The sequence below is a fragment of the Hyperolius riggenbachi genome, chromosome 2, assembly GCF_040937935.1.
Source record: "Hyperolius riggenbachi isolate aHypRig1 chromosome 2, aHypRig1.pri, whole genome shotgun sequence".
NCBI classification, from domain to species: domain Eukaryota; kingdom Metazoa; phylum Chordata; class Amphibia; order Anura; family Hyperoliidae; genus Hyperolius; species Hyperolius riggenbachi.
In genome coordinates this window covers 272,422,148-272,566,326 of record NC_090647.1, presented here as the reverse complement: position 1 = coordinate 272,566,326, position 144,179 = coordinate 272,422,148, and the positions used below count along the sequence as shown (strand labels likewise).

The window sequence follows — 144,179 nt, the reverse complement described above, 5'->3', positions numbered from 1 at the left end:
AGTGTAACAACGGCGGGGGTGAGGAGGACATGGAAAGCCTGTTAACTATCAAGAGGTTTCCCTCTACCTAGATACGGTAAGTATCTGACTTTTTTGTGGGTTGCTTCAGGTTCTCCTTAACCCAGTGTTCTGTGTGTCTAAACTAAACCTAAAAGCCACTGACTAAGACTAATTGAGATGAATCTGCCAAAAATGTCAGGAGGAGGGAGCGCCACAGCAAGAGGCAGTCATACATGTAAATGTGTACAGTTTTGCTTCTCAGAAAGAACAAGAAAATTGGCTTAAGGAAATGCAAGAAATAAATCTGATCCTTCATACCAAGCAAAAATGCCTGCAACTAATTTTGATTTGTTTGAGACCCTTTCTTGCATGCTCAGGGAGCTTTCCAAATCTCAGGCCTATGAAGCCTTAGGTGCCTGACACGAAATCTCCAGATGAGATGTCAAGGACTATACTCAGTGTCGGTCTTGGATTTTTTTTAAGGTCGTCTGGTCATAAAAGAAAGAATAGTGACTAGTGAAACGGAGCCACAGCCAAGCAGACAACCGGAGCAGTGCTGAAGGGGAACGATGAAGACAGGATGGAGGCTTACCAATGGTTAGTGTGACCGGAAACCGCAGTTCGGTGCCATGCAGAAGACTGGAAGCATACAGAAGAAGCCATTGCCCCCATCCAGAAGTAGCAGCCGGGAGAGGAGGGGGTGTGCCTGCTTCTCCTGGCTAGCGTTGCTGCAATACAGCTGTGGAAAGTGCTGGAGGGGTGGAGCCAAGGACACAATCACAGCCCTCATTTGCTGCCTGTAAACTGCTGGGAGGGGCCACGGAGACTGACACTGTGCTCTCATGCTGGTCAGCCATTCACAGCGCAAGAGAACAGTGTCAGTCTCCCTGGCTTCACTAATTTGAGCGTCGGACCCCAATCTACCCAGCAGTCCTTCGCAATCTACTTGTAGACTGCGATTAACGCAATGGGCACCCCTGCTGCAGAACATAGGAAAAAGCTGGTGCAGAGGCACCTCATACCTGCTGCACATATGAAAATATGTTGAAAAACCAAACAGGCTCACTTGATGCTGTATAAGTTAGAGCTTTGCATAGTAATTGCCAACTGCAATGATTGATATCAATCAATAATAACGTCAAGAAGATGTTAAGTGTTTTTTTTTCAGCCTTGCAAAATATAGATCACACAGTGAAAATGTGAATGACATATAATGTGCAGTGAAATCAGGCTTCCATGACTCATGAAGTCTGCCATAAACTTTGTTTGGAAACAGAAATACTGAGTCATACGTACTGTATATTTGAAGACTTTCATCAGCCTAAAGGCCATCTGTCAGAAACAGACAACATTCCTATATAGAGAGAAAATCATTTACAGAATGATATACTCAATAAGAGGGGTATACAAAATGACAATGTTCATTGACCACCATAAAGCAAGTCATACATTCCAAGCACCATCTCCATCATAATTGACCCTTTCACTAGCCATACAACTACATTTAGCTAAGAATTGATTATATCACATGAAAATGTTAAAAGGCCCATAATTATTCATATCACTGGCAAATTTTGACTTAAAGTTACTTTTATTCAACCTGCAAGTAATTTTTTGATGGGAAATTACATAGGTGTCTCATAAAAGATAATAGGATGATGTACAAGAGGCATTATTGTGGAAAAACAAAACATTTTTCAGCTTTTATTTCCATTTGTGCAAAAAGTGTCCAGTCCAAAATCATTCATACCCTTCTCAATAATCAATAGAAATCAATACAAATGCCTTTATTGGCTATTACAGCAATCAAACCCTTCCTATAATTGCAGACCAGCTTTTTGCATGTTTCCACGGATATTTTTGCCCATCCATCTTTAGCAATGAGCTCCAAATCTTTCAGGTTGGAGGGTCTTCTTGCCGTCACCCTGATCTTTAGCTAATATCTTTTGGGAGACACCTATGTCATTTCCATTCAAAAAAATTACTTGCTGGTTGAATAAAAGTAACTTTAAGTCAAAATTGGCCAGAGGTATGAATAATTATGGGAAGAGTGTGTGTGTGTGTGTGTGCGTGCGTGCTGGAGAGATAGAATTTAGCACAGAGACTTGGGTGCCCATTCATTACAAAGGGAATGCTAGATCTCACCAAACCTGTATCTAAACAGTAATGTATTATTTAGTCCTGGAGGCTGTTTATATAATTCATACCCTGGTGCAACTGTTTTTTTTTAACATTATCATCCTTTATTGGTTAATAATGGGTCCGATCCAATTTTTTCCTTTTCTCCTAGGTAATATTTTCACATCAATAAAATGCTTTTTAAGCCACCCACAAGCAAGAAAATATTCAGAATCATTTTGACAGTACCTTGTCACCTAATTTTTGGCACTTTTCAATTGCAAAGTGCTGCAAATGTATTTTAAACAGAAAATAAAAAATTATGTCCATGGCGAAAACCTAGGAGAAAATGTTAATTGGACCAGGCCCAATGTGTTTAACCACTTGTCGACCGCGCACTCATAACGCGCGTCGGCAAAGTGGCAGCTGCAGGACCAGCGACGCAGTTCTGCGTCGCCGGCTGCATGCTAGTTAATCAGGAAGCAGCCGCTCGCGCGAGCGGCTGCTTCCTGTCAATTCACAGCGGGGGGCTCCGTGAATAGCCTGCGGGCCGCCGATCGCAGCTCGCAGGCTAAATGTAAACACAAGCGGAAATAATCCGCTTTGTTTACATTCGTACAACGCTGCTAACAGTAGCAGCGTTGTACCAGATCAGCGATCCCCGGCCAATCAGCGGCCGGGGATCGCTGTCACATGACAGGCAGGAGCCTGTTAGAGGCTGCACAGGACAGATCCGTTCCTGTGCAGCCTCTGATCTCCGGGGAAGGGAGGTAGGAGAGGGCGGGGGGAATGTCGCCGCGGAGGGGGGCTTTGAGGTGCCCCCCCCCTGCAAACCTCAGGCAGGCAGGAGCGATCAGACTTCCCCTGCACATCATCCCCATAGGGGGGGGAAAGGTGGGGGGCGATCTGGTCGCTCTGCCTGCTACCTGAAATGTGCTGGGGGCTGCAGAGCCCACCCAGCACAGATCACAGAATACAGCGCTGGTCCTTAAGGGGGGGGGGGGGGGGGTAAAGCGTGGGTCCTCAAGTGGTTAAAAAGAAATTCCACTTCAGAAATGAACATTCCCTTTAGTTCATCTCAAAAATTCTTATGATTAGAGGCACATATAAGTTTTAATTACTATTATAAATAACTCAAATGTTCAACTGCTCCTTGACATAACTGGGAGCATTAGAACATCTTCTAGTCACTCCGTTTGTAAGGCCTTGTTTACATTGCGTTCCGTCTATGGTGAGCTTTTTTCCCCCACATTTTTTATAGCGTTTTCTGGCGATTTTCTGTGCATTCGCTCGTTTTTGTGGGCTTTTTTGTAATTGCTTTTGCAGAGCGCTTCCGTCTTTTGATCCAGAAAAAATCCAGAAAAAATAAATGCAATGTATTTTTAAAAAAAAACGCTCACGCAATCGCTTGCCAAAGCGATTTTGTGAGCGTTTTGCGCTTTTCCTATACCTTCCATTGAGGCAAATTGCCTCAAAGATGGCCCAAGCACCGCTTTTCTAAGCGGTTCGCAAATGAACCGCTCAGATATGAACTCTCTCATAGAGAATCATTGCACAATCGCTTTCAGGGCGATTTTGAAAGTTGCCCGCGCTTAAAATTTTACAAAAACTCCTGTAATGTGAACAAGGCCTAAAGGAGTGGAAAATAAGCTCTTGGCAGCCAATGACTCCTGCAAGAAGTAGAATACATGTGCTTTCCATACTAGAACCAGTGACACACTGAGTACAGATTCCAGACTAAAACTTTAACAAAACTTGGTGTCAGTTTTAAATTTAGAAATGATATATGTTTATAGTAAATTTTAAGTGAGAGTAGAATTTCACTTAAAATAATGATGGGTGTATGCAATAATTTGAGTTAAGCAGAATTATGTGTGTATAAAGTTTAACACATGAGGAGTAGAGTGTAATTCATTGCATGTAATGTATTGCATTCTGCTGCACTCATCATGTGGTAAGACTTAACGCACGTTATTGTGCTGGCCATACGGATCCGCCCATCTGGATCCGGTGAAAACAGTCCATTTTACAGCCAGTGTGTTGTAAAACGTCCGTTTTCATTGGTTTCTATTGCGCAGCAAAACCTTCCGTTTCCGATCCACTGACCGAAACGGTCCGGGAAATTAGGTCCTGCAGCATTTTTTTGTCCATTCAGCGGAACCGTACGGCCGGTTCCGTTGGCAAAAGCTAATGTGAAGCAGGCCCTACTGAAATTATAAGGTTTTACTTTATGTGTTTTTCCTCTGTTGTTTCTCACAAAGATTGTGCAGTATGTATATCTCCCTCAGTGTGCCTCACTAGATATTCACAAAGCAGCCTTCTTGCAATGTCTTACCAGAATCTCCTGACAGCACTTCTACCACATCAACCTTGATGACCCTCACAAGCGATGTAATGACAGACAAACATGGTAGCGCACTGCGCAGCACAATTTTCTGAAATAACGGAATGCGAGAAAGGAAGCATTGGCAGCCTTATTACATGTAAAATAAATTCACAGGAAGATGACAGTTTTCTGTAGATAAAGGCAGAAATAATAGGAACTAGTATGTCTTTGTTCCTGTTTGGTGAGTCATTCCAATTTGTAAAAAAAAAAAAAAATGTACACAGAAAGCGTTGTGAGAATAAAATGATCATACACAAATAGCCAAGTCTGTCATTTACGTGTCCTATTCAGCCTTCCTCCTGCTCACATGAAGGACAGGCTATCTCACAGTGAAACATGAAGTATGGTGGCTGTGATCTTCTTCCAGATGGAGCTCAAGCTGTTGGAATCAGGAAGATTACTTAAAGTAGGTCACTGCTAAAAGAGCCACAGTGGGTTTGAAGAGTCTGCTGTGGAAATGAAATGTTCTGGGTCATACTACTAAAAAAGGCTCGCTATTTCACAGCTTGTGTAGTGACTCATCCTGCTCACCTGATAACAGGATTCTCAGCAGCTCCCTGGCAAGATGTGACATTTGTCCTCTAACTGCTCTTTCCAAGGCTTTATAATGCAAACAGTCAGCTTTTGTCTCTTCTCCTATTTTTGCCTTAACCAATGCTTTCTATGTATTGCTCTTTATCTCTCCTATATACCTTGCCATTGGATGAATAGCTGTCTGTAGGGCATAAAGGAATGATTACTATGTCTACCCACAATCCATCCATAGGACTAAATCCCTGTTCTGAATTTGTAAGCAGAGACACTATTTTAAGAAAGAAGCTTTTGATACCATGAATACACTGTATGTAGAAGAAATATACTTGTATTATCAGACATGTCCACAGGCCTAAATCTGTAGGCAATGTGCATGGAGGACATAAACCTGAATCATCCTCATCCTGAACCCCCTTCTGTTCTACGTGAGACCTCCTCCACTTTGCCTAGCACCTCTTAATGGAGCAGCAGGAAATTATGATATGACATTTCTTTTTCCAAATACATATGGTTTGACTCACTAATGCTGCCCTGGGCTAGACACAGAGTACCCAGTTAAATTATAGATTTTAATTAAAGGGAATATGAAATCAGTCTAAAAAATGCAGTTTTACTTACCTGGGGCTTCTATCAGCCCCCTGCAGTCAGCCTGGGCCCGGTGGTACTCTAGGATGCTACGGTCCCCGGTCGCGAATCAGTCTCGCTTTCAGCGATGACAGGCCACTGCGCCTGTACGGCCTGGGCCGCGCGTGTCCTTGTTGTCGCTCCTGGAGTCTCCTGCGCAGACGCAGTAGAGATTTTCTTGTACTGTGCCTCTGCAGGAAGCTCGTGGCGATGGGAACGTGAACGAGGATGCGTGTGGCCAGGGCTGCCCAGATGCAGTGGCCAGCGTCAGGCTCAGTCTCCGAAATTGAAAATGAGCCGTGACGGGGGACCGGAAAATCCTAGAGTACCGGTGCAGGCACAGGTACTCTAGGTAAGTAACATTTCATTTTTTAGACTGACTTAAGTATCCCTTTAAGGGACTAAAAGGAACTCTCTACTCATTGGCATAGCTAGGGAGCTGGGCTGTAAATAAGAATGCATGCGTTGTGCAGAAGAAAGCAAGAAGCTGTACTATTTAAAATTGTGGGGTAAAACTAGAACAAATGCTTTCCCGAGCAGGGACATTGACTTCAAAAGCCAGTGCAGCTTTGCACCTTTTGCCAACTTTGGCAAAACGTACACGGTTCTAGCAAGCAGGTTCCCTGCCTACGGCTCTAGGGGCCCCATGCAATTCCATGCAATAAGAACCTCACTGCATGCGATCACTCAGGAGTTACTGCCAGATTCAGTTGCCAGCTTAAACTGGCTTCCCAATGTCTGAGGGAGAAGAACTTTGCAATTGCATGGCTAGTAGCTGGTGTCCATGTCGAAAAAAGATTGCTGTGGATCTGTCTTTCAACACCATAACACTGCTAACTCGCTCCTATATACAATGTGCCAGGCACCCTGATAGGCTGATACACTCCTGACATTCATGGCTACAGTGCCAGGCACCCTGATACACACCTGACATTCATGGCTATGGTGCCAGGCACCCTGATACACTCCTGACATTCATGGCTAGAGTGCCAGGAAACCCAAAGTCTGGGTCTTAGTAACCCCTTGTCAACCATACAGGTTGGTACAGCCAGGAAGGCTGAGCTTACATGCATGGAGCTACACTAAAGAAGCTTACACCAGTCTACATAGTGCATGATAAGGGGGGCTCTGTAGGAGAGGGGCAGAAAAGTCTCTTCCTCTCCTACAAAATCCTGTCCATATCATGGACAAGGCGTTCATCCCCACTTCTAATCTTCTATGCATTAGAGACAGAGGTAACTACCTCCATGGATGTGGGGATAGGTATTGGATGGAGTTAAAGTGGTATCTGCGAGCCCCCTTTATACAAAATGATTCAAGCAAGTTTTTTTTCTGCACTGCCGAATTGAGTTTTGATTTTGCCAGTGATTAATGCTGGTGAGTTCTGCAATTGTATAAGGCGCTAGAAGTAGCGATGTGGAGGGGTAAACCACTCTGTGAAACAGCAAATGCAAATAGTGCAACAAATTAAGAATAATATCCTTCAATGTAAAATTGTAAACAAGCTGAGGACTTCATTTACCTGTGGTATGTCATTAAAGTGCCAAATGAAAAATGTATACATACCTGGGGCTTCCCCCAGCCCCCTCCGGCCTGATCACTCTTTCGTCAGTCTCAGTTTTTCCCTGGTTCGTCTGCAACTGGCCCCAGTAAGTCGTCCAATCGGGGACAGGCGCAGGCGCAGTCCGGTTGTACACGCCCTCCCGTCACTCTCCTGTGGCCTGGAGCACTCTGTGCCTGCGCAATATTACTGCACAGTCGTGGAACACTCCAGGCCATGGGAGCGTGACAGGGAAGTGTACGGCCAAACCGTGCATGCGCAATATGTTCCGGACAGGAGGACTTTCTGGGGCAATTTGTGGAGGGTCCAGGCGGCGACTGAGGACAACAAGGGAGCGATTGGTCCGAAGGGAGGCAGCCCCAAGCATGTATACATTTTTTATTTGACCCCATTTCAGGTTTACTTTACATAATTCAGGGAACACACTAGTAAACATGGCTCTTTCTCCAGATTTTATCTGTGTTGGGGCTAGTGTTGGGCGAACAGTGTTCGCCACTGTTCGGGTTCTGCAGAACATCACCCTGTTCGGGTGATGTTCGAGTTCGGCCGAACACCTGACGGTGCTCGGCCAAACCGTTCGGCCACATGGCCGAACTAAGAGCGCATGGCCGAACGTTCCCCGAACGTTCGGCTAGCGCTGTGATTGGCCGAACGGGTCACGTGGTTCGGGCCCGAACGCGCTCTGATTGGCCGAACGGTCACGTGGTTCGGGTAAATAAATACCCGAACCACGTCATATCTCCGCCATTTGTCTGTGGGTTTAGCTTTGGGTAGGCAGGCAGGGTAGTTCGCTCTCCAGCCACGCTAGCCAGGGTCCCCCCCAGTCATTGTGTGTCGCTGCTGGGAACAGTAGTACACCGCTCGCTCAGCCACACTATATATAGCATTGTTTACTGCCACTGTGTACCTCGCTCAGCCACGCTATATATATAGCATTGTGTTTTCTGACACTCTGTGTACACGGCTTAGCCTGACTAATATAGCATTGTGTGTACTGCCACTGTGCACCTCGCTCAGCCACGCTATATATAGCATTGTGTGTACTGCCACTGTGCACCTCGCTCAGCCACGCTATATATAGCATTGTGTGTACTGCCACTGTGCACCTCGCTCAGCCACGCTATATATATAGCATTGTGTTTTCTGACACTCTGTGTACACGGCTTAGCCTGACTAATATAGCATTGTGTGTACTGCCACTGTGCACCTCGCTCAGCCACGCTATATATAGCATTGTGTGTACTGCCACTGTGCACCTCGCTCAGCCACGCTATATATAGCATTGTGTGTACTGCCACTGTGCACCTCGCTCAGCCACGCTATATATAGCATTGTGTTTTCTGACACTCTGTGTACACGGCTTAGCCTGACTAATATAGCATTGTGTGTACTGCCACTGTGCACCTCGCTCAGCCACGCTATATATAGCATTGTGTTTTCTGACACTCTGTGTACACGGCTTAGCCTGGCTCTATAGCATTGTGTGTACTGCCACTGTGCACCTCGCTCAGCCACGCTATATATAGCATTGTGCTTTCTGACACTCTGTGTACACGGCTTAGCCTGACTAATATAGCATTGTGTGTACTGCCACTGTGCACCTCGCTCAGCCACGCTATATATAGCATTGTGTTTTCTGACACTCTGTGTACACGGCTTAGCCAGACTATATAGCATTGTGTGTACTGCCACTCTGTGTACACCGCTCAGCCAGACTATATAGCATTGTGTTTACTTCCACTCTGTGTCTGCTGGGCCTGGGAACAGTAGTACACCGCTCACCCGCCACTGTATAGCATTGTGCTCTGTGTCGCTGCTGGGAATAGTGGTACTGTATAGCATTTCTGTACTGCCACTGTACTGCTGCCAGTCAGCGTGTACTGTAAGGATAAGTGAAATGAGGAAGAAATCCGGTGAAAGAGGAAGGGGCAAGGGAAGAGGTGTTTCCCCTGACGGTTCACGTACAGGCCACAGGGGAGCACCCAAGAAAACCCACTCAATACCGCCCATGTTGTCCAGGACAACAACCCTCACAAATCCAAAAGAACAGGACCAGATAATTACTTGGATGACCTCTCAAGCGTCCAGCAGTGGGTTAAGCAGCACCAGCACATCACGCACGAGGTCCGAGTCCTCAGCCAGTTACAAGGAGCCAGTGGGCACAAAGCTGACACAACCGGCAGCGACACCACGCACACAACTGCCAGATAACCAGTCCTATGAATTACCTCAGGACACAATGGGGTATTCGCAGGAGCTATTCCCAGCCCAACAAACTTCCACCTATGAAAGGTCAATGGAGGAACAGCCAGAAATGTTGTGCCCGGATTCACAACCATTAACTGTGGGAAATGCACCGCGCACTGAAATACAAGGCGAGTCCGAGGAGGACTCGGAAACCCAAATCCCAGAGCAAGTTGGGCAGGAGGGGTTGCAATTGCAGGAGGTCGGCCGACAAGATCTGGAAGACGCTGTTGGAGTGAGCTGCGCAGAGGTTGTTCTGGGGAGCTCTACTCCACGGCGGCGGCCCCCCACAATGACATATGACGAGTTTGAGGAGATGGAAGAGGAGGGTATGGACAATGTGGACAGAGACCCAGATTTTATTTGTGAACGAGAACATCGCCGTCGTAGCAGCAGCACAGATGAGTCTGTTGAAGAACCCACTGCTGCATGAGTTTGCCTTGTGCCACAAGGTAGGCGGCGCGTAATTTCAGGCACCACAAGCGTGGAAGTTAGAGTGAGAGGCAAAAGAGGAGGAAACAGAAATCGCCAGCAAGGAGGCAGGTGCTCCAAAGTCTGGGCTTTCTTTGAAGACTGCACTGAGGATGTTACCATGGTGATTTGCAAGGTGTGCAAGACCCGCCTGAGCAGGGGGAAAAGTATTAACAACCTCTCCACCACCAGCATGAGCCGCCACATGCTATCCAAACATCCCACTCTGTGGGCAAACGCGGCAGGACAGGGTACCAGCAACACTGCCTCCCTTGGGTTCACCAGACTCACCACCAGACCCGCCTCAGCAGCAGCAGTAGCCCAGCCATTGCGTGGTTCACAACATTCACAAACATCAGACGACGCTGACACTGTCACTTTCCGGAGTAGTGCTCTTGAGGTCTCCCAGTGTTCATCAAACACAACAACCAACAGCCCTTCCGTGTGCAGCGCTACGGTTCAGTTGTCTGTGTCGGAGATGTTTGAGCGCAAGAGGAAATTACCAGCAAATGACCCCCGGGCCGTGGCAGTAACAGCCAGCATAGCCAAGCTTCTGGCCTGCGAAATGCTGCCATATCGAGTGGTGGAGACAAACAGCTTCAAGGGCATGATGTCAGTGGCCATCCCACGTTACGTGGTTCCCAGCCGCTACCACTTTGCGCGCTCTGCAGTGCCTGAGTTGCATGAGCACGTGGTCAGCAAAATAACCCGAAGCTTGAAGAATGCCGTTGCCTGCAAGGTTCACCTCACCACTGACACTTGGACGAGTGCGTTCGGCCAGGGTCGATACATCTCCCTTACCGCGCACTGGGTGAACCTTGTGGAGCCTGGCAGCGATTCCTCACCTGCTACGGCGCGGGTGTTGCCCACGCCGCAAACAGCTGCACCGCCGTCCCTCCCACTGGATAACAACAGCAGCACCTACCTCTCTGACTCCTTCTCCTCCAACGCATCTCAAAGCTGTACCTCATCCAGGAAACGCTAACCCAGCAGCAGTAGGATCGTGGAAGCAGTGCAGCACAGCTGTTGGCATGCGTCAGCAAGCGTTGCTGAAGCTGATCTGCCTTGGGGATAAGCAGCACACAGGGGAGGAAATTTGGAAGGGAATAAAGGAACAGACGGATTTGTGGCTGGCACCGCTGGACTTGAAACCGGGCATGGTTGTGTGTGATAATGGGAGTAATCTCATTCGCGCTTTAAGGTTGGCTAAGCTGACACACATCCCTTGCCTGGCGCACGTGATGAACCTAGTAGTTCAGCGGTTTCTGAGGACATACCCAGGCGTGGCCGATCTTCTGTTGAAGGTGCGTCGAGTGGCCAAACATTGTAGAAATTCCAGTACTGCTTCGGGGGCACTCGCCAAGATGCAGGAGCGCTTCAATCTCCCCCACCATCGCTTGCTGTGTGATGTCCCTACGCGCTGGAATTCTACGCTGCACATGCTAGCCCGCTTTTGTGAGCAGAAGAGTGCAGTGGTCCAGTACATGACGGCGCAGTACCGAGGCGCATCCGGACAGCTGCCAAGCTTCTGTGGATCCGATTGGGCCAACATGTTGGACCTCTGCCAAGTCCTCCAAAATTTTGAGCAATCCACGTTGCTTGTGAGCAGTGACAACTCTTCAGTCAGCATTACCATACCACTGCTGTGTTTACTGAAGAGGTCAATGTTGAAAATCAAGGAAACAGCTGTCATGATGCAACTGGGGGAATCTGAAGGAGAAAACGATCAGCGTGATGGCACCAACATCAGGCCATCCGCCTCAGGGAACGCTGGCCCCAGCAGCTATGACGAAGAAGAGGAGGAGGAACAGCTGGAGTTGGAGCAGGAATTTCATGCCACCACTGACGAGGGCCAGAGCAGTGCACGTTGGACTTCCACAATTCAACGCGAATGGTCAGCAGAAGCAGACCAGGAGGAAGGTGACGACTATGATGCATCACAACAACTATCACAACGCTCACAAGAGGATGATGAGGATTCTGGTAGGACTCTGGCACACATGGCTCAATTCATGCTAGACTGCATTGAACGTGACCCACGCATTGTGCGCATTCTGGACAACACCAATTACTGGGTTTATACCCTTCTGGATCCACGGTACAAACACAATGTTCCAAAACTGCTTGAAGAAAGAGTCAGACGGGTCAAAATGGAAGAATACCAGCAGGCCCTTGTGGAGACTTTAGAGAGGAGATTGACATCCTCCCCCTCCTCTAGCCAGTTGTACGCAGACAGACTGACTTCCGCAAACCCAGGACGACCAGGAGGGCAGCAAACAACGCAAGCCGCAGCTAGTGCCCAAAAGGGAATGGTATCGGCAGTGTCCTTGGAGTGGGAAAATTTTCTGACACCCATGCAGCAGCAGCCCACTGAACAGCAAGCGTGCAGATCCACCTCCAACACCGATCGCCTGGAGAAGATGGTCAAGGACTACATGTCAGATGACGTAGCTGTGTCGAACAATCCATCTGCACCCTTCAACTATTGGGTATCGAAGCTAGACACCTGGCACGAACTGGCAATGTACGCAATAGAGGTGCTGGCTTGCCCGGCAGCCAGCGTTATGTCGGAACGTTGTTTCAGTGCTGCCGGAGGCATCATCACAGATCGGCGTATCCGCCTCTCCACAGAAAATGCAGACCGTCTGACTCAAATTAAAATGAATCAATCCTGGATTGGAAATGACTACGCAACACTCCAGGACCTCAACCAAGTAACATGACCAATGAACATCTGGGATGGTGTAGCATTTCCGGTCCCTGTTTATTGAACCTCTCATCTGTATTACATTTATGACTGCATGGCGGCAAAAAGCATTGCTGCTATATCCGCACGCTTTTTGTCCTCATGCAAGGCCTAGGTTGTTGTGTCTCAAAAACCGTGGCCTTCTCCTCCTGCGCCTGCTCCTGTTCCATCACGTCTGCTGCTGCTGGGTTAGCGTTGCCGCGTGGTCCCTGTTTATTGAACCACTTATCTTTATTACATTTATGACTGCATGGCGGTACAAAGCATGCTATCCGCACGCTTCTTGCCCTCATGCAAGGCCTGGGTTGTTGTGTTTCACAAAGCGTGGCCTTCTCCTCCTGCGCCTGCTCCTGTTCCATCACGTCTGCTGCTGCTGGGTTAGCGTTGCCGCGTGGTCCCTGTTTATTGAACCACTTATCTTTATTACATTTATGACTGCATGGCGGTACAAAGCATGCTATCCGCACGCTTCTTGCCCTCATGCAAGGCCTGGGTTGTTGTGTCTCACAAGGCGTGGCCTTCTCCTCCTGCGCCTCCTCCTGTTCCATCACGTGTGCTGCTGATGGGTTAGCGTTACCGGTCCCTTTTCCTGGAACCTCTTATATGTATTACATTTATGACTGCATGCCGACAAAAAACATGTTACCTGTGCAAAGAAAACAGACATTTCCCGCATTTAAAAGACAGTTTTCCCTTTGAAACTTTAAAATCGATTTTCTCAAAAACTATAAGCTCTTTTTGCTAATTTTTTTTCCTCTTGTACCCACTCCCAAGGTGCACATACCCTGTAAATTTGGGGTATGTAGCATGTAAGGAGGCTTTACAAACCACAAAAGTTCGGGTCCCCATTGACTTCCATTATGTTCGGAGTTCGGGTCGAACACCCAAACATCGCGGCCATGTTCGGCCTGTTCGGCCCGAACCCGAACATCTAGATGTTCGCCCAACACTAGTTGGGGCTAGTGCAGACCAAAATCACAATAGCAATTTCTAGCGCTTATCGATTGCGATTTTGTAGAGGGGTTTTTGAATAAACAAGTGTTTTTGCACATTCATTCAAGCTGAATTGCTCCCCAAAAAATGCTGCATGCACGCTGCTGGGGGAACACCATCATTGGGTTACTGTGGCCAAATGCTTTTCAAAGCGCTGGCGGTTTGAAGAGTGCTCAGAAGCGCTTTTGGTGTGCACCAGCCCTTAGTTTTGTAAATTCCTGTTTCTTATAAATATAAGGTTTACATAATGTACACATCATCATATACTTTTTTAAGTTTCAAAAATATTTTATTAAAAAATCAGAGTTAAACATACAAAGGCATAAAATGTACGGCCTTGCGGCCATCAGAAACAGTAATATAGGTTGACATAAACATTGGGTAACATGGTTGTCAATTAAATGCTTTGCCATGAAGAAAAAGTACAGGAAATAAAAAAAGAATAATCAATTAAATAATCGTACTCAATGCCAAGCAGCTGCAGCTAAAGCTAACAAAATTTTGGGATGCATTAAAAGGGAAATAAAAACTCGAGATGCTAGCATAATATTGCCCCTGTTTAACTCTCTAGTAAGGCCACATCTGGAATATGGAATTCAGTTCTGGGCACCACATTACAAAAAAGATATTGCAGTTTTAGAGCAGGTGCAGAGACGAGCAACAAAATTGATACGTGGGATGGAAGGTCTCACTTATCAAGAAAGGTTAGATAAACTGGGTTTATTTAGTCTAGAGAAAAGACGCCTTAGAGGGGATCTAATTAACATGTATAAATACATCAGAGGGCAATATAATAGCTTGGCGGATGAGCTTTTTGTCCCTAGGCCTTCTCAAAGGACTAGAGGACATGATCTGCGCATGGAGGAAAAACGTTTTAGCCATTTATTTAGGAAAGGGTTCTTTACAGTTACAGTGATTAAGATGTGGAATGCATTGCCACAGGAAGTCGTTATGGCAAACTCTATACCTGCATTTAAATGGGGCTTAGATGCTTTCCTTGCGTTGAAAGACATCCATGGCTACAATTACTAGGTAATGCCTAATGATGTTGATCCAGGGATTTTATCTGATTGCCATCTGGAGTCGGGAAGGAATTTTTCCCTTTAGGGGCTAATTGGACCATGCCTTGTAAGGGTTTTTTCGCCTTCCTCTGGATCAACAGGGATATGTGAGGGAGCAGGCTGGTGTTGTACTTTATACTGGTTGAACTCGATGGACGTATGTCTTTTTTCAACCAAAATAACTATGTTACTATGTAACTATGTAACCAACATTTTTAACTTATATACTGTAAACACTTGGATATCGGTCATAGTCAAGAAAACGCAACACTGCAGACATAGCACAGAGGGAATGGTGTCTTAGGAGTTTCAGGTTAATTTTTTTTTGTTCTTTGTGTTAAAACTTAAATAAGGCACTCCGAATCCCATTAGAGGACACATTTTGTATCCAGGGCTGCCAAACCTTCTTTATAAGTGATGGGTTTAGTCTGCCAATTTTGCTTTAGTTTTTTCATTTAGCATAGTGATCATAAGACCACCACACAGTGGCGGACAAAGCCAACTATGGGCCCCTGTGTAGAGTAAATGAAGTGAGCCCAGGGCCGGATTTAGGCCTAGGCCTCCTAGGCCATGGCCTAGGGTACCACAGGAGCAAGGGCACCAAAGCAGCAGACTAAACTGTTGCAGCATTTGCAAGCTTGCAAATGCTGCAATGCAGGGAGATCAGGCTAGCGCCTGACCGCAGTACTGTGCTGCTAGCTGCCTGTGCAGCAGCCACCTTGCTCTCTGTGCACGATTGCATTGTGGCTGGTGGCTATGGACTTGGGCAGCATTGGAGACGGAGGGTAAGAGGAAGCTTCTGCACTGGAGATGAGTGGAGAAATGAGTGACACGGATGGCTGCTGCGGTGTGAAGGTGAGCTGTACTGAAAGGAGGGGGAGGGGAGGGAGGGATTAAGGGAGTCTTCTGGCTACCTATACTGGAGGGGTCATCAGTTTACCTATACCAAAGGGGGGCGGCTGGCGACATTGGCCTTGGGCGGGAAAGAGTAGAAATCCGGTCCTGAGTGGGCCCCAAGTGAGTGGGCGTGGTCATAACAGTTCATGGTTGAATCCAAACAATCCCGATAAAAGTACATGAAGCTAGGTCACATTCAGTAGGTACTGCATTAATTTAGCACACATTTTAAACTTGTATCTGACTGGGGTAAAATTTATTATCACTGTTTCTCTTGAGTTTCAGATAGAAATACATAGAGAAAAGCCTAGAGGATAATCAGGCCTTAACTGGTACAATTACATGGGCCCTAGAGGACTTGGGGCCCCTGTGCAGCTGCATGACCTGCACGGGCCTATGTCCTCCTCTGCCACCACATATGACAGGGAATTCTATAGCCAGCGAGAAACTACAGTAGAGTCTTGGTTATCTGGCACTGATGGGGATCGGCTGATGCCTGATAAATGTGCTTTCTGGTTGCTTGGGACTCCATGATAAAAATAGGCACAGCTAAGACAGTATGATACTCCCCTCTTTATACATACCATGAATTCTGTATTAAATGCCACAATACAGTAATTGAAGGTATATTAACCTTGGGGGAGCTGTGGAACCCACTGTTTAAGCACAGCAGAACCCACAAACAGCCTGTTGGCTTTCACCACTATGAGTACTGCTGGTGATTTGTGCTGGTTGGTTGAGACTGCTGGATAATTGAGTTCTGGATAACTGAGACTCTGTAAATAGGTTTTGGTGGCGTTCAGTATAAACTGGATGAGTTAATGCTTTGCATGAGGTAAATTATCTGATTGGTGGCCAAGAAGACACATAGTAGGGTCCAATCTGAGGTGAAGCACCAACATTTTATTCACTAGTTTGATAATTCGACATCCTTTCCATTAACCCTTGCACAACAACCATTATGCACTGCAGCAACAACTACCAATGCACAAGCACTTTTAATAGCCAAGTGGCTCACAGCCACAACTGCACAGGAAGCACGTGCACTTGGTTCATCATCACCCTTTGCACAAGGAAATAGGTAAAAAATATGGACACTTGCACAGGTAAAACTTACATTTAAGCACAGGTACTTTTCCTTTTTTTATATACATATTTTTAATGTTTTATATTTTTATAAAATTTTTATATTAAATTTCAAACATGCACTGGCACCATGCTACTTCACCCTACCTATACCTAATATGCACTTTACATGGTTTACAATATTATAGAGAATTAATATATCAATACAGTTACTACGCACAATGCCTAATACACCTCCTAACCAGTACAGCAATCCCTTTTAATCCAAATGGACTCCATCACAATGTATACCCTACATCTAGTCACTAACAATTATCTATTGTTGCAGACATGTATAATACAGTAATAAAATAAAATGATATTCCATCACATACCACAAGCCCTATGATTGACTGATATACAAAGCTACAGTATGTGTTGTAGCTACAATACACGCAACATACTTTTTGCATACACAAGGTTTGTATTATTATTATTATTATTATCATTATTCTGTATAATACTCACTACCATTGTACCAGAGGCGTAGCTAGGATTTTCAGCGCCCGGGGACAAAGACAGTTTTTGCGCCCTGCCCTGGACAGTCCTGCGGCGCGCAAAAAAATGGGTGTTACTACGCATCAGACTATGACTATAGCAGAGATTAGATTGTGAGCTCCTCTGAGGACAGTCAGTGACATGACTATGTACTCTGCAATGTGCTGCAGAAGATGTCAGTGCTATATAAATACATAATAATAATATGGTAGGACATTACACTGTGACTATGGTAGGATTAGTTTGTGAGCTCCTCTGAGGACAGTCAGTGACATGACTATGTACTCTGTAAAGTGCTGCAGGAGATGTCAGTGCTATATAAATACATAATAATAATAATATGGTAGGATATTAGACTAGGACTATGGTAGGACTAGCTTGTGAGCTCCTCTGAGGACAGTCAGTGACATGACTATGTACTCTGTACAGTGCTGCAGAAGATGTCAGTGCTATATAAATACATAATATGGGAAGACATTAGGCTAGGAGTATGGTAGGATTAGAGTGTGAGCTCCTCTGAGCTCAGGCCTAGTGGGCAGTAAGCCTCAGGTCTGGTGGGGCCTGGCTGAAGGCACCTGGCTCAGGCATGGTGGTGGTGTGTGCTGGGCTCAGGCCTAGTGGGGTCTCTGGCTAGAGGCCTCAGGCACAGGCCTGCTCGGTCATGTGGTAGGCAGTGGGCTGGAAGCCTTGGTCAGCAGTGAATGGGGAGGTGTCTGGGAGTAAGGGATCACAGTAGCCAGTAGGCAGGCAGAAAACTTACAGCAGCCAGCCAGGTTACAGCTTACAGCTACTGCATGTGCGCCTGAAACTGGATAGTATTGAATTTGGCAGGCTGCACCATTGTCAAAGGATGGGGGCGGAGCTTCACAGCTTAGGGTGCATCTGATCCTTGCCTGTTTATTGTGCCCTGTAATGGAAAGACAGGTGAGGAGGGGGTTCGGGGGATGCATGCAGAGCACAGCCGCAACAATGGCATTGTGGCAATACATATTGCATTTTATTAAGATAATGCTATTAATCCTGTTCAAAGTGACCCTTTATGGCCACTAATGACACAATTTGCTGAACAACTGTTTATGAATGATTTACAAATGAATGATTGGAAATTATTGTTTGGGACCACTTATGGACAAAAATCTCCTAACCAATCCAATCAGATTAATAAAATCGATCCGATTTCCAGTCTCAATCCCGTCAATCTGATCAGATTGGTTAGGAGAGTTTTGTCCATTAGTGGTCCCAAACGATCATTTTCGATCTTTCATAAGAAGAATCGTTCTTAAACAATCATTCTGGAAATTATATCATTAGTGGCCACCGTACAGATAATTAGACAACATTTCCCACAACACATAAGAAAGCAGCGTTTCCCCCATGATGTGGTGAAATGGGAGATTCACATCATGGATGTGCAAACGATAAATCTGCACATCCTGTGTAATGCATACCTTTTAGTAATCATGAGCCCCCAAAACACAAGAAAAGCATCAACAATAACCCCAAAGTAGAAAATGCAGCCAACTATGACCATCAAGTAATAAATGTAGCAACCGTTACCCCCGACATAAGAAATGCAAGAACCATTACCTCCTACAAATGAAATGAAAGAACCATTACCTCCGACACATGAATTACAAGAAGCATTACCTCCTACATATGAAATGCAAGAACCATTACCTCCGACACATGAAATGCAAATATCAATACCTCCTACACATGAAATGCAAGAACCATTACCTCTGACACATGATATGCAACAACTGTTACTTCCAACAAATGAAATGCAGCAAATCGATTCCCCAACACAACAATGAGGCAAACTTTACTTCTGACAAATGAAATGCAGAAAATAGGAAATAAGGTAAACATTACCTCCCACACATTAAATTTCAGTAAACGTAACCTCTCACTCATGAAAGGTTACCTCAGACATAAATGGGTTCTGGACTGGTGGGATGGAGCTCCTGAGTGGGGTGGGAGGGTTACACTAACTGGGTGGGGAATAGGGCAACACAAGGTGGGGAGGAGGGTAACACTGTCTGGGTGGATAAGAAGGTGACACTGACTGAGTGGGGAGGAGGGTCGACACTGACTGAGTGGGGAGGAGGGTCGACACTGACTGAGTGGGGAGGAGGGTCGACACTGACTGAGTGGGGAGGAGGGTCGACACTGACTGAGTGGGGAGGAGGGTCGACACAAGGTAGGGAGGAGGGCGACACTGACTGGGTGGGGAGGAGGGCGACACAAGGTGGGGAGGAGGGTGACACTGACTGGGTGGGGAGGAGGGCGACACAAGGTGGGGAGGAGGGCGACACAAGGTGGGGAGGAGGGTGACACTGACTGGGTGGGGAGGAGGGCGACAAGGTGGGGAGGAGGGGGTGACACTGACTGGGTGGGGAGGAGGGTAACACAAGGTGGGGAGGAGGGTAACACTGACTGGGTGGGGAGGAGGGGGTGACACTGACTGGGTGGGGAGGAGGGTGACACAAGGTGGGGAGGAGGGTAACACTGACTGGGTGGGGAGGAGGGGGTGATACTGACTGGGTGGGGAGGAGGGTGACACTGACTGGGTGGGCAGTTGACACTAAGTGGAGAGGAAACACTGACAGAGCACTCTCACCATATATTGCTATTCTCCTGCTTGTCTTCTCGTGGTAGTTGGACAGGACAGGTTCCAAGCGTCTCGGGCAGGCTGCAGAGTAAATAACTACTTGCTGGAGCGGCAAATCACAGCAAGTGTGTGGAATGGATGAGGGCAACAAACTGCACGTGGGTAGGTTGAAAGGTGGGAAGCACCCTGGAGCGAAGCTGAGGCGGCCACACGATTGGATGGACTAGAGCAGTACTCTGGGGGCGGAGCTGAAGTGTCCAGGAGGCAGCGTGATTGGAGGGTGGGCAAGCCGCATCTGCAGAGACATGGTGGGTTTGGGCTGCTGGCTTCGCTCTACACTCTGCTTCCCTGCAAGCCTAGGACACTCCTCCTCGCCAGCGATTGGCTCCAGGTGGCTCTGCGCTCCATTAGGGCTGCACGGCGGCGGCGTGCGACGTCAGTGGGAACGTCACACAGTAAGGCTGAGCCTTTCCCTGACTCCCGAGCAGGGGAGAAGATTTTTAAAAAAAAGACATCGCGCTGGGCGGCGGGCGCCCTTAGGGATCCAGCGCCCGGGGGCAAATGTCCTACCCCGACCCCCCCAAGCTACGCCCCTGCATTGTACATTATCATGTCGTTGAGGTATAGATTAATGAATCTGTTTAATATATTTTTTGTGTCTTAGTGTTTTTAAGTAATAATTTATATATATTACATTGTTTTGATAGCATTTTAAATATTATATTTCAGTTTTGAATCGCCAGTATAGATATATACATGTTTAAGTTTATAGGCACTCTTATTGACCTGAGGAAGCTGACAGAGACCTGTGAAACATGTTGTCTGTTTTAAACGTGCTGACATGTTGTCCAAATTTGAAAAAAATCTGACCTGATCTGATCCTGGTTTTATCTTGTCACACGGGCTACCGTGGATCCCCCACAGTGACCACTCCTATGTCTACGCCACATATATGCTACCTTAGGGCAGGACCACCAGATGTGACATCCCCGAAAACAAGTGTTTGGTTTATCCTGGAATATTTGGTGTAGTCATTCCAGTACTAGATACGACCTATGGAGAAGGCGCAATGACATCTCCATGTTCGTAACCTGTAGACTACCCTTAGAGAGCATGTCGAAACACTGCCATTGTTCATAATCAAGTTCAGTGCAACAATCTCTTATCCAGTCAGTCTGAAATAGAAATTTAGAGTCACCTTCTGCTGCGTTGAGGGTAGAGTAGAGAAATGAGAGGGTGTCCTAACAGGGAGGTCCGTCAAGCACAGAGTCTCAAAGGAGGTAGTCTTAATTTCTTGACCTGTCTTAACAAGAGAGGAAATGTAGTGAAATAGCTGGTGAGTCCTAAAATACTCAACAGATGGAATGTGGAAGTCATCAATGAAGTGTTGTTTAGAGGTAAACTTGTCATGTACCAATATATCACGCAAGGTGGTGATATTATTTTGAGACCACCAGTAGAAGGACACTACACTCCAGCCAGCCTGGAAGTAAGGATTTTCTAAAAACTCAAGGAGCCTAGAGAGGCAGGATTGGAGGCCATACTTAAATAAGACTCTTTTCCAGATAGTTATACAGGGTGGGCCATTTATATGGATACCCTTAATATGGCCATGTATATGGATACATCATTTTATGTGAATGGTGAAGTTAAACAAAACCACCGCTATTGGTCTGACACTAACCCACATTGGATAGATCCCTCCAAGACTGTTTGAACAAAAAAATTGATGGTGTGGTGTGGTATATGGGGTGTATCCATAGATAAGGTGTATCCAAATAAATGGCCCACCCAGTAGAATGGTAGGCACAGAGGGGAAATAAGGAGATTCTTCAAATCCACCCAGAGTGAAACATGATCCCCAGAATAAAGAATTGGTAGGAAGGAGATTTGGGAGGCTAATGGTGCCCATACACGATACAATAAAAATGTTAGATTTTCCTGTTTATTCGATCTAAATGATCGAATCAAATGAAAGTTGAAAATATTTTTTTTTTATCAAGAAATTTGAATGATTATCCCGTTTTTTCAAGAAAAATCTGATCGGACATTCTGGAATTTTTTTTATATTTGATCTAAAAGAATAATCGAACTAAATTATCTAATTGAAATAAAATGAAAAATTGTACCATGTATGGGCACTTTTAGTAGTATTTATAGAGGTTAGGAACTAACATGCTTTTTTTATGCAATAGCATGACTGAGCGTTCAATTCTCGGTTTCTATGTGGCCCATATGAAGGTAAAGATTTGATTTTGCAGAGGTTATAGGATGGTTTCGGGTTTGAGGAAAGTGCGAAAATACTACATTATTTTTGGTAACAGGGTATATGACATCCATGTTTTTAATAGGTCTGAAAGAGATCGGAGTAGCAGGTCATAGTTCCAAGTAAAGATCTTATGTGGGTCACAGGAAATCTTAACCATAAGGTATTTCAGATAGTATGGTTCAAATCTAAAGTTGAATAATCTGCTGATAAAATCTCTCATACCCAGGGGGTAGTTGCAGAACATTGCCTTGGATTTATCATAATTTAGTTTTAGGCCTGAGAGCATCTCAAAGAGTCTCAGCTCCTTCAACAAGTTTGGGACCAAAATTGCGGGTTAAGACAGTGTCACAAGGACATCATCTGCAAATAGGCTGAGTTTAAATTCAGTCACCAATGGTATAGCCCTTAATATGAGAATTGCTTCTCACAGCTGTTGCCAAGGGCTCCATTACTAAAGATAGTCAGATATAGAGGGTAACCCAGCCTGGTGCCTTTTTGTATGGAGATTGCCATGGGAGAAGAGCCAGGGAGCTTGAGATACGCTCGGGCAGTTGAGTATAGTTGTTGTATAGTGTGAGAAAAGGCACCTTTCAAACCTGCATGTTGTAGAACTTACTTCATAAAATCCCATGAGTTAGTTTCAAACCCCTTCTCAATGTCTACGGCCAGTGACATTACCCGTGACCCTGATTTTACTGCATACTGGATAATATTTGTTTTCTGGATGTTATTAGTGGCTTGACGATATGGGACGAATCCCACCAGGTCCTTATGAATTAACGCTGGCAGGATTTTGTTGATATACTAATGAGAAGTTTGTAGTCTAAATTTAATAAGGCAACAGGTCTATGGTTTTTAGTGTTGAGTAGATCACGCCCCGGTTTCAGGCATACTTATGTGCGTCCAAGAATTCCAGGTGAGAGAGATAGGTTTAGAATGGCGGAAGTTAAAGCAATTGGTCAGGAATGGCACCAGAATGTGGCAAAGTTTTTTAAAAATATATTGAAATCAAGCAATCAGGGCCAGGAGCCTTATATAGTTTAAGTTTCTTGATGTTATGTTCCACTTCCTTCTCTTCAAATCTTAGGTTGATGGCTTTAATTGCTTTTTCATTGAGACAAGGGTGGTTTAGAGTAAATCTTTTATGTTAACCTGGGAATTTTGGGTGGGTTTACTTTAGAATTTTGAATAATATTTGTGAAAGGCCTTGTAAATGGAATCAGGGTTACTGGAAAACTGCCCACCAGGGGTACGGATTTTGTTTATAGTGTTCATTTTCTGCTGATTACAAAGTATGGCCACCAGCCATGAATCCAGCTTGTTTGCGTAGTGATAGTAACTAGCTTTGGTTAATTTTAGAGATCTTTCTGTAGATGTGGCCAATAAAGCATCTAGTTGTACTTTATTGTCCCTGATCTGTTTCAGGAGATGCATGTGTTGGTGCATGTGTTGTAATCGGAGCAGTTTAAAATGTAGATTACCACAATCTTCTATGAATTGTTTTTTGACTTGGGAGGCAGTTTTTATAAGACAACCTCGTATGACTAGGTTATGGGCCATCCATAGCATTACTGGGAAAATGTTATCTTTGTTGTTGTTGCTAAAGTACTCAGAGAGGTGATAAGTTATAATCGACTTGGTAGTTTTGTTAATAATAATGGATTTGTTTAATCACCACCAGGGGCGGGACATGGGCTAGACTTGTAAATCAAGACTCAACAATAGTTTGTCATGACCAGATAAAGTATTTGGGATGTGTCTGAGGTATTGGAGGAGGGGGTCATTGATGTTGTCACTAGAAAATGATCAATCTTGGCATAATCCCCATAAGGACTAGAAAAATTAGTATAGCCCTGTTTGTCCCCATATAGTTCTCGCCAGACATCTGTTAAGAAATTATCTTCAAGCATAGTTTGTAGGTTTGAGCATTGAGTCTTAGTGAGCTTGTCTGGAGATGGTTCTGATTTGTCTAAGTGATCGTCTAGGGTCATGTTGAAGTCCCCACACCCAAAAAAAAAAAAAAAAAAGAGTGTTAGGTCCTACATTCATACCATCTTGTATTCAATGAAGGTTTGGTAAGTTCTTCCTGGGGGGACATGACAATTACCAAGAAAAAGGCGTGTCATAAAAGGAACCTTTGGAGTATGACGTAACGACCTTCAGGGTCTGATTTGGTTCAGATCATGACCCCTTTTGTGCTTCTTGGATGCATTAGCTGTGTACACTGTGTATACATTGTTTATGGAAAAATTGCGGGCGTGAGGTGCTAGTAACATATGCTTTTTTTTTTAATTAAAATGTTATTGTAATCTCAAAAGTACTAACACAGCAGGTATTTCACCTTTTGACCTCTAGTGAGAATTATAAGGGAACCTAATAAATGACTAGCTTCAATCTAAATCCATGTCTGTGGTGTTATTATCTTCTAGATCTTGAGAATAATATATTATTAACTCTTAAGAGAATGAGAGAAAGAAACAGAAAAAGGAAGAAGAGAAGAGGGCATCAGGGGCATACTGGTTTCATTTACATTTAACACAGCATAACAATTTTCTTATTAATGAGGCTTATAATTAGTCATGGCCAAACTTCTTCACAAACATGCCCATCAGGGCAAACTCCATCCCTATTAAGCTGAATACTCACCTGAAGACCCAGAAAGATGGATCCCAGCAACGTCCCTTGATGACAAGCGTTCCCCCAGGGCCGTGCAGAGGGTAGTTAAGTGGGTGGTGCTCAAATTTAAAAAAGGGGCCTGGCAATGCTTTCCCCTGCATGGTCTCCTCCTCGTTTCTGGCTAGGGGGTATTGATTGTCATGCTGCTGAATGCAGATAATGGGTGCCATGTAGGTTCTGGGTGTAAGTACTGAGTGTCATGTGGGTTCTGGCTATGGTTGGGTATCGAGTGCCATGCCGGTGTTGATTGCAAGTACTTAGTGCCATGTGAGTTCTGGGTGTAAGTGCTGAGTGTCATGTGGGTTCTGGCTATGGTTGGGTATTGAGTGTCATGCAGGTGTTGATTACTTAGTGCCATGTAAGATCTGGGTGCATGTACTCGATGTCATGTGGGTGCTGGGTACAGGTACTGGATGTGACATGGGTGCAAATACTTGGAGCCATACCTGTACTGGGTGCTGGCTATGTGTGGGCTTTGGGCATCACATGGGTTTTGAATGCAGGTACTTTGGGTGCGGGTACGAGTTAAGTGGGTGCTTGGTGCAGATAGTGGGGGCCATGTGGAAGCTGTGTGCAAGTGTGAGTAGTGGGTGCAATTTTAGGCCTGAGTGCAGATACTTGGTGTCATGTGAGTGTGAGTACTGGGTGCCAACTATGAGGGGAAGGGGTGGCTGATGGGAAAAGTAGAGGTCAGTGTGGGTGCTGCAGAAAGGGCAGGGCCGTGCAGAGGATCTTCAAGGATGTGGTGCTAAAATTTGAAATCGATAATCGTGCTAAATTGTGTATCTAATAACCCCCCTCCAGAAAGCATAAGGTAGTCTTAACACCCCACCACCAACACACACACACACACACACACACACACACACACACACACACACTGCACTGGGTGCTAGCTATGGGAGGGCATTGTGTGTCATGTGGGTTCTAAGTGCAGGTACTTTGGGTGCTAGTATTAATTATGTGAGTGCAGATAGTGGGTGCCATGTGAAGGCTGTGTGCAGGTGTGAGTAGTGGGTGCTATGTCGGGGCTGGGTGCAAGTACTGTGCCATGTAGGTGTGAGTACTGGGTGCCAGCTATAGGGTGAAGGGGTGCAGGTATTGGGTGTCATGTGGCTGTTTGATGCAAGTACTAAGTGCCATATTGAGGCCGGATGTGAGTATTGGGTGCAGGGTGCTTGGTGCAAGTACTGGGTGCTTGCTATAGTGGGGGTTACTGGTTGAGTGTAATGTGGGTGCTGAATATTGGTGGGATTGCTGTGGGTGCAGGGGGTGGGAGATCACTGTGGGTACTGCTATGAATGGCATAGTTGCTGCTAGGAGAGGTAGAGGTCAGTGTGGTTGATGGGGGAAGGGTAGGTCACTGTGGGTGCTGGGGGGAGAAGTAACTGGGTGCTGTGGGAGGTAGAGGTCAGTATAGGTGCTGGAGGAAAGGGAGGTCGCTGTGGGTCCTCTGGGGTAGATCACTGTGGGTCTCGGGAGGTAGAGGTCATTGTGGGTGCAGGGGGTGGGAGGTCACTATGGGTGCTGCTATGAATGGCATAGTTGCTGCTAAGGGAGGTAGAAGTCAGTGTGGGTGCTGTGGAAGGAAGAGATCAGTATGGGTGCTGGAGGAAGGGGAGGTCACTGTGGGTGCTGGGAGAAGTCAGTGTGGTTACTGGAGGAGGGAGTGGATGTTGGATGTTGGAAGAGGCCATTGTGAGTGTTGGCAAAGGGAGAGGTCACTGTAGGTGCTGCTTTTGGGATGGGAGGTCCCTGTGGGTGCTGCAGGGGACAGGAGGGTAGCCACTGGGGGAGGGAAAAATCACTGTGGGTGCTGGGGGAGGGAGAGGTCAATGTGGATGCTGGGGTAGGCAGGATCACTGCTAGAGCTGGGGAGGGAGAGGTCACTGTGGGTGCTAGGTGGAAGGAGAGGTCACTGTGGGTGCTGGGGGAGGGAGAGGTCACTGTGGGTGCTGGGTAAGAGAGAGGTTACTGTGGGTGCTGGGTGAGGTCATTGTGAGTGCTAGGTGAAGGGAGAGGTCACTGTGGGTACTGGGTAGGGAGAGGTCAGTATGTGTCCTAGGTGGAGGGAGAGGTCACTGTGGGTGCTAGGTGGAGAGAGAAGTCACTGTGGGTGCTAAGTGGAGGGAGAGGTCACTGTGAGTGCTAGGGGAGGGAGTGGTCACTGGGTCCTAGGTGGAGGGAGAGGTCACTATGGGTGGTGGGGGAGGTAGAGGTCAGTATGGGCCCTAGGTGGAGGGAGAGGTCAGTATGACACACGAGGATTCCTGTCTGGGCCTCTTCACTTGAAAGTGTCCCAGGCGGAGGCAGAGCTTCCCGTGGGTGGGCGGGGCTTATCACGGTTGGGGTGGGGCTTATTTTGCGCTGCGAGAGGGGCCTTTTTTTGAAGATTTTAAAAAGGGGGGTGCCTGGGCACCCAGAGCACCCCCCTGTGCACGTGCCTGCGTTCCCCAATCCATCTTCCTGCGGGCAGGTGTTTGCCAGGGATATCTGTCCACAGGAAGATGGATTGTGGAACGCTCGTCATTGAGGGATATTGCTGGCACATAACAGGCGCAAACGGGAAGTCAAGTGTGGACGGGGATCTTAAAGATCCGATCCGCAATGACGGTCATTATTGCCATGTTAAGTGTCATTCACATAATCGCACACCTGTACCAATATGGCGAGATTGCTAAAAAAAAACCAAAAAAACAAAAAACGCTGGCCATCAAAATAATTGGTGGAAAAAAATCCCATAGTGGGCATGGGACTTTAGTCTTTCTAGACCACCAAAGCTTAGATTAAAGGTTAAGCTGGGCTTTATAGGACAGACGTTCTACGCTGGTTAGGTTACCCGATGTTCCTGCAATTATAAAGAATTAGACAAATCAATACTTTCCATTAATGAAAAGTAGGGGCATAATGTGAGCCTGGTGGGTCTCTCAGCAAAACTCCACTCCACAGGCCGGGCCCTGCTGCTCCCCCCCCCCCCCCCCCCCCAAGATTGCAGTGCATGCTATGGAAGCCCAATCCCATGCAAGGTGCAGAACAGAGCAGCAGCTTTTTTCATGGCTAATGTGGCTGACAGGATATTGATTAGCAGAGTAGTGTGACTGCACCTGTGCGCATTTACCTGCAGATCTAAAAGCCTGGTTTAATTATGATTGGCCAATCGCTGCCCAATTTTACCACCTCCATGTAGTGTGAGAGCCCACAGATTTTGAATACTATCAACAGATTGTGTAGGTAAACTCTTATGCTTCATAGAGGTGCTAAAATTCCTCATTGATTGGCCAATCTAAATTCCATGTGTGTACCAGGCTTTTCCAATTTAATTACATTCAAGTTTGTAGGGCCCTTTAAAAGATATTATTCCTTAAACTAGCAGTACATTTTTCACTGAACATAAACAAAAGTGATACATACGTAACAATCAAAAGACACTGTGGTATTTGAAGTGTGAAAGGTAAAAGCCTTGCAAGTGCAAAACATTTCAGCTTGAAAGGAAAGAAAAAGGGCAAATATACAGGTAGACTGTGCCTCAGCCACCAAGCATCTCAGAATAGTACTGCCCATATTCTAGTCATATTTTCTTCCTCTTTCATTCGGGGTGGGGGGAAGAGAATAACCGCATTAAGATAACAGAGAAGATGTACACGAGGGTCCAAACCAGTGCAAGTAGCTCTTTAAATACATCCTTTTTCAGCAGGAGCAAACTTATACATCAGGAAACCTACACCGATGAAAGTTCCCAGCATATATGTGTAAACGAAGAGCACAAAGCAGAGTATGTGTTTTGTCCTTCGGAAAACTGCAGTCAGCATCCTGTTGAGCCACGGCGAGTATCTACTCCGCCTCCTCCTCCTCCTGTATGCAGGTAGGATTTCTTCCTCTTGTGATGACAAATCTTGCAATTCAAAGGTCGTCTCTACTGAGTGATGCTGTAGGTCACTTCTTGTGTCCATTTCTCAGCCTTGGCTTTGTTCTGCTGTGAATAACACAAAAAGCAAATATTTAGCGTATAATGCAGATCCAGCTCCTGTACACAAAAGAAGCACTATGCTGAAATATTTATTTAAAATGATCATGTTTCTCTTTACATTACAATAAACTAAACTCATATTTGAAGATATTTAAGAGGTTAAAGCAAACCTGTAATTTAAAAAAAAAATGTAAAAAAACAAAACAAAAACAAATAAAGTAGCCGGAATTCTTTACTTGTTCGAGAGGCTTCCCAGATTCTCCTTGGCCCAACTGTTGCTGCACTGGACCCTCTTCTTGTCCTACCATCTGTGTACAAGCATGGTTGCACTGCGACTATATATGAGTATGGGCTGTGCATGCCAAGTAGAACAAGGCTGCTATTACATAGTGGAAAAAGCCCTGCATGAGCGTGGACATGCTTGGCCCGTACTTGCGCAGTACAGCTGTGCTTGTACATGGATGGGAATGTGGCCATGAGAAAGATATTTGACAATTAGTTTAAAAGGACTGCTAGGGGTATGAGGATCGAGGAAGCCTCTGGACTATCCAGAGGTTTCCCTCTACTGAAGTAAGTATATCTAATTTTAAAATTTGTGGTGATTTAGGTATGCTTTAACCTTTTTAGCGGTAACCCCATGATAAATCCGCAGCTCAGAGTGCACGGGCAGACAGCTGTTTGTCCATTCCTTAAAGGAAAACTTAAGTCAAAAATAAAAAATGACATTTACTCACCCGGGGCATCCCTCAGCCCCCCGAAGCTGGATGGTGCCCTCGCAGCCCCGCTCCGATCGTCCTGTCCCCGCCGGCGGCTACTTCCGGGTTCGGCAAGCCGCCGACAGGCTGGGAAAGCGGCTGATTTTCCGCGTTCTCAGCCGTTATATCACCCTCTATGCTGCTATAGCGTTTATTTTTTACTTAAGTTTTCCTTTAAGTCTGAGGGCTGCAGGTCTCTGGAAAAGAGACCTGTCTTTGCTTTGCAAGTTTCAGACCTGCTCTGCTGCTGAGGAATTTGCATACACTTGTCATGCAAACTGCCTAGCTGCCTCCTTTGAAGGCTTGCAGTATAAATACCATGTGCTCCCAGAATCCTTTGCTGGTCATGAAGGTTTGTTCCTGCAAACACTCCTAGAGTGTCAGCCTTGCTGTCGTTTGCTAAGATTATCTTAGAGTAATTCCTGGGGATTGCACTAGGCATCCCTTCTAGTGCAGTCAGGTTGTATTATCTGTTTTGCCTAGTTCTGTCTCTCTGTCTCGATTGCCTTGTCGCCAGCGGCGGTCGACAGGGAATCGTTCTGTCTGTCTGGGAGTGTAGGCCAGAGTTGCGGTTGCTACTGGCTGCTCCATCTGTCTGGATTGCATTAGCCCTAATGGTAGTGGCAGTGCTTCCTTCTGTATTCTGCCTCAGGGGTGCTAACCAGAGCAGCGGTTGCTACTGGTAGCCCCATCTGTTTGTCTGTCTGGATTGCATTCGCTCTAGCGCTAGCAGCGGTGGTTCCTTCTGAATTCTGTCTGGGAGTGTAGGCCAGAGCTGTGGTTGCTGCTGGCTGCTCCTTCTCTCTGTCTTGTCTTGTACGAACGCTTGCTGTAGGCTCGGTGAGGTACCGTTTAGCAAGCGTTCGCGTTCTCTATTTCGTGTTTGTGTGTCACTGGCTAGTTAGGGTGGCATGCTTATCACTGGGCGCCTAACACGCGGTGATAGGCTCGGTGAGGTACCGTTTAGCAATGCGTTCTCTATTTCGTGTTTGTGTGTCACTGGTTAGTTAGGGTGGCACGCTTATCACTGGGCGCCTAACGCGCGGTGATCGTGCTTAAACGCGTTCGCTGTTGCGAATGAGTGCGGTGTTCGCGTTTAGTTAGCGTTTGTTATTTTCCTTATTGTTCTTGCTTGCTGTGTCTTTGCTACTCTCGTGCTCTGTCCTGCTCAGTCTTGTGTCACTTCTTGCAATCGCCTCTCTTGCGATTGCGTTCCCACTTTGTTTCCGCTGTTGTGTGTTCACCGTCGCTGGGTGGCGACTAGATTGGTGGACACACATTTATTCTGTCTCTGTGCTCTTTCTTTATTAGGGCTATCCAGCCCTACATTGCTTCAACTGCAAATCTGGCATCTGTGGCAGTACAGAGGCTGAGTCCATCTGTACTCCACAGCTCCATCTGCCGGTGGGAATCTCCCTCTACAGGTGCATAGCACCATAGCTGGGTCCTATATAATTACATGCTTGTGGAGGTTTTCTGCAGTGTCAGCGCACGCTCTGTGCGCTGACCACGGAAATATATCACGCAAACGTTACAGTAACCCTGAGCTGGATCCATGGAAGGTGTGTAATGTCCAGGGCTGCCGCAGATCTACAGTGCTGCCCATATGTATTCATACCCCTGGCAAATTTTGACTTAAAGTTACTTTTATTCAACCAGCAGTAATTCTTTTGACGGGAATGACATGTATCTCCCAAAACAGACGGTGTACAAGAGGCATTATTGTGGAAAAAAACATTTCTCAGCTTTTATTTCCATTTGAGCAAAAAGAGTCCAGTCCCAATAATCAATAGAAAAGTCTTTATTGGCTATTACAGCAATCAAACGCTTCCTATTTTTGCATGTCTCCACAGGTATTTTTGCCCATTCATCTTTAGCAATGACCTCCAAATCTTTCAGGTTGGAGGGTCTTTTTTGCCATCCCCCTGATCTTTAGCTCTCTCCACAGATTCTCAATTGGATGCAAGTCAGGACTCTGGCTACTCTACTCCAAAACGTTAATGTTGTTATCTGCTAACCATTTCTTCACCACTTTTGCTTTGTGTTTTGGGTCATTGTCATGCTGAAATGTCCACTGGTGCCCAATGACAAGTTTCTCTGCAGACTGCCTGATGTTCTCATTGAGAATCCTCATGTATTTCTCTTTTATCATGGTGCCGTTTACTGTGAGTAGGTTCCCTGGTCCATTGGCTGAAAAACACCCCCAAAGCATTAGGCTCCCACCACCATTTTTGACAGTGGGGATGGTGTTCTTTGGGTTGAAGGCTTCTCCTTTTTTATGCTAAATGAAAAAAACATCATTGTGATCAAACAATTCAATTTTTGTGTCATCTGACCATAACACAGAAGACCAGAAGTCTTCTTATTTGTCCAGATGAGCATCTGCAAAGGCCAAGTGAGCTTTTGTGTGCCTTATCTGGAGAAGTAGCGTCCTCCTTGGCCTGCATCCGTGGAACCCAGCTGTGTACAGTGTCCGTTGGATTGTCTGCCTTAAGACATTGCCACCAGCAGAGCCCAGATTCACCAGGATGACCTTGGTGGTGATCCTAGGTTTCTTTTTCACCTCTCTCACTAGCCTCCTGGCCAGCACAGGTGTCACTTTTGGTTTCCGACCACATCCTGAGATTTCCACAGTGCAGAAAATCTTGAATTTTTTAATAATACTTTGCACTGTAGCCACTGGAACTTGAAAACATCTAGAAATGGCCTTATAGCCCTTTCCTGACTTGTGAGCAGCCACAATGCACAGCCGTTTCATTGTCTTAGCCATGACCAGAGCCGGTGTAATGTCTGATCGCGCTGCCTGGAAGCTCCCCTCCACACTGAGTAGCACACATGCGCAGTGTGAAGTTCATTATGCTGCTGATGGTAACACATCCTACACTCCTCAAATTTTCAGGGAAGGGATCCCCCGAACTACCTATATGCCAAATTGCAGCCCCCGAGCCCCGCTGGTTCAGGAGATAGATTAGAGAAACCTATCTCGGGAACCAGTGGGGCTCGAGGGCTGCAATTTAATATAGAGGTATTTGGGGGGATCCCCTCCCTACCCTGAAAAGTTGAGGAGTGTAGGATGTGTGGAAGTGGAGATATCTATTATGTTACCATCAGCAGCATTATGAAATAGGAAATGTAGCCGCACAGCCTCCTACTGCGCATGCGGGGCAGCGCAAATCCACAGGCAGCGTAATCAGACTGACTGTCCACAAACCAACTGCAGAGAGCTGCTGTTGAGTTGAAGTCGACTGGCGCAACTGAGCCATATCACCGGGGCTGATTGTGGCCGAACGGTGGCACCCGGGAGCATGGCGAGGGACGTGTCGGTGCTCATGGGCTGGATGAAGCCCCGGGTGAGTATAAAGTCTTTTTATTCCGCCATCACAGGTTTACTTTAAAGAGAACCCGAGGTGGGTTTGAAGATTATTATCTGCATACAGAGGCTGGATCTGCCTATACAGCCCAGCCTCTGTTGCTATCCCAAACCCCCCTAAGGTCCCCCTGCACTCTGCAATCCCTCATAAATCACAGCTGCGCTGCTGACAAACAACTTGTCAGAGCTGGCTGTGTTTATCTCTATAGTGTCAGTCTGCTGCTCTCCCCGCCTCCTGCAGAACTCCAGTCCCCGCCTGCATCCCTTTCCTCCCTGCTGATTAGAGGGAAGGGACGGGGGCAGGGACCGGAGCTATGCAGGAGGCGGGGGAGCAGCTGAGACTGACACTACAGATGTAAACACAGCCTCACAGCACGGCTGCGATTTATGAGGGGTTGCAGAGTGCAGGGGGACCTTAGTGGGGTTTGGGATAGCAACCGAGGCTGGGCTGTATAGGCAGATCCAGCCTCTGTATGCAGATAACATTCTTTAAACACACCTCGGGTTCTCTTTAAGAATCATTTTATTTCAAATGCATTTTAACGAGAATATTAGAGAAAAAAATTGAATTTCTTAGTTTTTGGCCATTATAGTTTTAAAATAAAACATGCTACTTGTGGATAAAACCCACACATTTGTTTGCCCATTTTGTCCTGGTTATTACAACTTTTAAAATATGTCCCTGGTACAATGTATGGTGACAATATTTTATTTGGAAATAAAGGTGTATTTTTTTTCAGTTTTGCATCCGTCACTAATCACAAGCCCTTATTTACAAAAATAACAGTAATATATCCTCATGACATACATTTAAAAAAGCTGAGCCCCTAAGGTAACTATTTATGTATTTTTTTTAAATGTCTCTGTTTTTATATACTGTGTTGTATTTTGGTCACTATTGGAGAGTGGGGGAGGTAAGGGGTTAATTAATGCAGCAGCAGCGGCAATTGCGGCCCCTGAGGCTAAGATGAAGTCTCAATGATCACAGATATACTATCGCAAAAATGATAAGTGGTTAAACAGCCAAGAAACAGTGGGAGACACCTTGAGATAAGATTTTACTGCAGGAAAGTTCAACGCGTCATTACTTTTGCTTTGTATATTACAGTGGGCTAAAGCTCTGACATAACATTCAATAAAAAATGTGTTTGTTGCATTTTATTACCCATGCAATTACCATATTTGCTTTTGTGCACAAGTAATATTGTCTGTTTACAAATGACGAATTCCCAAAGAATAGTTTATCTGCTCTTAAAGCTTCCATTGCATTTTCTAGCATGGCTGCTGTGTTTATATATTAAAATCTATCTAGTGATCATTTCTCGTCTCTCTCTGCTTCACAGCTGTAAGCAGTTCAGTTTCAGCATCCTGCTGGTTGTATACTAATTGTATCTAACAAATGAATGTAAACAAAATATAATGTTATCACTTCTTCCAATGGGGCCAGAAAGCAAGGAGCTTTCCACTGAAGAACAAAGTGCTGTGTTTAACTGTTTGAATTCTGTTCTGCTACAGTTTTTTGTGGTAGTAGATTTTATGTTATAAATAATCTTTTAGAGCAAAGAAGAAATTCTAAGTTTCATACCACTTTAAGCTGTAAAGCAAAGTCTGGATTCTAAACTGAAACTGCAATACTTTGATGCAGTGTTATAAATAAAGCGATATAGCTGAAAATACAAATATGGGTGTCTTCTTTGCTACTAATGTTCTATTTATTACTACACAAACAACTCATTATCTCATAAGTTTATTTTCGCTTCAGATTTGCTTTAAGCAAGGAGGAACATCTAAGAAGCCATTCTGCCAAGCACAATCTCTTTTGTAAAAATGTCAAATACTACATCCATATCCTTATAAGTCAATTGCATAATTTCACAAAAACTCTTTACCACCGCTGAAGAAAAAGTAGTACAAAAACATCTGAAACAATGAATTACCTGTTCTCTATCAAGAAATCTACTTAGCCAATAAAGTATCACAATAATGTTCATCAGCATCCTACCCTTTTCCATGTGCTCTGGAGCCCCATTGGCTCTTACATTGGGACTGCAACTTAAAACTTCTGGAAAACAGGTGATTGGATCCCTCACAGATTGCAACATCTGCCCCACCTGCAAGTGCTGTGCTTAAAAGCCAGGAACTGTGGTACCGCCACAAGTTGCATCCATAAGGAGTAGCAGTAGGGTATTGTACCGTGTTAGCCATCAGTAAAAGCAAGAAGTTTTAAATCAGGATGATACCATTTATTGGCTAACTACAAATGAATAAGAATAAACAAGCTTTCGGCCTTGCAGCCTTCGTCAGGTTTATATCCTGTTAGTTTGCAAGCTGGTGGTACAGACAGCTTATATACATGCAACATCAAAAGGAAAAACAGATATTTTTTTCAAGCATAAATACATCATTAAGATGCCTTAATACAAACAGACCATCTAAATGGGGTAAGATAAGGATCCTTGTTTACTTTATTGCTCACAGACCTGGTATTAGGATTGACCCAGAGGTATCGTAAATTCTTAGTTCACAAGTTCAGCTAGGGTGCCTGAGACAGTTCATATATCATCAATCTCATACCAATATAGAAAGTTGTTGTCCTTATTCAGACCCTTCTGCACAGCTTTGAAACAATTTATAAATTTTGTTTCTGCTATTAATCGGTCATTTGACGTTTTGAAGCCGCCCTTCAGGGCAGTGACACGAAGATCATCCATGCTGTGTCCGTTGGACCGAAAGTGTGTAGCAACTGGGAGTCCAGATTTGGTATCATTAATAGTGTGCCTGTGTCCATTCATACGTTTGCGCAGAGTTTGTCCAGTTTCTCCCACGTACATAACATTGGGGCATTTAGCACACATGATCAGATATACCAGATTGGTGGACCCACAAGAAAATTTACCTTGTATTCTGTACTCCTGTTGTGAACCTGGTATCGTTACCCTGTCAGTGGAGTAAATGTGTCTGCAGGTCCCACATATTTTTTGTCGGCAGGGTGATGTTCCGTTTTGTTGAGGCCTATTCAAAGAGCTCCTGACAATCATCTGTTTTAGATTGTGTGGTTGCCGATATGACAAGAGTGGAGGTTTAGGGAATATCGTTCTCAGTCTGTGATCCTTGTGTAAAATGGGATGAAGTTCCTTAGCAATCCTCCTTAAGATTTCCAGGTGTGGGTTGTAGGTGACAACCAAAGGGACACGTTCCTCTTTCTGGTTTTGCTTATATTTCAGGAGTTCAGTCCTGGGGATGTTGCTGGCTTTCCTGATTTGGGCCTCAGCCATGGGAGGACTGTAACCTTGTTTAATGAAAGTGTTCTTAAGGTGATCCAGGTGCTTGTCTCTGTCCATCCTGTCAGAACAAATCCGGTTGTACCTTATAGCTTGGCTGTAAATTATAGAGTTCTTAATGTGCTTGGGATGAAAACTGTCATATCTTAGGTATGTGGGACGGTCTGTAGGTTTGCGATACACAGAGGTTTGTATGTTGTTACCCCTGATGTATATGGTGGTGTCCAGAAAGTTAATCTCTGTGTGAGAGTAGGTAAGTTTCAATTTGATTGTAGGATGGAAGGCATTGAAGTTCCTGTGGAACTGGAGAAGATCATCCTCACTTGCGGACCAGATGATTAAAATATCATCAATGAAGCGGAAGTAGGCCAAGGGTTTTATGCCACATGCATTGAGGTATTCCTCTTCGATTTTGGCCATGAATAGATTTGCATACTGTGGAGCGAATCGCGAACCCATTGCCACGCCCATCTGCTGTAAATAGAGGTCCTGTCCAAAAGTGAAATAATTATGAGTGAGAATGAATTTGATCAGTCCAGTAATAGGCTTTACAGGTATGCCCTGACCCTGAAGATATTTACGGCAGGCCGCAATACCATCATCATGGGGAATGTTCGTGTACAGGGACTCCACGTCCATCGTGGCCAGTATGGTTCCCTCAGGTACTGGGCCGATGGCTGACAGTTTGTTCAGGAGGTGGGTGGTATCCTGTAAGTAGCTGGGTCTTTTACAGACAAGAGGTTTCAAAATGTTTTCCAGCCACCCTGAGATGTTCTCTGTAAGAGTTCCGCTCCCTGAGATTATGGGCCTGCCAGGGTTTCCCTCTTTGTGGATCTTGGGAAGCATGTAAAAGCAGGCTGTTCTAGGCTCTTCAGGGATAAGGGTCCTTACATGTAGTCTGATGTTTGCAGGCAATCTGTTAACCATCCTATTAAGTGCCATCCTGTAGCCTTTTGTGGGGTCCCCCTGTAATTTGGCATAGTGAGCGGTGTTGGATAATTGTCTTTGTGCCTCCTGGATGTAGTCACTGGTGTTCATTATGACTATGGCACCACCTTTATCCGCTGGTTTAATAATAATGTCCTTATTCTCCTTAAGGGATCTGATGGCCTGTCGCTCCTGTGGTGTTACGTTCTGGGCCAGTGTCTTTCTTTTACTCAGGATCCTGTCAGAGATTCTGCGTCTGAATTTGTTTATGTATTTATCCAGGGCCGGGTTTTTTCCTTCTTTGGGGGTCCATCTTTTTTTCTTTTTTTTCTTTTTAGATCTGGTGCGTTTTGGTCCATTATCCATTGTATCACAGGCTTCCTTATCATGGTAGTGTTCCTTGAGTCGCAGCTTTCTGAAAAATTCCTCCATATCTCCACAGAGTGCAATCCTGTCTATGGGTCTCGCAGGGCAGAATGACAGGCCTTTGGAGAGTACTGACATTTCAGCTTCAGTAGCCTGATAAGAGGAAAGATTCATTACACCTGTGGGTTGCTCTTTTTCTGCTGCTTGTGCATCCAGGCGTCCACTCTTAATTCTAAGTCTCAATGGTCTCAATCCAATGGAGGGCAAACCAACATGCATTTGTGAAATTTCTTGTCATACTTTTGCTATGCCCACTCTAAGCAGTCACATTACCATTCTGTGATGTATCATTCCATCAAACTCACACCACATTTCTTCCCAACATGGCTCCTGCTAGAGCCTACTCCTTGCTCCCTCTCACTCCTACCACTACTGACACTTCCTGCACCACCTTGCTGAGCATGGCCTCTGGCAAGACCTGCCTGCCACTTCTCCATAACTTCTCAGTACGTCAACATCTGCACCTTGTATAGGATTTGCAACATGGTCCTGGCTGAAACCTTGCCCCTTGTGCACTTCTGCTGTGACAAAGACCTGAAACTAGCCTTAACCCACTTTTTCTGCCTATCACAGCAGTCCTCCTTCCGGAGTTCATGCTGGATACCAAATTTATTCTGCAGGGCAAGCTCTGGACAACCCATCTGCTTGCGCTTTCTTTCTGCTGAGGATGGTTCTTCTTGTGCAGTTGTCTTACCCGAAGGCTTTCCTCCTGCAGCATGATCCTCCCAGCTTGCTGTAATCAGCCACAGGGCATTATGTTTAGAGCACAAGACCATGCCTCCCTGCCCCCTGCTAATGATTGTACTAACAGACTTGGGCCCTGAACTCCTCCAGCTCTAAAATTATGAACACGTCAGAAAAATGTTGTTTAAAATGTCCGATGACGCCGTAATGGACAACAATCGTTATAAAAAATGTACCCAAACAACGTTAAACAACAACGATGAGTGTCCGATACGGGATATTCAGCACAATCCAAATGGCATATCAATTATGTCGACTATTGGGCAGATATTATGCAGTCAACTACGTGTGTACTAGGTTGCTAAAATGACAATGTTTCAGAGTATGTGCGCATGTAGTATTTGAATGACAGTGCTTAAGCTCCCACTGCTGCCCACATCACTGAGTGATTCTGCAGCCAGGCTGGCTTCATACCTCTTCTGCCACCAATCAAGGGACACAGAAGGGCTGAGGTGAGTTGGAGACTTCCTTCATGACAGCGGTGTCCTGCTTTCTTCAGGAAAATTCTAGGGCTGCTTTCTCCCCTACCTCTCCCCATGAGCCACAGCCTGGGACCCAATCCAGGCCATTGACTATTCTAGCAAGGATTCCATAACCCCTTTCTATCTGTATAGAACTGTCCTGACCACCTTCCTCCACCAAAACAGACCTACCACCCTGCACAGTTTAAAAACAAACCATAAGTTGCACCCTACAAACACTGTGACCCGATCACTGGAAGCATGCCCAAGCCTGGTGCCTGTTTCCCTTATTCCGCTTAGCTCAGGGGCTTACTTCCTCAAGAGAGTTTGTGACATAGCACAGGCAGCATGGTGGATAAGTGGCTAGAACTCTCTCATTGCTCCACTAATTTAAGGGAGTAAGGTCAGCCAGGATACTGTCAGCATAGTGTTTGTCTCCCTTCCTCAAAGTGATCTTGTTTTCTAAGAACACACTTGTAGGTTAACTGCCCAATGCAATGCAGCTCTTTTTTGGCACATCACACCTGGAAAGGAGTGAAGGAAGTGGACCGCAGGTTGCATCTTTAAAAACGAGTTAAAATGACAGCTTCCAGCATCCTAATGCCTCATTTGCACACTGACTAATCGGTTTTGATAATATCTCCTACATAACCATCCTATAGAAGGCATTAAATGGCACATCCTATATTATACTCCTGCACTGTTCTTCCAATGCTTGTTTCTGATTGTTGTGTTGTGACTCTTTTATACACTTATATTGAAAATAAATATATCCATGATGTATACATCATGTTGATCCCTGATTGTATTTACTATTGAAGTAAATACAGTAACAAGCTGTGGCATAGCTAGAGATCATGGGGCCCCATAGCAAAACTTCCATGGGGCCCTCACATGTAGGTACTCTTAAGCAATGTGACCTGCCCCTACCCTATAGATATCAGTTAACTGGGCAATTTACCTTTTCATGCAATCAACACTGCACATAGATCATCATGGGCACTGAGACACAGTTTGAAGGTGGAGGAACACAAGAATGTTAAAATTAATGATAAATTAAGTATCACCTGGGCCCCCTATGCTCCAGGGCCCCATAGCAGATGCTATGGCTATTGCTACACCCCTGGTAACAAGTTAATATTGAGTTAATATGTGGTAATCCCCTTCTGGCCGACATCCAAACAGGAAGTGACACTCGCTTGCACTCACTACCTGTTTCCAAAATCCGGAAGTGCGCGAAAGTGTATTGTAAAAATAGGCTTCTGCGCATGCGCCCCGCAAAATTTTTTAAAACTCGTTTGTCGCCACAGACTTACATGACTTCTGGTCTGCCGCAGATCACCCCAGATCGCCGCAAGGCAACAAAGCTATGCACTCGCGTTAGATAGGACACTTCCGGCGCAGCGTACCGCACCATGGGTAGTATGAAATACCCCATAGACTTTCATTAGTCTGCAGTGGGGTGCGGTAAAAATACTGCACCGTCTCAGTGTGAAAGGGCCATAAGGCAGTTTTTGGAACAAAACATAAAATTGGAACAAAACATAAAAAAGACCGGGGATACATTTTAGTAGAAATGTTAAACTATACCCGAGCGGAAGCTTGAAAAGCAATTTATTTCAAGCAGAGATAAAATGTAAAGCGATGACTCATCCCAATAGAAAGTGGATCTGGAGAAATAGCTGTACTTTGCTCTGCCATTCTACTTCATTACAGCTGCATGCAGCAAGATCTGCACACAACTATTCCATTGGGCTGATCAGCGAGTGCACAAAATACAGCTGAAGTTGAAAGGACTTTATCTGTTCTGTACGTAAAAGCTGACAGAAAAGAATGCACATTTTGTGTTTTGGATAACATTCAGTGATTGAGGTTTATTAGGCATTTCTGTAGGAAAAGGTATTAATAAATAAGTGATAGGTGACAGGATGAGTCCAGGGATGAGTTTTGGATGAAATCCGAATGGGTTTCATTCGGATTTCATCCAGATAATTAGTGCAACTGAGCGGGTGAATGAGGGAGAGTTAAACTTACTCAGCAGCCGTCTTCTTCCATCCGTCCCACGACGCCTCCCACGCTGCGTTCCAAGCCGCATCATGTGACTACTACGCTTCCTCCTTCAACCCAGTAGGAGGAAGCAAGTGGTAGTCACGAGAACGCGGCTTGGAACGCGGCGTGAGATGCGACAAGGGACAGCACTAATTATCTGGATGAAATCCGAGTAAAACTCATTCAGATTTCATCCAGAGCTCATGCCTGATGACTCTATAGGCATAAGTATGTAAGTGTCGCCGGTGAGTTGGGCACCAGGAGAGCCGAATGACAGCTCTCCCTGCTGCCGCTAAACTCCCCAGTGGTGTTAAATACTATTCCCCCTCACAGGTTTTTACTATTCCCCCTCTCAGGTAGATGTAATTTGGGGTCCGGTAACCGCTGGAGCCCTGAATTACCCTTACGTGGGGCACACACCATTAGATTGCTGCTATGGGGCACCTGGTTTCGGCGCCCGGCAGGGAGCCATGTAAGTCTACTCTAACATGTATTACGGTAATCACAGTATGAGACTGATTCACATGTGCACATCACAGATGTTAAATGGACTAGCTTACACATGAAACATGCCCATTTTGTTAAATGAGCAAATTTATCTCATGGTTCAGTTACTGTATCTGTTTTGATCAGGCGAGGAGCACTTCTGGCATAAAAATTGGTGACAACACTTCACCTGCTCTCTTCACATGAAAACAATTATTTAATAAGCAATTTCAACTGGCTGCGGTCTATTTTAATGTAAAACTGAGTGCAAACCATGAGGGGATGAAGGTGGAGCCATTTGCAGTCTGATGTTGTGAATTTCTCCATAGGCAGAGTAGAACCACAAGGGAATATATCACAGTTATATAACCCGGTATAACACGCCTCACACCAACTTGATTTTTGTGAGTCTCCTCTTGCCAGTGGCGTAGAAATAAGGGATGCAGAGGCTGCGATTGCACTGGGGCCCCTGTACCAGAGTGGCCTATAAGGGGCCTTCCTCATCCATCTTTTTAGATTTTCATTGGTGCTATGCTATCTTTATATGTGCATTGATAGTGGTTTCGTTAACAAATGGTGATTACACCTCTTACACTGACAATGCCCTTGGTAGGTTTTAGGGCTCCATATCAATAAAGAGCTTGGGGCCCCATCTAAAACTCATACTGGGGACCCTGGCTCATTATCTACACCACTGCCTTTTGCCAGTTTATTCCCAAGTTTGCTTATCTTTTGCTGGATCTTATAGCTGCCCTTCATAGGAAAGGGAGGCCTGGCAAGCCAACATGGGCAACTCAACTGCTGATTTATGGCTAAAGGATAAGTCTATCAACAAGTATCATAAGTAAGCCTGCAAACGTGGCCTATGTGTGTAGAACATCCTCTGCTATGAGGGTTAATTTAAACAGTTTGTTGACAGAGGTCACTACCCCTACACTTTGGAACCCCCTCCACAACCAATCAGGACTAGGGTTGCTCATTGCCAGTATCTACATCTCTGTAGCCACTCTCAAAATTTAAATTAGATGTTAACTTACACATGTGCCGATGCACTCCATTTGCATCCCGCATCGTGTTCCACATCACTCCCATGCTCCCTTCTTCAACCCGGAAGAATGGGATTGACAAGGAATGCAATGGGGGAAACGAATGGAGCGCATCGGCACATGGGTAAGTTAACTCCCCCTCAGCCCTGGGTAGCCCGATCTAATTTAAATTTCGACTGAGCCAGGTACGGGGGCTGATCTCAGCTGAACGGCAGACCGCAGGAGGACTGCGAGGGACTCAGACAAGATTATGGGGCTGGAGGAAGCCCCAGGTAAGTATCAAATTGTACGTCTCTGGTTTCCTTTGAGCTTATACACAGCAATAGAAATTCACAAAGTTTGTGTCATCTACACATGAATCACTGTCACTGTCCAATGCATAAACCAAAGTCTTTATATATAGCAACAACTGGTTCGCTCAATGTTACAGGCCAAGCTCTGTATCCTCAAGATTCTTCCAACAAATTTCCATAAGTGCTGAACAGTTCTTAAATGAAACCTTCACCAGCCCTTTTTGTCAAATGACTTACCGAGTCAGTTGGACCACTATCACAATGGTCTCAGGGCCGGATTTGTACTTCCAAGTGCCCTAGGCTGGCTGTCAACAACCCCCCCCCCCCTCCTCCCAAACCTGTCCAACCCTCTGAACGGCAATTACTGGTTTGAATGAGCTCCCCTTCATTTTGCTGCTTTGCCCCTCATTCGGCAAAGAAGCAGTGCATGCTCTGTCCACTCCCTGTAATTTTGCACTCCTGCCTAAATGCACAACACCCGAATTACGCTCATGTATAAGCAGCACTTATGTACTCATGCCCAAAATCAGGGGCGTAGCAATAGGGGGTGCAGCGGTAGCGACCGCATCGGGGCCCTTGGGCCAGAGGGGCCCCGAATGGCCCTCCCTCAACTACAGTATTAGCTCTATATTGGTCCTGTGCTCATAATAATCATTTATATATATACTTTGAATAGTGGTAATCATTAACAAACTATTCCCCATCCCCTTCTTGCACCTCTGACATTGTAGTTGCCATTGGCAGCTTTTAGTGCGCCGTTTCAATTGCTATGTATAGAGTGCATGGGGGGCCCCATTTTAAAACTTGCATCGGGGACCACAGCTCCTTAGCTACGCCACTGCCCAAAATATTCCCGGCCTCGGCTGCTGTGCACATCTGGGCAGGAGTGTGAAATTGCAAGGAGCATGAGTAGACAGAGCATGCGTTGCTTTGTTGTCCTCTGTGCGACTTGCTGCAGTCAGAGCCACAAACAGGTGACAGGGCAACGCTATTGAAAGAAGTTCATCCAAAACAGAGAGCATGTAAGTAGAAGATCTAAAACTCCACACACCTACAAAGATGTGCTATAAACAGTGACAATATAGTACTAAGGGCAAGGAAGGACAGATCTAAAAATAAGTCAGTAGGAAGTTTTGAAGTTTTTAAACAGAATGATAACATTTATTAGCTAACTGTAAATAAAAACAATGAGCCTTTGGCTTCTTCACACTTTGTATATGTTTGTAGACATTATACTAACAAGATGTTAGAGCACACAACTATATATACATTCAGCATCAGAAGGAGATACATAGTTTGCTTTGCAAATATTAATAAATGTAATATAATTGCCATCCTGTTTCACTGATAGCTAGCTAGCAAAGTACAATGCTTTTCTAAAATGAGTCATGAAAGAGTTTAACTGTAGCACAGAGAATGCTGTGGTCATTCCCTAGGAAAAAAACAAACAAACCATAAATTAAACAGGACTCAGGTCTTAACCACTTGCCGACCGCACACTCATACCGTGCGGCGGCAAAGTGGTAGCTGGAGGACCAGCGACGCAACTGTGCGTCGCCAGGTGCCTCCCTAATTATTCAGGAAAGGCCGCTCGCGCGAGCGGCCGTTTCCTGTTAGATCACGGAGCGGGTCTCCGTGAATAGCCTGCGAGCCGCTGATTGCGGCTCGCAGACTAAATGTAAACGTAGGAGACATTTGTCTCCTTTGTTTACATTGTACGGCACTGCTGCGCAGCAGCGCCGTAAGGCAGATCAGCGATCCCCGGCCAATCAGCGGCCGGGGATCGCCGCCATGTGACAGGGGACAGCCTGTCACTGGCTGCACAGGACGGATAGCGTCCTGTGCAGCCCCGATCACCGGGGATGAGCAGGTAGGAGAGGGAGGGGGGAATTTCGCCGCGGAGGGGGGCTTTGAGGTGCCCCCCCCCGCAACATGCCTGCCCACCGGAGCGATCAGACCCCCCCTGCACATCATCCCCATAGGGGGGAAAAAGGGGGGCGATCTGATCGCTCTGCATGAAACATGATCTGTGCTGGGGGCTGCAGAGCCCACCCAGCACAGATCACAAAAAATAACGCTGGTCCTTAAGGGGGGGTAAAGGGTGGGTCCTCAAGTGGTTAAAGAGCTGACCAGACCAGTAATAAATCTGACAGCACAGAGGGAGAAGATTCCTGTTTGTGATTCTGAATGTGTGCATGAAAAAAACATTTACGGAACTCAACAGTTCTGCTACTAAATACAGACTGGCAAATCTCACAGCAGCTTGTTTGTCCCCACCATCACACAGAGGACATAATCATCAGGTGATAACACATACTGACTGTCTTCAAACACACTCTGCACAAGTGAGAGAGATGCAGGGATCTCTGGAATTCACAAACACTGGTCCACATGACAGCCCATGTGGGAGATGTGCCTACACGGGGCGTCCCTGTAAACGACGCAATTCACGATTGCGTCCAACCGAAGCCTCCCACCTGAATGCTAATCTATGTAATTCCTGCTAGGTATGGTACAGCAGGCAAAGGGTGTATGACAGTGCACCTGATTGGCTGACTAGCGTCTGCTGGCCAGGTAGAGGCAGGATATTGCTCTGACTGGAAGTTAGCAATTGTATCTCTGGAATTCAGGCAGACCAGAGCAAAGCAGGAGAGATGATTTACTTTGACATGTGACCTCTTATCTCTCAAAGTCCGGTGCCCTGCTGAATCTTAGCGCCCTAGGCCATGACCTTTGTGGCCTTCCCAGAAATCCAGCCCTGAATGGTCTACAGCGCATGTGGGGCATTCAGAAGGGCTCACACTCGCCCCTCGACCAATTTAAATATTCTCACCAGGTAACTTCACATCTCAGTATATGTCACATGACCTCCGAACAATAATAAAGTTCATAGTGCATTATGTCTCATAAAAACAAAATTTTATTCTAAAATTACATGTTCAGCCCCTGATGAGTCCCGTGTGGCGGTGATGAAGATTCTAAGACGGCATCGCAGTAGCAGCTTATCACGCTGGTGTGGGAGAGCGGAGAGGGCTGGGCTGTTGCCAGGATGGTCTGACCGGCAGACCAGCTCGCTGGCAAAAACTCAATGCCCGATTGCCATGCTACAAATATGGACGTGCATTTTACAATAAAAATTTGCTTTTATGAGACATATTGCACTTTTTACCTTATTATTGTTCTGAGGTCATGTGACATATACTGAGACGTGAAGTCACCTAGCCAAGTGACGAGGGGAGCCCTTTTGAATGCGCCACATGCGCTGTAGGCCATTGTGATAGTGGTCCAACTGACTTGGTGAGTCATTTAACAAAAGGGTGTTGGTGAAAGTTAAATAGAAAGAATTGTTGAGCGCTTATGGAAATTTGTTGGAAGCATCACCAGCATTAATTGGTCCTTAGTGGTAACACTTGCCTGGTTCATATCAGATTATACCGAGCATTGCTGAAGACATATTGAATAGCAGGTGTGCAAGTTAAATCACATGAATACACAAACACATAAAAACTATTAACATTCAACCATCAGCAATTGGACTTCCCTATACTTTCAGTAACTCTTCTGGTGGTACAATGTAATCCAGCTAAGGGTTAAAATCCTGATAATATGTAAAATAAATAAGATTGATGATCTCTAGATGCCTAGTTTACTTCAGCCCTTTGTATTCAGTGTTAATTTATGACAACAGCATCCTCTAGTGGAGGATATGATCTCATGCAGTTAGTCTTGCACTGTCATGTTGAGTGAAAATTAAGGCTGCTATGGAATTTGACATTGAGTTTACATACATGTTTAAGGAAATGTCCTCTCGTTGCTGGTCTGTCACTCATTATCATGTAATCTGTTTATCTTCCATTTCTATGAAACAAAGCTGCCTGTGAGATTTAGATGAAAAATGGTGGGATTATTCTCCTCAACAGACAGTGAAAGCAAAGTGCGGCTTGAAGGATTTACGAGTCCAAATAACAAAAAAAAAAGGTTAAGTACCTGAATTGTATTTGAGCGTAAGGAGGACGCCATCCACGCCCTCCTTGCCGTTCCGCCGGGTCCCCGCAGTTCAATAGTGCCCCCGGGCCGCTTCCAACCCCACAGCCTGGGTCGGGCTCTCCTGCCTCCACTCATGCTCATAGGCAGTGAATGCCTATGACCCTGTTTCCACTAAACGCAATTTTTCTGATGCAGATGTCCCATAGGCATTCATTGGAGTCAGTTTTCTGCATCCAGAATCCGCATGTAGTGGAAACAGGCCCTTAATCTATATCTGGCTACACAGCATTCCTTACTCTATCTACATTTGGCTACAGAGTGTCACTTATTCTATCTACATCTGGCTACAGAGTGTCGCTTACTCTGTATATATCTGGGTACACAGTGCCCCTTACTATATCTATATCTGGCTACACAGTGTGCCTTATTCTATCTACATATGGCTACAGAGTGTCCCTTATTCTATCTACATCTGGCTACAGAGTGTCGCTTACTCTATATATATATCTGGCTACACAGTGCCCCTTACTCTATCTATATCTGGTTACACAGTGCCCCTTACTCTATCTACATCTGGCTACAGTGTCCCTTATTCTATCTACATCTGGCTACAGAATGTCGCTTACTCTATATATATCTGCCTACACAGTGTCCCTTACTATATCTATATCTGGCTACAGAGTGTCCCTTATTCTATCTACATCTGGCTACAGAGTGTCGCTTACTCTAAATATATATCTGGCTACACAGTGCCCCTTACTCTATCTATATCTGGCTACACAGTGCCCCTTATTCTATCTACATCTGGCTACAGAGTGTCCCTTATTCTATCTACATCTGGCTACAGAGTGTCCCTTATTCTATCTACATCTGGCTACAGAATGTCGCTTACTCTATATATATCTGGCTACACAGTGCCCCTTACTATATCTATATCTGGCTACAGAGTGTCCCTTATTTTATCTACATCTGGCTACAGAGTGTCGCTTACTCTCTCTATATATATATCTGGCTACACAGTGCCCCTTACTCTATCTATATCTGGCTACACAGTGTCCCTTACTCTATCTATATCTGGCTACACAGTGCCCCTTACTCTATCTATATCTGGCTACACAGTGCCCCTTACTCTATCTATATCTGGCTACACAATGCCCCATACTCTATCTATATCTGGTTACACAGTGCCCCTTATTCTATCTACATCTGGCTACAGAGTGTCCCTTATTCTATCTACATCTGGCTACAGAGTGTCGCTTACTCTATATATATCTGGCTACACAGTGCCCCTTACTATATCTATATTTGGCTACAGAGTGTCCCTTATTCTATCTACATCTGGCTACAGAGTGTCGCTTACTCTATATATATATCTGGCTACACAGTGCCCCTTACTCTATCTACATCTGGCTACACAGTGCCCCTTATTTTATCTACATCTGGCTACAGAGTGTCCCTTTCTATCTACATCTGGCTACAGAGTGTCCCTTATTCTATCTACATCTGGCTACAGAATGTCGCTTACTCTATATATATCTGGCTACACAGTGCCCCTTACTATATCTATATCTGGCTACAGAGTGTCCCTTATTCTATCTACATCTGGCTACAGAGTGTCGCTTACTCTCTCTATATATATATATATATCTGGCTACACAGTGCCCCTTACTCTATCTATATCTGGCTACACAGTGCCCCTTACTCTATCTATATCTGGCTACACAGTGCCCCTTACTCTATCTATATCTGGCTACACAGTGCCCCTTACTCTATCTATATCTGGCTACACAATGCCCCTTACTCTATCTATATCTGGTTACACAGTGCCCTTTATTCTATCTACATCTGGCTACAGAGTGTCCCTTATTCTATCTACATCTGGCTACAGAGTGTCGCTTACTCTATATATTTCTGGCTACACAGTACCCCTTACTATATCTATATCTGGCTACAGAGTGTCCCTTATTCTATCTACATCTGGCTACAGAGTGTCGCTTACTCTCTCTCTCTATATATATATATATATATCTGGCTACACAGTGCCCCTTAGGGCCCGTTCACACTGCACGCGTTTCCAGCCACGTTTTGGAAACGCGTGCAGGTGGCCGACACGCACGACATCAGACATTGCATAGAGTGCAATGTCTGATGTTCACACTGCATGCGTTCCGGACCTGTGCGGTCCGGGAACGCATGCTGCACGCAGATTTTGTCAAAACGCGTGGCTGTCCCATTCACTTTCAGTGATGGGATCAGCCACGCAACGCACACAAACGCGGATGGCCATGCGTTCGTTCGCGTTGCGGTCCGCACGCGTTCCGCATGCATGGCCATCCGCATTTGTGATTTGAACGGGCCCTAACTCTATCTATATCTGGTTACACAGTGCCCCTTATTCTATCTACATCTGGCTACAGAGTGTCCCTTATTGTATCTACATCTGGCTACAGAATGTCGCAGAATTACTCTATATATATCTGGCTACACAGTGCCCCTTACTCTATCTATATCTGCCTACACAGTGCCCCTTACTCTATCTATATCTGGCTACACAGTTCCCCTTACTCTATCTATATCTGGCTACAGAGTGTCCCTTATTCTATCTACATCTGGCTGCAGAGTGTTGCTTACTCTATATATATCTGGCTACACATTGCCCCTTACTCTATCTATATCTGGCTACACAGTGCCCCTTACTCTATATATATCTGGCTACACAGTGCCCCTTACTCTATCTATATCTGCCTACACAGTGCCCCTTACTCTATCTATATCTGGCTACACAGTGCCCCTTACTTTATATCTGGCTACACAGTGTCCCTTATTCTATCTACATCTGGCTACAGTGTCCCTTATTCTATCTACATCTCGCTACACAGTGCCCCTTAAGGCTCATACACACGGGGTACGGCCGTCGCCGCAACCACGTGGCACGCGCGTGTTGCGGCGACGGTTCGTCCGTGTGTATGACGCGCGCGCCCCGAACCGTCGCCCGTCGGAGCTGTCGCCAGGCGATTGACCTGTTCAATCGCCGGCTACAGCCGTCACCGCAACATCGCTGGAACTGTCGCTAGCCCCGCATGTGTATGCGGGCTAGCGACAGCTACCCCCACACAGTACACGGAGCATCCGGCGGGGGGGAGGAACCTCGGCGACAGCTTCCGCATTGCTAATCACTCTGCTGCCGTGTGTATGCAGAGGGACTTGGCGACGAGCTATCGCCGAACTGTCTCCGAACTGTCGCGCACACGCTCCCGTGTGCAGCGACAGCTACAATTGTCCCCCCGTGAGTACTTAGCTTAACTCTATCTATATCTGGCTACACAGTGCCCCTTACTATATCTATATCTGGCTACAGAGTGTCCCTTATTCTATCTAAATCTGGCTACAGAGTGTTGCTTACTCTCTCGATATATATATGGCTACACAGTGCCCCTTACTCTATCTATATCTGGCTACACAGTGCCCCTTACGTTATATCTGTCTACACAGTGTCCCTTATTCTATCTATATCTGGCTACAGAGTGTCCCTTATTCTATCTACATCTGGCTACAGAGTGTTGCTTACTCTATATATATCTGGCTACACAGTGCCCCTTAATCTATCTATATCTGGCTACACAGTGCCCCTTACTCTATCTATATCTGGCTACAGAGTGTCTCTTGCTCTAGCTATATCTGGCTACACAGCGTCCCTTACTATATATATCTGGCTGCACAGTGTCCCTTACTCTATCTACATCTGGCTACAGAGTGTCGCTTACTCTCTCTATATTTATATCTGGCTACACAGTGCCCCTTACTCTATCTACATCTGGCTACAGAGTGTCCCTTATTCTATCTACATCTGGCTACAGAGTGTCGCTTACTCTCTATATATCTGGCTACACAGTGCCCCTTACTCTATCTACATCTGGCTACAGAGTGTCCCTTATTCTATCTATATCTGGCTACAGAGTGTCCCTTATTCTATCTACATCTGGCTACAGAGTGTCGCATACTCTATATATATCTGGCTACACAGTGCCCCTTACTCTATCTATATCTGGCTACAGAGTGTCGCTTACTCTATCTATATCTGGCTACAGAGTGTCCCTTACTCTATCTACATCTGGCTACACAGTGCCCCTTACTCTATCTATATCTGGCTACACAATGCCCCTTACTCTATCTATATCTGGTTACATAGTGCCCCTTATTCTATCTACATCTGGCTACAGAGTGTCCCTTATTCTATCTACATCTGGCTACAGAGTGTCGCTTACTCTCTATATATCTGGCTACACAGTGCCCCTTACTCTATCTACATCTGGCTACAGAGTGTCCCTTATTCTATCTATATCTGGCTACACAGTGCCCCTTACTCTATCTATATCTGGCTACAGAGTGTCGCTTACTCTATCTATATCTGGCTACAGAGTGTCCCTTACTCTATCTACATCTGGCTACACAGTGCCCCTTACTCTATCTATATCTGGCTACACAATGCCCCTTACTCTATCTATATCTGGCTACAGAGTGTCCCTTATTCTATCTACATCTGGCTACAGAGTGTCGCTTACTCTATATATATCTGGCTACACAGTGCCCCTTACTTTATCTATATCTGGCTACAGAGTGTTCCTTGCTGTATCTATATCTGGCTACACAGCGTTCCTTACTATATATATCTGGCTACACAGTGTCCCTTACTCTATCTATATCTGGCTACACAGTGCCCCTTACTCTATCTACATCTGGCTACAGAGCGTTCCTTGCTCTATCTATATCTGGCTACTAGTGGACGCAAGGTGGCAGCCCCAGGACTGTGTAACGCCAACTGGTGTCAAGTCCTGGGGTGGGGTTTTGCAGGGGATCATGCGCGTGCATCCGTGCTTGAATTACTCGATGGTCGCTAGGAGACTGTTAGACGGCGAAAACGCCGTTTATTTGCATTGTACAGCACTGCAATCTATGGCAGCACTGTACTGGGGACAACCGTGTCACTCGGCAGTCCCCTATAGACGCTCAGAGAGTGATCTGCTCTCATAGTCTTATGCCTATATGACAACCGATCACTGTTGTTGGCTGGTGGAGGGAGAGAGAGAGGGGACAAAATTATTTACAAAATAGAGAAATTTATTTTAAAAACAACAAACAAATACAAAAATAAATAAACATTGTAGCAGCGATCTGAGCCCACCAACAGAAAGCTCTGTTGGTGGGCAGAAAAGGGGGATCACTTGAGTGCTGAGTTTTTCGGCCCTGCATCGAGCCCTTATAGCTGCAGTGGCCTGAATTGCAAAATATAGCTTGGTCACTAGGGGTGTGTAAGCCTATGGTCCTTAAGTGGTTAAAGCAAACCTGAACTGAAGATTAGTGTCGTCTACTCATCATCAATCTCTCCTCTCCTGCGTCCTGTTTTCCCACTGTGATCAATGTAATTCCCCATCTTCCATTTTTAAAATGGCCATTACCCCATATCAGCTTCTGGGTCAGCACACTGCTAAATTGAGCTAAATTTGAGCCATAGGGAAACATGGACATTACCTTGCTCATCAGTTGCCCTTTCAATTATAACTGACAGCAACTGACAGGTACGTGCAGAGGGGGGTGCTCTGGGTGCCCAGGCACTCTCCTTTTTAAAATCTTCAAAAAAGGCCCCTCTAACCGTGCAAAATAAGCCCCGCCCCGACTGTGTTAAGACACGCCCACCAGTGGGAAGCCCCGCCTCAGCCACTTTGAAGTGAAGGGGCCCAGACAGGAATCCTAGTGTGGCTATTCTATCAGCTGTGTGGGAGCAAGTAAGACGGTGTCTCCCTAACAACCGAACTACTATGACCCTCCCCCAGCACCCACAGTGACCTCTCCGTCCACCCAGCACCCACAGTGACCTCTCCCCCCCCCAAGCTCCTGCAGTGATCCTGCCCACCCCAGCACCCACACTAACCTCTTCCACCCCCAGCAGCCATAGCCATTTCCCCCAGCACCGACACTGAACTATGCCTCCTCCCCAGCACCCGCTGTGATCTTTCCCTCCCCCAGCAGTTGCCTTTCTGTCCCCTGCAGCACCCACAGGGACCTCCCATCCAAAAAGCAGCACCTACAGTGACCTTTACCACCCACAGTGACTTCTCCCAACACCCAGCATCCACAATAACTTCTCCCTTCTCCAGTAACCACACTGACCTCTCCCAGCACCCACAGCAACCCCACCCGTCCTCCAGAACCCACAATGACCTCTACCTCTCCCAGGACCCACAGGTACCTCCCCCCAAGCACCCACAGTGACCTCCCTTTCCTTCAGCACCCACACTGACCTCTAACTCCCCCAGCAGCAACTATGCCATTTATAGCAACACCCTCCGTGACCTCCACCCCCCCCCCCCCCTTCACCACAGCAATCTCACCAATATTCAGCACCCACATTACACTCAACCAGTAACCCCTACTATAACAAACACCCAGTACTTGCACCAAGCACCCACATGATATTCAGTCTAGCTACACACATACACTGCACCCGATACTCACATATGGCACTTAGTACTTGCATCAAACAGCCACATAACACCCTGTACCCGCACCACTTCACCCTATAGCTGGCACCCAATACTCACACCCACATGGCACAGTACTTGCACCCAGCCCCGACATGGCACTCACTATTCAAACCTACACACAACCACCACATGGCACTTTCAATCTGCACCCACATAACCAGTACTATTACCTGAAGTACCTGCACTCAGAACCCACATGACACACAATGCCCACCCATAGCTAGCACCCAGTGTAGGCATGGTACCAAGTATTTGCATTTATGTGATACCCAGTACCTGTACCCAACACCCACGTTTCATCTGCAGTAGTTCCAGGTGCATCAAGCTTCCACTTGGTGCCCAGTACCCACATCAAACACTCACATGGCATCCAGTACTTGCACCCAGAACTCAAAAGGGGCTGAATACCTGCAATCAACACCCCACATGATGCTTGATACCAGGGGTCTAGTCCTGGGAAAAGAAGTGAGTGGACTCACTTGGAGAACCCCTGCGTGCCAAAAATGGGCATGGTCAAGCACACTGTGGGCGTGGTCATGGTTGGGGCCAAATATACATGACCTTAGCAGTGATGTAAAAGGTCTGGCGAGGAAGTTTGAGCTCTGCCGTAGTGTATCCCCCAAAAATAGATGTAATCTGACAGCATTTCACCAAAAAGACACATAATCTGGTATAAATTCCTCCAAAATACAGATAATATGGAAGTGGGTACCCCAAAATAGACAATGTGGCAGCAGCAGTTCCACCAACATACACATAATTTGGAAGCAGTTCCCCAAAATACGCGAAACCTAGCAGCGGATCACCCAAAATACACGTAACACCCAAAGGACATATAATCTGGCAGTAGTGGTCCCCCAAACATACACAATCTGGCAGCAGTTCCCCAAAATACACGTAATCTGACAGCAGCCGTTCCCCTAACATACACATAATCTGGCAGCTGTTCCCCAAAATACATAACAGCGGTTCCACAAAAATGCAGATAATAGGTATATGTGCCCAGTATATGTAGCCAGGGGTATATGTGCCCAGTATATATAGCCAGGGGTATATGTGCCCAGTATATATAGCCAGTGGGATATGTGCACAGTATATATAGCCAGTGGGATATGTGCCCAGTATATATAGGCAGAGGTATATGTGCCCAGTATATGTAGTCAGGGGTATATGTGCCCAGTATATATAGCCAGGGGTATATGTGCCCAGTATATATAGGCAGGGGTATATGTGCCCAGTATATGTAGTCAGGGGTATATGTGCCCAGTATATGTAGCCAGGGGTATATGTCCCCAGTATATGTAGGCAGGGGTATATGTGCCCAGTATATGTAGTCAGGGGTATATGTGCCCAGTATATGTAGGCAGGGGTATATGTGCCCAGTATATGTAGCCAGGGGTATATGTGCCCAGTATATGTAGTCAGGGGTATATGTGCCCAGTATATGTAGTCAGGGGTATATGTACCCAGTATATGTAGCCATGGGTATATGTGCCCAGTATATGTAGCCATGGGTATATGTGCCCAGTATATGTAGGCAGGGGTATATGTGCCCAGTATATGTAGTCAGGGGTATATGTGCCCAGTATATGTAGGCAGGGGTATATGTGCCCAGTATATGTAGCCAGGGGTATATGTGCCCAGTATATGTAGCCAGGGGTATATGTGCCCAGTATATGTAGTCAGGGGTATATGTGCCCAGTATATGTAGCCATGGGTATATGTGCCCAGTATATGTAGGCAGGGGTATATGTGCCCAGTATATGTAGTCAGGGGTATATGTGCCCAGTATATGTAGCCAGGGGTATATGTGCCCAGTATATGTAGTCAGGGTATATGTGCCCAGTATATGTAGTCAGGGGTATATGTGCCCAGTATATGTAGTCAGGGGTATATGTGCCCAGTATATGTTGGCAGGGGTATATGTGCCCAGTATATGTAGCCAGGGGTATATATGCCCAGTATATGTAGCCAGGGGTATATATGCCCAGTATATGTAGCCAGGGGTATATATGCCCAGTATATGTAGCCAGGGGTATATGTGCCCAGTATATGTAGGCAGGGGATTATGTGCCCAGGTAGCCAGGTGTGCCCCCAGCAGGAGGGGAGCAGTGCAGAGAAGGAGAGCTCTGGGGACAGCGGGGATGGGCGGACATCTCCCCCCCCCCCATCCCTCACCTTCGTGCTCCCCTTCCTGCCTCTCCCCTCCGGTGTTTTGAAATGTCGGGCCCGGCGGCGAAAGTGGGCGGAGACTTACCGCGTTCCAGCCGCAAGGGACGCTCCGCTCTGTGTGCGGCTAGTCTGGTCTTCTAGCCGCACACAGAGCGGAGCGTCCCTTGCGGCCGGAAGAAGGCGGAAAGTCTCTGCCCACTTTAGCCGCCGGGCCTGACATTTCAAAACACCGGTGGGGAGAGGCAGGAAGGGGAGCACGAAGGTGAGGGATGTGGGGGGAGATGTCCGCCCATCCCCGCTGTCCCCATAGCTCTCCTTCTCTGCGCTGCTCCCCTCCACACAAGCCAGGACGCTGAGGAAAAAGTGGGTGGACGCCGTTCACCCGCGTCCACGCAGGACTCGACCCCTGCTTGATACCCAGCCATACAGCCAGAATCCACATGACACCCTGAGCCAGCACCCTGAACCAACATGGCACCCAGCATCTGCATTTAGCACCCACATGACAACAAATAGCCCACTAGCCAGAACCCATCATCCATATGGCACCATGTACTCACTCCCAGTACCCACTTAGCACTCAGTATTTGCACCTAGGACTTATATGACACCCTATACCCCCAATAATCAACATGCACATGGCACAGAACTCACACTGCACCAAGTTCCCAAGCCGTTACATGCTATGGGTATGCATAGTACCCATCCATGGCTAGCACTCAAATAAATGACAACAAGTACCTGCACCCAGGCCTAACATTGCATTACATCCAGCACTCACACCTGCATACAGCCTCCACATGGCACCCACTATCTGCACCAAGCACTCACTTAACCAGTACCCACACCCAAAGTACCTGCAGTTAAAACCCATGTGACACCCAATGTCCATCCATAGCCAGCACCTAGTACAGGCATGGCACAAAGGATTCGCACCCATATCATACCCCGTACCCGCACCCAGCACTCACATGACCTTCAGTACACACACCCAGATCTCACATGGCTAAGTACCTGCAATCAACACCCGCATGGCACTCGATACCGACCCATGGCCAGAACCCACATGACGCCCTGTACCAACACCCAGAACCCACAGGGCAGCCAGCATCTGCATTCAACCAATACCCCCCTAGCCAAAAACAAGGAGGGGGGAACATGCGGCCACCAATGACAGGTCTGACTGACTCCACACCATTGAATGCAGCCAGAGCTTCTGTGACTGAATGTATGTGTCAAGCAGAGGGACTCGGGTATGGTTTGGGACAGTTTGAGAGTCGGGGATTGGGGGGGTGGGGAAGGTCACATGTCAATGCAGGGCAGGGGGGAAGGTCCCCCACACCACTTGTAGGTACTACTGTGCATTTGGGGTGGGGGGGGGGGGGCGCGAGGCCAATTTTTAAATTTGTGCACCCCCCACTTAAGGACCCTCTGCACGGCACTGGCAGATGATACATTTCAGTTATGACAAAATCTTGTCAGAAACAGAAGGAATCATTGTTAGACGCAAATGGTGAGCTTCTGAGAGGAACTGACGGCGAGGTAAGTATATAATATCCATTTGCAGGTACAACAAGTGTTCATTTTGAATAATTTTACTTGATTCAAGTTCCCTTTAAATAGTGTCTCTTACTCTGTCTGCATCTGGTTACACAGTGAAGTGACAGGAGCACGAGCTCAGAGCACACTATGCAGCGGTAGTGCAGCTAGTGTGCGCAGGTAACTGATGCTCGCTCCTTCTAACTAACGGCCGCTCCACTTAACCACTTCCCGACCGCCGTATATACAATTGGCGGCCGGGAAGTGGACGCCGCAAGGACCGCCGTATTGACAATTGGCGGCGGTCCTTGTATGGGCATGGGCGGAGCGATCGCGTCATCCGTGACGCGATCCTCCGCCTCCGCCTGGCGCCGCTCACCCGCCGCAACATCCCGCCGGCCATACGGAAGCGCCGGCGGGATGTTAACCCGACGATCGCCGCATACAAAGTGTATAATACACTTTGTAATGTTTACAAAGTGTATTATACAGGCTGCCTCCTGCCCTGGTGGTCCCAATGTCCGAGGGACCACCAGGGCAGGCTGCAGCCACCCTAGTCTGCACCAAGCACACTGATTTCCCCCCCCCCCCCCCCTGCCCCAGATCGCCCACAGCACCCATCAGACCCCCCCTGCCCACCCCCCAGACCCCTGTTTGCACCCAATCACCCCCCTAATCACCCATCAATCACTCCCTGTCACTATCTGTCAACGCTATTTTTTTTTTATCCCCCCCCTGCCCCCCGCTCCCTCCTGATCACCCCCCCACCCCTCAGATTCTCCCCAGACCCCCCCCCCCATGTACTGTATGCATCTATCCCCCCTGATCACCTGTCAATCACCCGTCAATCACCCGTCAATCACCCCCTGTCACTGCCACCCATCAATCAGCCCCTAACCTGCCCCTTGCGGGCAATCTGATCACCCCCGCACACCAATAGATCGCCCGCAGATCCGACATCAGATCACCTCCCAAATCCATTGTTTACATCTATTCTCTCCTCTAAACACCCACTAATTACCCATCAATCACCCATCAATCACCCCCTATCACCACCTGTCACTTTTACCTATCAGATCAGACCCTAATCTGCCCCTTGCGGGCACCCAATCACCCGCCCACATGCTCAGATTGCCCTCTGACCCCCCCCCTAACCTGCCCCTTGCTGGCAATCTGATCACCCACCCACACCATTAGATCACCCGCAAAACCGCCGTCAGATTACCTCCCAAATGTATTGTTTACGTCTGTTATCTTCTCTAAACACCCACTAATTACCCATCACCCACCCATCAATCACCCCCTATCACCAACCGTTACTGTTACCTATCAGATCAGACCCTAATCTGCCCCTTGCGGGCACCCAATCACCCGCCCACACGCTCAGATTGCCCTCAGACCCCCCCCCCCTTATAAATTCGCCAGTGCATTAATTACATCTGGCCTTCCCTGTAATAACCCACTGATCACCTGTCAATCACCTGCCAATCACCTATCACCCATCAATCACCCCCTGTCACTGCCACCCAACAATCAGCCCCTAACCTGCCCCTTGCGGGCAAACTGATCACCCACCCACACCAATAGATCGCCCGCAGATCCGACATCAGATCACCACCCAAGCGCAGTGTTTCCATCTATTCTCTCCTCTAAACACCCACTAATTACCCATCAATCACCCATCAATCACCCCCTATCACCACCTGTCACTGTTACCCATCAGATCAGACCCTAATCTGCCCCTTGCGGGCACCCAATCGCCCGCCTACACGCTCAGATTGCCCTCAGACCCCCCCTTATCAATTTGCCAGTGCAATATTTACATCTGTTCTCCCCTGTAATAACCCACTGATTACCTGTCAATCACCTATCAATCACCCATCAATCACCCCCTGTCACTGCCGCCCATCAATAACCCGCTGTCACTGCCACCCATCAATCAGCCCCTAATCTGCCCCTTGCGGGCAATCTGATCACCCACCCACACCAATAGATCGCCCGCAGATCCGACGTCCGATCACCTCCCAAGTGCAGTGTTTACATCTGTTCTCTACCCTAAACACCCACTAATTACCCATCAATCACCCCCTGTCACTGCTACCTATCAGATTAGACCCCTATCTGCCCCTAGGGCACTTAATCACCCGCCCACACCCTCAGAATGCCCTCAGACCCCAGCCCTAATCACCTCGCCAGTGCATTGCTTGCATCTATTCCCCCCTCTAATCACACCTTGAGACACCCATCAATCACCTCCTGTCACCCCCTAGCACACCTACTCATCAGATCAGGCCCCAATTTGCCCCGTGTGGGCTCCTGATCACTCGGCCAAACCCTCAGATCCCCCTCAGACCCCCTTCCGATCACCTCCCCAGTGCATTGATTGCATCTATTTTCCCCTCTAACCACCCCCTAAGACACCCATCAATCACCTCCTGTCACCCCCTAGCACACCTACCCATCAGATCAGGCCCCAATTTGCCCCGTGTGGGCTCCTGATCACTCGGCCAAACCCTCAGATCCCCCTCAGACCCCCTTCCGATCACCTCCCCAGTGCATTGATTGCATCTATTTTCCCCTCTAACCACCCCCTGAGACACCCATCAATCACCTCCTGTCACCCCCTAGCACACCTACCCATCAGATCAGGCCCCAATTTGCCCCGTGTGGGCTCCTGATCACTCGGCCAAACCCTCAGATCCCCCTCAGACCCCCTTCCGATCACCTCCCCAGTGCATTGATTGCATCCAAATCCAAATCCAAAAAAGCTTTATTGGCAGGACCAAATACATTTAGCATTGCCAAAGCAAAACAAAACAAAACATTAACATTGGGGTATGGGAATCGTGGGAATAAGGGAAGGATAAAGGGGGTTGGGGAATATAGTCCATAGGTGTGTGGAGGATGTAAGGGACAGCATGGGGGACTGGGATATACAGTCCATAGGGGGGTATTGGGGGGGAATACAGTCCATGTGTTATCATGTTCCTCTCAGTTGGTGGCAGGCAGTGACATATCGGGCAGCTATTTGCACGGTTGTTTCCTCCTCCCCCAGTAGGATGTAGAGTTTCCTCTCCTCATCTGTGGAGGTAAAATCCTGGATGTGGGCGGAGAGTCTCTGGAAGTGGGCGGTCCTCACAGGTGCATATTTGCTGCAGTGTAGCAGGAAGTGGGCCTCATCCTCCAAGACCTCCTGGTCGCATTGTCTGCACAGTCTCTCCTCCCGGGGCTTCCATGTCTGTCTGTGCCGCCCTGTCTCTATCTCCAGGCTGTGGGCACTCAGACGGTACAAACTCAAGACCTGTCTGTCTTTGTGGTGATGTAGCCTCCCCAGATATGGAGCCATTGTGTACTCCCTCTGTAGTGATTGATAGACAGCGAGTTTCTTGGAATTCTTTATGTCACTTCTCCATTCCTCTATGTATCGTTCCTTGCAGCTTTCTATAGTCTGTTTTATTTGGGCTTTTGTCAGCCTGTGTTGGTGGCCTTGGCTGGGCTGGCTGCTGATGCTTTGCTTGAGAGCATGTGGTATGGCCTCGCCCCCCTGGCTCAGTGAGGCTTTATGGTGGTAAGTGCTGGGTTTGCTGCTCTGTATATGCGCCCAGTATGAGAGTGCCCTCTGCTGGATAGTAAGCCATAGTGGGAACCTGCCTAGCTCTGCCCGGCAAGCTGAGTTTGAAGTGCTTCGATGGACATGGAGGAGATACTTGCAGAACTCTAGATGGAAGATTTCTGTTGGGCTGGAGTCCCATTTTGATTGGTCAGGGTAGGTGACCGGGCCCCATACCTCACTGCTATAGAGCAGGATTGGGGAGATGATGCTGTCGAATATCTTTGCCCACACTCTCACTGGTGGTTTTAGGTGGTAAAGCTGTCTTCTGATGGCATAAAATGTTCTGCAGGCTTTGTCTTTCAGGGCCTGTACTGCTGGTTTAAAGCTTCCTGATTGGTTGATCTCCAGCCCCAGGTAGGTGTAGCTGTTAGTGGACACCAGTGGGGAGCCCTCTAACCACCCCCTGAGACACCCATCAATCACCTCCTGTCACCCCCTAGCACACCTACCCATCAGATCAGGCCCCAATTTGCCCCGTGTGGGCTCCTGATCACTCGGCCAAACCCTCAGATCCCCCTCAGACCCCCTTCCGATCACCTCCCCAGTGCATTGATTGCATCTATTTTCCCCTCTAACCACCCCTTGAGACACCAATCAATCACCTCCTGTCACCCCCCTAGCACTCCTATCCATCAGATCAGGCCCAATACAACCTGTCATCTAAAAGGCCACCCTGCTTATGACTGGTTCCACAAAATTCGCCCCCTCATAGACCACCTGTCATCAAAATTTGCAGATGCTTATACCCCTGAACAGTCATTTTGAGACATTTGGTTTCCAGACTACTCACGGTTTTGGGCCTGACGGCGAGGTAAGTATATAATATCCATTTGCAGGTACAACAAGTGTTCATTTTGAATAATTTTACTTGATTCAAGTTCCCTTTAAATAGTGTCTCTTACTCTGTCTGCATCTGGTTACACAGTGAAGTGACAGGAGCACGAGCTCAGAGCACACTATGCAGCGGTAGTGCAGCTAGTGTGCGCAGGTAACTGATGCTCGCTCCTTCTAACTAACGGCCGCTCCACTTAACCACTTCCCGACCGCCGTATATACAATTGGCGGCCGGGAAGTGGACGCCGCAAGGACCGCCGTATTGACAATTGGCGGCGGTCCTTGTATGGGCATGGGCGGAGCGATCGCGTCATCCGTGACGCGATCCTCCGCCTCCGCCTGGCGCCGTTCACCCGCCGCAACATCCCGCCGGCCATACGGAAGCGCCGGCGGGATGTTAACCCGACGATCGCCGCATACAAAGTGTATAATACACTTTGTAATGTTTACAAAGTGTATTATACAGGCTGCCTCCTGCCCTGGTGGTCCCAATGTCCGAGGGACCACCAGGGCAGGCTGCAGCCACCCTAGTCTGCACCAAGCACACTGATTTCCCCCCCCCCCTGCCCCAGATCGCCCACAGCACCCATCAGACCCCCCCTGCCCACCCCCCAGACGCCTGTTTGCACCCAATCACCCCCCTAATCACCCATCAATCACTCCCTGTCACTATCTGTCAACGCTATTTTTTTTTTATCCCCCCCCTGCCCCCCGCTCCCTCCTGATCACCCCCCCACCCCTCAGATTCTCCCCAGACCCCCCCCCCCAGACCCCCCCCCATGTACTGTATGCATCTATCCCCCCTGATCACCTGTCAATCACCTGTCAATCACCCGTCAATCACCCGTCAATCACCCCCTGTCACTGCCACCCATCAATCAGCCCCTAACCTGCCCCTTGCGGGCAATCTGATCACCCCCCCCACACCAATAGATCGCCCGCAGATCCGACATCAGATCACCTCCCAAATCCATTGTTTACATCTATTCTCTCCTCTAAACACCCACTAATTACCCATCAATCACCCATCAATCACCCCCTATCACCACCTGTCACTTTTACCTATCAGATCAGACCCTAATCTGCCCCTTGCGGGCACCCAATCACCCGCCCACATGCTCAGATTGCCCTCTGACCCCCCCTTATCAATTCACCAGTGCATTAATTACATCTGTTCTTCCCTGTAATAACCCACTGATCACCTGTCAATCACCTGCCAATCACCTATCACCCATCAATCACCCCCTGTCACCCCCTGTCACTGCCACCCATCAATCAGCCCCTAACCTGCCCCTTGCTGGCAATCTGATCACCCACCCACACCATTAGATCACCCGCAAAACCGCCGTCAGATTACCTCCCAAATGTATTGTTTACATCTGTTATCTTCTCTAAACACCCACTAATTACCCATCAATCACCCATCAATCACCCCCTATCACCAACCGTTACTGTTACCTATCAGATCAGACCCTAATCTGCCCCTTGCGGGCACCCAATCACCCGCCCACACGCTCAGATTGCCCTCAGACCCCCCCCCCCCCCCTTATAAATTCGCCAGTGCATTAATTACATCTGGCCTTCCCTGTAATAACCCACTGATCACCTGTCATTCACCTGCCAATCACCTATCACCCATCAATCACCCCCTGTCACTGCCACCCAACAATCAGCCCCTAACCTGCCCCTTGCGGGCAAACTGATCACCCACCCACACCAATAGATCGCCCGCAGATCCGACATCAGATCACCACCCAAGCGCAGTGTTTCCATCTATTCTCTCCTCTAAACACCCACTAATTACCCATCAATCACCCATCAATCACCCCCTATCACCACCTGTCACTGTTACCCATCAGATCAGACCCTAATCTGCCCCTTGCGGGCACCCAATCGCCCGCCTACACGCTCAGATTGCCCTCAGACCCCCCCTTATCAATTTGCCAGTGCAATATTTACATCTGTTCTCCCCTGTAATAACCCACTGATTACCTGTCAATCACCTATCAATCACCCATCAATCACCCCCTGTCACTGCCACCCATCAATCACCCCCTGTCACTGCCGCCCATCAATAACCCGCTGTCACTGCCACCCATCAATCAGCCCCTAACCTGCCCCTTGCGGGCAATCTGATCACCCACCCACACCAATAGATCGCCCGCAGATCCGACGTCCGATCACCTCCCAAGTGCAGTGTTTACATCTGTTCTCTACCCTAAACACCCACTAATTACCCATCAATCACCCCCTGTCACTGCTACCTATCAGATTAGACCCCTATCTGCCCCTAGGGCACTTAATCACCCGCCCACACCCTCAGAATGCCCTCAGACCCCAGCCCTGATCACCTCGCCAGTGCATTGCTTGCATCTATTCCCCCCTCTAACCACCCCCTGAGACACCCATCAATCACCTCCTGTCACCCCCTAGCACACCTACCCATCAGATCAGGCCCCAATTTGCCCCGTGTGGGCTCCTGATCACTCGGCCAAACCCTCAGATCCCCCTCAGACCCCCTTCCGATCACCTCCCCAGTGCATTGATTGCATCTATTTTCCCCTCTAACCACCCCCTGAGACACCCATCAATCACCTCCTGTCACCCCCCTAGCACTCCTATCCATCAGATCAGGCCCAATACAACCTGTCATCTAAAAGGCCACCCTGCTTATGACTGGTTCCACAAAATTCGCCCCCTCATAGACCACCTGTCATCAAAATTTGCAGATGCTTATACCCCTGAACAGTCATTTTGAGACATTTGGTTTCCAGACTACTCACGGTTTTGGGCCTGTAAAATGCCAGGGCGGTATAGGAACCCCACAAGTGACCCCATTTTAGAAAAAAAGACACCCCAAGGTATTCTGTTAGGTGTATGACGAGTTCATAGAAGATTTTATTTTTTGTCAAAAGTTAGCGGAAATTGATTTTTATTGTTTTTTTTTCACAAAGTGTCATTTTTCACTAACTTGTGACAAAAAATAAAATCTTCTATGAACTCGCCATAAACCTAACGGAATACCTTGGGGTGTCTTCTTTCTAAAATGGGGTCACTTGTGGGGTTCCTATACTGCCCTTGCATTTTAGGGGCCCTAAACCGCGAGGAGTAGTCTAGAAAACAAATGCCTCAAAATGACCTGTGAATAGGACGTTGGGCCCCTTAGCGCACCTAGACTGCAAAAAAGTGTCACACATGTGGTACCGCCGTACTCAGGAAAAGTAGTATAATGTGTTTTGGGGTGTATTTTTACACATACCCATGCTGGGTGGGAGAAATTTCTATGTAAATGGACAATTGTGTGTAAAAAAATCAAACAATTGTCATTTACAGAGATATTTCTCCCACTTAGCATGGGTATGTGTAAAAATACACCCCAAAACGCATTATACTACTTCTCCTGAGTACGGCGGTACCACATGTGTGGCACTTTTTTTTACACCCTAAGTACGCTAAGGGGCCCAAAGTCCAATGAGTACCTTTAGGATTTCGCAGGTCATTTTGCGACATTTGGTTTCAAGACTACTCCTCACGGTTTAGGGCCCCTAAAATGCCAGGGCAGTATAGGAACCCCACAAATGACCCCATTCTAGAAAGAAGACACCCAAAGGTACGGAGTATGGTGAGTTCATAGAAGATTTTAATTTTTGTCACAAGTTAGCGGAAAATGACACTTTGTGAAAAAAAACAATTAAAATCAATTTCCGCTAACTTGTGACAAAAAAATAAAAACTTCTATGAACTCACCATACTCCTAACGGAATACCTTGGGGTGTCTTCTTTCTAAAATGGGGTCATTAGTGGGGTTCCTATACTGCCCTGGCATTTTAGGGGCCCTAAACCGTGAGGAGTAGTCTTGAAACAAAAATGACCTGTGAAATCCTAAAGGTACTCATTGGACTTTGGGCCCCTTAGTGCAGTTAGGGTGCAAAAAAGTGCCACACATGTGGTATCGCCGTACTCGGGAGAAGTAGTATAATGTGTTTTGGGGTGTATTTTTACACATACCCATGCTGGGTGGGAGAAATACTTCTGTAAATGACAATCTTTTGATTTTTTTACACACAATTGTCCATTTACAGAGGTATTTCTCCCCCCCCAGCATGGGTATGTGTAAAAATACACCCCAAAACACATTGTACTACTTCTCCCGAGTATGGCGATACCACATGTGTGGCACTTTTTTGCACCCTAACTGCGCTAAAGGGCCCAAAGTCCAATGAGTACCTTTAGGATTTCACAGGTCATTTTGAGAAATTTCGTTTCAAGACTACTCCTCACGGTTTAGGGCCCCTAAAATGCCAGGGCAGTATAGGAACCCCACAAATGACCCCATTTTAGAAAGAAGACACCCCAAGGTATTCCGTTAGTAGTATGGCGAGTTCATAGAAGATTTAATTTTTTGTCACAAGTTAGCGGAAATTGATTTTAATTGTGTTTTTTCACAAAGTGTCATTTTCCGCTAACTTTTGACAAAAAATAAAATCTTCTATGAACTCACCATACTCCTAACGGAATACCTTGGGGTGTCTTCTTTCTAAAATGGGGTCATTTGTGGGGTTCCTATACTGCCCTGGCATTTTAGGGGCCCTAAACCGTGAGGAGTAGTCTTGAAACGAAATTTCTCAAAATGACCTGTGAAATCCTAAAGGTACTCATTGGACTTTGGGCCCTTTAGCGCAGTTAGGGTGCAAAAAAGTGCCACACATGTGGTATCGCCGTACTCAGGAGAAGTAGTATAATGTGTTTTGTGGTGTATTTTTACACATACCCATGCTGAGTGGGAGAAAGATCTCTGTAAATGGACAATTGTGTGTAAAAAAAATTAACAAATTGTCATTTACAGAGATATTTCTCCCACCCAGCATGGGTATGTGTAAAAATACACCCCAAAACACATTATACTACTTCTCCTGAGTACGGCAATACCACATGTGTGGCACTTTTTTGCAGCCTAACTGCGCTAAGGGGTCCAAAGTCCAATGAGCACCTTTAGGCTTTACAGGGGTGCTTACAATTTAGCACCCCCCAAAATGTCAGGACAGTAAACACACCCCACAAATGACCCCATTTTGGAAAGTAGACCCTTCAAGGTATTCAGAGAGGGGCATGGTGAGTCCGTGGCAGATTTCATTTTTTTTTTTTGTCGCAAGTTAGAAGAAATGGAAACTTTTTTTTTTTTCTTCTCACAAAGTGTCATTTTCCGCTTACTTGTGACAAAAAATAATATCTTCTATGAACTCACTATGCCTCTCAGTGAATACTTTGGGATGTCTTCTTTCCAAAATGGGGTAATTTGGGGGGTATTTATACTATCCTGGAATTCTAGCCCCTCATGAAACATGACAGGGGGTCAGAAAAGTCATAGATGCTTGAAAATGAGAAAATTCACTTTTTGCGCCATAGTTTGTAAACGCTATAACTTTTACCCAAACCAATAAATATACACTGAATGGGTTTTTTTTTTTTATCAAAAACATGTTTGTCCACATTTTTCGCGCTGCATGTATACAGAAATTTTACTTTATTTGAAAACTGTCAGCACAGAAAGTTAAAAAAATCATTTTTTTGCCAAAATTCATGTCTTTTTTGATGAATATAATAAAAAGTAAAAATCGCAGGAGCAATCAAATAGCACCAAAAGAAAGCTTTATTAGTGACAAGAAAAGGAGCCAAAATTCATTTAGGTGGTAGGTTGTATGAGCGAGCAATAAACCGTGAAAGCTGCAGTGGTCTGAATGGAAAAAAAGTGGCCGGTCCTTAAGGGGTAGAAAGCCCTAGGTCCTCAAGTGGTTAACCTGCCCTGAGCCCCGGCGGGTCCAGTGGCTTTAATTGACGTGATCGCCATACTTTGATTGGCCAAATAGGCTGCCTTGTCACTTGAAAGGCAGCCTATTGGGACAATCAAAGCGTTGGGATCACTTCCATTAAAACCACTGGACCTGAGGGGTCCAGTGGAGTATACTGTAAGTTACCAGCGCACGCTATGCTGCGGTACTGTAATAGCGTGCGCTGGTAATGAATCAATCCCAGTATCCCCTACTCTATCTGTATCTGGCTACAGATTGTCTCTTATAGTGCCCATACATTGTAGTTTTTTAATTTTTTTTCAATTCGATAATTTTGTACAATTATTCCACTAGAAAATAAAATCACACAGGTGTTTTTGAGGTACCATTCATGAATGTTTAATTTGTAGAGAATCCGGAAAAAATTATGGAATGTAAAGATTTTTCCAACATGTCCGATCAGATTTTTATTAAAAAATAGGATCATCGTTCGTTTTCCTTGATCGATAAAAAATATTATTTTTGACTTGCATTCGATTCAATCATTTTGGTTAGCCAAATCAAACTTTTTTATTGAACCATGTATGGGCACCTGTCTGCATCTGGCTACACAGTGTCCCTTAGGCCTCTTTCACAGTGCGACGTTAAAGTCGCACGCTACAAAAAATGATAACATAGACTAACGCACAGCAATACAAAGTCTGTGCAACACTCACAGTGCACACGTTGCGGTGTGTGTAATGTGTAGCAGCAATATTTAGAAAGTGCTGCATGCTGTGCATTTATAAATTTGCTGCGTTATGTGTGTTGCACATGCTCAGTAATGTTTAGTTTTTTTAAAAAAAAGTAACACATGCACCGTTTTCGTTCCATCAGTATGCGCCGAAAATGGCGCACCAAGAGACACAAAACGCAGTGCAAAATAACGTCCAATGTCATAACCTACATGCGCTGCGTTAGGGGCACGTTGTGCGACTTTAACGTTGTATCAAACTCAACGTCCCACCGTGAAAGAGGCCTTACTCTATCTGCATCTTGCCATCACTTCTGCACTAAGCACACTGCACTTTATTTATGCACCGTTTTAGGTGCATAACTTATTGGTAATAGGCAAATGGTCTCACTTCTGAATCAGAATTGAATAGTGTAGTATTGCATGTACACTGTGTAGTTCATATATATGTAGTTCATATATAATATTACTATTGTATTGATGTATGGGGGAATTTTTCATCATTCATGTTTATTGATGGTAGGCATTGCTTTGTTAGAATAATATTTTTCAGCGACCTTTACTTTGTTTTTACTTGTTTTTTAAGCTTCTAATGTGACTAATAAAGGATATTTATATGACGTGTGCTGGTGTGACTTTGGTCTTTCTCCTTAGTGTATTCATGCCTTAAAGAAACCCTGTAAAAAAACCCTTTGGGGATACCTTGGGAGGGGGAAGCCTCAGGGTCCCAATGAGGCTTCCCTGTCCTTTGTAACTTGGGGGAATCCAGCGCTGGCTCCCCTGAAAGTCCCTTGACAAGGCTTGAGAAGGGTGCGCAGACGCGGGCAGTATTTACCTACCCTGATCCTGCGCAGACACACTAGCAACTCTTCTTTTGGGTTAAGGCAGAAATAACCAAACCCGATCGGATCCGCTCTACTGCGCAGATGCAAAGGACTCGAGCCTGTGCAGTAGAGCGGATACGATCGGGTTCGGTTATTTCCGCCTTGACCCGAATGAAGAACTGCTAGTGCGCCTGCGCAGGATCGCGGTAGGTAAATATTTACCTCACAGCTATTCAGGGGGTTGCTGCTCTGGTGCCTCTCACTCTATCTGCATCTGGCTACACAGTGTCCCTTAAGCCTCATACACATTGTGGTGATATATTGGGGTGCTTATGATGTAAGGATAACAGGAACATATTCTTTCATTTTTCTGCCTGTGTTCCATGGAGGGAGTGTGGTGATATATTGGGGTGCTTATGATGTAAGGATAACAGGAACATATTCTTTCATTTTTCTGCCTGTGTTCCATGAAGGGAGCTGTGGCCGTTGATTGCTTGGGGCAAGGAAGTGGGTATTGTCTTGACCATATGAGGTGTTTTGAGTTTCTGCTAATGGGATTATCTGCCTGGCTTTTGAACTCAGGAGACGGCCCATTGTCTCAATACACAAAGCAAGCCTAGTCAGGAAAAGTCTAACACATGTCAACTTTTGGTGAAGAAAAACTATTTCACTGTGAGGAAATTAAATTATTGGTGGAGGTGAAAAGCCTCACTTCACAATCTTTGATGTATAGACTGTTACCTGGAAACGGAATGTCTGAGATTTAATTAAAACCTAGTTCCTCCCCTCCCCAAGGAAGTTGCAGCCTCCAGGCGTAGCTCAGAGTATAAAAAGCAGAGGCAGATACCTAATAAAGATCTTCTCTCGGAGGTAGCGAATAGCTAGGGATGATCGCGACTCCTGGTCGAAACGGCGTCCTCCCGTCAAACAATGTTCTAACCTAAGCTGGTAACGTTCTTTTTCCCCCCGTTTATTTTTACGCAAATATCCGTGTGTGTTATCTTTGTAACTCTTAATTTTTGTAACTTTTGCTTTGTAACTTTTTTATACTTTGTTTTTGTACATCTTTTGTATATATTAAGTTCTGCATTGTTCCACGTTTTTATGGAATATTAAATCGTTATTTAATAAGCTTGACTTCTGCTGTGCTAAACTAACACTCATAGCCTAGAAGAGATTGAAGTGCAACTGTGTATAGTCCATGCCTAATTGTATGCTTGAGCAACACTACCATATGAAATTGTAATTGCATTGTGTGGGGGCGTTTGTCATACGTTGGCCTAAAGCGCGCAGCTGACCCAACGTACGAAACACGCCAGGGCGAGTAGCGACAGCAGAGTGGCTAACAGTATCGTTCGGAACGACTGTTAGTGGGTTTCTGCTTCACTACAGTGTAAGATTGCAACTGTGTGTGTGTGGGTGCGTGGCGTTCCTGTATTCGGCCTAAGCGCAAAGCTGACCCGAATACGAAAATGCGGATTGCGCGCTGAGGACTCGACAGCAGATTTAAAATGTCTAGCGAACCGCTAGTGGTGGCAGTGAGAGGTGTCTGAGGGGTCCCAGCCTTGTTTTAGCTCGAATAAGGCTGCTCCCCGCTTGATCTGGTCAAACCCGCAGTCGGGAACCGTAAACGCAGGCGTGCCGCGGGCCGGTTCTTGACATAATTGGCTGGCAGTGGTGGGAACGTTTAGTACATTAGTACGCAGTTTAGCTCGCTATTCTGAGTACTAAAGGCTGGAAGCTTGCTAGAAGCAACTAGCCTACAGAAGTCTACTCAGCGCAGAATCTATATACGTTTTTTTTGTTCAAAGATACACACGTGGTATTTTGCTTTCCCTTCCCCCCTTTTTTCTTTTTCTTTTTTGCAACACGATGGCTCAGAAAGCATCCAGCTATGCAAGGCAAAACAAAGAGATGCTACTCAACCTGTGTGAGCACACAGGCATCGAGACGGTGAGCGGCCAGACGAAGGAGCAGTTGGTTCGTGCCCTCGAGGAGTATGAGGCAGAGCAAGCCTGTGCTTCAACGTCAGCGGATGCAGCTCACGACACGCCAGAGGAGGAATCGCTCCCGCCACAGAATGCGAGTGGAGACGATGTCCTGGACGATCCACCGAGCAGGGAGATGCCATCTCTGGAAGCTGATCTACAGCTACTGAACTCGGCTGATCCTGAACTGCGCCTAAAGCTGATCCTACTGCACCGACAGGCAGAGGAGGGGAGAGCTGAACGGCAACGCCAGGCCGAGAGTGAAAGACGCCGGGCAGAGGAGGGGAGAGCTGAACGGCAACACCAGCTGGAGCTGGCTAAACTTCAGCAGCAGAACCGGTCTGCTGGACCCGCAGAACGCGCAGGTGAGCGAGTCCACAGAATCCCCCTGGATAAGTTCCCCGCTATGGACAAGGACTCTGACATAGACACTTTCCTACAGGGGTTTGAAAGGACTTGTCGGCAGTATGGGGTGCCCCGTGAGCAGTAGGCAAGATACCTCACACCAGGGCTGAGAGGCAAGGCCCTGGAGGCGTTTGTGAGTCTCCCCCAGGAAGAAGAAACGGACTTTGAGGCAATTAAGAAAGCCATTATTGCGCGATACCACCTCACGCCAGAGGTGTATCACAAACGTTTCAGGACAGTGCAGCGAGGTCCTAATGACAGTTACCTGGATCACGCGTGCAACCTGCGCACTGCCTTCCAGCAGTGGGTAAAAGGACTGGCGGTTGAGACCTTTGATATCCTGCAGGAACTGATAATAAAAGACCAGTTCCTCCACACTTGTCCTGTTGAGGTCCGGCAGTTTGTACGGGACCGAGAGCCGAAGACCGTGGATGAGGCCGCGAAAGTCGCTGATGCCTACACGTCCAATCGAGCATCTGATTTTCGGAGGACTACGGCACCCAGCTGGAAGGGAGAAAAGACTGCGAGACCTTCTCCTCTGAGCACCCAGCGAAGCCAAGTCCCGCAGCCGCCTGGAGGTAGAACAGCCACCGTTGACACTCGGAGATGTTTTGCCTGTAACAAACCGGGTCACATCAGTGCCACTTGCCCAGAAAAGAAGAAGGAAGCCCCAAACTCTGGCGGGGCCCGAAATGCGTTGTGTGCCACCAGGAATGCAGGTAGCTATGCAGAGAATCTGCAACCTGTCACGGTTGGGGATACGGTTACCACCGGTCTAAGAGACACTGGAGCAGAGGTGACTCTAGTGCACCCCCAGCTTGTGAACCCCGAGGAGTACATTCCTGGCAAGACTATGGCTGTCAAAGGAGTTGGGGGTGTCACCCCCGCCATACCCACCACCTTGGTCCACCTGGATTGGGGGGCCGGCAGCGGAATGAAAGAAGTGGGGGTAACGGATGCCATCCCCACGAACGTTTTGTTGGGTACTGACCTGGGACGGTTAGTGGCCCGGTATGAGCCTACTCCACACCCCATGGAGCCTGCATCCCCCGCAGAAGTTCAGGACTCTTGCAAGGTACTGTGTGATAATGCTGTGCAAGCGGGGAGTGCTGGCAAGGCCCCAGGGGCTACGGACTGTGTACTAGGAGCCAGCCCTAATGAGTCTCTAGTGCCCAGGCCTGGAGGGGGACACGTTGTTACCCTGAATGCAGATAATGTTGATGTAATATGTGATGTGTTGCATAATGACATGTGTACAGTGAATGCTCCGTCGACTGCAGTGGTGACCCGCAGTGCTCACCGGGCTGCAGCCGACGAATTGTCCACTGAAGGGGCTGATGTCACTGGGTCGGGCTCTTCCACTTCAGAGCCTGGCTCTGAGGACCCAGAGGCCTCTCAGTTTGCCACCTCCCTGGTGCCTGTGGCCGACAGCACTGAGTTCTCCGAGGCTGTACGGCTTGATAGCAGCCTGGAAGAGCTCAGGGGTCTGGCGGACAGGGCACCGGTGGAGGGCGACAGAGTGAGGGTGTACTGGGAGCAAGGCAGACTGTACAGAGAGGTTCTTCCCTCTGAGCCGTCTGAAGTGGAGGAGGCAGACCGGCAGTTGATTGTTCCCCACAGGTACAGGGAGCAGCTATTAAGAATAGCGCATGAGGTGCCCCTGGCTGGTCACTTGGGGATCCGCAAGACCAAATCCCGTCTTGCCCACAATTTTTATTGGCCCCACATGGGGACAGATATTGCCGATTTTTGCCGGTCTTGTGTCGCCTGTCAGCGGGTCGGCAAAGCAGGTGACACAGACAAAGCCCCACTGAGGCCCTTACCCATAATAGAGGAGCCCTTCCAAAGGGTTGCTGTGGACATAATTGGGCCTCTAGCAATACCCAGCAGCACAGGGAAACGTTTCATTCTTACGGTGGTCAATTATGCCACTCGCTACCCTGAAGCTGTAGCCCTGAGCTCCATACGGGCAGACAAGGTTGCGGACGCATTGGTGCGCATTTTCTCACGGGTCGGTTTTCCCCGTGAAATGCTCACCGATCACGGCCCGCAATTCATGTCGCGCCTAATGGAATGCCTCTGTAAACAAATGCAGGTAGAACACATCATGGCCAGCCCTTACCACCCCCAGACAAATGGGTTATGTGAGCGGTTCAATGGTACTCTGAAATAGATGCTAAGGGTGTTTGTTGAATCGCAAGGGAGAGACTGGGAGCGATACCTGCCCCACTTACTGTTTGCTTATCGTGAGGTGCCCCAGGCATCCACCGGGTTCTCGCCCTTTGAGCTCTTATATGGGAGGAGGGTGCGCGGACCCCTCGATCTCATTCGAGAGGTCTGGGAGGGGCAGGATATGGGTCCCGGGGTCTCCATAGTGGAATACGTTCTAAAGTTCCGGGAAAAGATGGACACCCTGGTGGGGTTAGTGCGAGAGAATCTGACTCAAGCCCAGGCCACCCAGAAGCAGTGGTATGACCACGGGGCTAGGGAGAGAGTTTATGAGGTAGGTCGCAAGGTATGGGTCCTAAACCCGATGCGACAGAATAAGCTGCAGGCCGCTTGGGATGGGCCCTATACCATACATAGGAAGATTAGTGATGTGACCTATGTGGTCGCGCTGGATGACCGAGGTAAGCAGCTGAAAACATACCATGTAAATATGTTAAAGGAACATCATGCTAGAACCGCTTGCGCTCTCCCTGTCTGCAGTTTGCTACCGGACGGTGAAGCAGAGGCCCTGGTTGACATCCTGGCCTCCACCCAGGAAACCGACTCTGTTACTGAGGTGCAGATCAATCCGGAGTTGACAGCAGAGCAGCAGGCTGGGCTATCTGATGTGCTAACCCTTTACCGTGGTACCTTTACAGCCCGCCCTGGTCTGACCAGCCTGGCTGTACACCATGTTGACACCGGAAATAACAAGCCGGTTAGATAGTCAGCCTATAGAGTCTCCCTTGAGGTTCAGGCCCACATCAGCAAGGAGATTGAGGAAATGCTGTCACTAGGGGTGATCCAACGGTCGCACAGCGCATGGGCATCACCTGTAGTGCTAGTACCCAAACGGGACCAGACCACTCGGTTCTGTGTAGATTATCGAAAACTAAATTTGATAACTGCGTCAGATGCTTACCCAATGCCGAGGGTCGCCGAATTGTTAGATAAGCTAGCTGGCGCGCAATATCTAACAATCGTGGATTTGAGTCGGGGATACTGGCAGGTCCCTCTAACAGCTGAGGCACGGGAGAGGTCTGCCTTTATCACCCCCTCAGGTCTGTTTGAATTTAATGTAATGCTTTTTGGAATGAAAATTGCCCCGGCCACCTTCCAACGGGTTGTAAATGGTCTCCTGGAAGGTTTGGAACACTGCGCTGTCGCCTACCTGGATGACATCGCCGTGTTTAGCGCCAACTGGAACGACCACTTAGCGCAGCTGTCACAGGTTTTGGGGCACATCACTGCAGCAGGACTAACAGTCAAGCCTAGCAAGTGTCAGATCGGCATGAAACAGGTACAGTACCTGGGACATGTGGTGGGGGGGAGAGCTTCGTCCAGATACTGGGAAGGTAGATGCCATTGTGTCCTGGCCCACCCCCCAAACGAAGAAACAGATTCAGTCCTTCTTAGGAACGGCTGGGTACTATAGAAAGTTTGTCCCCAACTACAGTGCCCTCGCCAAGCCATTGACAGATCTCACCAAAAAGAAGCTGCCCAAGCAGATTCTCTGGACGCCAGAATGTGAACAGTCATTCACAGCTCTGAAGAGGGCCCTAGCCAGCCCTCCCGTGTTGCAAGCGCCAGACTTCAGCCGATGGTTTGTGGTCCAGACGGACGCCTCAGCCTTTGGCCTAGGTGCTGTGTTAAGCCAGGTAAACCAGACTGGGGAAGAACATCCGATACTGTATTTAAGTCGGAAGCTGCTACTCCGGGAGGTAGCCTACTACCCTCTTAGTTGGTTACATCGGGTTTCTGGTGACAATGGAAAATTGATGAGATGGAGCTTGGTTCTCCAACAATATAGCTTCACTATTCAACATAGGAAGGGGAGCAATCATGGGAATGCGGATGGGCTGTCCCGTCAAGCAGAACCAACAGTGTAGGTGCTGGCAGGATGATCTGGGAAGATCGTCTGCCTTGCACCAAGTTAACGGTGGAGGTGTGGTGATATATTGGGGTGCTTATGATGTAAGGATAACAGGAACATATTCTTTCATTTTTCTGCCTGTGTTCCATGGAGGGAGTGTGGTGATATATTGGGGTGCTTATGATGTAAGGATAACAGGAACATATTCTTTCATTTTTCTGCCTGTGTTCCATGAAGGGAGCTGTGGCCGTTGATTGCTTGGGGCAAGGAAGTGGGTATTGTCTTGACCATATGAGGTGTTTTGAGTTTCTGCTAATGGGATTATCTGCCTGGCTTTTGAACTCAGGAGACGGCCCATTGTCTCAATACACAAAGCAAGCCTAGTCAGGAAAAGTCTAACAGATGTCAACTTTTGGTGAAGAAAAACTATTTCACTGTGAGGAAATTAAATTATTGGTGGAGGTGAAAAGCCTCACTTCACAATCTTTGATGTATAGACTGTTACCTGGAAACGGAATGTCTGAGATTTAATTAAAACCTAGTTCCTCCCCTCCCCAAGGAAGTTGCAGCCTCCAGGCGTAGCTCAGAGTATAAAAAGCAGAGGCAGATACCTAATAAAGATCTTCTCTCGGAGGTAGCGAATAGCTAGGGATGATCGCGACTCCTGGTCGAAACGGCGTCCTCCCGTCAAACAACGTTCTAACCTAAGCTGGTAACGTTCTTTTTTCCCCGTTTATTTTTACGCAAATATCCGTGTGTGTTATCTTTGTAACTCTTAATTTTTGCAACTTTTACTTTGTAACTTTTTTACTTTGTTTTTGTACATCTTTTGTATATATTAAGTTCTGCATTGTTCCACGTTTTTATGGAATATTAAATCGTTATTTAATAAGCTTGACTTCTGCTGTGCTAAACTAACGCTCATAGCCTAGAAGAGATTGAAGTGCAACTGTGTATAGTCCATGCCATGCGAGTAGCAACAGCAGAGTGGCTAACAGTATCATTCGGAACGACTGTTAGTGGGTTTCTGCTTCACTACAGTGTAAGATTGCAACTGTGTGTGTGTGGGTGCGTGGCGTTCCCGTATTCGGCCTAAGCGCAAAGCTGACCCGAATACGAAAACGCGGATTGCGCGCTGAGGACTCGACAGCAGATTTAAAGTGTCTAGCGAACCGCTAGTGGTGGCAGTGAGAGGTGTCTGAGGGGTCCCAGCCTTGTTTTAGCTCGAATAAGGCTGCTCCCCGCTTGATCTGGTCAAACCCGCAGTCGGGAACCGTATACGCAGGCGTGCCGCGGGCCGGTTCTTGAAATACATGACGCACAAATGTCTGCAGTTGCAAGCAAGAGACAAGAGACAAAAAAAAAGCAGAGACAGTTCGTCGCCAGGTCCCTCTGTGCGGCAGCTGTACACACGTTGCACAGAGGGACAGAGATGCGGCGGAAGCTGACGCCAAAAGTTTCGTCCCCCCGCTGGAAGCTCCCTACTGGCTGTGGCTAGCTGTCGCTAGTCCGCACATACACACGCAGTACGCATGGTGGACTAGCGACAGTTGCGGAGACAGAAGTTGCCAGCAATTGAACTTTTCAATCGCACAGCAACTGCTGTCTCCGGCGACAGTTCGGGGTGCGCCGCGCCGCATACACACGGGGCAACTGTCGCCCAGACATGCGCGTGGCACGTGTTTGTGGTGACCGTTGCGGCCCGTGAGTATGAGCCTTTATTCCATCTGTGCCTGGCTACACAGTGTCCCTTACCCTCCCAGTATCTGGGTATCTGTATATGGCTATACAGTGCCCCTTTCCCTATCTGTATCTGGCTACACAGTGTCCATTGCTCTATCTGTATCTGATTACAAAGTGTCCCTTAATACATCTCTGTCTGTCTACAGAGTGTCCCTTAAAGGACTTACGAGGCGAAAACCAGTAAAAAAGTTAAATACCTATTGTGCATTAACATTCCATCTCTGCTTTACGTCCACAAGACCGCCGGGAACGAGGTCAGAGATGGGGGCGGACTCAGAGCTGCGCAGCTGCGCTTGCGACTATGACAACAGCGCAGGCGCCGCAAGACCCGGCGGCCATGTTGATTGGGACAGGTGAAGGCGACCCAAGGAATCGGGTCGGGACCCCACAGGAGCCATGGCTGTATAAAAGAGACGCGGCGGAATGGACCGGGGGGGGAGGGGCGCGTATTATTATTATTATTTATTTATATAGCGCCAACATATTCCGCAGCGCTTTACAAAGCACAATAAGACGACAAGGGGAACATAGATACAACTAACAAATGTACAGCAGAGTTCCAAGCAGCACAAATATTGTTACAAGAACAGTAAACATTAGGAGGATGACCCTGCCCTTGCAAGCTTACAATCTAATGGGTTGTGGGGGACACACTAGGTAAGGGGGTGGAGGATGGATGAGGCAGTGATTCTTTGCCTCTGATTACATTGTGACAGAGAAGTAAATAAGGGCTATAGAATGTTATAAGCTTGTCTGAAAAGGTGTGTTTTAAGAGTGCGTTTGAAGATGTCCAGGTTTGGAGCATGACGTACAGGCTGTGGAAGAGAGTTCCAGATAAGGGGTGATGCTCGTGTAAAGTCCTGGATGCGAGCATGAGAGGAGGTGATCAGCTTAGAGGCCAGGAGAATTTCTTGGGAGGAGCGAAGGTTGCGGGAGGGACAATATCTTGAGATTAGTGAGGAGATGTATAGAGGAGACAACTCGTGGAGGGCTTTGTATGTTAGAGTCAGGAGTTTGAACTGGATCCTCTGGGTAATTGTTAACCAGTGGAGAGAATGGCACAGTGGGGCTGCATCGGAAGAGCGTGTGGAAAGGTGAATGAGGCGGGCTGCTGAATTTAGAAGGGATTGGAGAGGTGCTAGCCTGTTTTTTGGTAGGCCACAGAGCAGGGTGTTGCAGTAGTCTAGGCGGGAGATGATTAAGGCATGAACAAGCATTTTGGTGGCTTCTTGTGTGAGGAAGGGACGGATACGGAATATATTTTTAAGCTGGAAATAGCAGGTGGTGGTTAATGAGGCAATGTGAGGTTTAAAGGAGAGCTCTGAGTCAAGTATAACCCCCAAGCAGCGGGCCTTAGTGGTTGAGGTTATTGGGGTGTTGTCTACCGTTATGGTTGCAATTGGTGGGGGTGTAGATAGCGATGGTGGAAAAATCACAATTTCCGTTTTAGTCATGTTGAGTTTGAGGAAGCGTGAGGACATGAATGCAGAAACGGCACGTAGACAGTCGGGGACTCTGGATAGTAGTGAGGACAGGTCAGGAGCTAAGAGATAGATTTGGGTGTCATCCGCATAGAGGTGATACTGGAAGCCAAAAGAGTTAATTAGTTGTCCCAGGCCACGGGTGTAGATTGAGAAAAGAAGTGGCCCAAGAACAGAGCCTTGAGGTACACCAACAGACAGTTGGTGTGGAGAGGAATTGGTGTTAGAGAAGGAGACAGTGTAAGAGCGTCCAGAGAGATAAGAGGAGATCCAGGAATGTGCTTGTCCCTTGATTCCTAAAGATGTCAGTGTCTGCAGAAGCAGAGCATGATCAACCGTGTCAAAGGCAGAGGAAAGGTCAAGGAGTATTAGAATGGAGAACTGGCCTTAGCGTATGGCGTCCCCCAAAGATGTTAATGCACAATAGGTATTTAACTTTTTTTACTGATTTTCGCCTCTTAGGTCCTTTAAATTAAAGGACAAATTAAAAATACAAGATTTCAAAAATAAAATCTATTTTCTAAATTATAATAATAAATAGCAGCCTTTTTCACCTGCATGATGACAAATATAAAATATTTTACATTTATTGGAGGAACCCCTCCCTTTCCTTTCATATTGCCGGGACAGAATTCGGCAGACTGGTGGAGGAGATAAACAACAAAACACAGGCTGCTACTGATGATGTCACGGGGAGGTGATCTCAGCTTGTGTGAGATTTCACATAGACGACACCCCTGTGAGGGAGGGTAGCTGATGACAAACACACGTCAAGAGCTGCTGTCAATTACGGCCACGTTGTCCGCGGCTTACTGCGCAGGGGCAGTAGTTCTGTGCCTGCGCAGTAAGCCAAGGACAAATTAGCCGTGATTGAGCGGTGCTTGACGCAGGCACAGTAAGGACGACCCCAAGGTCGCCTGCACAGCGTGCGGGGAGCCCAAGGCGGAGGCGGAGAGCAGAGCGATCAGCGTGGGACAGTCGGCTGCAAGGGGCTGGAGAAAGCCCCAGGTGAGTAAATCTGATTTTTTTTCTGATGATTCCTTTATGCTGCTTACTCACCGCTCGATGGGTCCAGAGACGTCCCCTTGACGATGGTCGCTAGCGACGCTTCTTACTGTTGGCGGGTTAAAGTGCGAGGTCACGTGACGTACACGGCGGTGCAAGCAAGACTTCCACAATCGCGGTACTTTGCATGGTGTCATCAGGGATCTCAAAGATCCAATCCACCGTGTGTCAGTCCGTCATCATTGGTGCGACGCTAGAAGATGTTCACAATTGTGCGCCTGTACCCATCTCGCAACGTCGCTTAAAAATCGCCGGTCATCAGGAAAATCGCCGGGTGGGTACGAAGCTTTACTCTCTCTGTCTCTGAATACACAGTCTCCCATAATCTATCTTTATCGGCTACACAGTGTCCCTGACCCTATCGTTACTGGCTATGCAGTGTCCCTTGCCCTATCTGTATCTTGCTACACAGTGTCATTTACATTTTCTGTCCATTCTTGTTTGCATTGAGTTGAAGGAACTACAGGCAGGGGTAGTAATCAATCAGTTTCCATAGCTAGCAAGCATGGTAGGATCAATATTTGATCAGATTTCTGCCGTTGTGTAATCAACTTTGAGTGGAGGAAGGTAAGAAAATGGCTGAAATTTCCAGATTTATTTTTTTTTGAACCGGGAAATATTGATCATACCTAATGTCATCCAATATGTGTAATAACTAATATAACTTTTTTCTGGAAATCTTTTTGTATATCTTAATGTATTCCCCAGCAGAAAAATGAATATTCCAATGCAATGCATGTCAGGCCTGAGTGTATTTTGCTACAGTTTTATTAAGCCCAAAAGTTCAGAACATTATACAACGGGTGTGATTTTTGAATATTAATTTATGCTTATAATGAAGTACAAATACTTATTCTTGGTATGTGACTTATTTTTTAATCCCGATTCCCTGCACTCATTGCAATTGACTGACCAGTTTAAGTAACCCCTAACCCCATCTCAAGATCCCCCAGTGGGACATGTGCCATGTATTGAAAACCTAGGACCAAGTTAATACACACCTACCCACACTTGAAATGTTTTTCAAATAAGTCTAAAGTATGTGTCTCTTTCAGTTTTTATACATCTTAACAGGGCTGTGGAGTCGGTCCAAAAATCCACCGACTCCGACTCCTCAGTTTAGGTTTCCCCCTACTCCGACTCCGACTCCTCGACTCCGACTCCTCTAATTTGCATATTACAATTTTGTTGATTAAAAGTATGTAACATGAAATTCGTCTCTTAACTGCCAACGCTTAGGCATTTTACAAGACAACTGAAGTGAGAAGGATATGTAGACTACTATATTTATTCCCTTTAGACTAAAACTAGTCCTTGGTAAGAGTACTTGTAAAAGGTACAAACCGGAACAAAGAACATTTATCAGGCCCTAGGCAATGTAATTGTGGATACATGTAAGAATGATATGCAGATACTCTGCGGGGGAATGAGGAGATTGTAAACAGACAACACCTCTGTGTTCAATGTGCACAGCATTCTCAGTGGATTCCCTGCAGCTCTGTGGGGAGTGCATATGTAGAGTATAGTACTACTGTGTAACAAAGTAAACCTGAGACAGATGAAATTAAAGTTTTATACATACCTGGGGCTTCCTCCAGCCACCTTCAGGATAATCAGTCCCTCGTTGTCCTCCTCCACCACCTGGATCTTCTGCTATGAGTCCAGGTACTTGAACCAGTCTGGCGTAGTGCGCATGCACACACTCCGCCGCCAGGAGCATACTACACCTGTGCAGCACTATTGCGCAGGTGCAGAATGTTCCTGGCTGTGGGAGCGGCATGCGGCCGGACAGCGCTGACTGGCTGAATTACCAGGACTCATAGCAGAAGATCCGGGTGGTGGAGGACAGCGAGAGACTGATTAGCCTGAAGGGGGCTGGAGGAAGCCCCAGGTATGTATAAAACTTTACTTTTCATCCGTCTCAGTTACCCCTTAATTTGTAGTCACCAAACCAAATTTTAACAACATATTAAATTATTTGATTTCATCAGCAAAGAGAGTCCATACATTTGCATAAACCAGCATCAATGCAGAATTATTTCCATCTCATTGACCATCTCTATTAGTGACACAGCTACACATCAGGCTTTATTCTTACAGCATAGATGTTATTTAGTATATATAAGAGATTCCTGTGTACACATCATATATACAGTCACAATCAGATATGTATATCTGACCTTAAAAATACGGGGACTGCTTTATTGAAGCAGCACAAGTAACTCATTTTGATTGGTTTATTTCATTTTTGTGGACTAAGCATAGCTATTACTGTATATATACTGTATATATACATTATTTTTAATGACTATTATCTGAGAAATAGAACATTTTATCATATTCTCTATTTTAATTACAGTTACAAATGCATTAGGAGTCGGAGTCGGTGCATTTTTTCCCGACTCCGACTCCAGGCACCCAAAATTGCCCGACTCCACGACTCCGACTCCACGACTCCGACTCCACAGCCCTGCATCTTAAAGCCCAACTCTGGGGGGAAATATAGTTTAGGAAAGTGCAGACAGAGGTGAAACCTGTCCAGGAATTTTACTGGTTTCTGTGTAAATATCTGGGAGATGTTCCACCATCTTTCTGCAGGAAAACAGGTTTTATTTGTTGCTGGTTTCTTTCCTATTTGAAAAAATCTTACCAAAGTAAGATGTGGGGGACAAAGAGCAATACAAATTAATGTTCTTAAATCTTTCCATTCTGAACTACTACTGTCCTGCTCTCCTTATTGTGAACAATAATTCAACAGGTAATTTACTCGCCCTTCAATAACCACACTGTGAAAGTTCCAGTAACTTGTTTAACCACTTAATGTTTTAGTACAGTATATCTACGACCCTAAAAACTTCATCTTAGCCTCAGAAGCGTAGATATACGTAGAACACCGCGATCGCCGCTGTGCGCACTCCCGTTCACTTGTGTGTGTGCTCACATGCTGTTTCTCGCCACCACCTGTTAGCCCGGAGATCAATGCATGGGAACCCTTTCATTGATCTAGCTCCCTGTGTCAATGATTGCGGCATCAATGAGATGCCTGCAGTCAATTGTAAACACTACAAGTTACAATTACATGCATTACGTCCTATTTGCAGACTAAAAGCACGTGCAGGAAGCTAATGAGTAAGGACATCTTGTGGCCAAATAGTAAAATTACACCTACATACATTTATTTTAATAAAAGATCTACACATCATTTTGTAACGATTGGTGTCAGCAACACAGATTTTTCTGATTATTGGTGATCTGCAGTATCACCAATAATACAGATGCTATACCTGATTATGTGATGATCTGCAGAATCACCAATAATACTAGTATAGCTAGACACAGGACACCTAATGTGGTATTGTGTTTGGTGCAACAGTAATTGGAGAAGTTATTTCCCGAGGAGCGGGAGATACAGACACTACTGCAGCCAAGGATTCCCTGAGGAGCAGGGAATTCAGATTGTACTGCAGCCAATGGACACCTGGGGAGCAGGGATCACTGACTGTGCTGCAAGGGTTGTCACTGGTGGAATGAGTGATTATAACAGTGCTACAGCCAAGGATTCCCTGAGGAGCAGGGAATCAGACTGTACTGCAGCCAGTGGACCCCTGAGGGGCAGGAACCACTGACTGTGCTGCAAGATGATCTCCTGAGGAGCAGGTGATCATAGGACTCTGCTAGCAGCTAACAGACACCTGAGGAGCAAGTGTCACAGACAGTACAGCCAGGTTGTTCACCTAAGGTTTAGGTGACAGCCCTTAAGAATTCCCTCACTAGTGGCAAGACCCACTAGTGAGGGCAGAAAGGTCAGACAAGCAAGGTCAGCAACGTACGGACAGATAAAGTACAGAGGCGGAAGACTGATTCGGTATCAAGGTACAGGCAGTGTCGGCAACAGTTATCAGATAGGCAAAAGTACCGAATCAGTAAGCAAGAGGGTAGTCAGGAAAGCGAGAGATCATAACAGATAAACAATAGTAATATAACAATCCTAGTCTAGGTGTGAAGTCCTTGGTTTCAACACCTGGGAACTAGACTAACAGATTAACAGTAGCAATATCCTAGTCTAGGTGTGAAGTCCTTGGTTTCAACACCTGGGAACTAGACTAAAGAATGGTACACAAGTCTTACAATACAATAGTACTTCAAAGCTATCAACGGAATCTGACTAAGTGTGAATTCCTAGCTCCGGCTGGTTCTAACACATTGTAAGATCTGACTAGGGTCTGAGTGCTCACACGTAAGCCTTTGCAACAGCAGACAACTCGCAACTGACGGGCAAGTCCTATAAATATCCAGAGCGCTCCACAGCGCCGCCCCAGTCACTCAGCCAATCCGGACCATAGCTGGAGTCAGCTGACCGGCTTGATCAGCTGACTCCCCTTCTACTAGCATAAAGGTCCTGTTACCTGGCGCGCGCGCGCGTAGCTCTCAATCTGTGTGCACTAGAAGGACCAGGCGAAAAAGCAGCATGTAGCTGCGTGGCAGAAGCCGCCGGCTGGAACGCGGAGATGGCCGCCATGCCGCTTGCCCATGCGGCGGCATCTCCACTATTCATTACACATTTAAAATTAACTCCTTGCCTCCCACACTCTCCCATAAATACCCAAATAAAACTTTTGCATAAAAAAATTACAATTAAAAAAAAAATAGTTGCCTTAGGGACTGTACTTTTCTCTGTCAGGAGGGTATATTACTGTTATTTTTTTAATTATGGGCTTGTAAATAAGTGATGGACGCAAAACTGAATAAATGCACCTTTATTTCCAAATAACATTTTGGTGCCATATATTGTAATAGGGACATAAACCATAGTACATAAAAATGTTTCACTTACCTGGGGCTTCTACCAGCCCTCCGCAGCTGTCCTGTCCTGCGCCAGTCCTCAGCGGTCCTCAGTCCTCCTGGTTTAGGTTCCCTTTAAAGGGTGTAATAACCGGGACAAACAGGCAAATAAAATATGTGGGTTTTAATTACGGTAGCATGTATTGTTTTAAAACTATAGTGGCCAAAAACAGAGAAATAATGTTTTTTTTCCCACTTTTTTCTTAAAGGGACTCCGAGCAGTGCTGAAACTATGGAAAGATGGATATCATTTTAAAGCTCTCTTTCTCCTCTTTCCAATTATATATAAACCGCCGCCCTACGCCTTTTAGTTTTCGCTATTTTCGCGATCGAAAGTGCCGCAGCCGCGAATTCGATCGCGAAAATAGAGAAAACTAAAAGGCGTAGGGCGATGATTTAGGTATCGTCGGAAAGAGGAGAAATAGAGCTTTAAAATGATATCCATCTTTGCATAGTTATATTGTATTACACAGGGCGACTTTTTCTTAAAGTCAGCAGCTCCATTCAGCAGAAAAAGTCGCCCTGTGTAATACAATGTAACTATGGAAAGATGGATATCATTTTAAAGCTCTCTTTCTCCTCTTTCTGGCGACACCTAAATCGTCACCCTACGCCTTTTAGTTTTCTCTATTTTCGCGATGGAAGTCGCGGTTGCGGCAATTTCGATCAGGAAAATAGCGAAAACCAAAAGGCGTAGGGTGGTGGTTTATATATCATTGGAAAGAGGAGAAATAGAGATTTAAAATGATATGCATCTTTCGATAGTTTTTGCGCTGCTCAGAGTCCCTTTAATATTACCATTATAATGCATTTAGAATAAAATAATTCTTATCAAAATGTACCACCCAAAGAAAGCCTGATTGGAGGTGGAAAAAACAAGATATAAATCATTTAGTTATTGGTGAATAAATGGGAGGAGCGCTGAAATATGAATTGCTCGGATGCATAAAGTGAAAATACACTGAAGGCTGAAGTGGTTAAAGTGAATGATCAAAAGAAGGTAAAACTGAAAATACAGACAAAAGAATAGTATTAGACCATACATTCAATGCAATGCAAAAGTTGATTAATACAATAAAGCATATGCAAAGGAACTGATATGCATGATAACACAGTGTGTAACCTCTGACATAGAATGATTGCTGCAGATCAGGCAAACATCACATTAGGAACTTTGGATCAGAACATGCATACCTCCCAACTTTTGGAGCAAGAAAAAGACACACCTAGACACACCCCTGGAACACCTTTAACCATGCCCCAATTTTTCAAAACCACGCCCTCCCCTACACCGTTTCTCCCTACCTCCTATGCAGAGAATGGCGCACGGAGCGATAGTAGGCAAGTTATTTAAAGAATAATCACAGCACACATATTAAAGAGAATCAATTAAGAGTAAACAGCATCACATGAAGAGTTATGAATACATTAAAGAGACTCCGTAACAAAAATTGCATCCTGTTTTTTATCATCCTACAAGTTCCAAAAGCTATTCTAATGTGTTCTGGCTTACTTTATACTATCATTGTCTCTGTAATAAATCAATGTATCTTTCCCATGTCAGACTTGTCGGCCTGTGTCTGGAAGGCTGCCAAGTTCTTCAGTGTTGTGGTTCTGCTATGAACTCCCCCCTCCAGGCCCCTCTATGCACACTGCTTGTGTGTTATTTAGATTAGGGCAGCTTCTCTCTTCTCTCTTATCTTTTACAAGCTGGATAAATCGTCCTCTGAGCTGGCTGGGCTTTCACATACTGAGGAATTACAAACAAGGGCAAAGCTGTTTGCAGGAAGAAAAGAGCAGCCTGAAACTTCAGTGCATGGGGGAAAGAAACACACAAATGATCTCTTGAGATTCAAAAGGAATGCTGTATACAGCCTGCTTGTGTATGGATGTATTTTCTATGTGTGGACATACTGTACATCAACCTACTTCCTGTTTTAGTGGCCATTTTGTTTGTTTACAAACAAACTTTTTAAAACTGTTTTTAACCACTTTTAATGCGGCGAGGAGCGGCGAAATTGTGACAGAGGGTAATAGGAGATGTCCCCTAACGCACTGGTATGTTTACTTTTGTGCGATTTTAACAATACAGATTCTCTTTAAAGAGAACCCGAGGTGGGTTCTAAGAACGCTATCAGCACACAGAGGCTGGGTCTGCATATACTGCCCAGCCTCTGTTGCTATACTGCAGCCCCCCAGGCCCCCTCTGCGCTCTGCTTGCCCCCATAAATCAAACGCCGAGCTAGCGACACACAGCGTGTCGCAGCCAGCGGTTTACCTTTGTAAGTGTCAGTCTCGCCGCTCCCCCACCTCCTCCATAGCACCAGTCCCCGTCTGCGTCCCGTCCCTCCAATCAGCGGGAAGGGAAGGGACGCAGTCGGGGAGCGGTGCTATGGAGTAGACGGGGAAGAGGCAGAGAGTGACACTTCCAAAGGTAAACAGCTGGCTGCGACTCGCTGTGTGTCACTAGCACGGCGTTTGAGTTATTGGGACAACAGAGCGCAGGGGAGGCCTGTGGAAGGAACTGTATAGCAAAAAAGGCTGGGCAGTATATGCAGACCCACCCTCTGTGTCTGTGCTGATAGCGTTCTTAGAACCCACCTCGGGTTCTCTTTAACTAAGAAAATAAGGACTGAAATGTGTAAAATTTTAAATACTTTATTTCTTGCTAAAAACTCCACGTATCAGAAATGTTAACACAGTGCCTCAAAGTGCAAAACTCTAGTCCCAGGACTGTAAATGCATAAAATTGCACAACCAACCCTCATTAAGGATCTTGTACCACAGTATGGGTTATTAATAAGAGAAATAACACAGACAAAAGCAACCAATATGATTGATACATATAGGCTTTTTAGCACATCACCAGCATATTGAAAGATATGATTTCTATCTTTCAACTCAGATGCTCTGTTCAAAGACATTCCTTGATGAGTCTGTAGTTTTATGTTGTGCTGCTGATGAAATTCAGTGTGAGGGAATGCTGCAGAGTGTGATGTGAAGCATGTATTGTAGTGTTTTCTGCAAAAACTCTGAGCAATGAATCCGTTAACTGCAAACTCTACTGCTCAGTGAAGAGGTCGGACATTTGCTCAGTTCCCCTGACAAAGGCTGCAAAACGTTTTTTAGTGTCCAAGCGAAAACGTGACAGTTGGAAGGTCTGGAACATGTCCAACTGCCAAATATAAAAGGCATTATGAATGAATCTGAGTAGAGAGCAAATACACAGATCTCAAAGCATATGACAGGTATCTCCTAACATATATGAGCTATGACCTAGCTATAAAGCTCTAACAAAATGCATGTTGACAACAAAATATGCATTCTGCAGTATTGCTATAGGTGAATGATAAGGTTTGACATACCAACAATGCTTGGATTGGCAAGGATGGATGGATGCAATATGGATGCAACAATATAGTGGAAATATGGCTGTGGGCATACAGAACAATCTGCTACCTGATCACAGAGGCTCTACTTCCTGGTATGTCACATGACTTCTGGATGATACACAAAAGAATTAATGCTATTTTAAAGGTGTCCACTAGGGGGAGTAGAATTTAACTATATTGATTAACATAATCTGGCTGTTGACAGACAGTACAAATACAAAATATTTTTGTAGAATTTTGCTTTAACATTTTGTATTTTCAAATAAAAACATGAAATGGTAATAACAAACTCACCTTTCTCATCCAGCATTTCCAGGTCTCACACTAGCTGTCTCTGTGGGCTGCTTCTGTGAAAATACTACGACTGCCTGTGCATTCAGTGAATATAGAGCAGGCTGGCAGCATGCAGCAGTCACCCCCCACTTCCACCATCAGTGAATCATCAAGCTGCAAAGAAAACATGGCACTATCTGTCTTTCTGCAGGGACAGTGCCTATTCATGTGATGTGTAATAAATGGCATGTTCTGCTAAATACCCATTATTTATATGCATTTCCTGGTTTTCAAGATGAAAGAACAATGTTATCCGTGTCACACACAATTACTGAAATAAGACTGGCCTGAAGTGATATGCTTGTCATCAAGGAATCCAAACATAAGCTTGGGCTGGTAGCGCCTGTTGGAGAGGAAGAGGAACACTGGGCAGGAATCAGAAAGAGGACCTGTGTGTTACCTGCTGGAACAGGATCAGTAACATAGGTCCAGTTCATTTTAATGATCAATGGCACAGTGTGCAAAGCTTGTGATAGGAGTCATGCCATGTGGCCGGAGAAACTTCATATTGCTAGAACAATATATAAAATCAGTGCAAAGTTATAGATTCCTAGCAGAAGTGTATTGTCATGTTCTTCCCAAAGTGACACATTTCCTTCGAAATATTAAAGGGACCCTGAGCAGGAAAGTAAAATGGCCAAACTAACTTTCCTGGGGCTTCCTCCAGCCCGAAAAACTTCTGAATTCACCCTGCTGCTTTTGTCAGCAGTCACATCATCAATAAATACAAGAGAACCAGTTCCATTGGCAGCCATACATGCCTACACCATGACACTACAACCACCATGCTTCAGTGATGAGGTGGTATGCTCAGGATCATGAGCAGTTCCTTTCCTTCTCTAAACTCTTCTCTTCCCATCACTCTGGTACAAGTTGATCTTGGTCTCATCTGTCAATAGGATGTTGTTAAAGAACTGTGAAGGCTTTATAGATGTCCGTTTGGCAAACTCTAATCTGGCCTTCCTGTTTTTGAGGCTCACCAATGGTTTACATCTTGTGGCGAGCCCTCTGTATTCACTCTGTTGAAGTCTTCTCTTGATTGTTGATTTTGACAAAAGCAGCAGGATGAATTCAGAAGTGTTTGGGGCAATATTATCTGCTCATATTCAGCCAAATGCTTCAGATCTTATAGGACGGAGCATCACAGTGAAGATGGACAATGACCCAAAGCATACTGCAAAAGCAACCAAAGAGTTTTTGAAGGGAAAGAGGTAGAGTGTTATGCAACGGCTAAGTCAATCACCTGACTTGAATCCGACTGAGGGCGCTGTGAAAAAAAGGCCAGACTTATTAACGAATTTGGCGCCAGGTATTAACGAAATTTGATAACGAAAACCATCATTGTCAAGCTTTATTAACGATATTTACTGTTGCAAAAAAACAAACGATATATAATAACGAATAAATATTAACGTTAAATGTCGTTGCGTTTTTCGTCAATACTGCTTAACCCAACCCTACCCTCACACAGAATCCTCCCCTGGTGGTGCCTAAAACTAACCACTCCCCTAGTGGCGCCTAACACTACCCCCCCCCCCCCGGTGGTGCCTTACCCTAACCACCCCCCTGGTGGTGTCTAACCCTGACCACCCCCCTGGTGGTGCCTAACCCTAACTACCACCCTTGGTGTTGCCTAAAACTAAACACCGCCTAGGTGGTGCCTAACCCTAACCACTCCCCCTGGTGGTGCCTAACCGTAACCACTCCCTTGGCAGAAACACCCTTTTACATATATTAACGATAATACCTTTGAAAACTTAAAATCTGTACTTATTAATGAAGTAATAGGACAAAAACTATAACGTTGCAAACTTCTAAAACGATAACTACCTCAAAAACTATCATGTTTTAATGTTATTAGCGAAATTTTTCGTGGCGCCCTGTTTTCTGCTGTATTAACAATAATTGCATTGAAGTCTATGGCGGCGCCCTTTTCATCCACCCTCAGCCGGCGCCCTTTTTTCCTGCTACCCGATCAAGCATGCATTTCACTTGCTGAAGACAAAAACTGAAGGAAAAATGCCACAAGAACAAGCAGGAACTGAAGACAGTTGCAGTAGAGGCCTGGCAGAGCAACACTAGGGATGAAACCCAGTGTCTGGTGATGTCTATGCGTTCCAGATTTCAGGCTGTAAATGACAGCAAAGGATTTTCAACCAAGTATTGAAAAGTGAAAGTTTGATTTATGATTATTATTCTGTCCCATTACTTTTGGTCCCTTAACAAGTGGTAGGCACATATGCACACTGTAATTCGAATTCACCTAATTTGGATGTAAATACCATATATATTCGAGTATAAGCCAAGATTTTGGGACCAAAAAATGGTCCCAAAAGTGGGGGTCTCAGCCTAAATTCGAGCCATAACAGTGCCCAAGTGCCCCGCCACGTGTAGAAGTGTCAGCCCAGAGTGCACCCTCCGCCAAATTCCTTGCAAAGTATGTTCCTGCATTTGTTGCCCCCCCCCCCCCCCCCCCCCCCGCCGGCATATGCTGAGTGTTGATTAGCAGGATCGGGAGCTATCACTCCCTTGTCACAGTGAGCAGCTAAGTATTTGCCTGCCGTGTGTCCCCCCCATCGGTATATGCTGACACGCTGATTGATATTCAGTATAGTGGGGCTCAGGAGCGGGAGCTTTTACTCATTCGTTCTCGCTGTTCAGATTGTCCTGCATGCCTGTCATGGTCTCGCTCCGGTGACGCCAAGCAGTGGCGAGGCACCACTAGTGGGCATCATAGGAGCGAGACCATGACAGGCATTCAGGACAATCTGAACAGTGAGAACGAGTGAGTAAAAGCTCCCGCTCCTGAGCCCCACTATACTGAATATCAATCAGTGTGTCAGCATGTACCGATGGGGGGACATGCAAAATAATAAAAAAAGGCAAATACTTAGCTGCTCACTGTGACAAGGGAGTGAAAGCTTCTGATCCTGATAATCAACACTCAGCATATGCCGGCGGGGGGGAACACAGCAGCAGGCAAATACTTTGCTGTTCCGCTCTGACGGCAAGGACGCTAGACACCACTCAGTGTATGCCGGTGGGGGAGTGGGGGGGGGGGGGGGGGGGGGACGACACAGCAGGAAAATGCTTTGTTGTTCCGCTCTCCTTGGGGGGGTTTAGAGACTCGGGGACCCGTCACCTCACTGCTGTGCTCAAGGAATTTCCACCCACACAATTAAGCATTTGCCCTGAGCAGCTGACTGGCATTTGATGGAGGGGGCACTTGGTGGGGTAAGGATGTCACTACTACACTTGACATATGGCGGGGGGAGAGGGGGTGGTGAATGTTATACTTTACTGCAAGTAGTGTAGCAATAGGGATGCAGAAGCTGTGACTGCACTGGAGCACCTGGACCAGAGGGGCCTCAAAAGGTGCTCTCCTTCATCCATCTTGTTAGCATTTAATTGGTACTATGCTGGTAATGAACACCACTATTTGTGCATTAATATTGCTGCTAATCCTTAAACTGTTTCCCTAATTTGATTACACTTTTCTGACACTTCCTACATATTTATAGCTGCTGCAATTTTCTACCCCCGGATTATACTCGGGTTAATAATTTTTTCCTGGTTTTTATGATAAAAGTTGGGGGTTAGCTTATACTCGGGTCGGCTTATGCTCGACTATATACGGTACCCTTAAATTAAAGCTGACAGTCTGCAGTTAATGCACATCCTGGTTGTTTCATTTCGAATCCACTGTGGTTGTGTATAGAGCCAAAAATGTTACAATTGTGTTGATGTCCCAATATTTATGGATCTGACTGTACATGCACTCTGATATACATACACTGCATAGTTACATACATGCAGTGCAGAATCACATACATGAACTCTGCAAGCTTGCATCACTCTGTACCACATGCACCACATACAGGGGGGAGTCACTGTGCACCATATACAGGGGGTAGACTAGGGGGAGACATTGAGAGGGCCGGGTTATCCACTGGTCACACATTATTAGGGTGTTTAAGGGGCAAAAGTTGGGGGGTCAGCTTATACACAGGACGACTTTTAAATGAGTATATACGGTAATCAATGACAACGTAAATAACATTGGCAACACAAAAAAAGGTGATGTCTTGTAACCTAGTTTATTTCAAATTCGTTGCTATTCACATTATAATTGCATATTTATTACATCATTTGATAATTCAATCTGCAGTACCATACACAAATTGTATCTACCATTCCTTAATTTTGTGACTTTAACCTGTATTAAAACACGTACAGTATATTAATCACAGTGTGCTACATGGTTTAAAATATGATCCTGATCAGTAATGGGATATACTTGCATTAGTGATTTTTTTTTATACTAGCCTCTCCAAGTCTTCCCTCTTGTGCTCATTTGATACCTGCTGGCTGTCCTAATTCCATGCAGGGTGTGTCAGAGTGAGGACTAGATATATTACCTTCTCCAGGACTGAGTCTAACTACTGTCTAGTAAACTGGACAAGCAGACTGCTACATACACCTTTCACATATCGGCAGTGCCAGGAAATCCATCCATGAGGCAGCAACAAAGGACAAGAAAAATGCCCACAGCACACCGTATGAAAATAAAATCCAGATTGCTGTATCGGTACGTCCAACAGATAGGCTGGTAGCTGGAGTGTTTCAGACACACACGGGTCCTTAGTTATAGCAAGTGGGCATTTTTCTTGTTCTAACTCCTGTCCTTGTTCTCTGTGTCCTGTGACATCACATGCCATGTGAGAGGAACTGGCTGGAAGCAGTACGCCAGAGTAAGGAATATACCTACTTCCCTTTCTGTGCTATTCTCTGTGCTATTCTACATTGCAGGTAGGTCGGAGATGGGTGGGGTGTGTGTGTGTGTGTGTGTGTGTGTGTGCGTGCGTGCGTGCGTGCGTGCGTGCGTGCGTGCGTGTGTTTTTAACTAGTTGTGTTGGGGAGAAGAGGGGGGAGTGAAGGTGGGGTGGCACCATTTCTACTGCAGGGGGAGAAAGGAATGTGAAGCTATGGTAGAAGAACCTGTTATGTGGGAAATTGATGATCTCACTTGCTATGGAGAAATAGCAGGTCACCCTTGTTAAATGTGGAGGGGAGAGAGTGTTATCCACGCTTGGTGTATGGTGGGGGAATGGTGGCCACATTCCTTATGGAAAAAAAATGGTGGAAGCACTTATAATGAAATGGGTGAGTAGCCACACATCTTATGGTAGGTAGGGGGTAGAAGATATGAAGGAGAGTTTAGGGTTGATGGACTTTCTATATGGCCAAATTAACATAGAGAAATGGGATAAGAGTAACTATGCTGAGGAGAGAAGACAGAGTAGAGATGCCAGTTGTAAATTTCACAGACAGTGTGACCTGTTTCTTTAGCATCATGATTCATGCTGTAGTAAATTTATAGTCCAAGTGCTTAGATGTCAGATTTGTGAAATAAAGATAATGCAGACAAGTACAACCATGAGATAATACATACGTATTACATTTATGGACATTACATACATGGTTAATAGAACAATAGCAGTTGGAGCAAAGTCTATTATACAGAGATAGAGCAGTATAAAAATGATGATTATGTTCAGTTGATGATGATGAAGCCAGAATTTTTATTTAACAGTCCTGTTGACATTTCGTTGGTGCAAATACTTTGCTGCAGCAGCAGCTAAAAAGAAAACAAAGCATATTATAATTATAGTTTATATTTTAAACATAGGAATGTGATTGTTTTCAACGTGTGAATGTGGTGTAACTTCATAGTAGGAAGGAAGGAAGCTTGGTGATTATACTCAAAGTACAGGATTCTTAAAGGAGAACTCCTAGATTTGTTAAATGAAAGTATCCTCTTAATTCATCCAGGTCACTATGGGGGTGCGTAAGCCAGCATGTATTACCATCAAATGTGTGACGTCTGGAAATTTGTCCAGAGTGAGTGGTCTTTTATCCCACCTGGCTGGCCTGTTCCTCCTTCCTCAACATGTCTAGTCATGACTTCTTTACTTATATAACTCACCAGCATTCAGGTGGAAAACAGTGTTGAAGCCTCAGTGTTGGGAAGACGTCACCAGGCTGGAGCATGCTGATCAGTGAGGAGGAGGAGGGAGCGCCATATCAGCAGCAGGACAGGTGAGTTTACACTCCCTGCTGCTAACTCTGCGTTGGGAATGGAAGGAGGGTGGGGGGCTACCTAAGACAGGGGATGGGGAGCAGAGGGTACAAAGTCTTCATGTCTACCAATTACTGATACCTGGGAGGGATCACAAAGGTTACCTTATAATAATACCTAGAGGTGCAGAGTCTTCCTAATACTGATACATGGGGAGCAAAGGGGCTACTTAACGCTGATATCTGGGGGGAAGAACACAGACCACCTAACATTGATCAGGAGTCCTGGTAGAGGAAACCGGTGGTGCCAGAGGCACATCAGAGCTAGCATGTATGAGGATACAGTGGATTGACTAGCACTGTGTGTATCATAACGTGCCCTACCCCAGGGCCGCCATCAGAAATTTTGGGGCCCCTCACACATCATCAGGCCTGGGCCCCCCTCCCTGGGCCCACTCACTGATTGCTGTGCCCGCCCACTAGCCATCCCACTCCTGTGTCCGTGCACAAAGTGCGCTGCGGCGAAAAATGTGTATGGCTCAGACACTGAAGAAAGCGGCATGCACAGCGTGATACGGCAAAAAGTGGGCATGACCATGGCATGTTGTGGGTGGAGCCAAATACTGGCAAAATACAGGTAGTCCTTGGTTAACAAATGAGATAGGGACTTGTAGGTCCGTTCTTATCCATTCTCTTTTGTCCCCCTCTTTTATTCCCGTGCCTCTTTTGTCCCCCTCTGTCTCACCTCAATTTGTGCCTCTTTTGAACCCCTCTGTGTGGCCTCATGTTCCCGTCTCATCTCTTTTCTCCCTGTGCCTCTTTGTCCGTCTCTGTTCCCCCTGTGCCTCTTTTATCCCCATGTTACCTCTTGTCCCCTTCTGTCTCAGCTCGTCCCCCTGCCCTAGCCAGGTATAGGTCTCCCCAGTATAGGTTTCCAGGCATAGGTGCCCCCAGTATAGGTAGCCAGGTATAGGTTCCCCCAGTATAAGTAGCCAGCTATAGGTGGTGCCCCAGTATAGGTAGCCTGGTGTAGATGCCCCCAGTATAGGTAGCCTGGTATAAATGGTGCCCCAGTATAGGCCAGAAAGATACAGGTGCCCCGGTATAGGTGTTCAACTATAGGTGGTGCCCAGTATAGGTAGCCTGGTATAGTTGCCCCCAGTATAGGTATCCTGGTATGGGTGGTGCACCAACATAGGTTAGCCAGGTACAGGTGCCCCCAGTAAAGGTAGCAAGCTATAGGCGACCCAATATAAAGTAGCCAAGTATAGGTGGTGCCCCAGTATAGGTAGCCAGGTACAGGTGGTGCCCTCAGTAAAGGTAGCCAAGTATAGGTGATGCCCCAGTATAGATAGCCAGGCATAGGTGGTGCCCCAGTTTTGGTAACTAGGTATAGGTGGTTCGAGCCCCAGTATAGATAGCCAGGTATAGGTGGTGGCCCAGTATAGGTAGCTAGGTATAGGTGGTTCCAGACCCAGTATAGGTAGCCAGTCACAGGTGGTGCCCTCAGTAAAGGTAGCAAAGTATAGGTGGTGCCCCAGTATAGGTGTCCAGATATAGGTGGTGGCCCAGTATAGAAAGTACGCTGTAGCGGGCTCACTCATCTGCTTCCCACGTTCAAGCGATGATGTCACTCTTCTCTCAGTGCTGGAACGTGGTGTGCTGGTTAGTGAGCCACAGGCCCGCAACCAGCACATGTGCCCTTCCAGTGCTTTGCTCATTCGCATAGGTGAGTCAGCTAGTTTCTGGAGTTTTAGCTATTTAAAGTGAACCAGAGACGAAGCACCCTCATGTATTTTGCCATATATATCAGTGGGAACATTAGAGAAAACACCTACCCTGCTCTCTGTTTCATTCTTCACTGCTCAGTCTGCTTCTAATCAGCCCTGATAATCCCCGACTGAGCATTCAGTCTGGCTTTGCTCAGAAATCATTATAGCTCAGTCAGTCTTCTCTGATGTCTTTTCAAGCCCAAGCCTTTCCTCCTTCTGGCTCTGCTATAATGACTCAGCTATAATGATTCCTGAGCAAAGCCACACTTAATGCTCAGTTGGGATTTTATCAGGGCTGATCACAAGCAAGCTGAGCAGTGAAGAATGAAAAGCAAAGCAGGGTAGGTGTTTTCTCTAATGTTCCCACTAATATATATGGGCACTTCGTCTCTGGTTCACTTTAAGGACATTTGTTTAAGGGATTACTTACAAATGTCATTCCTGTTCAATACCCAATCCAAAGACACTTCATTTAGTTAAGCTACTTACACACGCTCAATTACTGTCGCCCTTAACAACTGTTAATCAATTGTTAAGGCGGATTTTCTAGGACAAAGCACTGAACAGCATGCACTGTTTTATGGAGAGGGGAAGATGGATGACAGAAGTTTAATAAGCAAGCAGTGCCCTGTGGCGTGGGGAAGAAAAGAAAACAAAGTACTCATTGTCGAGGCAGCTGTACACATGCTAGATGATCAGCTAAGATGTCCCAAAACAATCATTGCGTCTGAGCTTTAGTCAGCATGTATATGAGGATTTATCCACCAAATCCAAGCTCACGACACAAGCCCAGTATAGATGCTTAGAAAGCAAAGTGCCATCATTTGTATCGAGCCAGACTGTTGTAACCAGAGCTGGATTAAGATGTAATTGGGCCCTAGGCAAGGTAATAGATTGGGGCCCCTTGTGGTCCTTTTGGTCAGCTGAAGTGGAGAGAGGTCAAAGAAGGTGGCAGGTGGGCCCTTTTACACCCACTAGGCCCCAAGCACCTGCCTAGTTTGCCTGGTGAATGACACTGCTGTGGATGTAACTAAAAATCCAACTTCAAAGTCTGGTAATGTTACCTGAAGTAGTAACAGCTGACCTGTTATTTTAAACCATTGGTGGTAGCTGCAGTGTTGATCATATTTTGTAAAGTGATTATTATCTCATACAGTAGAACCAGAAGAAATATAAAATGCAGCGTTAGTAACAGGACTTACCAGCTCAGGAATAGTGCTGAAGTTAAAAAGGCCAGGGCCACGGCGAAGAGGATTGGAAGGATTGTTGTGAGGGCAATCATGGAACCATTTTGTGTGTTTGAACTAGTGTTGATTGAACGATAATCCTGTGCTGCAAGATACAATATCAATATATACTTATCATTACACTGTAATAACACTTCATGGAGGATAGGACTCTTTCATTAACAGGTTGCTGATAGGGAACCTGAAGTGAGAAGTATATGGAGGCTGACGTATTTATTTAATTTTAAACAACAAACATTGTCTGGCTGATCCTGCTGATAATACTTGTAGCCATCTAGCGATTTTGGCGGCCGATCGACCAAGGGCAGAACGGTCTCTGATTGAAACTGAATGTAAAGAGATCTGTTGGCCGTCATAGCCACAGGCGGATTCCCGATCAATTTCAGCATGAAAATTTGTGAGAATCAGTCCTGTGATGCTGCCTCGCTGCCCCCGGCTGCTGTCCCCCTAATGTTTTATGCCTCCCCGGTGCCCTGTGCAGTTATACTTTACCTGCCACTGTCCACACTCCTGCCATCCTCGTACTTCTGCATTTGCCCTCCGTGTGGTTGCTGGTGTTATAGCACGTGGGGTGCAAGTACGGCGGCCACAGCGGAGCACACTAGCGGCTGGCGTGACAGGTAAAGTATAACTGTGCAGGGTACTAAGGGGGATATAAATCATTGGGGGGGGGGGGGGGGCAGCAGCCGTAAGTTTCTGTCACCTTCGATAATCTTAGATTATCACACGCCATTACCGTGGCTCACCTGCTCAAACATGTTGACCCGAGATTTTCCACCAGTTTGGCCCAAAATTGGATGCATTGTCAACCAGCCATGCTCTTGGTGGCACAGATTTTCATTTGATTTTATTATAATTATTGAATTGGATTGTTGATCACCCACCAAGTCGAGTAATCAATGGGCACCTACAGACCCAGAACAAGCCATGCAAATTAGATATTTCTGACAAGAATCTGACAAGCATGTTTGTTTCAGGTGTGTTATCCAGACCCTACTGAAGCCAGTCAGTTTGGCAAGAAACCAGGAAACTAGTATTGTTTAAAAGGAAATAAATATGGCAGCCTCCCTATCTCTTTCACTTCAGACAAACTGCAGTTATTCAATATCTGCTACTTGAAGAGGAACCGCAATAACATATAGTAAAATGTGATAAATTATTCAGCACACCAATTTTCACCATAATTTTCAAAAACACTTCCTATAGCTATATATTGCTGTATATTGGTATGTAATTCTGCCCTCCCAGTGATGCCACAACCTAGAAATATGTAATATTCACTTGCATTGGTATTGCTTGGTATTGGCATTTGCCTGGGATTGTCAGACGCCCCAGGTCCTGGGCCTGAGACATATTGTCACTGCTGGTTCATGTCATGTTAAAGGACAACTGAAGTGAGAGGTATATGGAGGCTGCCATATTTATTTCCTTTTAAATAATACCAGTTGCCTGAAGGTCCTGCTGATCTGTTTGGCTTCAGTAGTGTTTGAATAACAACATCAACAAGCATGCAGCTTGAGGTGAGCGTTGAGGGCCCATTTAAAGTTTTGCTGGGGTGGTCCCATGGTTTTGTAGTTATTTCCCTGCCATAGGGTGTGGATACAGAAAGTACAACCCATTCAGTAGAGATAATGTACAACAGGATATATTGGCAGCGCTTCCAAATACAGGCTGCACCCGAGTTGACCAGCTGCATAGATGTGCAGAGCCCAAAACATGGGCAGATTACACAACTTGCATTCAAAACAGATGCAGCAAAGGAAGGCGTTAGCTTCCAAAACAGTTTGCGTGCAGATCGTTAGGTATTAGACTCTTCCACGCCAATGACGTGCCCTCACTGAAGCTGAATCCATGTGTATCAGTTTGCGTTCAATTTATTTAGATTAGGGCTTAGTGCATAGTTTTGCATCTGATTTGTATTCAAGGTGTGTATTCAAGTCCCTGGGAGGCGGTGCACGCCTCTGTTGGTTTCCTTTCAGTTACAGCCTGATTAGGAGCGCTGCCAATCTTTTCCCATGACTATAATGTGCCTAGCTGCAGCATTATAGTCATGCAAGGGGCATCCCAGAAGCATCAGCATGTGTAAGATCAGCAAGTATTTTATAAAAGCTGGTCTCCAATGTTTTGCACAGTGTGTGGTGTCTACACTGCCAGTATCTTCTTAGGAGATGGAAAGATTTGATCATTAATCAGTAGCTTACAAATGACAGACTTTAACTTCATGTAGGGCCCTTTTACACTAACCGTGTTTTCACCCAATTTTTAAGTCAAAACGTGGTCAACCTACCCAAACGTGACAATCGCATTGCAATGCCCACTATGTGATCAGAGAAAACTGTTGCATGCCAAATGCGATTTTTAGTGAAAAAGGGCCCATAGATTATGTGTTCATCAGAGCAGGGACAAGGTCCTCCAGCACCCAAGGCTGAGACACCAAAGTGCGCCCCTCCATCCCTCCCACCCCAGCTGTCACACACTGATTGCTATTAGATTAAGAGGGCCACAGGACCCACAACCTCCCCAACACCTTAATATCTAGTTATCTGGCTTGCAGTCACTGCCATGGGCAGCACGGTGGCGTAGTGGTTAGCACTCTCGCCTTGCAGCGCTGGGTCCCTGGTTCGAATCCCAGCCAGGGCACTATCTGCAAAGAGTTTATATGTTCTCTCCGTGTCTGCGTGGGTTTCCTCCGGGCACTCCAGTTTCCTCCCACACTCCAAAAACATACGGATAAGTTAATTGGCTCCCCCTAAAATTGGCCCTAGACTACAGTACTTACACTACATAATATAGACATATGGCAATGGTAGGGATTAGATTGTGAGCTCCTTTGAGGGACAGTTAGTGACAAGATCTATATATATATATATATATATATATATATATATATATATATATATATATATATATACACTGTACAGCGCTGCGTAATATGTCGGCGCTATATAAATACTAAATAATAATAATGTATCCCCTTTTCTTATTTCTTTCTGCTTCATACACAATTAGGAATGACAGCTGAATGAATTGTGCGCCCCATCCTACACTGCGCCCTGAGGCTGGAGCCTCTCCAGCCTATGTCTCGGCCCAGCCCTGGTGTTCATTATTTCAAGGCAAAATAGAATGACAAGCGCTCTTAGACTATGTATTTATTCACTTACGGTTTTTAAGAAAAAATTCGTCCGACCATGGAGATGTCCCATTAAGCACACCATTGCGATATACTAATATTATTACCCTTCAAAAAAGGAAAAACACAAAATAAATATATAAATAAAAATTACAGAACACACAATATGAAAAATGTCTTAAAGTAACTGCAACTGCTTTTGCAACTAATATTGTTGCATCATGCTTACAATATCATGGTTGTCAAATTTTTGGGAAGTGGAACTAACCATTTGAAAACCCAGACCTGCTGCAACATAAAATGCTTAGGGTAAGGGCCCATTCACACTAGAGCGTTTTACCGCGATTTCGGTAAAATGCTCAAACGCTAGCGCTTTTAAAAAGCTTGTGTAATAAAACCCTATGGGCCCGTTCTTACTTGGGCGATTTGCGCTAATTGCTGCAAATCGCGCAAAAACGCTAAACGCAAACGCATAGCCTGCACCATTTTCAGGCGATTTCCTGGCGAACGCGTTTTAGTGCTATAGAAGCGCTGAACGCGATCGCAGAAAAATCGCTGCGGTGTTCAGCGTTTTTTCCGCATGAAATCACGGAAAAATCACTGCTGCAAAACGCTGGCAAAAATCACTGGCGTTTTGCGTTTCTAAGTGTGGATGGGCCTTAAGACTGCATTATTTGCAACCCCACCACCTTCTCTGCAATGCTTATTTTGAACAACAAGGCTACAGGGAAACTGACTAATGTTTCTGCTAATGCTAATGACTTTGGCAATGGAGATGGTTTATGAGATGCTAATGATTCCAGCTTACAAACTGCGAATTGAACCAATTAAATGTACATCCTGCCAACTACCAGTAGTTAGTTTCCGAAAGGGGCAATTGAGCACTCATGAGTTTAACTGACTCAGCTTCTCTCTGTATTACTGATATGGTACTTGTTTCCCATCAAACAGCACAAAGCTAGTGGTAGCAGTGGTGAAATTTACATCAAATCACATCTTTGTTGGATTCTGGTCTGATATTGGGCTTGATGCACACTGCTGTGCTAGCAGTTATCATGCGATCTGCCGTGCGCAAAGGTTTGTGCGCGTAAAGGAGTATGTCCGTGTGTAAACGAATGTTTGTGTGCGATTACGTTACCTTCGTTTACATGCGAATGTAATCCTGCGCGCACGCAAACCCCACGCGGCAGATCGCATGATAACTGCTGTAGATATCACTGTCGCGCTGTCGTTTTGTGAGCGTTATAACACGCGTAACGGTTTTTGTGTGCAATTGCGAATTCTTGCATGAAAACATGGCAGTTTTCACGTAAAAATTCGTGTTTGTATGCGAAATTTGCTAATGCGCATGAAAACCGTTACGTGCCTTATAACGTGTGCAAAACCCTGGCGCGACCGTGATATCAGTTATCACGGTTTAGTGAATCAAGCCCATTGTGTGCTATGACATAGTAGATCAGGCAAATAATCAGTGTCAGCATGGCATCAATTACTTTCCTACAAACTGAGTAGTGTATGGTCTGGTTTAAATAAACCTTTCAGATGGCGGATTCAATTTCATACCTCGCAAGGGCCAAAAAGATGTGTATGGAGTATGTTTACCTATATGGAAATGCCACATCCAACTGCAAACATATAATGAGCAAACATCTCTAGTGGTCCACTTGCTAAATGTAGAACTATTCTTATGATTCAGTTGTCTTTTTTTGTTTGTTGAGGCATATCTCTAGACCAGAAATTAGTGAGAACACTTCCACCTGCTATCCCCTTTTAGGCCTGGAGCCCACTACAAAACGCTATCGCTAATCGCAATCGATAGCGTTATGTATGAGCGGTTTATAAGCGATTTCATGAGCGTTTTTGGGAACGATTTTAAAAAGTGTAATTAATTTGCCAGTGGTTGTGTAGCAATTAGCATTTTTAATTCTGATTGGTCCTTTCAATTAATTTTCATTTTGTTACAGTGTGCAATAATGTAAAAATGCTTGCAAAATCGCTCTGTGTAGGTTTTGACAAGTGATTATGCCAGTGTTTATATACTTTACATTGCAGAAAAGCTAACACTCAAAAATGCTGCATGTCCTGAGTTTTGCAATTTCGTAATCGCAATCGCTCCAGTGGAATTTGGCCTATCCATTAACATTAGCTGAGGGTTTAGGGAAATCGCTAGTGGTTTGAATCGCTCCCTAAACGCTCAGAAAATCGCTCTAGTGAGTTCCAGCCCTCAAGCTGTTATTCAATTATTCAATGAGGGATTGAGGATAATGTAAATGCAAAATTCAATGGAAATGATTGCAGGATGAGTATAGAGCCATTTGTTGCTTAGTATGGCAAATTTCTTCATCTGCAAGATAAGACCAGGAAGCAGTATATCCAATCTTCTGCAACCTGTAATTATAGGGTACCAAAGACTGACTTGCTCTATCCCTCTATCAGACTTGTTTGACTGCTGCTGTTGTTATGCGATGTTCTATAATTGCAAAGTGCAGAGTTGATATACACCCTCTTGATTATTTCATCGCTCAGGTGAATACAGCAATTAGATTTGCCAGTAATCTTTGTGTGATGACCAGGTGATAAGTAGCATGCATGCTGCAAGCTAAGTATCACTTCAAATAGGATATGGTCAAAGGTGTTCTAAAAAAACTGTGAGAAGAAGACGCAAACATTTATACTAGATTAAAGCTACTCCTCCCAACGATTACAAATATTAGACATGAATTATTAAAGTAAGAAATTGATCATTTCACACCTACCTGTAACCGCCTGGTAGGAGCAGAGGACCATTGCAGTATAAGCGGAATCCATCTCGAATGCAATACTCAGCAGCTCCAATGATTATTCCTCCAAATGGAGACATAAGTCCATAACAGAAATCCTGAGGAGTTCCAATTAATGCAGAAAAATATCCAGTAGTAGTGTAATTCCCATAGGTTGGTGGATAATACAGGCTTATTGTTGTGATATCAATACGATTATAAGCTGAAACATTAAAGAAAAAAAAAACAGCATGTAATGATACAAGAAGTCAAAATGAAATTGGCTGAAAAGCACATACAGATGTGGCCAGAAATATTGGTATAACTTCTAAAAATATGCTAGTTTTCCATGATACAGTCTGAAAAGCTAACATAACAAATGGCAAACACCATTCTTTGTCCCATAACCCAGAGACACCTTTGATTCAGGACATACAGTATAATGTAAATATTCTAACAAATAGAGAATAGCTTGGACATAATAATTAGTAACCTTTAGAGGTAGACCGTTAGCTTCAATTATAATCACAGGTGTCTTTAGCCAGCCACACAATCTTTCATGGAGAAAAGAAGTGACTCGGTCATTGGTATTCTTGGTGTTAAGAGGAAATGCAAGATCTATGTCTAAATAAACAAATTTATTGAAAACAAATTATGCCTTTGGGGGTACTTGGAAGCACTTGCATTCCTGACGAGCAGGTCCATACCGCGCACATGGGAGTGTGTGCTGCGCAGTGCGAAAAAGCACACAGGGACACAAGTGCTTCCGAAACCTTTTCCAAGGCTCCCGACGGTGTATTTAACTATTTGACCAGTTGGTTGAATAGCTTCGGGTTGGGGAGGCAGTGGGACGAGGGAGGTGGATAGGTCCAGTAAGGCCCTATGGGATCCAGAGCCTACCCTTTATCATTGGTAAGCATCTCATTTTTTTTCTTTTTTTATCTGGCTTTACATTTGTTTTAATGATGGTTTTATTTTTAGAGGCTATCAAGCACGCTAGGAGAAGACATGAAGAAATTCTGTCACATAAATGAGCTCTGTGAATGTTACTCACAACTTGATGTAGCAATGAATATCACTATGTTGTCAGTTCTTTGCATTCCTGGATACTGTGCTACACAACAGAGCTGTTCCAGTATTATTGTGTTTCCTGTTACTCCTCCCAATCTGTTGTTATAACGCCGAGGTTGACAGTTGAAGAGATCTGCATGGAAAAATAAGAACATATATGGTTAATGACTGCTACTCTGAGTAAAGTAATAAACACATTTATCATCACCATTGCACAATTCCTGTTCAGGGAACTGACCAAACACTGTTATTTGCTGCCTCTTTTTAGAGCTTCACACAAACACATTCTTCTTCAGGAAGGTACATTCTTACACTGGCCATACACCATACAATCTTGATTGTACAATCTTACAACTTCCATGTAGTGAGAGTTTAGCTAAATATTATGCATATTGTATTCTCAATCTGTTTGCCCTGATAATAAATAGATTTAATAAGAGTGTACAATCAAGATTGTATAGTGTATGGCACCTTTACATGAGAACTTATTCACCCTTTAAGGCTTTGTTCATACTATAGGCATAAACAAGCGGGGTAATGTGTTTTTTGTACACTTTGTCACACATACATTTAAATTACTACAGCATATTCCGTGCATTTCACTACTAAGGCTTGATTCACAAAAGCGTGATAACTGCTAGCACGGCAGTTATCACGCCATCTGCCGCGTGCAAAGGTTTGCGTGCGTAAAGGATTACGTTCATGTGTAAACTAAGGTTTGCGCACGATCACACATGCAAACTTTTGTTTACATGCGAACATAATCCTTTACGCGCGCAAACGTTTGCGCGGCAGATCGCGTTATAACTACCTTGCTAGCAGTTATCACACTTTTGTGAATCAAGCCCTAGGAGTGATGAGTGGCGTAGCAATAAGGGATGCAGAGGTAATGACTGCACCACGGCCCCTAGACCAGAAGGGCCCATCAAGGGCTCGCCTTCAACTGCTGTATTCACTCTTCATTGGTTCTATGCTAGTAATGATAACCTCTCTGTATGCACTGGGGCCCGTAGCTACTTAGCTACGCCACTGGGAGTGACGATGATGTGCAGTACTGCATAGGACCACTCACTGCAGTGATATCCAGACAATGATATATATATATATATATATATATATATATATATATATATATATATATATATATATATATATATATATATATATACAATGCTGGCTACAATTCTGTGGCTCTGTATTTGCAGTAACACACTGCACAACCATACAGTGAACAGTGTTGCTCGGATACCCCAATCACGGATTCAAATAAATCCGGATATGCCATGATTGTGATCCGGATTTGAAACTGACTTACGAATTTTATCCGTGATTGCCTGTAAAATCCGTGATCACGGATTAGACTTTAACATTAATAGGAAAGCCCCCATATATGCTACAATCACCACATTTGCATAGATTATAAAGGTGATCAATGGCTACAACTTAAACATTTTTTTTCAAAAAGACCTAATCGTTTTTGAGAAAATCTATTTTAAAATTTCAAATGAAAAAAAGTATTCGTGATTAAAAACCGCCAAAACCCGCCAACTTTAGCGGTTAATAGCAAAGCCCCCTTACTTGCTAGAAACACCAAATTTGCAGGATATGTTAAGTAGAACAGTGGGAACAAGGGGAGATTTTTTTTTAAAGACCTTATAGTTTTTGAGAAAAACGATTTTAAAGGTTCAAAGGAAGTTTGAGGAAAAAAGTATACATGTAAATGCGGTAAATACATTAACTGTCATTACCGCATTTAAATGTATTCGAATTAGAGGCCTAAAATTCTTGAAAATATGTACCGCTTCTAGAACCATAAATCCAGACAGAAAAGCACCACCAGGGAGGTTAATGTGGCTCTATGAAGTAGGACTTGAAACACCCAGAGTTACAGACTGCCCAGCAAGCTTACAGTAAACCAGAACAGCTCTACAAACCAGATTTTACATCAGACCCTTATGGCTGCTGTTTAGAATGCAGTCATCAAAATTAAGCCCTATTGAAAATAAAAATGCAAGAGAGTTTCTATGTTACTAATGATCTATTTACCATTAGTAAACGCCATACAATTAATTATCTCATAAGGTTATTAAAGGGAATCTGTAAAAAAAAAACAAAAAAAAACCAACAGCCCTCTGAGGGGTACTTACCTTGGGTAGGGGAAACCTCTGGAGAAGGTGCATGTTAAAGAGAACCTGTAACAAAAAAAGTTCCCCTGGGGGGTACTTACCTCGGGAGGGGGAAGCCTCAGGGTTCCAATGAGGCTTCCCCCACCCCTGTAGCTGCAGGCATTCCAGTGCTGGCTCCCTTGAAGTGTCCGGCAATCTTCCCTCGACAAGCTTGACAAGCGCTGATAAGCGCTGATTTATTTACCTTCCCTGGCTCCAGCGGAGGCGCTGTTGTGGCTCTCCGCACGGAGATAGACGGAAATAGCCGATCTCTGTCGGGTCCACTCTACTACGCAGCTGCAGGAGACTCGCGCCTGTGCAGTAGAGCGGGCCAACAGCGATCGGCTATTTCCGTCTATCTCCGAGCGGAGAGCCAATACTGCGCCTACGCTGGAGCCGGGAAGGTAAATATTTACATCTCCGCTGTTCAGGGAGCTTTATCGCCGCTGCCGTGGGACCGAGGAGGATGGGGGAAGCCTCAATGGGATCCAGAGGCTTCCACCACCCGAGGTGAGTACCCCCCAGGGGAGGTTTTTGTTTGTTACAGGTTTTCTTTAACAGTTATAAGTCCTTTCTCCAAGGCAGTACCCAGCTATTTTCGCATCTTAGGGATAATTTTATTATGTTTGCAGCTTTTCACCTTAAACTAAAACTGTAACAAAAAAACAGCACCTGAGGGGATACTTACCACAGGAGGGGGAAGTCTCTGGATCCTAATGAGCCTTGCCCTGCACTCTTCCCCTCCAGGATCCATCACTGGCAGCCCCAAACAGGGACAACGTAAATATTTTCCTTTCCGTGACTTGGGCCTGCACAGCGGAGTGGACCCGATTGAGCTTGGCCTGCGCTGGAGCCGGGAAGGTAAATCTTGCAGGCGCTATTGTACTTGCACCACAGCCGACAAGCCTGTTGGCTGTATTTTCGGGAGATGCCAGCGCTGGATCCCGGTGGGTGACGAGGATGTGGAAAGCCTCATTAGCATCCAGAAGTTTCCCCCTCCCAAAGTGAATACCCCCAGGGGCTCTTTGTTTTTGTTTTGTTTTTTGCTTAAGTTTTACTTTAAGGTGAAAAGCTACAAACATAATATAATTATCCACAACAATACTAAAATGGCTGGGTACTACCTTGGGGAAAGGACTTATCACTGTTACAATGCACCTTCTGAAGATTCCTTTGAGCTCTCTCAATCATACATGATGTTTACAGGATTATAGAATCTCCCTATGTAGATTTTAAGCAACGCAAAACAGTAATGATTAACAGCAAAAAATAGATACAAGAAGGTGAAAAAGGTCCTTGTCTGTGTTGACAAAAAGTAAACAGTTGAATTGCATAGCACTTCTTCCCTATAAGTTTATGAGAAGTCTTTAAACTCAGTTTCTAACCTTTCATAACTTGTATACCAATTTTATACTAACAAACTATAAATCTGGTATATTGTTTCAGACATCTATTGTGCATGGCAAAAGTGTATTTTTCCAACACTGTTTACAGACAGATTATGTAACTTTTTATTGACTATACCTCACTTCCACTGGGTCTGAAGTTGACATCAACTTGTTTAATCGAATGGTTACATTTTTTTTTTCATTTTCACAGAATACACAGATGTCAGCTAATGAGCTATCCGTTTTCTCCTCATAGGCCTGGTGCACACCAGAGGAGTTTTTCTGAGCGTTTTGAGTTTTTAAATCTGCTGCTAATGTTATCCTATGTGTCTGTGCACACTGGAGCAATGAGGTTTTGTAAAAAAAACCCATAGCATTACATTGGGAAGAGCTTTTAGAGGTTTCAAAAGCTCTTCCCAATGTAATGCTATGGGGTTTTTTACAAAACCTCATTGCTCCAGTGTGCACAGACACATAGGATAACATTAGCAGCAGATTTAAAAACTCAAAACGCTCAGAAAAACTCCTCTGGTGTGCACCAGGCCTTACTGCAGCAATCTTTGGATCGGTCCACGTGCAAACTGCTTCAATATGGATGCAATCAGCATAACAGCCGAATCAACGTGGAAGTATTAGCATCTCATTGACCATTGACATAGTAATTTAGAGTACTGGGTGGAGAACAGACATTATGTAATAGCATCTGTGTCTGTCCTGATCATACACTTAGGGCCTGTACACACTGAAAAACGCAACGCAAGCGCAGCAGTGTGTACAGGCCCTTACAGTGTGACTTGAAGTGCTGACTTGAAGATGCTCAGCCAAATAAAAAAAACTCAGCCAAATGAAAAAACTTTTAAGTTTTACTGTGAACCTCAATTAATATTAGTTTAATATATAACTACTATCATTATTTTTTTTTCTGCTTTTGCAGTGGTTGCTAAACATTCTTCAAGACCATGTCAGGATCAAAGTTATAGACCCCTGCATGTGTTAGTGGAATTGGACTAAATCTGTAAGACCACTAACTGATACAAATGTACTTTTTTCTGTGAGTACTTCTCACAGAAAGTACTACTGCGAGTACTACTGTCCCTGCCTGATACAGTCTTTGCCCATAGTAAAATATACTATATTGCTAGTACTATGAGATCCCTTGCCTTAGTTCCCATTACAGTTGCACAAATCAGTTGTATAAGCAAAACAACTCCAAGCTAGCTTGCTAATGCTATCAGCAATCAGAGTAGCTACATACAATTTCTCATTAAACCGTCTGCAGAGAAGTCACATGTCCCTTCATTTTAAGGTCTGGGGGTACCTGCTGATCATAGTGTCCAGTAGGACACATCCCCACCTTGAGATTGTTGACAGATTTTCTAGACCCCCTGGTCTTCTTGGGCTGCTGATTCATGGACCAGGGCATTATGAAATAGTCCACAAAAGACCAGAGCTGCATTTTCTAGAATCCTGCCAATTCAAATCTGCCAGAAGAGAATCCCAACTGCCATAATTCAGATCACATTCACCTTTGACCTGAATCCAAATAACAAAACTGCAGGTAACTTTCCTTTCAGGAACATATAAAAATGCAAATAGACAGACAGGGACATATGCAGACAGCTCACTACAATATTACTGTTTCTACGGGCAGCAGTGCACCGCGGGTTATGCTATTAGCGTGGCCCGTTATACTCAAGTAATGCAAGCATTGCTACAATAATAGAATCACTAAGTGTGTTGCCATAGCAATGCTCACGGTCCTGGAGAACACCGGGTCACACTGATAGCCTAACTCACGTTACAATGCTGCCGGAAGTGACGGCAATATGGTCGTGTGTTGTCTGCACTTAGCAATATTACCGCAGCTTCCTGTATCAACCCCAGTGTCTCTTACTATTTTCCAATATGACCCAGGCGAGGGTTTAGTAGCTCACAATAAATGAGTCCAAGCTTTGTAGACCACTTATAAAATTACCAGTGGGGTCTCTAAAGTAACAGTCTGGCATAACATACAATTAAAAACCTGTTGTCCAACTTTTTGACTACATAGTTATCATATATTGCTTTGACCAAAAGTAATGTCTTCTTCATAAACCACAATTCCCCTGCCCCATTATCCCAGTCACAGCAGCTAATACTGGGAGACGCCACCTTGCATCATAACAAAATATGTAATTCAATCTGTAAACACCACACTGCCAATTTTCTAAATGTACAACTTTCAATCAGTTTAGCTTGCACACAGAAGCTCCGTCTCCCAGAAACAGAAAGAAAACACACTCCTGGGAGAAAAGAAATCCTGCAAACCTTTTCAGGTTCTTCAAAATAAGTAACAATAGTGTAGCAGATAGATAGATAGATAGATAGATAGATAGATAGATAGATAGATAGATAGATAGATAGATACAAGTAAATATTAAAATGAACTTACACTGCCCATTCTGCCCATTCTGCCCATTCAGCGGAGTAACACAAATGAACAGTAGAACTGTCAGGCACCATATCTGTGGTCCAGACAGCTGCATGTTTCTTGTGAAGTAGTAGTGTTCCTAGCTCGCTCCTAGCCTGAATAAAAAATTGTCCCTGTTTCCAGCTGATATAAATTCTCAGGCACAAATAAAAATATTTACAACTCCACATTAAGGTCAGGTTTTTGCCCTCTGGGAATTTTAGTGTAATTAAAATTAGTTACCTCGTAAAAATATATTCTGGGCATGTTTGTGCCAGTTTTCCTCCCTTCTTGTGTGATAATCTAGTAATTATTCTTTTACTATGTGCTTCACTGGCAATGACCTATCACCAAACCATCACAGGGTTGTTTCAGTGCTCCTAGCAACATTACAACAGAGTCTCTGTACACCAGCATGACTGATCACATATGAATTGTCCTACATGGTACAAGATGTGAGCCAAAGGAAGAGATATTGGCAACAGTTTTACAGAGTTTATGAAGAGTTTATAATAATTTACATGGTTGAGCAAAATGTGTACAGCAATGTGTACAGCATTATGCACTAAGAGACAATACAAACAGTTCCCGGCCAAGGTGGCTGCTCAGGACTGCCTCTGCTGAGTATCTAGCATGTATATGGCAGCCCCAATGCATTGTCAAGGAAATCGTGGGCCAAGGACATTTTACTCCTACCCACTTCACTCACCTACCCACTCAGCCATGCGCCACGACATTGTCCCTCTGCCCCCACCAGAGCCGGATTAAGGTTAAATGGGGCCCAAAGCAATCTAACTGAATTGGTCCCCCCATCATGTCGTAATAGAATCAGAAGATGCAGCTGCACAGCAACATGCCGCACACACCAGGGCAGCCAAGCTACTGGTTGCTATGGGCAACAGCCCGCTTTCCTCTGTGAGTGCACGATGCACGGAATCGCAGTGGCAAAATGCAGAGTGAGAGATGAATGGCTGGGACATTTGCACTCAGGGGCTGGGGCACCCCTGTGAAGAGGGCGCCAGATATCACAACAGCAGCACTTTCCCCCTGCATCTCCAGCCTGGCAATAGCAGAAAGCTCTGGACATAACCACCCCCACCACCGAACAACCGATTTCCTCCCAAACTAGACAGCCACCATGCAGCCTCCATCCCAGTGAATACAATAGTCCAGCAGAGAAGGCAGCCGCAGCGGGGGAGAATGACAGCACCAGATGACTCGCATTCACCTACAGGGAGTGCAGAATTATTAGGCAAGTTGTATTTTTGAGGAATAATTTTATTATTGAACAACAACCATGTTCTCAATGAACCCAAAAACTCATTAATATCAAAGCTGAATATTTTTGAAAGTAGCTTTTAGTTTGTTTTTAGTTTTAGCTATTTTAGGGGGATATCTGTGTGTGCAGGTGACTATTCCTGTGCATAATTATTAGGCAACTTAACAAAAAACAAATATATACCCATTTCAATTATTTATTTTTACCAGTGAAACCAATATAACATCTCAACATTCACAAATATACATTTCTGACATTCAAAAACAAAACAAAAACAAATCAGTGACCAATACAGCCACCTTTCTTTGCAAGGACACTCAAAAGCCTGCCATCCATGGATTCTGTCAGTGTTTTGATCTGTTCACCATCAACATTGCGTGCAGCAGCAACCACAGCCTCCCAGACATTGTTCAGAGAGGTGTACTGTTTTCCCTCCTTGTAAATCTCACATTTTATGATGGACCACAGGTTCTCAATGGGGTTCAGATCTGGTGAACAAGGAGGCCATGTCATTAGTTTTTCTTCTTTTATACCCTTTCTTGCCAGCCACACTGTGGAGTACTTGGACGCGTGTGATGGAGCATTGTCCTGCATGAAAATCATGTTTTTCTTGAAGGATGCAGACTTCTTCCTGTACCACTGCTTGACGAAGGTGTCTTCCAGAAACTGGCAGTAGGACTGGGAGTTGAGCTTGACTCCATCCTCAACCTGAAAAGGCCCCACGAGCTCATCTTTGATGATACCAGCCCAAACCAGTACTCCACCTCCACCTTGCTGGCGTCTGAGTCGGACTGGAGCTCTCTGCCCTTTACCAATCCAGCCACGGGCCCATCCATCTGGCCCATCAAGACTCACTCTCATTTCATCAGTCCATAAAACCTTAGAAAATCAGTCTTGAGATATTTCTTGGCCCAGTCTTGACGTTTCAGCTTGTGTGTCTTGTTCAGTGGTGGTCGTCTTTCAGCCTTTCTTACCTTGGGCATGTCTCTGAGTATTGCACACCTTGTGCTTTTGGGCACTCCAGTGATGTTGCAGCTCTGAAATATGGTCAAACTGGTAACAAGTGGCATCTTGGCAGCTGCACGCTTGACTTTTCTCAGTTCATGGGCAGTTATTTTTCGCCTTGGTTTTCCACACGCTTCTTGCGACCCTGTTGACTATTTTGAATGAAACGCTTGATTGTTCGATGATCACGCTTCAGAACCTTTGCAATTTTAAGAGTGCTGCATCCCTCTGCAAGATATCTCACTATTTTTGACTTTTCTGAGCCTGTCAAGTTTTTGACCCATTTTGCCAAAGGAAAGGAAGTTGCCTAATAATTATGCACACCTGATATAGGGTGTTGATGTTATTAGACCACACCCCTTCTCAATACAGAGATGCACATCACCTAATATGCTTAATTGGTAGTAGGCTTTCGAGCCTATACAGCTTGGAGTAAGACAACATGCATAAAGAGGATGATGTGGTCAAAATACTCATTTGCCTAATAATTCTGCACTCCCTGTATTGCGATCCAAGCAATAGAGGTCCTATCAGACTCCTATAGAGTGCCACTGCTCTGTTACTACTACTATTACTACTTCCTGTCTGATCTGAGAATCAGGAAGTTCAGAGTGAGCGGCTGCACTGTAGAAGAGACAGATGGGTTTCAGATGACGGTATCTCTATCACTTGGATCATGGATAGGTGAGTGAGCATTTGCCATCTGCTGCTATCATTCTTGCTGCAGCTGTGGTTCTCTGTGGGAAGGGAGGGAGGAGTGGGCAGTGGCAGAGTGCACAGTAGCAGGAGGGGGACCTAGGAGGAGAGCCTGGCTCTGAAGACAATCAGCAGCGCACGGCATCATTTGACAAGACAAGACAAATAACATTTATATTGCGCTTTTCTCCTGGCGGACTCAAAGAGCTGCAGCCACTAGGACGCGCCCTATAGGCAGTAGCAGTGTTAGAGAGACTTGCCTAAGGTCTCCTACTGAATAGGTGCTGGCTTACTGAACAGGCAGAGCTGAGAGTCGAACCCCGGTCTCCAGTGTCAGAGGCAGAGCCCTTAACCACTTTACCCCCGCGCTTACGTATTTCTCCGCCCCTTTTTCCATCCTTTAAAAACCAGGGACGGAGAAACACGTACTTTCCGCGTTCCCGACGCTGCCCGCGCTCCCGCTAGTAAAACCGCCGCCGCCCGCTCGCCCAGAGATCAATGAACGGGAAAATCCATTCCCGTTCGTTGATCTAAGCCCCGCAATGATCAGCTGCTCTCCTATGGGCAGCGCGATCATTGTGAGAAAAAACTCACGTGTCCAGCCTCCTTATTCTTCCTCCAAGCTTCCGGAAGGAAGCTTGGAGGTCGCATTAAAACAAAAAGTTACTGTGGCCATCTTGTGGCCAAATAGTAAACTACACCCTACACATTTTTCACATACAAATAAATGACTTTTACACATAAAATTAACTCATTACCTCCCACACTCCCCATTTTTTTTTTTTTTTGTAATTAAAAAAAAATTAAAAAATTTACAATTAAAAAAATACATAAATAGTTACCTTAGGGACTGAACTTTTTAAATATTTATGTCAAGAGGGTATAACACTGTTACTTTATAAACTATGGGCTTGTAATTAGGGATGGACGCAAAACTGAAAAAAATGCACCTTTATTTCCAAATAAAATATTGGCGCCAAACATTGTGATAGGGACATAATTTAAATGGTTTTATAACCGGGACAAAAGGGCAAATACGTTTCATGGGTTTTAATTACAGTAGCATGCATTATTTAAAAACTATAATGGCCGAAAACTGAAAAATAATTATTTTTTTCCCCACATTTTTCCTATTTTCCCATTAAAACACATTTAGAAAAAAATAATTCTTGGCATAATGTCCCACCTAAAGAAAGCCTAATTGGTGGCGAAAAAAACAAGATATAGTTCATTTCATTGCGATAAGTAATAATAAAGTTATAGACGAATGAATGGAAGGAGCGCTGAAAGGTGAAAATTGCTCTGGTGGTCAGGGGGTAAAACCCCTCAGTGGTGAAGTGGTTAAAGGGATTCCGAGCCATGCCTGTGAGTATGCCTTTAAGCATACCCACAACTAATTAATTACATCCTCACACCTACCAGCATGATGTTTGTAATTATATCCCCCTGGGTTCCTTATATTTCATTGCACTGTGCTGAATCGAGCTGCCGACTGAGAAAAGTCGTCCTGTGTAATACAATGTAACTATGGAAAGATGCATATCATTTTAAAGCTCTCTTTCTCCTCTTTCCAATGATAGATAAACTGCCATCCTATGGCTTTTAGTTTTCGCTATTTTCGCGATCAAAATTGCCGTGGCTGCGATTTAAAAGGCATAGGGTGGCGGTTTATACATCATTGGAAAGAGGAGAAAGAGAGCTTTAAAATGATATGCATCTTTCCATAGTTACTGCACTGCTCAGAGTCCCTTTAACCATTATACCATCCAGCCACCGCTGACAGGATGGTGAGGGCTGGTTTATGTGCTGATAGGGCCCCTTTGACTCTGAATGGGGCCCCAAGCGACTGCTTTTGTTGCCTGGTCGATAATCCGGCCCTGGCCCCCACCATTGCAACAGAACATGTCGCCGCGACCAGTCTGCACAGACCCAATCTATACAGCATTATAGCAATTCTATCTTTCATTTTCACCTTAAAGTGGAAAAAAAAACACATGGCTGGGCTATCAACTAGGCCAGTGCCAACAAGTTTAGCACTATCATTCATCAGTCTGTATCACTTTTTTTGTTTTCCCTAAGTAGAGGGCAGTAGCTTTAATGGAGTCTAGCTCGTACATATTGGTATTAGGCAGCACATATACACATTACCTAGCATTATTCTGTGGGAGCTAGGATTCCTGGAACTGGATTCTAGCTATGTGAACCTCACTCCTAGCATTGTTATGAGTGTCCACCATCTAAGGAAAGTAGTGTTGGGAAGCAGTGAGTATTGCAGTCAGTGCTAAACTAATCAGCAGTTTCTCTGCTGTGCGCTTATTTATTTTAAAGCGGTTTTAAGCTCTGACAAAATATTCAATACAAATGTGTTTTCCTGCATTTTATAACCCATACAATTATTATATTTGCTTTTGTGGACAAGTATTATTATCCATTTAGAAATTATAAGCTCCCAAATTTCAGTTTATTTACTTTGAAAGCTGCTAGTGCATTGTATTCATAACTGTTGTGATTCTATTGTAAATGCATCCAGTAATGATTTCTGAGCAGTGTTTCAGTTCAGGACTCATTAGCAGAAGTTTCAGCACTCAGAGACTGTTTACATAATTGTATCAAGTGAAAAATGTAAACACAAGATAAGGTTATCACCAGTTCTGAAGCGGCTGCCACTGCAGGAGAAAAAGTCAGTCCTGTGATTTACCACTTTGAATGCTGTTTTACTAAAAAAAAAAATCATGTTAGTATATTATATGCTGTAAATATTTTTTTAGAGCAAAGAAATAATGCTGGGTTTCATTCCACTTTAAATTAGTAGGGCTTTAAATCTTTATGTCTCTTAACAGTAATAAACATCACTAAACATAAACAGCACTCAGCACAAAGTATAACAGTAGCATAGACATATACATATACAGCATTAAAACATAAAATGACTCTGTTCCCCTTAGTTAAGTCCACAGTTTTATTTCAGAATCCTCACAGACATTTCAGGGTCCACAGAACAAGCAGGGAATTCAGTCCTTTGAAGATCACCTCCACTGGTTAAACCCTCCTAAACCTGTACAAACACGATAGCATCAGGTTTGGCCTCCTCTCTGAAAAGCTTCTATGTGGGCACTAGGCACATTAGCTGTATGCATTGTGCGTACACCTAATATTCTCAGTCTTGCAAAAGCTGAAAAATGTGTTCACGATGGTGATATATGGATAGAGAACAATACTGTAAAAAAAATGCATACCATACAAACCTCCCAGTTGAAATGCTGTTTAAAATGTAAATACAAACAGAATGTGATTGTTTTGAAGATCATTTAAACTTTATATTTTATTGAAAATACTAAAATAGCATCATGCTAGATGTTGAATCAGAGAAATTATATTTTATTTGTAAAATTACATTGCTTAATTTGAACGCTGAAAAAGTTACCGTATGTGGTGCGATGAAAATTACTGTATAGGGTTCATAGCAATAGGTCAGTAACGAGATTAAAAAAGCATCCTAGAGTAGTTGAGACTCTTAGAAGTAAAGATGGAGATCGGTACAGCACTGACACTGTCAAACACTGAGTAGCAAATAGTGCAAAAATGTAAGATATGACCGGAGTGCATCACAGTTGTTGTGAAAACACATATAGTTGCTGAGAAATGTACCGTGTGTGTTTTTAGAGAGAAGAGCCTGTCTAATTACCTTTTATCAGTTAGTAATCAGCAAGTGTAAGTGTGCTTATATGTAAACACTGAACGTTAACCCCTTCTGTGCTCCCAGCAATTCCAGGAAGTAAACACTGCAGGTTTATCATAGGAGTTCTATAAGTTGTAACAAGGAGATGTTTTTCTTTAATCTCTGGAGGACTGCAGTATTAAACCCCCCTTGTGACCAGGCCATTTTATGCAAAATGGGCCACTGCAGCCAAGCTGCAGGGCTGCACAACTCAGCACACAAGTGTTTCCTCCCCCCTTTTCTCCCCACCAACAGAGCTCTCTGTTGGTGGGGTCTGATCACTCCCCCTATGTTTATTATTTTTTAACAAATATTTTTATTATTATTTTTTCAATAAAAACCGTATTTCTTTAATATTCTTCCCTCCCCCCCCCCCCCCCCCCGCCAGCCTATCACAGCCGATCGCTTCTGTGTCCCCCAGGGGGACAGCCATGTCACACGGCTGTCCCCAGTACAGCGCTGCTGCAGATCGCAGCGCTGTACTATGTAATTAGACATAGTTTCACCGTCTAACAGTCTCCCGAGCGGCAATTCGGAGACTGAAGGAGGGGTGGAGCTCTGCCCCGAACAGGAGATGCGTGCGCAGCCTGCGTGCGATTTCCTGCAAGCTGCTGCCCCAGGACTTTACGACGATCGGTGTTAGGCGGTCCTGGGGCTGCCACCGCGGCCACGCCCATCGGCGTTACGCGGTCGGCAAGCAGTTAAAAGTTATTATGCTGTTGTGTATCTTTTAGAGCTGAGAGGAAGTTTAGGTCCAGTTTAATACATCCACAAATGAAAAACTCACAACAACACAATGCAGTATAATAATATGGTAGGACATCATGCTGGGTACACACAATGCAATTTCCCATTCAACTGACAGGATCTGACAATTTCCGACATGTCTGATCTGCTCCCGATCGACAACGAGATACAGTAGATCAGGAGCAGTTTGGATACAGATAATAATGAGGACAGTCGACATTGGTAATGAAGGGGAAAGTGAAGCATTCACCTAGCAGGGGCACAGGGCTCTGCTCATATCTGACTTTGTGCTCTGTGAAGTTCCCCAGAGCTGCTCCATGCTCTGTACACACACTGCTGCTCCATGCTCTGTACACACACTGTTGCTCCATGCTCTGTACACACACTGCTGCTCCATGCTCTGTACACACACTGCTTGCTCCATGCTGCTACATCAATGTAATCAATTAAACTTGTTTTTCAGTAGAAAATACATGTATTTATATAGATCTGTACATCAGTCCTGAAAGAGGGACACATGAGGAAGAAAGAGGGAAAGAGGAATTTGGTTCCCAAAGAGGAATTGTCCCTCCAAAAAAGGGATAGTTGGGAGCTATGGGTAGTAGGTCACAAGGGGGCATTTACATAATCCACAAATATCGACATGCTGCCATATTACCTAGTTATACAAACACTATTCTTTGTTTAGAATTTTTTTTTCTTTAATGTTACATTAGTTGCTCTAATTTAGCAGAGTTGTGCCACATTATTCTTTCATGCGCTAATTCTGCCATAAACATTGCAATTTGCTCCTGAGAATGTAACTTTATAATACTAATGTAGCTCTATGATATTCTATAGATACAGTGTTTATGGATCACTTAGGGTGTAATAGAGATAGCCTAAAGCATGAACAATTTACTATCTGTGTTGGCTGTCAGAAACAAATTTAACTTAAATTACAACTATCAAAGTTAACTAAAATTCTAAATGCCACATATATTTCCAGTAATTACTAGCAAATAGCAATACAAAGGCTTTTTTTCATCTTTTCATGATTTATGTGAAGAAAATATGACATTTACAGAGAACAGTTTTCACTGTGGGCATTAGTATGGAGGACTGTGTCCAGCACATCCAGTGTCCTTCTTTTCAGATCCTTTTGTGTATCTTAAAATCCCTCAGCTGTTCTCATATGATCTGTGCAAAAACAGGCAGGACAGAAACAAGCAGTAAATCAATCCTCTGGGAATAGTGCCAGAGAAGTGCTAATAATAATAATAATAATAATGGCAGTATTTGTATAGCGCCTTTCTCTTGTCGGACTCAAAACGCTTGCGAGGCAGCCACTAGAGCGCACTCAGTAGGCAGTAGCAGTGTTAAGGAGACTTGCCCAAGAAACTCCTTACTGAAATAGGTGCTGGCTTACTGAGCAGGCAGAGCCAAGATTTGAACCCAGGTCTCCTGTGTCCTGTGTGCCACTGCTGGTACATAGCTACATGGTATAGCTCTAGCCTCTAGTCCGATGCCGACACAAATTGTTACAAACAGCTGTTAAACAAGGCATTTTTTTCACACAGGTTGTGATGAGAGATTTCTGCAAAGCTTTCTATTGTTGCTGGCTAAAAGCTGTATAGGTATGTACGGTTTACAGAAGAACAGTTTCTTTGACAGTGGTTCTTGTTGTTGTTATCGTTTTGTTAAAACCGAGTGAAAGACTGAACAGAAAATATGATTGAAAGTATTTCCTGATTGATTTAGAGGTAGAGATTATCCAGTAGTAATGACTAGATAGCAGCATGTTCCTCATGCCAAGTAATTTAGTGTATGCTATTATCACATTATTTTAATTACTATTACTGTTGTTATTAATAACCTAAGTGTTACCAATAAAATAATGCTGTCACTCATTGTCTTAAATAGCATTTTTGAATATTGCACGTTGCTTTGACTTTGCTGACTTTGCTGACAGATGTCTTCAAATGGAATCTGTACACATTACTAAGCATAAACATTAAAATGACCCTGTGGTTAGGAGGATATACCTTTTTTTTACGATATTTATAAACTATGCTCAGAGTGTTCTGCAGATTCTGTGCTTCCAATACTTTAAAATATGGACTAAAATTGACCACAGTCAAACAACTGCATGCTCGTTTATAGTGTGTGATTCAGACACTACTGCAGTCAGAAATAACAGCAGGACAACCAGGCAATTGGCATTGTTTATAAGAAAATAAATGTAGCAAGCTTCATATCATGACAGGGTCACACCTGATTCCAAAAACTAGTGAATTGCTGATGCCTAATAGTATAATGCTACCACACTGCATAAAAGAAAAGAGGGCATCTGGAAATGTGGGTGTTGGGTAAGATTACCGATATTCTACTAATGTGTGGTGGATAATGCCAATAGTAGAATATCAGTAATATTACCAATTATCTACAACCGCTTTACCTAACACTCCTAACACTCCTCTCACACTAAACCTCCCTCTACCTACTCCTAAAACTTAACCCACCACCATCTATGGCTAGCACTAGCACCCAGTAACTTACTTCTGCCCACCGCTACCTGTGCTGTAATCTCCACTGCTTTTGGTCTCTCCGTCAACCCGGAGCTTTGACTATATCCATGCCATATTGTCCACAGGGCATCAGTATAGCTGCAATTAAAATTGTGGTCTATGGTGTCCCCAAATTTTCTAGTGGCGAAAGGCACCCAAACTTCCTGATTTCCCTAAATGAGGTTCTCCTGTGTTGTTGGTTGCTTGGTGTTCCTGAGAGTTCAGCTCAGTCCTCTCCTGATTCCCAGGTATGTCATGAACTGTAGGAGTAGGGACGGTCACTGTGGGGTAACCACAGTAGCCTGTGTGACAAAGACTAGACCAGCAACCAAATGGTGCAGTATCCTAGGATAAAATTAGCTCAATATTACAAGAGTAGTTATACTCACAAAAGTGGGTTACAGTATCGTGATCATGATACTTCACTAGCGGATGCTACTATGTTAATTAACATAGTAGTAACTATGCTAATTTACATAGTGGCGGCCTCTAGTGAAGGACCAACGGCAGTTAGTTACGCACGTTGCTATGTAAGCAATGTGTGTAGCTAAGGAAGGCATGCTCCTTACATAGCATTGAGCGCTGCTATGTAAGGTGTGCATAGCGAGCGCTCCCGCACATTACGCTGCACTGCTTTAAAGAGAACCTGTAACAAAAAAAAGTTCCTCTGGGGGGTACTCACCTCGGGAGGGGGAAGCCTCAGGGTCCCAATGAGGCTTCCCCCACACCTGTAGCTGCAGGCAATCCAGCGCTGGCTCCCCCGAAGTGTCCCAGAATCCTCTTCCCTTGACAAGCCTGACAAGCGCTGATAAGTGCTGATTTATTTACCTTTCCTGGCTCTAGCGGGGGCGCTGTTGCGGCTCTCCGTGCGGAGCTAGGCGAAAATAGCCGATCTCTGTCGGGTCCACTCTACTGCGCAGGCGCAGGAGACTCGCGCCTGCGCAGTAGAGCGGCCCGACAGCGATTGGCTATTTCCGCCTATCTCCGAGGCGGAGAGCCGATACTGCGCCTGCGCTGGAGCCAGGAAGGAAAATATTTACAGCCTTGCTGTTCAGGGAGCTTTATTGCCGTGGCCGTGGGACCGAGGAGGTCAGGGGAAGCCTCAATAGGATCCGGAGGCTTCCCCCACCGAGGTGAGTACCCCCAAGGGCAGTTTTTTTTCGTTACAGGTTTTCTTTAACAGCGCAGCTTAATAAATCAAGGCCATTCAGTGTTGCATCAACAGATTTGTGTCTAAACACCACTAAAGACATAGTTACCGTATTTTTTCACATATCTGCATCTATTGGGCTCTATTCAGAAAACTTCTCATAAATTACTTATTTATCACCTAATTAATAAAAATAACCTTTCAGCACATTTACGAGCAATCACTCAAAGTTCCGTATATTCCGGCGTATAAGACAACTTTTTAACCCCTGAAAATCTTCTGAAAAGTCGGGGGTCGTCTTATACGCCAGGTGTCAGCCCATGTGTTAGGCTGACCTGTAACCGGGTGCTGCTATCATCGGGAAACGTTGCAGCAGGGCCGGGCCGAGGCATAGGCTGGAGAGGCACCAGCCTCAGGGCGCAGTGTAGGAGAGGGCGCACAATTCATTCAGCTGTCATTCACAATTGTGTTTGAAGCAGAAAGAAATAAGAAAAGGGGATACATGACAGTGCCTGCAAGCCAGTTAACTAGAGATTAAGGTGTTGGGCAGGTTGGGGGCCCTGGGGCACCTATTAGTCTAATAGCAATCAGTGTGTGACGGCTGGGGTGGGAGGGATGGAGGGGCGCACTTTGCTGTCTCAGCCTTGGGTGCTGAATGACCTTGTCCCATCTCTTTGTTTTAAGTTAAAGTTTCCAGCAATCCAGATGGCATATTGTGAACAGCCGCTCACCTGGGTAATAGAGCAGCTTCCTTGTTCGGGGGTCACCTGACTGGTGAGGTGTGCGCTCCAATGGTGGCATGTGTGCTCACGCCGGAAGAGCTTGCTGGCAGATTGTGGAGCGCACATGTCATCGGTCAGGTGACCCGCAACCAGGAAGCTGCTCTATTACCCACACGAGTGGCTGTTCGCAATATGCCATCTGGATTGCTGAAAACGTTAACTCAAGATGGAGAGGCCGAAGCCTGCAACAATTCCCAGATGACTCCAGCACATGGTACAGCGATGGAGTCATCGGTCCCCGCATGACCAGCACAGCACCATCTCTGTTCCCTTTCCCGATGACTGCAACACCCGGTAATGCCAGTAGCTACTACCGGTATCTTTTATTCAGTAAATATTTTATACAATTGTTCTGTTTATGTCCTATATTGTCCTATGATGTCCTATGATAAATGTTTTATGATACAATTATTTTGATGTGAGGTGATGTGAGGTGCAAAGGGGTTGGTATACAGGGGTGGGACAGGTGGATGGAGGATGCAGAGAGGGGGTAGTCTTATACGGCGAGTATATCCCAAACTCTATATTTTAACCACTTAACCCCCTTGGCGGTATGAAAAATACCGCCAGGGGGAAGCGCAACAGTTTTTTTTATTTATTTTTTTTTTTTTATCATGTAGCGAGCCGAGGGCTCGCTACATGATAGCCGCTGCTCAGCGGCATCCCCCCAGCCCCGCCGATCGCCTCCGGCGATAGGCGATCAGGAAATCCCGTTCAAAGAACGGGATTTCCTGGAGGGCTTCCCCCGTCGCCATGGCGACGGGGCGGGATGACGTCACCGACGTCACTGACGTCGGGACGTCATTGGGAGTCCCGGGCCACCCCTCGGCGCTGCCTGGCACTGATTGGCCAGGCAGCGCTGGGGTCTGGAGGGGGGGGGGGCCCGCGCCGCAGCAGATAGCGGCGATCGCAAAGGGGCCGGCGGCGATCAGAGTGCTGGCGCAGCTAGCAAAGTGCTAGCTGCGTCCAGCAAAAAAAAAATTATTAAAATCGGCCCAGCAGGGCCTGAGCGGCACCCTCCGGCGGCTTACCCCGTGTCACACACGGGGTTACCGCTAAGGAGGTTAAGGACCAGAGGTCTCTGGGCACTTAAGGAGCAGAGACTGTTGGTCCAATCCCGACGGAATTCCGACGAATCGCCGCACATACCTGCCACAACCGCCATCATCGCCGCTCACCAGGACCCCCAGGACATAGACTCTGCCATCTCTATGATGGCAGAGTCATGTGAGCCGGCCAGGAGCCGCTTTCATTGGCTCCTGACCCTGTTTTTCAATGTAAGCCAATGGGAACAGAGGCAGAGCCTGTGAGATGTGGCGAGAATCGTCGGGTTTGAGCTGCGCGATCGGCGAGGAGCAGCGGAAACGGCGGATGCGCGCTGCGGACAGTGATTGAGATCTACGCCCTGCCAACCAGGAGCCCACCAAAACAGGGCGTAGATCTCAATCACTGTGGTCCTTAATGAGTTAACTGGCAAAGTTGGGGGGTCGTCTTATACGCCCAGTCGTCTTATACGCCGGCATATACGGTAAGTTGTTCCTGATTGACTTCATTTCAATGTTACTTTTCTTATCTTAATCATATAATATTTTTGCTATTTAGGAGCTTAAAAACGTAACATAGATAAGGTGAAAACAGAATAAAAGAGGTGAAAAAGCTTTGTGAATCATTCCCACGAATGACGTCACACGCCGGCCGCCGCGCGTCATGACGGCGGCCGGCGTGACAGCACGGCGCATGCGCGAATAAACCACGCATGCGCCGTGCTGTCACGCCGGCCGCCGTCATGACGTGCGGCGGCCGGCGTGTGACGTCATTCGTGACGTTTAGGGAAGGAGAAGCCCCGACACTCGCCAGTGTCGCCCGGGGGCCCGGCCTGTCCGCGCTATGCGGACAGCCGCCGGGAGAAGAGCCAGGAGGCTGGCGTGGGACGTCCTGACCAGGGCTGGGATGGAGAAAGCCCCGGGTAAGTTCAAATTTTATTTTTAATCAGAGCTCGGAGTCCCTTTAACAGCAAGACCTCAAAAAAGTTGTGGTTTCTTGCCCTGTTCATTTTACCCCAAATCCACTCCTGCAGGTTTCTTAAAGCGGAATGAAACCCAGCATTTCTTCTTTGCTCTAAAAAAATATTTACAGCATATTATATACTACCACCATTTTTTGTTTTTACTAGAACAGCATTCAATTAGTTAAATCCCAGCAGTAGTGGTCAGCACCTCCAAAAAGTGGTATAAGCTCTTTTACTTAAAACATAGCTCTTTATTAGAAAATTTTAAAAATATTCCATAAAAATGGTGAGAAATTGTGGGGCCGTTAACCAGCGACAGCCCGCTGTTTCAGACTTCCGCCTTTCCTCAGGCTGGACAGTCCCACACTAACCATACAAACACAAAACACCATCTAATATATTACACACTTACCAATCAGGAGACAGCACCTTGGAGGACCTGATGGAACACTGCATGCAAAAGCAGTTGGACCAATGGGAACATAGAGTAAGGATCCACCTTTCTTGAAATGGATGTCACAAGAAAGATCCCTGCGCCAAAAAAAATTATAGTGCACCACAAACATCTCCTTAAGCCGCTCTAATCCCTTATGAACAGGGACAAGCGGCTTCAGTCATCGAGAGTGCAATAAAAACATATGTTTTCAAATTCCATTGCTCCATAACATCAGTATCCTGCCGCCAGCACTCTCCGTCGCATCGCGACTTCCGCGTTCACCGCGCGGCCTGAAGTTGGTGTGACGTAATGTGGAGGGAGTTACCTGCCTCCCTCCATCCAATCAATGGGACGCACATGGCCAAATACACAATGCGCGTCATACTGACGCCGCAGTCCCGCACTAATCAACAGCGCGTCACCTAGGAAACAGGGTTGCCGCTCCTCCCACTACACCACCAATCAGAGTACTCTGGAGTGAATAATGAGATAAACAAAGTGCGCTTTGCCGCGCACGTATATGCATGAAATATTCAAAGTACTCAGAGGTAAAGTGCGGGGAGGGCATACACCCAAGTAACCTCCGATCAAAAAACGCCACAAATAAATGTCACAAAAACGTCACAATACAGCTTGCTGGCAACATACATACCGATGTTAAAGGGGTATTACCAAATTCTTGTTCATGCGTAGATAACCCCTTGCAGTCCAAAAGGAGGTCCTTCTCAGTGCCATCCCCGTCCTACGCCAATTTGTTTATGGGCGCATGCGAGGAGGCCTTTGTATATCCACATCCACTTTTTCGTCGCTTTGCGCATTGTTGGTGGCGTTTTATCAACGACGTCTTTTGTGTGTGGACGGGGCCACGTTCGGACCTTGATGCCTTTGTTCGGGATTTAGAGGGCAGCTGTCCATCAATTAGATTAACAGCACATTCCAGTAGTGAACAAGTTGCCTCTTTGGATACCATGGTTATGTTTCAAAATAGAGTATTGAGTACGGACTTATATGTGAAAAAAACAGACAGGAATGCGGTATTGGAATATGGGAGTTTCCATCCAAGACATATAGTTGAAAATATCCCTCAGGGACAGTACATGAGGGTGAAACGTATAGTCTCAGATCCAGATGTGTGTAAAACTAGATTAAATGAAATGGAACGAAAATTCTCCCAGAGGGGATACCCAAAAACAACTTTAGAGAAACAAAATAAAGAAAAGAAAATAAGGAAACGGTCCAAAGCACGCATCCCATGTGTAACTACATACTCGACGGCAAGTGAACAGGTATCAAAGATTATTAAAAACCATTGGACTATACTTCATGAAGCATATCCAAATATACCTGAATTTGTGGAGCCACCACTGATGTCATATAGGAGAGCTCCTACAATTCGAAATAGGGTAGTTAAAACTCGAGGTAACCCTCCTGTAAAGGAAATGAGGAAAGCAACTGGCACATTTCCATGCCTAAATTGCCACATGTGTAACAACATCACCAAAGGTCCATACTTTACCCATCCATCAACTGGGAGGAAGTTTATGATTAAGGACTATTATACCTGTGACTCTACATATGTGGTGTATCTTTTAAAATGCCCATGTGGCTTGGGCTACGTGGGCCAAACCACTCAGAAACTCAAAGACAGCATCTGCTCTCACAAGTCTTCAATCCGGACTAAGTGTAAAGAACAATCTGTCTCCAGCCATTTTTTGAGCAGCAGACATTCAGTAACACAATTAAAGGTTCAGGTGTTAGATCAGGTACCCATAGATTGGGGGGGAGGTGATAGGAATAAGGAATTATCAAGAAGAGAGGCCAAATGGATTCGATTGTTGAATACGTATGGACCATCAGGCTTAAATAGGGAATATGACCTTGCCTTCACCTTGATATAGTCTGGGATGGGGGGTGGGGTAGTGGTTTCTACTTACTTATGATTCAAACTGTCAATTAATGGTAGAATTACATGGTCAGGTTGTTACTTATTTCCATATATGACTACTTTATTTTTCTATATAATTGTATATTGTTCTTGAATAATTTTTATGCATTGTTGTTTTTTAGATGGAGATGGCACTGAGAAGGACCTCCTTTTGGACTGCAAGGGGTTATCTACGCATGAACAAGAATTTGGTAATACCCCTTTAACATCGATATGTATGTTGCCAGCAAGCTGTATTGTGACGTTTTTGTGACATTTATTTGTGGCGTTTTTTGATCGGAGGTTACTTGGGTGTATGCTCTCCCCGCACTTTACCTCTGAGTACTTTGAATATTTCATGCATATACGTGCGCGGCAAAGCGCACTTTGTTTATCTCATTATTCACTCCAGAGTACTCTGATTGGTGGTGTAGTGGGAGGAGCGGCAACCCGGTTTCCTAGGTGACGCGCTGTTGATTAGTGCGGGACTGCGGCGTCAGTATGACGCGCATTGTGTATTTGGCCATGTGCGTCCCATTGATTGGATGGAGGGAGGCAGGTAACTCCCTCCACATTACGTCACACCAACTTCAGGCCGCGCGGTGAACGCGGAAGTCGCGATGCGGCGGAGAGTGCTGGCGGCAGGATACTGATGTTATGGAGCAATGGAATTTGAAAACATATGTTTTTATTGCACTCTCGATGACTGAAGCCGCTTGTCCATGTTCATAAGGGATTAGAGCGGCTTAAGGAGATGTTTGTGGTGCACTATAATTTTTTTTGGCGCAGGGATCTTTCTTGTGACATCCATTTCAAGAAAGGTGGATCCTTACTCTATGTTCCCATTGGTCCAACTGCTGTTGCATGCAGTCTTCCATCAGGTCCTGCAAGGTGCTGTCTCCTGATTGGTAAGTGTGTAATATATTAGATGGTGTTTTGTGTTTGTATAGTTAGTGTGGGACTGTCCAGCCTGAGGAAAGGCGGAAGTCTGAAACAGCGGGCTGTCGCTGGTTAACGGCCCCACAATTTCTCACCATTCTTATGGAATATTTTTAAAATTTTCTAATAAAGAGCTATGTTTTAAGTAAAAGAGCTTATATCACTTTTTGGAGGTGCTGACCACTACTGCTTGGATTTGGATTGCCGTCCAAGAGGTACTGACGGACGGAAGGTCACAGCACTCCTATTTTTCTTTCTTCCATAATCTACTGGAAGCCGTGGGTGCTGATCACACTACGTGAAAGTTCAATTAGTTAAACACAGGGCTTGAAAATTCAGTGCAGAGAAAGCTGGACGCATCTGGAGTGGAGATAATGTTATCTTGTGTTTACTTATTTGTATCAAGTGAGGAATGTGACACACTCTCTGACTGTGAGAAGCTCCTGGACACAGACAGAGACTCAAAGCATTTCTGCCTTCAATAAACCAGTTGTGAATAAAATGCAAAGGCAGCTCTCAAAGCAAAAAACTGTACTTTTGGGAACTTGTAATTTCTAAATGAATAATAATAATACTTATGCACAAATGCAAATATGATAACCGTATGGTATATAAAAAGTAGGAAAACATGTTTTATTCAATATTATGTCAGGGTTTTATACCGCTTTAAGGGTCTTTTTACACTAAAGAGGTGCGATGGTCCAGTTTGCTGGCTGATCACACCACGATGGGCTAGGCAAGTAGCATCACATGTTATAACTGCAGTGCAAACAAAAACAAAAAAACCCATTGAACTTGCAGATGGTCCACTTATGGGAATCGCAGGTTAATGCACAGCAGTCTGTGTTACTTCTGCGGCACCCAGGGCACTTCTGTGACATAGTGTGGCACCATGGGTACTGTGGCATGTCTCATAGACATTAATGGCCACTGCAACGAGCTGTGGTGTGGGAGAGTACTGTGACACAACGTGAAGCGCTAGGTATGAAAAGGGCTTCAATGATAAATGGATACAGGTAAAACAAACAGAAAATCTTCTCCACTTCACACATGGTTGCTTAAAAAAATGCTATCTTAATAGACATCAAACAGAGAAGGGGTCTTCAATAGATTTGTTCCTATTTTTCTGCTGATATGATTTGTTTAGGGATGGCTGTGTGTAATGTGACAGCAGCCATGTGCTGTAATTAACAGAATCAATGTGCATTTTTTGCCCATTGTTCATCAAGAATTTATACGTTTTTCCAAAAGACTATATAACGCAACCATAATTACTATTAATTATAATAATTAGTTTTATTGTGATACAGTTTGGGTATTTATGGAGCAAGTGTAATTAGTCAGTGCAATAAAAATCAGACTGGGTTCTTACTGGTTACACAAGAGCTATGAGTTTGACTTAGTAAAAAGGGAAGTGTAAAGAACTAAAGGAAACCTGGTTTATTTACAGCTTTAATTATGAGGACAGAAACTGATATAAATTTGAACCTTCTCAGGATTTCATTATTTTTCACCTATTTATAGTATATAGTACTTATACAATATGCAGCACTGTAAAGACCACATGATCATCATTTAGAGTTTCAGTAGTGGACATCTATTAATAATACAGATCAACTAAGCAGTTTTGTGTCTAACAATACAGGCCTGTTTAAAGCACACCTAAACTGAAATGTGTTAGCATTAAACATTTATTATACTGGCACATACATTTTTTACAGTGGGATGCAAAAGTTTGGGCAACCTTGTTAATTGTCATGATTTTCCTGTATAAATCGTTGTGTCTTATGATAAAAAATGTCAGTTAAATATATCATATAGGAGACACACACAGTGATATTTGAGAAGTGAAATGACGTTTATTGGATTTACAGAAAGTGTGCAATAATTGTTTAAACAAAATTAGGCAGGTGCATACATTTGGGCACTGTTGTCATTTTATTGATTCCAGAACCTTTAGAACTAATTATTGGAACTCAAATTGGCTTGGCAAGCTCAGTGACCCCTGACCTACATACACAGGTGTATCCAATTATGAAAAAGAGTATTTAAGGGGGTCAATTGTAAGTTTCCCTTCTCTTTTAATTTTCTCTGAAGAGTAGCAACATGGGGGTCTCAAAACCACTCTCAAATGACCTGAAGACAAAGATTGTTCACCATCATTGTTTAGGGGAAGGGTACAGAAAGCTGTCTTAGAGATTTCAGCTGTCTGTTACCACAGTTAGGAACATAATGAGGAAATGGAAGACCACAGGCTCAGTTCAAGTTAAGGCTTGAAGTGGCAGACCAAGAAAAATCTTGGATTAACAGAAGCGACGAATGGTTAGAACAGTCAGAGTCAACCCACAGACCAGCACCAAAGACCTACAACATCATCTTGCTGCAGACGGACTCACTGTGCATCGTTCAACCATTTGGCGCTCTTTACACAAGGAGATGCTGTTTGCAAGAGTGATGCAGAGGAAGCATTTTCTCCACCCACAGCACAGAGTCGCTTGAAGTATGCTAAAGCACATTTGGACAAGCCAGCTTCATTTTGGAATAAGGTGCTGTGGACTGATGAAACTAAAATTGAGTTATTTGGGCATAACAAGGGGCGTTATGCATGGAGGAAAAACAACACAACATTCCAAGAAAAACACCTGCTATCTACAGTAAAATATGGTGTTGGTTCCATCATGCTGTGGGGCTGTGTGGCTAGTGCAGGGACTGAGAATCTTGTTTAGTTGATGCATGGATGTCATTTAGTATCAGCAGATTCTGGAGACCAATGTCCAGGAATCAGTGACAAAGCTGAAGCTGCGCCGGGGCTGGATCTTTTAACAAGACAACGACCCTAAACACTGCTCAAAATCCACTAAGGCATTCATGCAGAGGAACAAGTACAACATTCTGGAATGGCCATCTCAGTCCCCAGACCTGAATATAATTGAAAATCTGTGATGTGAGTTAAAGAGAGCTGTCCATGCTCGGAAGCCATCAAACCTGAATGAAGTAGAGATGGTTTGTAAAGTGGAATGGTCCAAAATACCTTCAACCAGGATCCAGACTCTCATTGGAACCTACAGGAAGTGTTTAGAGGCTGTAATTTCTGCAAAAGGAGGATCTACTAAATATTGATTTCATTTCTTTTTTGTGGTGCCAAAATGTATGCACCTGCCTAATTTTGTTTAAATAATTATTGCACACTTTCTGTAAATCCAATAAACTTCATTTCACTTCTCAAATATCACTGCGTGTGTCTCCTATATGATATATTTCACTGACATTTTTTATCATAACAACCAACGATTTATACAGGAAAATCATGATGATTAACAAGGTTGCCCAAACTTTCACACCCCACTGTATATGTTCTAAATTACCTATTATCTTTTGCACATATGCTTGCGTTCCCGATACTTGTTGGAACTTGGCCTAGCCAGCGCTTACATGGTTTGGTTGGAGGGGAGGGGGTTCTCATTGCTGATATAGATATTTCCACATTTTTCCATTTTCAAACGTCACAGCCCGTTGCATCTGCAGCAAGTTTGGAAAACTGCTAAAGCACTTTTCTCTGAAGGGGCGTGGCCAGTCAAAAAATATACTATATGAATGTTTTGGGTGGGTTTATGTAACATGAAAAAATGTTTATAAATGTTATATTGATGCTAAATGACAGAATGGTTAACGTCTCACTTGAGTTCCACTTTAAGAATTTCTTCTTATTTAGTATTCTTGTAGCACTGATATCTTCCACAGCACTTTTACACAGTATATATAGTGTCTTGTCACTAACTGTCCCTCAGAGGAGTTCACAATCTAGTCCCAATCATGGTCATATATCCATTGTGGTCTAGGGCCAATTTTTAGGAAGAAGCCAATTACCTTATTTGTATATTTTTGGGATGTGAGAGGAAACTGGAGTGTCCACAGGAAACCCACGCTTTATGCGCTTTATGGAACACTGCATTGACCAAAATTGTAACAATTTAAGATGAATGTTATTCAGCATAGAATGTCAAGTATTTTTTGGACTTCATCACTAGTGTACATAATATCATTGAAAGATTCAGAGGGCCTGATCCAATTCTCTTTTTTTTCCTAGGAGTTTTCTCCTAGGAGATAATTTTGCAAGTTTTCAGCATTTTGCAATTGAAAAAGTACCAAGAAATAGGTGAATAAGTACTGTTCAAATTATTAAGTATACTCTTGCTTTTTGGTGGCTTAAAAGGCATTTTATTTATAAGTCATGAAAATATTACTTAGGAATGTTAGGAGATAAAGTGAATTTGATCTGGCACAGAGAATCAAGAGAACAGTCTATAAAAAATGGACAAGGTCAAAAGCCAGAACTAGATAGCCATTACCCTCAGGCCCTTAGGGAACGCTAGGGTAAAAATAGACATGATGCTGTGGTGGAAATCACTGCATTGGCTCAGGAACTCTTCTAGTGTGTTGGCACATTTGACAATTCTATTTACAAGTGTACAACCCTGTTGTGACCCCAAAACATTTCCTTAAGCTTAATTTAAGATTGACTGAGTGAAATGGAGAACTGCCCTGTGGCCTGACAAATCAAAATGTAAATTCTTGGAAATCATGGACTAGCCAGATAACGCATGGTTCCATAAGCCCTATCCCATAAAGCCATATCAATCCATGCCATGCACCGATGAGGAGCAGGAACTCCCTAACAACTGTGTGCATGTTGGATTGGTGTGACCTTGTAAAATTTATGAGCTATAGGTTCACTATACCAGTGGTTCTGGATGTGTAGCCTGGATTTCAGGGACATAAAGAGAGTGGGGGCGTATTCGGGAGTGATGCATCATGGAAAACTGTACTTGCTCACCAGAGAACCAGCGGTGTGTTTGAAGAATGTTATCTGCATACAGAGGCTGGGTCTGCCTATACAGCCCAGCCTCTGTTGCTATCCCAAACCCCCCTAAGGTCCCCCTGCACTCTGCAATCCCTCATAAATCACAGCCGCGCTGTGCTGTGCGGGCTGTGTTTACATCTGTAGTGTCAGTCTCGGCTGCTCCCCCGCCTCCTGCATAGCTCCGGTCCCTGCCCCCGTCCCTTCCCTCCAATCAGCAGGGAGGGAAGGGACGCAGGCGGGGACCTGAGTTCTGCAGGAGGCGGGAAGAGCAGCAGACTGACACTATAGAGATAAACACAGCCCGCTGCGACACGCTGTGTGTCGACAGCGAGGCTGTGATTTATGAGGGATTGCAGAGTGCAGGGGAACCTTAGGGGAGTTTGGGATAGCAACAGAGGCTGGGCTGTATAGGCAGATCCAGCCTCTGTATGCAGATAACATTCTTCAAACCCACCTCGGGTTCTCTTTAAATCTGAATGATTGCAAATTTATTGTGGTATAGGAAGGCAAATTTATATTTGTTTGGAAAGCATGAAGATTGCATTCTGTGGGCTAAACAGGAAAAGGACTAACCATTTAACCAGCTTGTTATCTGCATACAGTTCATAAGCCAAGCACCAAATCATGGGAAGGCACTACTAATGCTGAACAATATATGCAGGTTTTAATTTATAGCAACACATGCTGCCATCTAAACAATATCCTTTTAAGAGAACGCTTTGCTTATTTCATATCGGTTCCCATGTGGTACATTATGAAACAAATATATGAAGAATGAAACAACACATTACTTTCAAACTATAGAAATTGGTCTTCTCAGTTCCAAATGTTTGCAGCATGTTGTTAAAAGGAAAAATGATGCAACACAGTGGTAAACATTCCCTTGTGCCAATGTTTTTTTCTTTAATGTGAAAAAAGGCTAATGTTATTTAATTTCAGATTTTGCTATGTTGTCTTTATACTATACTCAATGAATCATAGGACTTGCAAAACCATCACATTGTGCTTTTATTTACATTTTAATTCGTATCACTGCTTTTTTTGGAAATGCAGTTGTAATTGCATTTTTTCCGGTTTTGCAACTTATTGCAATAGTTTGTTGATTAATATGACCAACTGAAAACATTGTCAGCATTACAAAATGGTCCATTATAACAGTCCAGTTCTAGTGCCCATGTACAGGTCTCCAGGTGCACAGAGCCCGGCTTCCTGGCAGTTTTATATTTACAGGTTGTCTTAGATGATTGGCTGATACCTACCTGGCCGGGTTTCCTTAATATATTCCTACCTTTACTGAAATGATACCATTATATTTTGAAGACATTTTAATAACGTGTCACATATGTGTTTATGTGCCGATTTAGCTATTTGAGAAAATTTCCTATGATACGGAGAACTGTATTTCTCCTACGTGTTGTAGCACACATGTACTTGGTAACAGCTAATTCATACTTATCCTTGAGCAATCTTACAGCATAATTATTCTTATTACACATTTATTTATCACTTATATTTTTTTCAGAGAGCTTTAGAAAGTGCATCAAATCTCTAAAGCCAGGCATGCACTGGCATTCAATTTCTGCTGGATTTCTGTGCAAAAAGTGATCGAATTAAAGAGACCCTGTACTGAAAAAAACGTCCCCTGAGGGTACTTACTTCGGGAGGGGGAAGCCTGAGGGTCCCAATGAGGCTTCCCCTTCCCCTGTAGCTGCAGGCAGTCCAGCGCTGGCTCCCCTGAATTCTCCGGCAATCCTGGCACGACAAGCCTGACAAGCTAGATTTATTTACCTTCCCTGGCTCCACCGGAGGCGCTGTTGTGGCTCTCAGCACGGAAATAGATGGAAATAGCCGATCTCTGTTGGGTCCGCTCTATTACGCAGTTGCAGGAGACTTGTGCCTGCGCAGTAGAGCGGCCCGACAACGATCGGCTATTTCCGCCTATCTCCGAGTGGAGAGACGATACTGCGCCTGCGCTGGAGCGGGGAAGGTAAATATTTACATCCCCGCTGTTCAGAGGGGCACAGCGAGACTGCCGTGGAACACAGAAGGATGGGGGAAGCCTCGATAGGATCCGGAGGCTACCCCCACCCGAGATGAGTACCCCACAGGGGAACTTTTTCTCATTACAGGTTTTCTTTAATTGTGCCTGCAACTTTTAAGATGTGTCAAGCAAGGATCTAGCATACATTGAGTAAAATAAAAATTAGCTTTTAGTAAAAAAAAGAAAAGAAAAGAAAGCTTTTTGGAAGAAAACGCGCAGTTTCTTTGCACGCATTTCACATTAAAATTTGAGTTGTGTGAATTTTTGTATGTAAGTTTCCAGAGCATGCACATGAATGCTAATTTAAATGCAAAAATGCATGTGAAAAAAATCCAAAACTCTGCCTTAGGGAAGTTAATAAATTAGGGCCCATATGCAATTAACTTTTTCTCCTTAGTTTTCTCCTTGGTGATATTTTCAAAATTGTCAATAAAATGCCCTTTGAACCACCAGCAAGCAAGAAAATACTCAAAATAATTTTGATAGTACTTTTCACCTACTTGTTACTTTTTCAGTTGCAAAGTGCTGAACAGTTATTTTAAATAGAAGATGAAAAATTATCTCCTAGGAGAAAACTCAGGAAAAAAAGTTAAATGCATAAGAGCCTATAAAGATTGACCCCCCCCCCCCCCCCCCTCAATCAATATTCCTTTGTCAGTTAAAAAATCACTCCATTAAATAAGCGAGTGATGGTGGGGCAAATTATTTCTCCGGAGGAGATCTACTCTAATAAGAAGTGTGGCAAGGTGGCAAATGATCAATATTAGACAGATATCAACCACAGGTAATAATGTACACCTACCTTAAAGAGAACCTGAACTGAAAATGAAAAGTCAAAATAGCCATACACAGGTCATACTTACCTCCTGTGTAGTCTACTACTCAATCTCTTTCTCTTCTCCTGCGTTTTATTTGTCCACTATGATCAATGGATTTCTCCGTCCTCTATTTTAAAAATGGCCATTACCCCATAACAGCTTCCTGTTAGACTGTAATATCACCCGCTTGAGCCATAGGGAACCATGGACATTACTTTGCACCTTCAGTTGTAACTGACAGCTGCTGATAAATAACTGTCAGCAACTGGTATATTTCAGTTCTGACAAAATATTGTCAGAACTGGAAGGGATCACTGTAAGAAGAAAATGGTGAGCTTCTGAGAGGAACCGACGGTGAGGTTAGTATGTAATATTCATTTGCAGCTACATCATGTCTTTATTTTAAATAATTTTCCTTGCTTTAGGTTCCCTTTAACCACTTGCCGACCGCGCACTCATAACGCGCGTCGGCAAAGTGGCAGCTGCAGGACCAGCGACGCAGTTCTGCGTCGCCGGCTGCAGGCTAATTAATCAGGAAGCAGCCACTCGCGCGAGCGGCTGCTTCCTGTCAATTCACGGCGGGGGGCTCCGTGAATAGCCTGCGGGCCGCCGATCGCGGCTCGCAGGCTAAATGTAAACACAAGCGGAAATAATCCGCTTTGTTTACATTTGTACAACGCTGCTAACAGTAGCAGCGTTGTACCAGATCAGCGATCCCCGGCCAATCAGCGGCCGGGGATCACTGTCACATGACAGGCAGGAGCCTGTTAGAGGCTCCACAGGACAGATCCGTTCCTGTGCAGCCTCTGATCTCCGGGGAAGGGAGGGAGGAGAGGGAGGGGGGGAATTTCGCCGCGGAGAGGGGCTTTGAGGTGCCCCCCCCGCAACACCCAGGCAGGCAGGAGCGATCAGACCCCCCCAGCACATCATCCCCCTAGTGGGGAAAAAAGGGGGGCGATCTGGTCGCTCTGCCTGGTGTTTGATCTGTGCTGGGGGCTGCACAGCCCACCCAGCACAGATCAGCTAAAACAGCGCTGGTCCTTAAGGGGGGGTAAAGGCTGGGTCATCAAGTGGTTAACTGTCTCATTGAGGCTCACAATTTAGTGTCTCCACAATAGTCCACACCCTGATTTTTGAGGAGGAAACTAATTTGGCTACCAGTATGTTTTTGACAGTAAACCCATGCAAATATGAGGACAACATAAAAACCCCATGCACAGAGAATCCTGCCCAGGAAGTCAAATGTTGCACTGAAGCAACTGTGCCACCCATTGTATTATACTTGGAACCACTCACATATATACAGTGGCCAGTGTAGTGTTAAAGCTATCTTGTGTGTGTTTTTGGGATCAGTATGTTTCCATATATTAACAGTAACTCAAACAAAAAGTAAGGAATGATTACAGTTATACCTGATTAAAACCTTTCTGTCTTAACTAATGGATATCACGGTACAATACTTTAACTACTCAAACAGAAAGAGTAAAGCATACAAATGGCATTCATGTAGGGGTTTGCTTGGAACTGAAGACGGGAGCCCAGTTCTAAGGCTAAAACACAACTGACACAGCCGTTTGCTTGCATTATTTCTTTATGACTCTTCAAGCTCAACTTCGGAAAAAAATTGACCATGGAAAGGGCTTGGAATCTCTTTGTGTTTTTCTTCTTGCAGACTGTGCCCCATCATTTCCTGCTCTGATTGCACAAAGTTGTTTCATTGGCTTTTTCAGAAGGAATGAAAACTCCCTTTCTGCTGCATAACCTTAACTAAGCTTCCTCTCTTTAGTCATCTTTGTTTCAGCTTGCCTGCCATTACAGGTAAATGTGGTGATAGCCAAGTGTTGGCACCCAAACTAGCAGGGCCAAAGTTAAGTGTCCCTGACAGGAATTAAAAACACAAATTTGTAGTCTTAAAACAGAAGGTATTTGCGATTATTCAGGTTGGAGTGAGCATATGATGTCTCCCACAGTACATCACTGCTGACTGGAATTAAGTACCTTGCTTTATCCAACAAGAAGAGTGAGAATCCCTATCAAGTACTAGATCCCTATCAAGTACTTGTAACTGCTGGCTGCCCCTCATGGCTTGTCCCTGGATCTATTAGAGATCAAATGAATATGTTTCCATGGATATGCCTGAGACAGAAGTTAACACAAACAATTTTTCCAACAGGCTAAACACAGCAGTATTATCCAGCCCTTTATCTCTATCTCCTATCCTCCTTCTCCAAACATTTTTCTTAGTTTTGGATAGTGTGAGAAAGAGCTGTCACTGTGAGATTGTTATTGTTGTATGTGTCCCTGTTCCTTTAGTCTTCACAGAAACATAGACATAGTGAATTGTGTAATTACTGAATGTTTTAGACCAGGTCTAAAAACAGGTCTAAAACATTCAGTAATTATTAGTGAGTTCCCTTTTGATGCGACGGATTTACACCAAACCATCAGTAGACTAAAACCATCAGTAGACTAGTCTAAACTGTTTAGCGAATTCAGGCCCATGTGTTAAACACATAGGATAACATGCAGGTAAAGTCAGTTGTCTGGATATCGGATTTATACCGCAATATCTTGCATTACCTTGATTTCCATAAATGAGTGAAATGAGGTGTAAAGCTTTATGTCAGAGTCAGCTGCACCGAGGGAGGAGAGAGAGAAAAAGATAGGGAAAGAGGGAGAAAAGGATCGGCTCCAGGATCATCTCTTCCCTGGGTTAGAAGTGAAACCAGTGTTCAAGTCTAGAAGTCATTAGAGACCATGCGTTGTTCTCAAACCATTATCGTAGTATGGACTCATTCAGGGCTGGTGCTAGTCATCACGCGTGTCCGCACGTCAGGCAAATTGGGGCATCTGTCCTGCCTTGGATACCCGCTGACCCCCCCCTCCCGGCCGCCGCTGCCCCCCCTCTAGCCGCCGCTCCCGTCCCCGCAACGAGCGTCACTCAGACCTCGATCAGCCAGCGACCAATAGTGCGGGCGCTAGGACCTAGCACACCACACTGATATGCAGAAGTGACATCACTTCCGCATATAGAGCATGGTGCGTCCGTACGCCCGCTCAAACTGGTCGGGTCGCCGGCTGATAATGAGGTCTGACGCTGCAAGGTGAGAGGGGGGCGCCTGTCACTACCTAAACGGGGGTCCCTGTCACTTCTTAACCTGGGGGGGGGGGCGTCTGTCACTACCTAAACTGGGGGTCCCTGTCACTTCCTATAACCTGGAGGGTGCCTGTCACTTCCTAACCTTGGGGTCCCTGTCACTACCTAACCTGGGGGTCCCTATCACTACCTAAACTGGGGGTCCCTGTCACTTCCTAACCTGGGGGGGCCACCTGTCACTTCCTAACCTGGGGTCCCTGTCACTACCTAAACTGGGGGTCCCTGTCACTCCCTAACCTGGGGGGCGCCTCTCACTTTCTAACCTGGGGGTCCCTGTCACTACCTAACTGGACTTGGGGTCCCTGTCACTACCTAACCTGGGGGGCGCCTGTCACTACCTGAGGGTCCCTGTCATTTCCTAATCTGGGGGTCCCTGTCACTACCTAACTGGGGATCCCTGTCACTTCCTAACCTGGGGGTCCCTGTCACTACCTAACCTGGGGGTCCCTGTCACTTCTTAACCTGGGGGTCCCTGTCACTTCCTAACTGGGGGTCCCTGTCACTACCTAAACTGGGGGTCCCTGTCACTACCTAAACTGGGAGTCCCTGTCACTTCCTAACCTGGGGGTCCCTGTCACTTCCTAACCTGGGGGGCGCCTGTCACTTCCTAACCTGGGGGCGCCTGTCACTACCTAACTGGGGGGCTCCTGGCACTACCTAAACTGGGGGGCTCCTGGCGCTACCTAAACTAGGGGGACACCTGTCACTACCTAAACTATCCAGGCCAGCCAACCCAGCATCACCACCAGCCAACCAGCCCAGAATCACTGTCAAAAAGGCCACAGCATCACCACCATTCAGGCCAGCATTTACTTTAACCAGCCAAGCACAGCCCAGCATCACCGCCAGCCAACCCAGCCACAGCATCACCGCAAGGCCTTTCAGCCCACACATCATCCCCAATCCAGCCAAAAACAGTATTGCCAGGCCAGCCAGGCACAGCAGCCAGTAGAGGAGAATTGAGAAGCCAGGTGAAAGGTGTCTACCATATTAACCACTTGCCGACCGCACACTCATAACGTGCGTCGGCAAAGTGGCAGCTGCAGGACCAGCGACGCAGTACTGCGTCGCCAGCTGCAGCCTAATTAATCAGGAAGCAGCCGCTCGTACGAGCGGCTGCTTCCTGTCAAATCACGGCGGGGGGCTCCGTGAATAGCCTGCGGGCCGCCGATGGCGGCTCGCAGGCTAGATGTAAACACAAGCGGAAATAATCCGCTTTGTTTACATTTGTACGGCGCTGCTGCGCAGCAGCGCCCTAAGGCAGATCGGCGATCCCCGGCCAATCAGCGGCCGGGGATCGCCGCCATGTGACAGACCACATCCTGTCACTGGCTGCACAGGACGGATAGCATCCTGTGCAGCCCGGAACACCAGGGGGAGGCAGCAGGTAGGAGAGGGAGGGGGAATTTCGCCACGGAGGGGGGCTTTGAGGTGCCCCCCCCGCCACCCACAGCAGGCAGGAGAGATCAGACCCCCCCAGCACATCATCCCCATAGGGGGGAAAAAAGGGGGGCGATCTGATCTCCCTGCCTGCACCCTGATCTGTGCTGGGGGCTGCAGAGCCCACCCAGCACAGATCAATCAAACCAGCGCTGGTCCTTAAGGGGGGGTAAAGGGTGGGTCATCAAGTGGTTAAGGGGGCATTCTGCCTATATATGTGAAATGCTGCTGTGATAAAACGCGGAAAAGCCGCCGCGTGTACTGGCGGCAAGGTGGCTGATTCCGCGTCCAGCGCAGCGGTTTGCACGCCTCATTGAGGCTCACAATTTAGTGTCTCCACAATAGTCCACACCCTGATTTTTGAGGAGGAGACTAATTTGGCTACCAGTATGTTTTTGACAGTAAACCCATGCAAATATGAGGACAACATAAAAACCCCATGCACAGAGAATCCTGCCCAGGAAATCAAATGTTGCACTGAAGCAACTCTGCCACCCATTGTATTATACTTGGAACCACTCACATATATACAGTGGCCAGTGTAGTGTTAAAGCCATCTTGTGTGTGTTTTTGGGATCAGTATGTTTCCATATATTAACAGTAACTCAAACAAAAAGTATGTGCCTCATGACGACTGAATTTGTCTTGTTGGGAGCCTCATGATTGCTGAATTTGTCTTGTTGGGGGCCTCATGATTTGTTGGGGGCCTCATGATTGCTGAATTTGTCTTGTTGGGGGCCTCATGATTGCTGAATTTGTCTTGTTGGGGGCCTCATGATTGCTGAATTTATCTTGTTGGGGGCCTCATGATTGCTGAATTTGTCTTGATGAGGGCCTCATGATTGCTGAATTTGTCTTGTTGGGGGTCACATGATTGCTAACTGCCAGACTATGGGAAAAGCTTAATCATCATCATATGAGACAATAGCATTAAAGGAGTTCTGTGGGGGTTCTGCTAAGGATAAAAACCGCCACTTACCTGGGGCTTCTATCTGCCCCATGTAGCAGTAATGTCCCATGCCATCCTCCTCCGATCCGCCGTTTGCCGCTGCCGGTCCTGGTCTAGCGCGGCACGCCATCCAACTGCGGCTGCGCGGCCTGCTCGCTCCCGCCCGCGTCATCAGAAGCTTACTGTGCAGGCGCCGTTCAAGAAAACTTCGTACTGCACCTGCGCAGTAAGCGTCCGATGACGCGAACGGCAGCGCGCATTATTCGGCTATGACAGAGGAATAATGCCCGGGGCCAGCGGTGGGGAACGGCAGATCAGAGGAGGATGGCGTGGGACATTACTGCTACAGGGGGCTGATAGAAGCCCCAGGTAAGTGGCGGTTTTTATCCTTAGCAAACACCCACAGAACCCCTTTAAACTAACTTTTTTAGCTTTTTAAAACAGAAAATAAAACTGGGAGGTTCTAAAACAAAATTAATACATTTTTCAGGAGTCGGATGGATGAAATTGTTTATCTTCACAGTTTATTTTCAACTTGGATTTTCCATAATGTTCATGTATGAGTTAAAACGTTTGTATTTAGTTTAAATTGCTGTTGCCACTTTGCGATAGATAGGTGACTTTTGGGATGCAGTTTGGGCACTCGGCCTCCAAAAGGTTCGCCACCGCAGTCCTACTCTAATGTCCAACCATTGCTAGGTTCATGTAAATTTGTCCCCACCCGTGACCACACCCACATTCTGGTCCATGGCCACACCCATTTTTCAGCGCGCCGCACACATTAGCCCTCATATTTTTCGGTGCGCCGCACAACTTCACCGGAATCTTCAGCGCCACTTCTTCCCCGCCTTTTTGACCCCTCCCGGAAAATGTTCTGCAGGCGCCCATGCTAGTCATCTCTTTGCATATGCATAAGATTTCTTTGCAAGCATAAAAGCATAATATGTGTGTAAGGTATTGTGCATGTTTTTATCTACAATCTCCGCGCAAAGAGCTGAAAAGTCCCGAGAGCTGCCCAGAAGTTAAAAGTCCTTCAGATTGACTTCATAATAATATTTGTCCAAAACTTCAGCGCTACAAGGTCTCTAATTCAGGAATCCGCCACCAACACCCCTCACAGTGCAGGCTTACCAGCTTCCTGTAAGACCCAGATTATAAGGTCTAAGCGTATATGTGGTCAGCAACCCCACCGATCTGTGATTTCCACGTTCTGCGATCCCAAAATATTCCTCCTCTGAAGATGTTCTCCGCATATGAGGGTATAATATCAAAGAGTAGAAAAATCTAAGTGCTCTCCGTTTTCATTTAAGACAAGCACTTTATTTCATAAAATTGTAAACAGATACTCACATAAGGGCCCTTATTACAGGGACCCTCAGTAGACAAAGCGTTTAAAACAAATAGTTTTGCAGGGTGCCAGTCTCCCCTCTGCCATCCGTTCCGCCCGACCTAGGTTTCGCTCACGCGTCCTCAGGGGCTTCTATTTGTTTTAAACGCTTTGTCTACTGAGGGTCCCTGTAATAAGGGCCCTTATGTGAGTATCTGTTTACAATTTTATGAAATAAAGTGCTTGTCTTAAATGAAAACGGAGAGCACTTAGATTTTTCTACTCTTTGATATTATACCCTCATATGCGGAGAACATCTTCAGAGGAGGAATATTTTGGGATCGCAGAACGTGGAAATCACAGATCGGTGGGGTTGCTGACCACATATACGCTTAGACCTTATAATCTGGGTCTTACAGGAAGCTGGTAAGCCTGCACTGTGAGGGGTGTTGGTGGCGGATTCCTGAATTAGAGACCTTGTAGCGCTGAAGTTTTGGACAAATATTGTGCATGTTTGTTGGAGGGATTGCCATCCAAGAGGCCTAATAGGGCCACTCTAGAAGAACATATTATGTGGGATGACAATATGTCGTTAAGGATGCCGGAAGGGAGTAATACTGCATACAGCTCCAGAACATGTGGAAGAATGTACCTGTCTCTGACAGACATCGTGGGCATTTGTCACTATTGTTATGGATTTTATGCATTCTTTCTGGGGTCAGCTATAATCTATGTAAAAAAATTGACTTGTATTAGTCTGTCTTTGGCAAATATCAGATTTTTTACGTATTCATCAAGTATTTCTTCTTAGTCATTGTCACATAAATCGGGGATCTCTTGATTCCACTGTGCTTGGCATCTCATTAGGCCCTGGGAGTCAGTCTGTAGGAGTTTGTAGTAGATTGTGTAGAGGGGTCTAATAAGTCTATTTTGCATAAGTGTTGTTTCTAAATGGGAAGCCTTCAGGACTAAACTTTTTTCAGGGAACTGGGAGTTAAAGGCGTGCCGGAGTTGAAGGTACCGGAAGAACATCTTGTTGGATAGGGAGTTTTAATTCATTAAAGGGATGTATCCCTTCCTCACTGACTAAGTGTTGAAGTGATCGAATTCCTTGTTTGGCCCATATTACTGGGTTTGGGATTTGTTGGAAATGTAGTAGGTTGAGATTGTCCCAGAGTAGGGATGGCCCTGATTAGGAGAACTTGTGGAGAAGTATGTGATCAGTTTGATCAGTTGATAGATTTGTAAGGTCCTGATTTGCTGTGATGACTTCCTGGTTTAACACATGATCAGGACCAGCAAATCTGGACCTTACAAATTTATCAGCTGATTCAACTGATCACATGCTTCTCCATGAGTTCTCCTAAGCAGGGCCATCCCTATCCCAGAGGGGGTTATGTGGGGAGATGTTCTTAAGTCCACCTACATGTTTAAGTGTATCTGACCACAATATGCATACTGTAGACGTTGGAATGGTACATCTTTCACCATTGGATGTACCCCAGAACACCAATAAGTTAAGTCGTTGAAGGGAACCCAGTCTGGTGGCTTCCATAATCACCAAGGCGTAATAGGTGTCCTGGGAGAACCACCACCTTACTGTTACCAACACAGCTGCATAGCAGTATAGCTGCATATTTGGGAGAGCTAGCCCCCCTTGGTCAGTGGGTGGTTACAGTGTGATGAGTGCAATTCGCAGTATTTTCAAGTAACATTTATAAAACATTACACAGCAGCGCAGTGTGGAGTCAGAGGGGATCAGCGTGTCACACTTAGTCCCACACTTTGATCGGAGGGGTCTAATGCATTAGTTCCAATGGCCGTGTGGCCAGTGGCAGCCATATTGATCCTTGTTGGACATAGTCCTACATCAGGAGCCGGGGAGTACTCTGGAAAGGGTTAAATCGCATATATCCGCACAAGGCCGGATTTATACTTTTTCTGCCCCAAGGCCAACGTTCTTGTAACACTTTCTATGTGCAACATCGCCCTCCTATTCCTTTTGCAGCCCCTTCTTCCATTCATCTATAGCAGCCCCCTTTAGTTATATACAGATTCCTTGGGCAGCAGCTCTCTATTTCCATATGCTGCTCTTTATTTGGAACCTCTATATTCCATTTGCAGCCTCTTCTTCCATGTGCAGCAAACCCTTTTCCACATCTAGCTACCCCTTAGCTAGCTGCCGTGCACAAGGCCCAGCCAGGCCTTTGTGACCTCTTCAGAAACCCGGCACTGATTGCACATTAACAGCATCGCCATTCTAATCTCCTAATCATCATTTCATTCTCTAGTCTAATATTTTATTCATGCAAAAA

General features: G+C 45.4%; 1 protein-coding gene and 1 long non-coding RNA gene across 2 annotated transcripts; both read right to left on the bottom strand.

Moving 5' to 3' along the window:
- Positions 1–27,817: 27,817 nt before the first annotated feature.
- On the bottom strand, positions 27,818–87,727 carry LOC137544310 (uncharacterized). Its single transcript, XR_011025813.1, has 3 exons — positions 87,623–87,727; positions 84,250–84,330; positions 27,818–28,787 (listed from the first exon to the last, which is right to left on the bottom strand). It is a non-coding gene; the product is annotated as an uncharacterized lncRNA (long non-coding RNA).
- A 5,807-nt stretch (positions 87,728–93,534) lies between these two features.
- LOC137544973 (uncharacterized) lies at positions 93,535–123,129 on the bottom strand. The gene is made up of 6 exons (XM_068266073.1): positions 123,114–123,129; positions 120,194–120,334; positions 102,966–103,191; positions 100,241–100,317; positions 97,035–97,164; positions 93,535–93,620 (listed from the first exon to the last, which is right to left on the bottom strand). Exons 1-6 carry the CDS (start codon positions 123,127–123,129, stop codon positions 93,569–93,571), a joined length of 642 nt encoding a protein of 213 aa, XP_068122174.1. The 3' UTR covers positions 93,535–93,568.
- Positions 123,130–144,179: the final 21,050 nt, after the last annotated feature.

What these genes read in the sequence shown, in the direction of transcription:
- LOC137544973 (XM_068266073.1), bottom strand. An exon ending in TCATTTAGGGAAATCAGGAA is followed by an intron (nt 103,192 to 120,193) that starts GTTTGGGTGCCT and finishes TTAATGTTTCAG; the next exon opens with CTTATAATCGTATTGATATC. An exon ending in CGAATTTTTTCTTAAAAACC is followed by an intron (nt 97,165 to 100,240) that starts GTAAGTGAATAA and finishes TGTATCTTGCAG; the next exon opens with CACAGGATTATCGTTCAATC.